Raw genomic sequence first — 136395 nt, forward strand, 5'->3', positions numbered from 1 at the left:
ACTCCCTGCTGGACAGCCTCTGGCCTGTCTGGGAAGGGTAGGCACGGGAGGGGCCAGGCTGAGCCAGGCCCTGAGGGGTGAGGTTTCCTGCTCTGTGCACCCCCGTCTGCTCTCCTCGCATCCCTCCCTCCGAGGCCAGGCAGAGCCTCGCCTTTCCCCATTTGTTTAGCAGATATTTTAGTGAACAGCCACAATGGGCCTGGCCCTGAGCTGGTCTGGAGGATTCAATGAGGCAAGCTTCCCAGGCCCTGCTCCCAGGCAGCCCACGGTTCGGGCAGACTCTGACCATGACCTCAGGGCGGAGTAGCATGGCGCCGGCTCTCAGGGGAGTCACGGGCAAGCTCCACGGTGGGGCGGACGCTGCCCGGAATGTGATGGTGAGTCTTGTTAAGTTTTCTAGAAAAGATGTAATTTCCTGACTTCTAGAGAGCGAGGAAGGGAGGGAGAAAGAGTGGGAGAGAAGCATCCATGTGTGCGAGATACAGTGATCGGTTTCCTCTCACAGCGCCCCCAACTGGGGACCTGGCCCACAGCCAGGCATGTGCCCCGATGGGAATCCAACTGGCGGCCTTTGGTTTGCAGGCCGGTGCTCAGTCGACTGAGCCACACCGGCAGGGCTGAAGGTGGGTCTTGAAGGATGGGCGAAGAAGCAGGGCCGGCCTTCCAGCCTGAGCAGGAGGTCTGGAGTGAGGAAGCCCAGACCCGGGGAAGAGCGAGCGTCAGGGCACAGCGGGGTAGGGGGTGTGTTGCGGGGAAACGGGGCGTGAGGCCGGAGGCCGGCAGGGACCACGAAAGGCCTCGTGGAGGGGCTTGGACGTGTTTCATCTGCGGGTGCTGGGGACCACAGAAGGTGACCCGGAAGGTGAGTATGAGGCCAGCTTTGGGCTTCAGGGGAGGTCACTGTAGCAGCGGGGCGGCGGGGGGGCGGGGTGGGAGTGAGGTGGAGGGCTGCTCCCTTAGACCGAGATCCAGGGGGAGAGGAGGGGGTGGGGAGCACTGGCAAGGGCGGAGGCTGCAAGAAGTTGTCCATGGCCCTGCGTGTCCACATCGCGGGCTTCCTCCTGAAATGGGCAGCAGCAAAGGGGAAAGATGTGGAGCAGGAGCGCCCTCCGTCGGCAGGTCAGGCCAGCACTCCCGGCCCGCTGTCCCGCCGGTGCCTCCCCAGTCCGCACAGGTCACCTGGCTCCAGATGACTGAAGCCCACGCTGGCACAGGAGGACTGGGGAATACTCGGGGTGGCAGGGCCCGGAGAGGAGGCCGGCCACGCCCACGGAGAGCCCCGTGCCCCTCGCGGCAGGCTAAGCGGGCGGCTCAGACACCGGCCACAGCAGCTGCACCGTTTCCTGCAGGGCCTTCTGGAACCTCCACCTGGGCGGGCGGGGGCCCAGCGGCGCCGCCTCTCTGCTGGGCTTCCCCTCCAAGGGCACTGGTACCCTGTGTGCCTGGTCAAGGAACCAGGGCCCTCCAGCAGGAGCCCTAACCCAGGACAGAGGCGCTTCAGGCCCAGTCCTGGCCTGCCTGCCCCCGGGGGGGCCTGGTGGCTCTTCCAGCCGCGTGGTTAGGTCTCGGGGCCTGGGCGCTGCCTCTCCATCCGTCCCCCGCCGGGGAGGCATGGCCGGCACCAGGGAGGGTTTGTGCTGGACGAGGGGCTGCTTCAGTCCTTGTCAGCCTCTGGCCAGCCGAGGTCTCAGCGAGTCGCGTGTGGCAGGGGGACTAGGAGCTGGGAGGGGCCGCTTTGGAGCGGGCCGACTGGGTGTCAGCGTGAGCCCTGCCGTGCCCTCCGAAAGGCACCCTGGCAAGTCCCTTCTCTCGGCTTGCCTCGGTCTCCACATCCGCGTACCGGAGAGGGGAAACCCTGCTCTCCTGCTCCAGGTCGGTACTGGGTGGAGTTCTCAGCTCAGTAGCTTTTGTTCCCCTCAGGTCTCAGAAGGTCTTTGCTTCCTTTCCCAGGCTGTTTCCCCTCCTGGGGTCAAGAGGCCCACGAGGCCCTCCACGCCCTCCTCGTCCCCCTCAGTGCCACCCTGCCGAGGCTGAGGCAGGGGGTCTCTGCAGATGCCAGTGTCCCCTCTAACAGGACGGTGTGGGTCAGGGTGCACTGTGTGGCAGCGCCCATTTATCTGCCAGGCCCTCTGCCCGGCGCCGCGCATCATACGTGATTTTGTTCCAGCTTCCCCTCACCTCTTCTTGTCTAATGACTGGGCTGAGCCGCACAGGGAAGCTGCTCTGAGCCCTGACGCTGATGTTAGAACCCGGGAAAGCGAGGCACAGCCTGGTGTGGGGCTGCCTGGCTGTGACTGGAGCCGTCCTCGATGCCTCGGAACTCGCTTCCAGGCCTGCGAAGGGAACGTCACCCAGTCACCGGCTGGCTGGGGGATGACGGGAGGGGTTCGTGAGGGCCCACGCCATTCTCTCTCCTGCTCCGGCCCGGGCCAAGCCCCTCTTCCCGGCCTCCCCTCCCTGCTCCGGACTTCCTCCGCCCTGAGCGCCTGCCCTGCTGGCTGCGGGAGAGGGGCTCAGCTCGCCCAGACAGCTGCCCAGCAGGGCGGCCCCCGCCAGCCTGCCCTGCCCTGGTGAGGGTGGGCCGCCTCCGGCTGGCAGAGCTGGAGGTGGCTGCTGGGCCCCTGGGACACCGTGCACACCCCCTGCCAACCCGCTGGGCCCGGGGGGAGCAGGAGGTGCGGTGACCAGAGCCAGGAGTCGTGGAAGTCAGAGCGGGGAGGGACGCCAGGTGCCGCTCCCTCATTTGACGATGGAGCCACCACCCAGCGAGGCTGGCAGGCTGACCAGGGTCACACGGGAGCCGGTTCCTCTGCTGAGTCAAGGAAAGAACTCTCTGGGCCTGGTGTACCTGTACTGCAAACATTGACCGTTTTTATTTGCTTGCTTGTTTTTTTTTTTTTAAGATTTTCATTTACTTATTTTTAGAGAGAAGGGAAGGAAGGAAGAAATAGAGGGAGAGAAATATCAATCAGGTGTCTCTTGGATGCCCCCACCTGGGGTAAGGGCTCGCAACCCTTGTGTGTGCCCTGACTGGGAATCGAATCCTTGGCTTGTGTGGCAGGCTGGCGCTCCATCCAGTGAGCCACGCCAGCTGGGGCGACGATCTGTTTTAGATCTTGCTACAGGAAGGGTAGAAAGGAGTGGCTTGGGGTTGGGAAATCCCACCCCTCAACCCTTCCCCAGTTCTGGCACTTTTCCAACTGATTTCTGCTGACGCCTTCCCCCTTCAGCCCCCATTTACCTTGCTCATCCATTCTTGCCTCCTTGCCTTTGCATGGTTGTGCTTCTCACCCAGGCAGCCACGTCCACAAACACAGTGGATGCCTGTTGCTTTTGTCTTCCTACCTGGTATCTGTCCCCTGCTCTGATCAGAGGCCCTGACTTGCCTTCGGTGAACCACCCCCTTTATATGAGGCCTGGCTGGGGCCCAGGCCCTATCATTTGTTTGCCCTCCAGGGCTCAGGCATGAGTGTTTTTCAGGTTCTTTAAAATGTTTTCTTTTATCATAATTATAGACTTACAGAAAGCCAAGAGCTTTTTAAGAGCTTAGAAAATAAATATTTGAGAACTGAAGAAACAAAAAAGTATTGGCTTCCAAATTGTAAGACTGAAAAACTGGAATTAAAACATGTTTACTGCATTCCAGAGAGTTCTGGGCAGGAAGGATGCAGGTGCAGGGAGGCCCACTCAAAGACACGTCATAATTAGGATGCCAGTGCTTGAGGATGAAGAGGGAATTTTAAAAGAGGCAAGAGAGAAGCAGCTGGTTACCTTCAAGGGGGTTCCCATTAGACTGCCAGCTGATTTCTCAACGGAGAATTTGCAGGCTGGGAGGACTGCAGGAAGTATTCGGAGTCTTGAAAAGCAGGAACCTACAGCCCAGATTGCTCTACCCAGCAAAGATATTTGGAATTCATGGACAAGATAGGGGTGTAGGTAGACATGCTTCGCTTCCTAGTGTAACCACAAAAAGAATCGCAACTAACCTTGAAACAGAAAACACCCAGAACTGTCAGAAAATCGAACTGTATGGCGGTCCAACAACCAAGGATTTAATGAGGCCATCTTCATCCAGACAGGTAGGAGGGACGGAGCCAGGGAGCCAGGGTGAAGAGGATGCTGTGTGGTGGCAGCACGGTGGCAGCAGTGAGGCGGCAGTGGTCGGTGGAACAAATGGTCCCACACATGTAGTGGATAAAAATTGGGAGGGACACCTTGGGAGCAAGCAATCCCAGCCTCAGGTGAGATCACACAGCCCAGGATTCCAGCACTGGGAAAACAAATCCCCAGAACTTCTGGATGTAAAAACTAGCGGGGGTTGGGGCAGTGGAAGAATCTGCTAGTCTCAGGAGAGTCCATCTAAAGGGCCCACATTGTCCTAGAACATTGCAAACCTACCCACTCTGGGAACCACCACCAGAGCAACAGCTGGAAGGGCGCCAGTTGCATAGGGCAAGTGGGTGAAGTGACTGGAAACAGGGTGAATGCTGAGCAAGCCTCCAGCAGCCAGGCAGCGGCACTGTCCCCTCTCTGACCTCTCCCCCACATACAGAGCCACAAAGCAGTGAAACAGGTTGTCCCACCCTGATGATTACCTAAGGCTCCGCCCCATACAACTTAACAGGTGCGCTGAGACAGGAGTTAAAGCAGCTCTATGTAATACACAGAAACAAACACAAGGAGGCTGCCAAATTGAGGCGACAAAGAAACATGGCCCAAATGAAAGAACAGAACAAAACCCCAGAAAACAAACTAAATGAAATGGAGATAGCCAACCCATCAGATGCAGAGTTCAAAACACTGGTGATAAGGATGCTCAGAGAACACACTGAGTATTGCTAACGCATAAGGGAAGAAATAAAGGCTACACTAAGTGAAATAAAGAAAAATCCATAGGGAATCAACAGTGAAGGGAAGGAAGCTGGCGTTCACATCAACAATTTGGAACATAAGGGAGAAATAAACATTCAACCAGAACAAAATGAAAAAACAAGATTTCAAAAAAACGAAGGGAGAGTAAAAAAACTCTGGGACAGCTCCAAAAGTGCAACATCTGGATCATGGGGCTGCCAGATGGAGAGGAAGAGAAGGAATCGAAACTTATTGGAGAAAATAATGAAAGAAAACTGCTAATTTGGTGAAGGAAATAGACATACAAGTCCAGGAAGCACAGAGGGTCCCAAACAAGTTGGACCCAAGAGGACCACACCGAGACAGATGATAATTAAAATGCTAAAGGTTAAAGATAAAGAGAGAATCTTAAAAGCAGCATGAGAAAAGCAGAGAGTTACCTACAAGGGAGTTTCCATCAGACTATCAGACTATCAGCTGACTTCTCAAAAGAAACTGAAAGCAAGAAGGGGCTGGGAAAAAGTATTCAAAGTGATGAAAAGCAAGGATGTACAACGAAGATTACTCTATCCAGCAAAGCTATCAGTTAGAGTGGAAGCTGGGCAGGTAAAGTCCTTCCCAGACAAGGTAAAGCTGAAGGAGTTCATCATCACCAAGCCCTTATTATATGAAATATTAAAGGGACTTATTTAAAAGAAGATTAAAACTATGAACATTAAAATGACAACAAACTCACAGCTATCAACAACTGAATCTAAAAAACAAAAAAGCCCTGGCTGGTGTGGCTCAGTGGATTAAGTGCCAGCCTGTGAACCAAAGGTTCACCGGTTCAATTCCCACTCAGGGCACATGCATGGGTTATGGACCAGGTTCCCCATAGGGGGCATGTGAGAGGCAATCAAACATTGATGTTTCTCTCCCTCCCTTCCCCTCTATCTAAAAATAAATATCTTTAAAATAAATAAATAACAAACAAAACAAAACTAAGCAAACAACTACAACAAAAAAAATCACAGATATGGAGATCATTTGGAGAGTTATCAGCAGGGAGGGGAAAAGGGGAGAATGGGGGAAAAGGTACAGGGGTTAAGAAGCATAATTGGTAGATACAAAATAAACAAAAGAGACAGGGAGAGATTAAGAATAGTATAGGAAATAGAGAAGCCAAAGAACTTACATTCACGACCCATGGGCATGAACTAAGGGGGGACTGCTGGGGGGAAGGGCGGTGCTGGGCAGAGGGGTCCCAAGGGGGAAAAATTGGGATGATTCTAATAGCATGATCAATACATTAAAAACCAGAAAAAAAAGATACCATTTGGAATGGAAGGGCTGATGAAGAGCTTCCCAGGCAAGAAAACACTGGGGGTGTTCGTCCTCCTCAAACCGTTATTGTATGGGACTTATTAAAGGGACCAGCTTAAGAAAGGGAAGAGGATTGAGACTGTGTGAACAATAGAATGGCGATGAATACGTGTCTGTCAAGAACGGAATCTGGAAAGCGACCTGGGTGAAGAGGAGCAGGGACAGAACCGTGGCGACGGAGAGTCTTTGGATGGACGCCAGGGGCGGGGGGGGGGGTCGAGGGGGTGGGGCTTGAGCAGCACAGGTGGGCGGCTGCAGGGCCGCTGCGGGCCTGTGGAGTGCAGGCGGGAGGTGGAGCAGCCGGGGGCTGGCTCGTGCTCGCGTGGCCCAGGGACATGAAGGGTGGTGTGGGGACTGTCTAGGGGGGGAGGGTTGGGGGGGTGTCGGGGGAACGGCTGGGCAGCTGTGATGACATGGTCAGTGGGATACGATTTTTAAAAAATGTTTACTGTGCTCAAACGTAAAAGGTGGTAGTTAATAAAAATGGCATTACATTTGAAAACAATTTTGGAGGTTGAGTTTCCTTCCTTCAAATGTGGGCCTCAGTCTTCCTGTAGGTTGGTCATGCCTAAATAAGACCCCCATAGCCAAGTAACATCTAAAACAAAAGTATAAAAGTACTTTGGAAAATGTGTATTAAAAAACACTCCATATATATTTAATATGGGGTGTGGGTGATTTTTAATGTTTTCTATGATGTGCCTGGAGCCTGTGTGTTGGGAAAGTTTTGGGCAGAAAACATCAAGAATTGCTTTAAAGTAAGGGGAATCGTTCACAGAAGTCTGGAGCTAGATGGTTCCCATGGCAAGTGAATTCAGTGGCTCCATGAAATCATCAAAGATCTGGTTTCCTGTCTGATCGTGGATTACAGCTTTGTAGACAGACAGTCCTGCTTTTAGGAGACACAAGCTGAAAGACTTGGGGTGAACTGTCCTAACATCTGCAGTGTACTCTCAGATGAATCCGTTAAAAAGGTAAATCTATGTAGCCCTGGCTGGTGTGGTTCAGTGGATTGAGTGCAGGCCTGCAAACCAAAATGTCGCAGGTTAAATTCCCAGTCAGGGCACGTGCCTGGGGTGCGGCCTAGGTCCCCCAGTAGGGGGCGTGTGAGAGGCAACCAATCTGCATCTCTCACACACTGATGTTTCCCTCTTTCTCCTTCCCTTTCCCTTTCTCTAATAAGTAAATAAATAAAATCCTTTAAAAAGAAAAGGTAAATGTATGTAAGGAACGATTAAATAAATCAGGCAAATATCAATAACTGGGAATCTGGGTGAAGGACCTAAGGATGTTCATTTGCTGTTCTTACACTTTTTTTTGTTGGTTTGAAACTTTTCTAAATTAAAGTTGTAGAGTGTGAGGTAATAAGAAATGTGTATTTGGTCTCTGACCCCAGTTAGTGACTGAGTTCCTAAAACCCTCAGCATTTCATAAGCAAGAGAGATGCTAAAAGCATCTTTGGTTCTAATACCGCGTCTGTGACCCCAGTTCCCCACACGGAGCTCCTAAATCCCTTGAAGTTTTCTCAGGGACAGGAGCATCTTTTGTTTTAATGAGGTGACTCTGGGTGGCTCCTGGAGGGCTTCCGGACGGGGCTGGTCACCAGAAGGACCAGTCACAAGCTTGTGGCTTTCAGCCCCACCCCCATCCTCTGGGGAGGCGGGAGGCTGGCTCAGTTGCTCACGACTACAAGACGAAGCCTCCACAGAAATCCCCAAAGCCCGGGGTGGCGAGAGCTTCCTGGTTGGTGAACACATCTACAGGCTCAGAGGGTGGCAGCAGCGCTTGCATTCTGGGCTCTCCTAGACCACACCCTGTGTACCTCTAGCTGTTCATCTGTATCCTTCATCATATCCTTTACTACATAATAAACTGGCAAACACAAATGTTGCTGAGTTCTGTGAACCATTATAGCAAATTACCCAACCTGAGAAGGGGTCATGGGAACCTCTTGGCCAGAAGTACAGGTGACAACCTGGGACTTGTGACTGGCATTTGAAGTGGGGGAAAAGCCTTGTGGGACTGAGCCCTTCACCTATGGTTTCTGCACTAACTCTGGGCAATGTCAAAATTGAATTAAATTGTAGGACACCCACTTGGTGTCTGCAGAAAACTGAACTGCTTGGATGTAGGAAACCCACACGTTTGGCGTCAGAAGTATTCTGTGGGTAGAGGGAACAGCTTTCCCGTTTTGTTGGCATCAGAGTGGAGTTTCCTAAAATGGCTCTGGCTGATGGAAACATGTGGTTTGGGAAGGGAATGGGAAAAAGGGCAGGCACGAGGGAGCTTTAGCTGCTGTCACAGTTACCAGCAGAACTTGGAGATGGCTCTAACACTTGGGGAGCTGGTTAATGGACGAACGAAATGCAAAAAAAGCACAGTATGTAGTCCCTTGGTTATGGTTAATGGTGGAAGCTAAAATGAAATCAAGAGTGGTGGGTGGTACCTTGATGCTAGGCTCAGCTCAGATTTCAGTGTCTGAGCTTGGGCCAGGAGCCTCAAAGCCACTCCCCAAGGGAAAAACTACTCAGGGACAATAGAAAGTACCTCTAAGGTCTTTGGACACTAAGAAAGTAGTCAACATGGTGAGAAGGCAAAACGAGGAACCCACTGAAACCAAGGAGTATAGTGTGAAGATGTTTCATTTTGTGGACCGGTGCATCAATCAACTTCCTGAAATATTAACAATTGGGAATCCAAGTGAGGGGTGTTCTTTGTGCCACTCTTGCACTTTTTCTGTGGGTTTGAAACTTCTCTAAATTAGAAGTTGAGGAGGAAATAACCCCAGGAAGTTCTCTTTTGTGTGTGTGTGTGTGGCTCTGCAGTCACGAAGCTGAGAAATGTGTTGGTCACACCTCGTGATCACAGACTGGCTGCAACAGCTTCTACAGCCAAGGCCAGAAGAGGGAGTCCGTACTCCATGTCCTGCTTTAAAAGTGAGCCAAACATTCCGGAATACCCCCTCTTGTCTTATTGGTCAGAAGTGCATCACAGAAACAAACAAAAAACCAACCCCCCGCCCCCCAAAATAGAAAATGAACAAAGTGCCTCACAAGCCCATGGTTACCCAATCACAGGCTAGGGGCAATCACGCAACCATGATTGGCTTAAACAATCAAGATTCACTACTTGGGACTGGGACGCCCACTCCCTCCAGCTCACAAGCCACCAAGCCCTCCCCTGAAGGAAAGCACGGAAGGGGAGCGGTGGCTACTGGTCTGGAGTGAGGCTGGGGAGACAAGTACTGCCTTCCTCTGGGGTGGGGGACACATGGCTCGGGCTGGTTGACAGCGATGCTCTATCCCCTGGGGCACAGGTTCTGAGATGGATGTGGGACCCAAGCCAAGCCAATGAGTCTGCCCTGGGACACTGGTCGGGTGGGAGGTGCCCACTGCTTGGGACGCAGCACAGCCAGGATACACCTGGAGAGTGCTGACCCCCTCACAGGGGCAGCCGCAAGCCCCTCACACCTTAGCCGGGCTGAGGCGTTTGTCACAGCCCCTAGGTTCCACGAATGCGACCTGCTGATTTTGTCATGACACAGCCAGGCTCAGGCAGGCACCCCTTCTTCCAGAGAAGACAGTCACGCTGGAGAGGGTTCCCCAAGACCTCCAGACCTACCCCTCACTCTCTAAATGAGGAAGCAGGCTGAGCGGGAAGGGACTTGTGCACGTACAAGCGACACACTGGTGACGGCCAGGCCTTCAACAGTCATGTCATCTCCCCACTCAGAATCTGCAGGCCATTCCGGGCTGCCCTGCGGCCAGCTCACAGCGGAGCGCGGCCTCTGCACCAGGTGCTGGGAAGGCAGTGATGCGCGCCTGGCCTGGAGGAGCTCAGGCCCAGCAGGGCGGGCGCGCCGCACCCTAGGCGTGAAGGATGCCCACGGAGGGGCGCTGCAGCATCCCACCTGGGCCTCCAGAGGCTGGGGAACTGTCCCCGGCCCAATTCCAGTCTCTCCTGAGAAGGGGGAGCAGCCCCCTGGGGTCAGCCAACACAAATTCAAACCCTGCCTTACGTGACTGCACTTTGTAGATGTGTGCCCGTGTGAAAGTTCGCATTGCATGTCCAATCTTTATTCCCCAAGTGTCTTCCTAAAGTGGGATGTGGGATGAGCGCCACAAGCTGGCAGGGTTTTCTGAACAGGGTTCTGAAACAAACCACTGCACAGACTCTGTGAGGGGCAACGTGCGCCCGAGTACTGCTGCAGAGAGCACACCCTGGAACTGGGACGGGTTGCTTCATGCAGTGGAAGGTCGTGGTGGGCCAGGGCTGGGGAGACCGGGCTCAGCCAGTGGCTCCTTCTCCCCATGCGCCAGCCATGGACAGACTTCAGCCCACACAGGCAACCCCACTCCCACTTTATTAAGTACGGGAGGGCTAGTTACGACGGGGCGGAGGTGGCAGGGAAGGCCCAGCCCCCACCCCCACCATCACTGGCACACAATGATAAATAAATAGCCAGGTCGGGCACGGGGGAGAAGTGGCACAGCAAACACTGATGGCACAGGGAGGGACACAAACCCCCCATTCTGAGCTGCTGCCACCATCAACACTGGACCGGTACCACAAACGAGGGAGGGCAGGGCTCTCGGCTCCGGTGGCCCCCAGGGCCACTGAGTGGCCCCCTGGATAGCAATCTTGGTGGAGGGGTGTCTTTAGTACATGGACCTTACTTACTGAGAGAAATCTGGACCCTTGGCTCACCCAGTGAGACCCAGATGTCGAGAGGCCACTGTCTCTGACTTCTGTTCTATTCCGGATCTAAGACCAGAGGGTCATCACCTGCTGTCCTGACTGGTCTACCCAGGATCTAGGACATGAAAGGGTCATTGTTACTCAGGCTCCCAGATGGTCCACCCAGGACCCAACATCAGCGAATCACTATGACTTAGCCTTCTGATTGGTCCATTCAGGGCTCAGGACAATAGTGGCTTGGGGCTACCTAGACCTCTGATTGGCCAACAGGAACCCAAGGCCAAGACCTGGGGAGCAGGTAGAGCTCTAGAGGTCCTGGGTGGGGGCCGGGGGAGGGTGAGGGAGTTAAGGGCTTAGGGTTGGGGGGAATCTTCAGTGGGCATTGGGGCCCAGATTTAAACAAGGGGAGGTCGCAGGGCAGGACAAAAGGCCACCTTGGCTGGTCAGGCCAAGGCAAACCAGCGGGGCAAGAGGGGCAGCTTTTGGCACAGCAAAGAGTGCTCAGCCACCCTGGGAAGGGGTAGAAGGGCCCTAAAACCTTCCCTGGGTCCCAGCCCCACCACCGTGCAGGAACTGGGGCCAGAGAGCCAGTGGCACTTAACGCAGCTCCTGGCCCTTCACCTCCGTCTACGGGATCAGGATGGGGAAGGGGTGGGGCTGCGGCTGCAGGTCAGGCGGGCTCAGTCCTCCAGCCCTTCCATTAAGTCCGCGATGCTCTCCACATAGTAATGGGGCACCAGATCCTGCTGGCCGGCTGCCAGGTAGGCCTGGGCCTCCTCCAGGCGGGAGACACCCGTGAGCGTGAGCACGGTGGTCATGCCACAGCGGTGGCCGAAGAGGATGTCGGTCTCCAGGCGGTCGCCCACCATGAGCATGCGGGCAGGGTCCACGCTGAAGTGCTCCGTGATGCACTCGAACATGTAGGGGCTGGGCTTGCCCACCACCAGGGCCTGGCGTCCTGAGGCTGTCTCCACGGCGGCAGCCAGGCTCCCGGTGCCTGCAGGGAGACGGAGACTTGGTCAGAGCGCGGCGCACTGGAGGCAAAAGGCCCGCTTCCAAATCGCACTGGAGCAGTGAGGGGGCCACACTTGCAACCAGACGCCCAAATTCAGACTCCGTCTCCACCTTTCTCAGGCGGGCTGCTTAACCTCTCTGTGTCTGTTTCCCAGTCCCTAACGTGGCACTTATCTCACGGGGGTGTTGTAAGGACTGGATGAGCCGGTGCATGTAACTGGGCCTGGCTCAAGTCAGTCCCGCCTGAGGTTCGCTATTTCACCCCGGCAGCTGCGTGCCCTCGGGTAGCCACTCCACCTGTCCAAGTTCCCTTGGACTCGCTGGAAAAGGAGGATCCACGTAATGCCTGCCTTCAGAGAGGCGCTGTGGGCATTACAGAGGCAAGTGCTTTGGATGCAAGTGTGGTTACTGCTACATGGTTGTGTGCTCCTGGCACTGGAAGCTGGCACAGCCCTTCCGGACGCAGCAGGGCAGAGATATTCGCACCCCCCGCCCAGTCAGCCCCCGCCGGGGCAGTGGTCACAAGAAGAGAATTCAGAACGGAGACAAAAAGCTACATGCTTGAAGATGTCTGTGGCCACAGTAATGACAATACACAAAATTGTGGGCCACGCCCACGTGTTTAACAATAGGACTGTTTAGCCAAGGACAGTTCTGACCTCTGGCCACCTGCCCCACACACTGAGTCCACTATGCTCGTCTCCCAGGCATATCTTTGTTCCAGAATGTTCTGCCTTCACAGTAATGTCCCTGAACAAATGATGACGGCAACGATGACAACGACGACGATGATCATAATTTACTCAGCACGTTCTGAAGTCCAAGGGGCCGCGCTGGGCGCTCACGGAAGCCCACTTCATAGATGAGAAAGCTAACGCTCAGGGATGCTAAGCAACGTGTTCAGGGCCGCACAGTTTAAAAAGTGGCAGATACATGGCATTCGGGTGGGTCTGACCCACTCGTGTGCTGCGCCAGCTGGTACTCGATTGGGAGTGCTGAGTGTTTCGTTTTCAGGAATTCTGTCAGCTGGTGGTTAAACAGAGCCACTATTTAAAGTCCACTGATATAAACTCACAATCAAATAAATTTTGTTTAAAACAAAGGTAATCAATTCTCAAAACTCATCACTTCCTCAAGATGTTAGCATTATCTATACTCTTAAGATGATCCATATATGAACCAATGGCAATACTACATAATGGTGTGCACACATCTTCCCAATTCCACGTTCAGTGACTTCACGTTGGTGGCCTGAATATCTGCCATGGCGGGAGTATTTACACCACGGACAGATGACATAAATCAGGGCTCCCCGAGTGACCATGCACTTGTCAGTACACTGTTGGTCGGGCCCCAAGTGCTCTGGCCTTGTATCTCCCTTCTCACAGCAGTTAAGCCAAAGGCTCGAAGGGTAAAGCGGCCCCAGACGAGGAGGAGGAACCTCCCCGGGGGCACAGGACCAGCGCGGAGCTGGCTCAGAGCAACACGGCTGGGAGGTTCTCCCTGACATCTGGCTTAGAACTCGCCCACTTGTTTTCATGAGAACTGGGTAGGAAAGAAAAGCCATTTGCCCTCCCCCCACTTTGGTGAGAGATTCCTTCTAGGCTAGGAAGGGCTCAGCTGCGCTCCGCCGGGGTCCGTCTCTCAGCTCACCGAAGTTCTCAGCTGTCGGTCCCTTCCTTTCCCACCAGGAAAGAGCCCATCACCCTTGGCCCCTGGCCTGTTTCATCCACTCTGCCTGCTGTATAGTCGGGTTTACTGAGACCCAACTATACATCAAGCGCCATGCTAGGCACCGGGACAGGGCAGTGAACACAACGAAGAGCCCTCTACTCTGGCCTCGCAGGGGAGTCTATGACTGACTTCTGCTCGCAGACCACCATGGCCCCCTTTTCTCAACCTCCTACAACCCAAGATCGTCGCATGTTTTGATGGTGACATATTCCTAAGACAGCAGGCATTTCTATTTGCCAGCTCAAGGGGCTGCCATGTGGTTACAAAGGAAATGCACAGTTAAGGAGCCCTGCAGGGGAGGGAAAATTGGAGTGAGATCTGCGTTATTGCAGGGTTTATGCATAATGGAGGTCTTTATTAATATGTGCACATCCCTCTCAGAGCTGCACCACTCAGAGCACAAACAGGAAGGCAGCGCTGTATTTCTGTATTTGTTAACCCTCTGCCTCCCCCTCTAGGCGGTGGGAATGACCAGCAGGGCCGCAGGCACAGCCGAGTGGGCGCTGAGACGGAAGGGGCAGGTGTGGCCCTGGCCTGGTCTCTCCCTGGCTCTTTCACACCACAGTACCTGGGTCCTGGGGGCCTCTTAACCTGGTGCCTCAACCTGAGCTTTGAGGCCTCCAGGGAGAAACTCACTTTTCACAGCGTGGCCTAAGGAGCCGGGAGCTGCTGCAGCTGGGGGAGCCCCCACCTTGGGTTTAAAACCGAGGCGGAACTGGTCATGCAGCAAGCAGGTAAGCAACGAAGCCCTAGCACTATAGATTCCTGGGCTGGAACTGGTTCTGCCTTGGCCCAAGCCCTGTTCCATCTCTCATCCTGTTCTGCAAGATGTCTCCTTTAGGGAGCCTTCCCAGGTCCCTTAAACTCCAGGCCCTCCCTGCCACTGCATCATAAGACTGTGTTGAATCCTCAATGAATACCACCCTGCCCTGCCAGGATTTGGTACCAATGACTGTCTGGGTCAGTCACCAGCACGGACGGAGTGATGGGAGATCTGTCCCGGCCCTCAGCCTACTGACTGGAGTACTAGCTTGTCCACATACACACACTACTGTCAATTAGCCTCTGCTACCACCTGCTCTTGTCTAACTCGAACCCTGCAAGGTGTAGCAGCCTCCGCCTGCCCCTGCTTCCTCTGCAGGCCTGACTACCCGGATGACAGCAGTGAAGGGTGCCTTGGATGGAGGAGGTAGGGGCTGGGTGGCCACAAGGTCCAAGTTCAGGTGCCTGTACTCTTGGGCAACTAGCTCCCTCTCAGCCTTAGTTCCTTTAACTGAAAAATGGGACAATAACCCTGTCTCCCGAGTAATTAACTAAAAACTAAATAAAAACAGATACCAAGTGTAACATGACAGGGCTCTGGGTACAACCTACATCATTTGAGCATCTAAGCGCATAGATCACTCTCCACAATGACACCGGCACGGTTAGCATTCCCATTTTACCGCCAGCACAGAGATACTCCGAGGTTATGTAACCTAACAAGATTACAGAGCCCTGGAGCTGGAAATGGACTCAGGTCAAACTCCAACCACCTCCTGCGCTCTTGCACACCTGCCTACATGGCATTCCAACTCTCCGTGAGGAAAACGACCCTTCAAGGCTTTGTTCCCAAATCTCCGAACGCACCCCAATAGCGGGAGAGAGAAAATGACAGGAGTCCTTGAGGCTGGTTCAGGAAGGTTAGGGCTGGGATTCGGGGGCCCTGGATTCTGCCTGCAATCCCAAGGGCCACCATGTGCCTCAGTTTCCTTATATGTCGATCGGGGACACCACAGCTGCCCCTCACAGTGTGGCAGCTGCGAGAATGACCAGACTTTGACACAAAAGCACCCTGGGCTTTTGCTGGGTGGTAGTTGAGCTAGCAGTCAACCCTCCTGTTCCCCACCTGTCACCTGGAGACGTCCCTTCCCCGACCTTCACCTCCATGTCGCCCCTGGCCACCTCGCTTACCCAGCCACCCCCGCGCTCACCAGGGGTCCGGCTGCCGTCGCTGAGCGGATGCCACGGGTCGCGGTCGGTGGCCACCAGCAGGCAGTCGGGGTTCCGCAGGTGAGCGCACGCCTCGCTCAGCTTGGAGAAAGAAAAGTGCTCGTCGTAGCCCACGAGCACGGCACGCACGCGCGGGGCCGCGCCCTGGTCTTCTCCGGGGTCCCCGGCCAAGCGCAGCCCCGCAGCGCGCAGCTCGGAGCGTAGCCCCTCGCCGCCCAGCACGAACACTGAGCCCGGCGCGTCCGGCGGCCCGGGCAGACGCTGGCGCAGCAAACGCGCGGCGCACACCGCGGAGCTGAAGACCTGCTCGGCGCACAGCCCCCCGAAGCCGAGGCGCGCGAAGCGGAGAGCCAGCTCTGGCCGCGCGCGCCGGCTGTTGTTGCTTACGAACAACGCCCTCTTGCCAGCACGCGCCAGCCGCTCCACCAGCTCCGGAGCTCCCGGCACGGCGCGCTCGCCGTTCCACAGCACACCGTCGCAGTCGAACAGGACCCCCTGCGCCCGGCCCAGCACGTCGCGCAGGGCCGCGCCACGAAGCCGCTCGCAGCGCGCCATGCAGCCAGCTGGCTGCCCGCACGCTCCCGCCGCTCTGCTTTCTCTCCGCGGGCACGGTGCGCTCGCCCGCGTCCTGCTGCTACGCACCTGCCAATCGGCGCCCAGGAAGGGCCAGGGGGCGGGGTTACGACCTGGCCTGCGGCCAATAGAGGCGAAAATCTCAGAAAAGTGGGAGGCTGCAAGCACTGAAATTGAAGAAAACGGTGGGATCGTGGTTGGTACCAAGGGAGGAGACCAATGAAGATCTCGCTTGGTTCTTCGCTCGGCCTCCCGGTTCTGCTGGGCCAGTTGCGACTGAGTTTTAACTCCGATTAGCCTCTTACAGGGGTGGGAGCCTGCGTGACTGACGTTCTTTTTTTCCAATAGCGAGTTACGAGTAGAAACTGCCGCGCGAATAGCTGCCCTACGTCCCCCAGCCAATCAGAAGCTTAGGAGAGCTAGTTGCTGAGAGAAAAACAGATGCAAACGGATATGGTATCTTTGGGTCAAATCTCCCTGCCCTGTGAACAGTGGACGCTCCAGATCTGAGCGAAGTCCTGAGAGGCATGTGGGTACGATGGGAAGAGAGACGCATCGTGTTCTTGAGCGCTGGGGCCCTTGGCCTGCACCAGCGGTTCTCCACGCTAGCTGTACTGTAGAGTCCCTTGGTGCACTATTATTTTGAGATGTAAAATTTACATACAGTAAGATGTGTGCATATTAAGTGTAACGTTTGATGACTTTTGACAAATGGTTTTCAGAAATACCAATGCGTAGTAGGACCCCAAAGACTCTGCTTTAGTTGTTTTGGGGGTAGCCTGGCATTTTTTTTTTTTTTGGTGTCTTTGTTTATAATTACCGAGGATTCTACTGTGAGGCCAAGGTGGAGAGGCACTGGGCTCGAGGCAGCCTGTCACCAAGAACTGCCGGGAGGGAAGGAGCTAGAGCAGCCAGGGCAGTGATGGGGTGACCCCAGCGCCTGGGCGCCCCCACTTGGAGAGATATGTGTCACATTCCTGAGGTTGTCTGTCAACCTCTGAGAAGGCTCTGAAGACCTGTTGGACTTCCAGGAGCAACTGGAACGCCAAAGAGCCTCCTGTAACCCAGGCTTTAAGCTCAGATACTTTCCATTCTCCGATGTCCTGGCCTTTTCATGGGTGCATAGGTGTTTCCCATGGCTTGGAATGTTCTTCCTTCTTCCATGACTTTGGACAGAACCTGAAAGACCCCCCTTTGGATATCACCGCCTCCAGGAAGCTTTCCTTGATCTCCACCCTCCAGACACACACCACCATTCTGGGTTAGATGGTTTTACCTGAACTGGGCCAATATGAGCTCCCAGTGTCCTGATACTTGATTCTACTGATCAGTTCTGCCTGGCTGTTCCCAGGAGCAACTTGGGTGTAGGGCTGAGACAGGGACCTAGCCCGGCGTCTGGCAGAGCAGGCTCAGGGAAGATTTGCAGACAAATCCATCCTTGCTCCTGGGGGGAGCCTTCCCTAAAAAACACTGTGGACTGGGGACCCGGCATCAAGGGCAGCCATCACTTATAGGGCACTTTTGGGTGCAAGGGTGGTGCTTTGGTATTTACAGGAATGTCTCATTTCATCACCAGAACACTTCCGCAGTGGAAGTTGTTATTGGTTTCCCAGATGAGGAAACCAGAATACCAAGAAATTAAGTAAATTGCCCAGGATGAGAGGCCCAGGCCCAGGCTCTGGAATCAGTCAGACCTGGGTCCTAATCCCAGGTCCATGCTTCACTCACCGTGTGACCTTGGCAGGTCACGTTCTCAGCCTCAGTCTGCTCACCTGTAAGAGGTCATGGGATTTGCTTTCCAGGGAGAGGATTTAATGGAAATCATGCACAGAAAAGCACAGTGTTTGGCCTAGAACATTTAAAAACTTCAGCTGTTACCATTTCAGACAGGAAGAAGAAAAAAAGAGGCAAGGAGTAGGTAATTTTTCCCCCTTTATTTTGAGTACAGAAAATAAAGCTATCTTTTGGGCAGCTGCTCCAGTTTTGTCCAAAATAATTTATTTACCTGCCTTACAAAAAATATGCTGGCAAGAGAAAAATCAAAGTCCTGTAGGAGCAGGCAAACTCTCCTTCCTTGTGGTGTCTCCCCTGGGACCTTGCCAGAGAGTAGGGGGTCGGCTGAGCACCCAAGCCCGGGCTGAACCCGAGGTGAAAAGGACTGGAAGTGGAGAACTGTCCTGAGTCCTCCTTGCCATGGGGGCCGACCCAGCGGGCACCAAGGCACTTGGAGGCGAAGGCTGTGGCCAAAGGGGTGAGGGCTATGTCCTGGGAGGACAGGGTGGGAGGGAGTGGCCACTGAGGGCTGTCAGGAAGGAGCCACCAGCTCAGTCGGTCTCTGAGGCAAGGCTCCTGGGCCGAGGCTGAGGGGGCATAGTTGCGGGAGTGGGGGTCCTGCCTGGAGCCTCAGGGGCCCCCCCGTCGTCTGTGGCCGCCCCCAGGTCTGCCTGCTCAGGCACACTCACACAGGCTGGGCTGGGGGAGGCGGGACCTGGGGAGGTCTGGCTGGGGGAGGCTGGTGAACGCAGGCTCTGGCGCCGGGCAGGCTGAGGGGGATTGGGGGGCAGTGGGGGTGGCACTGTGGGGGCCCGGAGGTTGCTGCCAACCAGACGGCGGGGCAGGGCCCGGGGGGCTACCGGGCTGCCAGAGCCAGGGGGCAGGGGTGGGGCTGGAGAGGAGGGGCGGTTGCTGGAGACCTGGGGCGGCGGCATGGTGGGCCGGGCTGGCGCCGGGCGTTTGGCTGTAGGGGAAGGAAAGGGGCAGTGAGGTGTCTGTATAGCCTGTGGCAGGTCCACGCAGCCCGACCCCACCTTAGGACCTTTGCACTGCCGTTCCTTCGGCCAGGAGGGCAGTGTCCGCGGCTGGCTCCTCATCACTCAAGCCTCTCTACGTGCCCCTTCACCCCCTCAGCTGGTGTACTCCCCTGCCCCGTCACATCTTCCAGTTCTATTTTCTTCATAGGACTCTGCCCTCTGAAAAGGTCTTGCCAGTTTTTTTGTTTGTTTGTTTTTGTTTTTGCTTGAATATCGCGTGTCTCCCCCACTAGAATGTGAATTATGTGCGGCTATCTTTCAAGCAAGCAGCGGGCTAGCGCAGGGCTGGGCACGGAGCAGGTGTTCACATACTCCTGTCAGATAAAGAAATGCTACCCATTCCCCCTGACACCTGGGTCTTTCTCACTTCCTTTCAGAAGCCTGAAGAACTGCCCCACCCCTGCTCGGAGGTCCCACCACACAACTCTGATGTCCAGAGGCAGTCGAAGAGCTGGGAGGGGCTACAAGGTCTGGACTCTGGTCCTAGCTCTGCGTCCTCCCTTTGGGGGATTTGCGCAAATCATTTGCCCCCTGGGGCCTCAGTTTCCTCATCAGTAAAATGGGATGAACTTCCTAGGGCTGACGTGAGGACCAGCTCAGGTGATGCTGTGATAGTCCTTCAAACTGTGCTCAAGTGAGCAAATGTCTCACTTGCCCTGCATCCGGGAGAGGTGACTAGACGCCCGCCTCCGGCGGGAAGGTTCCTGAGCAACCTGCCAGCTCCTGCTGGTCTGGAGGTTCCTGCAGCTGCTCCATGGGCTCCAGGCTCTACACTGTACACCCACGTGGAAAACTCCAGAGCCTCCTGGGCTGGGCAAGGCCTCCCAAGGGTCTTGGTCACTCAGGGAGACTTTGCACCCAAACCCTCGGCCTTCTCATCTACCTGGCTTTTGCGCGACTCAGTGAGTGCTCCGAAAGGCTCTGAAGGGGGCCCGGGCCTGCTCCCACTCCCACCCCCAGCACCACAGCCTCCCTGCTCATTGCCCTTCGAAGGCTCTGTCCTCCCTCTCTGCTCTGTGATCATGGGGCTTCTTGAGGAACTAACGCCCACTGTCCCCCACGCTCACACTGGCCAGCCCTTACAAGGCAGCCTGAGCCAAGCAGCAGCATTTAATTCTCTAAACAGCCCTACAAGGTAGGTGCAGTCACTGTCTGCAGAGGGGGTAGCTGAGGCAAGGAGGTGAAGTCATCTGCCCAATGTCACAGAGCTGGACTCTGAACCCAGAGTGTTGGGCTGCGGACCTGGCTCTTAGCCACATGGATCCCTGGCCCCCCCTGGATGCCTGAACACGCGAGGTGGTCTGGGTTGCCCACCCACGCCCACCCCGCCCCCCTCGTCCTCCCACAGCTAACTTACTCTTCCGAGCCATGTCCTCTGCTGGGGCTGCTGCCTCTGGGGGGCTCCTGCTGGCCTTCGGGGAGGCCGGTCTGGGGGGCACCTCGGACTCTGTCCTGTGAGGGAGGGTCAGGGTCAGGGTCAAGCTTGGCCATCTCCTGGATGTCTCCTGGAATCTTGGGGAGACTCCCAACCAACTGAGTTTGGGTCCTCCACCTTGTGGCTGGGCCTGGGATCTGTCCCCAGGCTGCTGTCCTGACCCCAAAACACTTCGGCATCGGCTAGGGTTTGCAGCCACTGTGCCCCGGCTGCTGTGTGAGGCTGAGACAGTGTCCGTGGTCCCCGATGGGGCCAGGACTGGCGGTAGAAAGCGGGGCCTCCCCTCGGCCTCAGCTCTCCATCTCCTTGTGATCTTTATGGGATGTTCCGGCCACTACAAGCCAGAGAGTGGACAAGAAACAGAGGGACTGCCCTGGCTGACTAGCTGAGTTGGTTAGAGCATCTCCTGATACACCACGGTTGTGCATTTGATCCCTGGTCAAACACATACAAGGGACAACCAATGAATGCATGAATGAGCAGAACAAAATGGTATTTCTCTCTCTCTCATCAATAAATAAAAAAAGAGGAAGAGGCAGAAGCAGAGGCGGAGGCCTCCTGGCTTCCCCCAGGTCTCTGCTCAGTTGGCTTCTCCTCAGAAGGCCTTTCCTGGCCCCACAGCTAAAGCTGTCCCCCCTCAGTCCCCTGTTCTGCCCTGTTCTCTTTTGCAGCACGCGCCCCTGCCTGGCGTCACATGCCCCTGCCTGGCATCATGCTGGCCTGTCTTTGGGGTGCTTGTTGACTCTCTCCCCGCCCCTGCAACACAGTCTCATCTCATCAAAAGGGTGGCATTTGTCTGTCTTGCTCATCTGAGGAAATTCATGGGGGGGCCCCAGCAGCCTGTGACAACCAAACACCTACTTGGTATGGCGGCGACATAGCACACGCAGCCTCTCCAGATGTCAAAGATCAAAGACATGCTGGAAGGTCTTTACAAATTCCCGAATAACCAGCTCTCTAGTTTCCCTACGTCTTCAGAGCCCGAAACAGTGCCTGGCACATAGCAGGTGCTCAGTACACAGCCATACACGGAAGAGGAAACACATCAGAGGCTGAGAGGAATACTACCTCAGGGCCTCCACCCCGCCCGCTCCAAACTGGGAAACCTGGTATCTGGGAAGAAAATAAAATCCTGACATTTCCTAACATGCTGTTGGAAGCCCTGAGAAACGGTGCCTCAGGTTGGGCATCTTGGGGCCTGGACAGGGGCCACTCAATTCCTTACCTTTCCTTGGTAGCCACTGAGGCCGGGGCCGGGGCTGGGGCAGTGGCTGGAGCGGGCACGGCCATGGTCGGAAGCTCCTCGGAGGTCGGCCTGTCGCCGACCTTGTCCTGGGGGGCCAGGGCTGAGAACAGGCCTGACACGTTGAAGTTGACGTCTGCGGATGGAAGGGAGCAGGTCTTGCTCTCAGGGTCTCTGCCAGCCTCCCGGCTCGGGCAGCGCCGGGGCCGCCTTCCCTTTTCCCTGACACGGTCTGGGCCATGTTGCACCTTCCCACTCCCACGGGAGCCTCACAACAATCCCACGAGGCGGGGAGGAGCATCCCCACTTTCCAGGGGAGACGCTGATGCTCAGAGTGGAGAAGCTACCTCCTCCGGGCCTTGCGGGGAGGGCAGGGGGCTGCGGGGACTGAGGCCGGCTTGGAGGGCCCCGTGGCAGGCGCCCAGGGCAGGGGCAGGAGCTTCACCTCCAGGGAAGAGGGTGTCCGTGCTTTGTATCAGAGCCTCCACCACTCCCACCACCTGGATGGATGACACTGAGGCTGCATCCAGCTGGGCCTGGTCCCTGGGACAAAAGGGAATGAAAGTGAGTCACCGCTGAGCAAAGTCTTACCGGCCCCGACTCCATCCGGCTCTGTGCTGGCCCCTGGGAACTCAAGGATCAATCAGTCACATCAAGTCCCTGTTCTCAAAGGTGCATAGACACCGTGGACGGCAAACACATCATCGCTCACACACTGAATTTTCCCCTTCCTTCGCGCACGACAGGCATCACCTGTGCGTCATGGCGCCTTTCCTCCCAGGTCTGGGTCCAGGCAGCCTCTACCAGGCAACTGCACTCAGCAAATGAGTAACATCCTCTTGCCATCCACGGCCAGGTGAATAGCGATGACCCCTGACATATGACCTCACTTCACAGTTTATAAAGCATGCTTCCGTTCCTGCTCTCGTTTAATGCCCAAAGCAAAACTCCTCAGACTGTGTCTAATTTCTGATTTATGGACGAGGAAATGGAGGTTGAGAGAGTGACTTTGCCAGGCTCAGCGCTGGAAGGTGGAGGAGGGGCTCGAGCCAGGCCTTGGGCCCCCAGCCTTCCGAGCGCCCCGTTACCGCCATTACTCAGAATGCAATCCGCAAAGCCCCGTGGGGTCCGTGACCCCTTGGGGCCGCCCTTCACGGCAGCCTGGAGAATAGGAGCTGCTCAACCCATTCCAAGGAAGAGGAAACCGAGGCCCAGGAGAAAGATAAAGAGCAGATGGTTGGGTTGGGACGGCCACCTTACCCCCATCCATGTCCCCTCACCCTTCTTTTTCAGGGGGCCACAGCAGGTTGGGCCCCAGGACGATGGCGATGTTGCTGGGCGTCATCTTGTTCACCTCTTGCTCCTCAGCCAGACGTGCTAGGAACTTCATCAGGTACCTGGGGAGGTGGGAGGTGGGCTGGGCCAAAGGCGGGGCATCGGGCTGCAAACATGCATCAACGCCCCCCTACCACCCTGAGACCCAAGACTTTCCTAGCTTGGGGTTTCCAAAGGGTGGCCAAGACAGTGCACAGGCCAGTTAAAAGAACTGTAATAGTTAGCCCTGGCTGGTGTTGCTCCATGGACAGAGCACCAGCCTGTGAACCAAAGGGTCGCCGGCACATGCCTGGGGTGCGGGCCAGGTCCCCAATAGGGGGCGTGAGAGATGTAACCATGCATTGATGTTTCTCTCCCTGTCTCTTTCCCTCCCTTCTCCTCTCTAAAAATAAATGAATAAAATCTTTAAAATAAAAATATGTCTAGCACATCCAAGTTCCGTTTTCAGGAATATTGCTTAGGACAAGGAGGCAGGACTCAAACCCAGACCCCAGAGTCCCGCAGGGCCTGGCCTCGAGGAGGCCGGGGCTGGCCTGGGGCGCACCTGAGGTTATTGAAGTTCTCCTGGGGCAGGCGGCCGCATGCCTCTTGGAGGGCCTCCAGCCGGGCTCCGGGCTCCTTCAAGCTGGGGAGGCAGACAGACCTGGTGAGCGGGCCCATGGGGGCACCTCTGCGGCCTCCTCTCACCCAGGACCCTCCACCCCCAGCCTCACCTGGCTGCCCTCATCCAATCGTCGTAGAGGTCAAAGGTCATCAGGGGCTCCGGCAGCTCCCGCAGGTAGGACTTGAGGGCACCTGAGGCAGTGGTGTGAGCTCAGATGCAGCCCAGGCCGCCACCTGCACCCCAGTACCCAGCTCTCTCCATCAGTCAGGAGCCTCTGGCCCTTGTTCACACTAACATGTCTAGGCCTACCATTCCTGGGCTGTGGGCCCTTTAGAAAAAATGATGAAGGCCAGCGATCTTGTTCTCAGAAAAGCATACATACATTCATCACAACCCCCACGCTAAGGACCCCTACGTCTCCTCAGCAGATTATCAGGCCTTAAACCAAACCCGTGGGATCGTCTCAGGCAGCTGTGGTGCAGAGATACGGGGGCGGCCCCCGCCCAGGGCCCCGTGGAGCAGGCACCTGCCACGGCGTGGGGGTCAGAGCAGAACTCCTGCAGACTGCGGGGGTCCGAGGCCATCGTCTGCTTGAGGCGCTTCAGCACCGAGGCCCCAGCGGCAAGACGGAAGAGGCCCTGGGGTATGAGACGGACCAGGTGGGGTCGCGGAGGGGTGGGTGGGACAGGACACCTGGCCGGGAGGCCCTGCCTCACTCATGGCTTGGGACAAGCGGCTGGCCCTCACTGGGCCTGCGTCCCCACTGGTCTGGCAGATAGAGTGGACACCAGTGTCCATGGGTCCTCTCAGCTCACAAGGTCTTGGATTCTCAGCAAAGAGGGTATCTGGGGGGGCTGAGGAAAGTCGTGGGGAGACGTGTGGGTTGGGAGTGGAAGGCAGAAAGGAGGCCCCGTGGGACTGCGGAGAAGCCTCCATCTTTGAGTACTTCCGTCTCCTAAGGGTCTGTCCTTGGGACAGGAGCCGATGGACTAGCAACACTGAGGCGCAAAGGGCAGCGGGGGGCAGCGCGAGCAGTGACTGCGCCTGCGTGCCTGGCTCCACAGCCACCTTCTCATGTGGCATGGGGTATGTCCGCCTCTTGACCTTCGTCCCCCTCCTTGCAAAATGGAGCCACTGAGGGCTCCCTCCAAAGGATCCCGGGATAATTAAATTCCTCAGTGCCAAGGGTTTACAGCGCAGTGCCTGCCCACAGGAGCATCACTAAGTGGGGAGTTGGCATCACTTCCGCAATAGGAGGCCATGCCTCCCCCACAACCTGTGCTCTAAGGGTGGGCCTATGGGCACAGGCAGCACGGGGGAGGTCTGGGAGACTGAGGGCCCCATGCTCCCTCCCCTCCTGCCCCTGAGTGCCCCACCTCCTCCTTCACGCCCTCAGAAAGCAGCATCAGGACGCAGGCCTCGATGGGCAGGGCGATGTCCCGGCCCAGCTCTTGCAGGTGAACTCCCAGGGACACCCCATACACCCTGGAGAAGGGGGCGGCCGTCATCGAGGGGGAGGGGTCTGCAGGGACGAGACAGGTCAGCGGCCCAGGGTCCTCCCACCCGCAGCAGCCAGGGGTACCCCCCAGACACCCTCAAGGGACCACTGCTTTGGCCAAGGGCACCACTCCCACCTAACCACCCATGCCTCGCACCCTGAAATCATCCAACATGTCTCTCCAATCTGCCCACTTGCACGGCTTCTGCCCTAGTTCAGGCCACCATCACCTCCCTTCTGCCTCCTAACAGGTGTCCTGGCTCCAGACCTGATGCCCTGCCCCCTTCCCCGTCCCATCCTCCACGTTGCAGCCAGAGCGATCTCTGTACCACGGATTTAATCAACGCCCCTGCTGCTCAGAACTCGTCTGTGGCTCGCTACTGCCTTTCAGGATGGAGTGCCAGCTCCTAAACATGCCTAAGCGCGTGGGGGGTCCCGAAAGTGGGGTCGGGGCCCATCTGTGTCCCCACCTGCTTGGCTGTGGTTCTCCCTCAGCTCAGCCAGGGCCGTGTCCAGCGAGCTCAGAGACTTGCGATGGTAGTCGGCCTGAATCTCCATGAGCTGGGGGGACAAGGGAGCACCCCCGGGGAAAGTGAGGGAAGCTGTTCTCCCTCAGGGTCTGCAAGAGCAGACCCCTCCCGCCCACCGTCTCAGAGAGACCCTCGGGCTCTGCTGTGCTGCCCTGGGTGCTGGGTGGCTGCGGCCCTGCCTTGGACTCACGTTTATGAAGTAGTTGGCGTATGTGTCCTCCTTGGTGGCAAAGTGGTACAGGTCGGCCAAATACTCATCCTTGGGGATGGGGGCGGAGAGGGGGCTTATGTCAGCGAGGCTGGGGCCTAGAGGGTGAGCTGAGGCCCAGAGGGGTCTCAGCCTGCTCTCCTCTCTCTGCCAAGGTTTGCACTCGGGGACAGCCTGCAGGAAACCCCTTGAACTCTTGAGGGGCTTCCACAGCTCCGAGTCCTCACGTCCATGGCCTCACATCCCTTGCACTGTGCCTTGTGTTACGCACCATTCATCACTCGCCCTCCATTCACTCGCTTAGTGAATACACCAAGGCCCCGGTGATCCCGGGCTCTGCTGCTTCCTACCTGTGTGACCTCGAGCAAGTCCCACCACCCCTGTGAGCTTCAGTTTCCTTATCTGTGAAACGAGAACAGTGCCCACCTCTGCCACCTCCCACATATCCGGGCAACCCCAAGTGCCTCCTCACCTTGCACTGCTCCACCTTCCTCTTCAGCTCCTCCTCCTCCTCCTTCAGTGTCTCCACTTTGTTGGCTGCAGTGGTGTGGCTGTAACCGCCAGGGCCTCCGCCCCCGCCCTGACCGCAGCCTGAGTTCTTAGCTGCCTGGCTGAGCCTGGGGAGGATCCCAAGGTAGAGTGGTCACTGTCCCCATTGCATGTCCAAAGTCAGGTGCCCCCTCCATATGCCTGACCACACAGGATTCTGGGAGTTATGGATGCAAATCTTTGACCACACAGGATTCTGGGATTTATAGAGGTACATCCCGGAGCTCGGCAGGGGCTTGGGCCATGAGTGCTTGGGGGCGCCACCTGGTGGTAGACTTGGTAGTCACAACCACCCAACTCCAGAGTAGAGGGTGGGAGGATTTTTTTAAGGCTATCTTGGGCTTTGGGGGTCACCCCCAGCTGACATAACCATGTGCACACACATGCACAGAGGAACCCTCACATGTACCCTCACCATATGTGTCCCTAAGGACCAGGCATGTGCACAAGTACACATTCTGTACCCAGTGGGCCCTGCAGTGCCCTCCTAGTGTGGGAAGGGCCTAGAGGCTCTCTGGCCACCTCTGTGGGCTGACCCAGGCATGGACCTCACTCAGACGCTGGGGCTCCCACCTGCTCTTGAGGGTATTCCAGTCGGACACCAGCTTCTGCAGGCTTTTCTTGTGCTTGAGGATGGCTGGCAGCTCCTCCTAGGGGCAGGCATGGGGTGCAAGGGGGTGAGTGGGCTGGGGAGGTGGGAGCTAGGGACTGCGGAAACTGGGGACAGCGGGTAGGGTCACCTCACTCAGCCTGTTGAGAGGCTGCAGGACGTCCTTCTCCAAGTTCATCTCAAACTCGGCCAGGATGCGAGCCAGCTGGTTTTGAATGGCACAGCTCATCTCCAAGGCCTTCCTGTGGACACAGAGCCCAGTGGGCCCAGCTGCGACAGCCCCTCCCCCACTCTGGAAAGGCTGGGCTGGCCCCCTCCCTCCCCATTGCCTTCTGCCCCGTCTGTTGCTCCTTCATCCTCGCCGGGCCCAACGCCCTCCCAGGCCCGGCTGCCCTCACGGACCTGGTCACTGGCCCCAGCCTGGCCCGCCTTCCACTGGGGCTGCCCTCCCTGCCCCGGACCCCCTTCCAGGCCAGGCCCCTCCTTGGCCTCCCCAGGGGAAGGCTGAGGCCCCCGCCCGCACTCACCCCATGCTGGAGTCAGGGTCCAGCTCCTTGAAGCTCTCGGCCATCGTGGTGGACAGAGCCATGAGGGGCAGCTTCTTCTGCAGGGAGGGGCAGGGCCAGCTGTGAGCAGGAGCACCTGAGCGCGCCTGCGGGGCCTCCCCCCACCGCTCAGGGTGTGTCCTTGGGGGGCAGAACCCCTCCAGGGCACGGGGCGCAGACAGGGGAGGGGAGCCCAGGAGGGCCACTGTCACAGGCGAGAGTGTGGGCAGGATGACACGGCATGGTGTGGTGACCTCTTCCTGGGACCATGAAAAGGGCTCCTGTCCCTCTGGGGCCCCCTTTCCCGCTCCCAGATGCCATGTGATTGGTGGGGGAAGGAACGACCAAATGCCATCATACACCGGAAAACTAAGAACAGAAGGCACGGAGTTTGCCAAGGTCACACAGTTGGGAGGAAAATGGGGGAGCTACGAGTAGGCCTCCAAGTGGCACCACACACCCTCCCCCCACCCCCGCCGGCCCCAGGGCACATGTGGCTGATACAACCACTGTGAAGCTCAAGCCCTCCCAGCTGCTGTGCTCCCCCTCTCCCCCGGAGCTCTGGCCACACTGAATTGTTGACTGACCCAAAATATGCCCAACGCGTCCCCACCTAGAGTTACAGAGAGCGCCAGCTTTGGTCAGATGGATCAGGGTTCACATCTCAGTTTTGCCACTTCACTAGCTTGTGTGACCTTGAGTGAATCACTTTACCTCTGTAAGCCTTCACTTCCTCATCTGTACAAGTGCTAATAAAGGCACCCCCTCCTAGCACCGTCGTCAGCATCGAGTGAGGCAATGCACTGACACATCTTAGCAACAGACCAGCAGGACATAAACCCTGCCTGCAGACTGATGCCAGTATCACTCAAAATCCAGCTCAGATGCCACTTCCTTGGAGAAGCCCTCACAGACTGCCCCAGTTGAGAGGGCCTGCTCCGTTCTGATTGGACAGAGACGTTCAGGTGCAGTCAGGGGCCTGGTCTTGGCTCAGGGGATTGGTACAGAGAGGGGGTGGGGTCAAGAGGAGGATGGGGAAGACAGAGGGCCTCCTGAGTAGGGTGTCTGGGTGCTTTGGGACAGAACAGCCTTTACCAGCTTGGGGCCAGAGGTTCAGACTGGAAGGCAGACCCAGTTCCAACCTCATTTCCCATTGGACAGAGGTGTCCTGCCCTGACCCCCCTCTTCCCTGGGACGCCCACTCACCACCCGCTTGTCCATATCGGCCCCGCTCTGGCCCTGCAGACAGGCCTGCAGTCGCTTGTGGACATTGTGGGCCGCACGCTTGGCTGGCTCCAGCCGCTGCTCCACCTGGGAGGGGTCATGGGGGTTATGGATCCCAGGAGGTGGTTGTCGCCCCGCCCACTGCCCTTTCTCTTCCCCCCCTCCTGGGGACCCTATGGCCAACAGCTTGGGGAATGACTCAGCTGAGGCCCCCAACTGGCATCCCCGCCCGGCCCTCTGCTGACAGCCTGCATGGACCTGCCTTGCCACCCACGGCTGGCCCAGGCATGTACCTGCTGGAGGTCCTCACCCAGGAACTCGGCAGTCTCCGGGGTGCTGCGAGGGGGATGAGGTGGAGGGGGGAGAGCTTCTGCTGAGCTGGCCCAGGTTAGGAAACCCCACCCCCGCCAAAAGTGTGCCTGGACCCCAGGTGCTCCCAGTACCCCTCCCAATTGGGGCCCGCCCTGGGTGGCCCGCCTGCCTCATCCCAGTCAGAGCACATTCCATGGGGATGGCAGTAGGATACATGGCTTTTCCTTCTCCACCCAGGGCTGAGTCCCAAGAGAGGGTGGATGAAACCAAAGGGGAGGCTGGGGGGTGGGCACCCCGGGGCCCAGCCTCTCTCTTCTGCTGACCTGAGGAGAGAAGGCCTGGGCTGGCCCCAAGAAAGGGAAGTGTGTGAGCTTAGACTCGGGCTGTCAGTCACACAGGACTCTGGACTGTAGTGGTGAATAGGCCCTGGGCCCCTGCCCATGAACACGTGGGGACACGGGCACAGAGCAAGATAGCCTGACTGCCCTGGCCCGCAAAGGCGTCTGTTTCAGCATGAGATCAGAACCAGGTCTCCCCAGGGCCCAGAGATGGGAAACTCCCAACGCAGGGGGAAGAGGAGAAGAGGCGGCTGGGGGAGCTCCCCAAACTTCCGGCCTCCACTGCACCAGCTCAGGGGCTAAGGGTGGGAACAGGGAGGCTTGGGGATGTTTCTACCTGAGACTGAGAAAGCAGAAGCAAGACAGAGAAGCTGCCTCTGGGCTTGGGGGAGTGGGGCACACAACGAGCCGGGAACAGGCCCCTCCCACCAGGCCAGGACCCAGTCTCCTCTCCTCCCCCAAGATCTGGGGCCCTGACCTTCCCCCCCCAAGTCCTCCCAGACAACCAGAGATGGTTAACTGTCCCCATTGTACAGAGGGAACAAGTGAGGCCAGGGAGGAGCGTTCAGCATCCTTGGTTCTCCCTGCACCCCACTCCAATCAGGGATGGCGGGTGCCCCTTCCCCCAAGAGCCAGCGCCTTTCCTCCTGCTCTGGCAGGGAGGCGAGGGGTGGCCTTCAGCGGGAAGAGCGGTAGGACTCTGGTTAGTCAGAGGGTGGCTGTCCAGCTGTCTCCAGCCTCCCCCCTTCCTCCACCTTCCCTCGGGTCCTGCGGGGGTGAGCGTGGGGCTGGAAGGAACGGAGTGGACACTCACCGTCCTAAGCTGCCCGTCTGGGCCAGCTGCCGCATGCGATGCAGCTGCCTCTTCATCATCTTGGGAGCGGGCTGGCGGCTGCGGGGTCACGGCGGGGGTCGAGGGCCGGCAGCCCCCGGCCCAGCCTGCCTCTGCCCACAGCGCTCTCGCCGGGGCTGGGTGGGCGGCGCTCTCCGCTTCCTGGGCCAGCGCGCTCCCGCTAGCGCTCGCTCCCGCCGCCCCGCTCGCGGCTCCGCCCCCGGCCCCCAGGTCACTCCTCTCTCCAAGTTTGGGTTCTCGCTCTCCCCGTCTTCCGGGCTCCCCTCGGCCCTGGCCGGCCCGGAGAGTGTAGGTCCGCCAGCCGCCCGGCGGTCCACAGGTGGTGCTCGCGGCTCCTCCCCGGCCGCCTCGCCCAGCCGCGGTGGCGGGAAGCAGGTAAGCCCGCTCCTGCCACCGCGCCTGCCCCAGGTTCCTGCCCCACCCATCGGCCTGCCCGACCTGAGTATAAATAACCTTTGCAACCCTCTCAAAAGGGACAGAGGGCTCCGTGCTTAAGAGACAGAGGCCGAGGACAAGCCTTCCTGACCCGTACTGCCGCATCTGGGTCCGCAAAAGGCTGCTGCCCTGGACCCTCCAGACCCCCGCCCCGCCCCCTTGGCCTGCTCCCTGCTGGACGATCGGCTGTAGGCTTTGGCTTTCTGGGGCCATTCTGCTGTGCGTCCTTGGACAACTCCCTGGCACTCTGGCCTTATCTCTAATGGCCTGATGGGCCGGCTGCCCCGGCCCTGTCTGACCCACAGAGCACACGAGATGCCTCTGCCCGCTCCTCAGCATCCATGCTCCTGCTCCGTCACCGCTTTGCAAGGGCTGTCGCGCCCTCCAGCCACAGCGCACACCCCGAGAGCAGCTTCCTGACACCCTGCTCTCCCCCAGCCCCAGCCCCAGCCCCAGCCCCGGCAGTTTCCTGGCATCTGTAAAGCCCCTTCTCCCGGTAAACCTCCTCAGTCCCTGCCCTTCCTTCGTGTAAGTCAGTGATGTGGGTGCTGCTCTGTCCCTCCAGACTCAGTAGTAGTTATGTCTTTGGTTTTCCTCACAAAACTAGACTTGGGCATACAGCAGGCGCTCCGTAACTACTAGTTAATACACGATGAGAGCCTTTGGGAGACAGTGGGCTCTCCTTGCTCTGAGCACCGGTGCCCCTTAGGTGTCCAGAGCTGCAGGGATTGGCAAGAGGGAGGGGCAGAGGGTAGGGCCCTGCCCCAGACACTAGGCTCTGGTTTGCTGGGGTTTCAGTTCAGTCGGAGGATTGCTTGAGCACCTACCGTGTGAGTGGGCAGGCTGGGCACTTCTCCGGGGCAGGACCTCGCCCTGGGCACCTCAGTGTTCCTGTGCTCAGCATGGGGCCTGGCTCACAGTGGGCACTTGCTGGACTCTCCATTCCCCAGAGGGAGAGCCAGGCAGGCCCCAGAGGGGTGGGGAGGGGTGGAGAACAAAACCCCCAGCTGCTTGGACCAGAGGCTCCCACCTGGGTCAGAAGCTGGGAGGCTCCTGATCAAAGGCTCAGGCCAGGATGAGGAGACCCCAGGCAAGATTCCCTTGCCCACCTCCCTTCCCCCAACTGGGAGGCTCCTGGAGAGGATTCTAGAAAGAGGGTGGGGCTTGAAGAATGCCTCCGTGGAGGGAGACACCAGAGTCCGGGGTAGACCTGGCTTCTTAGAATGTGGGGGTTGCAGTGCCTGGGTTCTAGTATCGTCCCCTGCACTTTCCTCGCTGGCCAGAACCCAGAAGCTTAGCGTGGCTCAGTTTCCCCTGTTCCTGCCACGGGGATGACTTATTGTGTGCAGAATTAGGAAACTGGAGACTCCCAAGCCAGCAGCTTGACACCAGGTTACCACCGTCCTGCCATCTGGGAAATCTACAGGCTTCATGGTGTCCCCACCCTGTTTCGGCCCCACCTGCAGCCCGGACTACGCTGGGTCTGGGCTTGTCCACTTTCGCAGCTGTACTGAAGGTCCCTGAGGGCGAGGCCTGGCTTCTGTTGAATACTTCTGTCCCTCCTAGGTCTGCCCAGGCCTGAGCCCCAGCTCCCCAGCCTGGGGAGGGGTCAGTCCCTGTGGGTTGCAGCAGCGGCTGCAGTGGAAAGTCCCTGAGCTGTATGATCAGGCCGCTTGGGCTCTTGGCTCCCCCCTCCAGTCACACTTAGAGTCTCTGCAGAGAAGTCACCTGGCTGTCCTCTGTCCAGCCCGAGTGAGGCTGCTGTGCCTTTTGGGGAGGTGAGGGGTACATTTTAGGGGGTATTTACACTCGAGCACACTTGGATGTTGAATCACAGAAGGTTGGACACCCCACAGGCTGGACAATAGGCTCTTCCTTCAAAGGATGTTGTAACCTGAGATTTCTGCACTCCCAAGTGTCAGTCAGTGGACATTTACGTTGTAGTTTTAGAACTGCAGGTGCAGGAGGGGAGACCTCAGAAGTCACCAGGCAGCCCCTATTCCAATCACAAGACCTCTCACACTGCACTGCAAGGGCTGGTCGGCCTTGCTGGGTCCCCTCTTCAGGGGGGCCTGGGTCCTGAGTGGCTCCTGCTGAAGCCTCCGGGGCCTAGCAATGTGCCTTTGTCACAGGAGCTAAAAAAACACAGCTGACATGAATCACAAGTGCAGATCAAAGGGCACCTATTTCCAACCCAAGACGGCAAGAACAGGGCTTGAGGGCGCGGACGGTGCCAGCCAGCGAGCCTCAGCCTCTAACAAGGCCTCAGCCTCTCACGAGCTGGGTGGCCTTGGGTGAGGTAGTTGACTTCTCTGAGCTTCCGTGTCCTCTTCAATAAAGTGGGAGTAGTAATGACAGCATCTGCCTGTTGTGAGTTTGCAAAATGCTTAGAACAGCCCCTGGCCCTGTTCTCATTCAGCCTGAGAAGCCAGGAACAAAAGGACCCTTTACCCCCGTTCCTGCCCCAGCTGCCCTCTAAATGTGTCCTGCTGCCTTGGGACAATGGCACTTAGTGGCAAGTACTTTAGTTAGCATATCGTCGAGTGCGGTTGGTATTGTTGTCCCTGTTTAACAGGTGAGCAGACTGAGGTTCCTCGCGGGCTAAGTGGTAGAGGCCAAGTTAGAAAGCAGGTCTGGGATCAGACGTCCGAGGCCCCGCCTGCTGTCCTGCGGTGCCAGAGGCCCCTGCACCCACCATCGCCCTGGCTGCTTTCAGGAGCCCAGAGGCCTCTGTGCAGGCTGTCTGAGAAAACCTGTGACAGTCCGTGGAGTGTCTGCTGAAGCCGGGGCAGGATGTGGCAGGGAGGCCAGTGGCTGGACGGTTGGGCTGTGGTGGCAGGGGTCAGCTGTGGGGCCGCAGGCCTGAGCAAGTGTACCCCTTTTTAGACACTTTGACATGTTGTTTGTGGCCTGTTGGTGCGGCCCTGAGGCTTCCCCCCAGGGCAGTGAGACGTGCTTGTGGCTGCTGGAGCTCTGAAGACTTCCTTGCCTCCTCCTCCAAAGTCTGTGCAGCTGAGGCACAACCTTGATGGCCCCAGAGAGCCTGTACCCTTAACCCCAGCTGCAGGGCGTAGGTGCCGACTGAGGGCTGAGCGTGTGTACAGGGCTCAGGAGGTGGGTGGCAATGGTTTGGGCCCTAAAATGGGGACGATGCCAACGTCACTGGAAGATGTGCTAAAGTACATGACAATAAGTGACCGTTATATTCGACAGGCTGAGCCTCGGGCTCCCATTTCCACAGGGCAGTGAGGAGGACTGAGGGAGGCCGCACGCGGCAGCCCTAGGCTGGGCCCTGCCGCCTGCCTGGCTAGGCCCGTGCCCTGGCCAGGCCCGTGCCCTGGCCAGGGGACCCGCAGACTGGGGGCAGGGGCATCGGGAGGACAGCAGGGCAGGCTCCCCAGGCAAGCCGTGGCCTGTTTCTCTTGGCTTGCCATGAACAGATGAGCAGCGTGCTGCGGTTGCTAAAGAAAAAAATTAGGTTGTTGTCTGTAGCCACACAAATAGCAAGTGGAAGTGTGGCTTCAAGGTCTGGGAAGTCCCAAGGCCCCTGGGGTGGCAGTGGGGGGTCACCCTTCGAGAAGCAGAGTGTTTCTTCCCTGTGGCCCTATTCCCGCCCCCCTGGACTCGAGGCTCCAGGTCGCCTGCGCTGGGCTCTGGACCTCTGTCTGAATTGACACACAGTTTGGGAAGCAACTCCTCCAGGGAGAAGCCAAGGGCCCCCTCCTCTGGCCAGATCCCCCCGACCCAGCCCCTCACAGATGCAGGCTGCACAGGGCATCTAACGCCCCCTCCCTCCCAGCTGCCAGTGAGTGGGTCATGTTGAGCCCCCCCCTGGCTCACAGGTTCCACGCCAGGCTGTGCGCTGAGGACAGGGCCATGCCTGGCACGGGGCCTGTTCAAGAGGCACCTGCAGGATGCAGCTGGATGGACAGTGTAGGAGCAAGGGAAGGCGGGACGTCTACAAGACTGAAGGGCTCTCCCTGTCCCTGTAACACCTGGGTCACTCCAAGCTGACAGCCTGGGGGACCTTTTTGCCCAGAATCTTCAGAGGGGCCTTAGAGCTCACAGGGTCCCTCCCACCATTTTAAGCAATGAACCTCAAGACCAGGGCAGGAAGGACCTTGCTCAAGGCTACACGGCAAGCAAGGGACCCCACCGGAAGCAGCCCGACTCCCAGCGGGCAGTCGCACTCCCACATCCCCACACGAGCCTGCCGCCCTTCGCTGGCCACCGAGACTGGGCTCCAGATGGTGCTCCTGGGCTCCCGGGGGCCCTGCACGGAACATGGGCGTTTCATTTAGAAGGAAGAACCTCTCAACTACAGTCTCGCAAGACATCACAAGTGTTCAGTTCTGCCTGGGGGAAGGGGAACAGGAGCTGGGAGGGCAGTGCCCAGGGGTCCTGTAGGCGGGGAGCCGGAAGTGCCACTCTTGTCCCCTTGGCAGCATGGGAGATGTGGAGAGGCTCCCCCGTGCCCTCCAGTGTTGCTTGGCACAGAGAAGCCCCCCTCGTTTGCCAAATGAAGCTCGGGAGCCAGGCGCGCTGGGCTCTGGGGAAACCTGCAGGCCGGGCCATCCTCCAGCCCAACTGAGTAGCATCTAAGGAAAGGGGCTCGGCAGCAACGTCCAGACAGGAACACGAGGTCAAAGTGAAACTGGTTTCTTAAATGCAGGACTTCCCATCGTCTGCTGCGGAGCAGAAATGACCGCAGCCTTCCCCAGACTCCTTTGAGCAGGAGCCCCTCCTGCAGAGCAGCCTGGACGGCTGGTTCCACGCTGGCCTTCTCTGTCTGTACTAAATCCCCTTCGCTCAGCCCAGCACTGGTCGGCTCTCAGCTGCAGAGCCTCCAAGCTGCTCCCTGGGCCTGGACCCCAGCCTCCCCGGCGAAGAGAAAACACTGATAACACCAGGGCGAAGTGTGCCGCAGCTGGGACCCGCTGCCAGTCCGGTCCTCGGGCCTCTCCAGAAACAGGCTGCGGCTGGCACCCTGCTTCCCAGGAGCCTCTGGGGAGAGGGAGAAGCTGAGGCACAGACCTCAGGGCGGTGCTACGCACAGTTGTGTCCTGAGGGCTGAGTGCGGTGGGAGGAAGTTGTAAGCCGTCGGGGCTCCTGGTGACCCGGCAAGACGCTGCTCACTTCCAGCTGGGCCAGCTCTGGGCCTCCGCAGCCCTGAGCCCTCTCTGGTGACTCAGCACAGGCCACAGGCCCCCAGGCGGGGCCTCTTCCTGTGCAGGGCTCAGGGGTGGTGGGGAGAGAAACCGTGCCGATCACCAAAGGCAGAAGCAGAGCGGTCCACGGGGCAGCCCAGGACCTCCCCCTCTTGGACACCTCCTGTCTCCCTCCACCTCGCAAGGGCCATGAGAGTAGCCGGTCCAGGAAAAAGGACATTTTATTTCCATAAATACTCCTGCTCTCTCACACACCAACCCCATTTTTGCCCACGGACAGATGGATGGGCAGAGAGGTGAGACGCCCACAGGAGGCCCGGCAGAGGCCACCTGCCTCTGGAATCACCCTGGGGCCAGCAGTCACATAGCCCCCACAGCTCCTCAGGGCGCCTGAGAGCGAAGGGGCCAGATGGGTGGAGGGAGACCTCCAGGAGGACCGGGGGGCGGCTCCCCAAACAGGGCCCCCTGAGACGGCAACCCCAGGGCCAATCAAAGAAAAGCTGAGAATCAAACCACACACCAGAGAGTGCAAACGGCTGGGGGCGCAGGCGTCACCCCCACAGTCACCCAGTTCTCGCGGAGGAGGCCTGAGCTGGTCCCTGGCTCCAGCATGGCCCCGTTATGGCTGGGCCTTCCCATAAGGCATCAGGACAGGCGGGGATGACCCCACCCCAGGCTGGGGCCGGGCCTGGGCCCAAGGTCCTGGCCCTCGCCTGCAGCCATGCTTCTTCCGAGGACCCCAAGTCCTTCCAGGGCCACACAGCCCTTCCCGGCTCCCACCCATGGTGAAGTCCCCAGCAGTGCAAACCCAGGCCCAGCCTCCTGCTGGGTTTGGCTCAGCAGGGGAGGGGTTAAGGACGGAGGGGGCCACAGGGGTGAGGGGAGAAGCACCAGGCACAGGGGACAGGGCCATGGGTGTCCTAGGCCACCGCAGCCTCCTACCCAGGCTAGCCAGTGGCCAGTCCTGTTGTCCCCTCCTCCTCTCCCCTCCCCTCCCCTCTGTTCTAGAGGCTCCCCCAGGTCTCGGGCGGGGGGAACTGGTCCACATCCCCCATCTCATTGTAGGTCTGGTCGCCCATGGTGAAGAGGAGCTTGTAGCGGAGGCGAACCTTCTCCTGGGGCAGAGACGGTGAGGTTAGAGCATCAGAAGTGGAGAAGAGGCTGCCCCTACCCTACAGCAGGGCCCTGTCCCAGCTGGGCCCCTCACCTTCTGGGGGTTGGCGAGGAGCAGGACCTGGGTGATAGCTGAGGGGTGGACGATGGGGTTGAACGCGGGCAGCTCCGTGCCCGAGGGGGGCTGCAGCTTCACTTTCATGACCTGTGGACAGGCGGGCGTGAGGGGACCAGCTAGCCCCGGCCTCTCTCCCCATCCCCCAAGGAGCCAGGCCCAGCCTGCCCTACAGCTCCTCTTCTGGGAGTCCTGGGGCTCTGTCCTTCTACCCAGTGTTGCCCAGGAAGAGAGAGGGACCCCGCTCCCAGCTGGCCCCCCATCCAGCCCCGAGTCACCCTGCCTCAAGAGGAGGAAGGCACGACCACATCACCTTGGGGACAGCTGACTGGAAAACAATGTTGCGGATGGGCTGGGGGGCGGTGCTCAGCATGGAAACCACCACCACCAGCACGTCGGAGCGCCCGGGCAGCGGGTCGCGGGCAAAGTGGAAAAGGACCCGGAAGCCATGCTGGTCGTACACAGTCACCGGCAAGATGCTGCCTGACAGGGGAGAAGGGGGAGGCAAGGGGGGGAAGGCGCCGGCTCGAGCCCCAGCATACTCAACCAGCTCTCATCAGGGGCTCGCTGCTCGGCTGGGAACGCAAGGACCGACCCACAAACTTAGCTCCTTGCCTCGACCCTGGGTAGCAGTGTGGCCAGGGGTAGACTCGCGCTTGGGAGGGCAGGTGAACATTTAGTGTGACGGTGGGGGTAAGACACCCAGCCAGAAACTGGGTCCCATGTGGGGTGCTGCCGGTGCGGCCCCTGCAGCTGCTTCCCGGTGTGCTGGCGTCCCGTCCTCACTGTGTGACCCCGGGCCAGTCACTCTGCTTCTCAGGGCCTGCCTTACTGGTAAGACAGGGCCACCACTCCCTGCACCCCCCAGGAACACAGAGGGTTGACGCCCGTGGTCACAGCGAGCTCCCCAGCCGGGTCCGGCTGCGAAGACCGGCCCATCAGTGCAGGGCCTGGTGCTGCCGGGGCCCCCCCTTGCTCCTGGCGGGGGAGGGAAGCCCAGACCTAGGCCTGGGTCCTTCTCCTGGTTTGGCTTTGTGATCTCGGGGAGGCCCTGAACCTCGGTGTCTCGGCCCCGCTTTCCCAGGCAGGAGGGGCCCAGGGGCCATCTGTAAGGAGTCCTCTTGCCTGTGTAACCCTGGAGTTTACACAGCAGTTTTGGAACTGCTCTGGGAGAGTTGAGGAAACTGGGTGCTGGGAAGGCGAAGGGTCTTGCCTAGAGCTCCCCACTGAGTCAGGCTGTGGCAGGGCCGGGAAGGAAGCCCCGCTTTCCCACCTGCTCCCCCAGGAAGAGTTCCCGAAGGGACGGCGAGGCGGGAGGCGCTGCAGGGCCGTGAGCCGGTCGCCCACCCTGCTCCCGCTCGGGCCCCGCCCTACTCACTGGGCTTGATGGACTCCAGGGGCACAGTGATGTTGGCCAGCGAGAGCTCAGTCTGCGGGGGCTGCTGCGGGGGCCCAGAGGGCTCAGGGGACACGGTGTGGAGGCTGGTGGCGCCGGAGCTGGGCGAGCTGCAGCTGCTTTTATTCTGCAGGTCCCGGAGCGTGAGCCGGGGGGCTGGCTGCTGCTTCTCCCTTTTGTGGGACAGTGCATTGACAGGTGACTCCTCAGTGGCCAAGACATCAGGGGCACAGGAAAGGCTAGGCTTCCAGACTGGCCCCCGACACCACCCTGTCTCTCTGGTCCTGGTTTCCTCACCTGGACACGGGCAGCTCTTGGCCTCCCTTCCCCCACCCCTGCCCACTCTTTCAGGCTCAGGGTCCTCCTCACGGCTGGCCTCCTGGGCCTTCCACCTTTCTCCGTGCCAGGGCCCCTGCGGGTGGGCATGGGAGTGGGGCACAGGCCCCCTCCTCTCACACGTTCTGTGCTCTGTGGGACAGGTCCTGCGCCTCCCTGGAGCCCAGTGCAGTGCTTGGCACAAGGTTCTCGGCAGCCGCTGCTCCCAGGAATGAGCCGCACGGGCCCCCCTGGGCCAGGGAAGGCCCACAGCTCTCAGGACTGGGAGGGCCCCCCGTGCCAGCCCGGGTGTGCCCTCACCACCGCACTTGTTGGGACTCCGGGGGCAGTGACTGCTGCAGCAGAGTCTTTCCCAGGAGGTCCAGGTCGTCCAGACCACTGCTCACCGGCAGGGGTGTCTTTGCTGGGGACCAGCTGTCCACGCTGGGTGCCGGAGCGGGGACTGAGGGCTCAGCGCTGTCAGATGACTGGTGGGTACACAAAGGATGCAGGTGCCTGAGGCGGTGCTGAAAAGATGTGCTTTGTCCTGTGCTGAAAAGGAGGCCCCTTCCCCTCCCTGCAGACATCAGGGGACAAGTAGCAGGGACCGGGAAGCATTCCTGCTCGGCCAGATCCCCTCACTCCAGGGCCATTAGTGGGCTGGCATGGTCTGGGGTTCTACTCTAGAAACCATCAAATTCCAGGGACCTCGAAGTCATCCTTAGGGGAAAAGGAATAAGGAATCCCCACCTCAGCCTGAGGGAGGCCCACAGCTGAGACTGGCAGGGGGAGGCGCGCCCGGGAGAGGACCACTTGCCTCTCTCCACCCTGGGACGGTTGCCATAGCCCCTGGGCCACCCCCTGCCCCAGGCCCTTCCACTCATCCCTCCTCCCGTTGCTCCCCCAGGCTGCCCATCCCAGCTGCTCTCCCGCTGGGATGGGTCAGGCCAGTTGCTGGCCCCTCCTACCTGGAAGCTGTTCCATCCAGCACCCTCCCAGCTTGGGCCTGGAGGGGGTGTGGGGTCACTTAAGCCTGTGGGGAAGCAAGACAGAGGTGAAGGTGCTGGATCCCGGAGCAGAGGTGAGAGCTGGGGTACTGTGCACTGGGCTGGGGTCCCTGGCTCCTACCTGCTCTGCACCCCTTCCTCTGAGGGGCTCAGCTCAAAGGGGAAACCTTCCCCCACTTCAGCACTTTCAGAGGGAACCAGCCAGAGCAGAAGTAGAAAGCAAAATTCCTGACAGCCCATTCTCCAGGCCCACACTTGCTTCCTCTCTTGCTGCTCAGAAGCCAACTCAACTACAGATGTTTTTTTGTAGTTTATCTTTGTGCATCAGCTGGAAGCTGCTGATGGAAGGGTGTGAGGTGTGTGTGCGCGCAGGAGTGGAGACGCCAAGTGAGGTTCCTAACCTCACGGATCCAGGTGGGCAGGGGTCAGCATCTTGCCAACCAATGACTGACCGGAGGGTTCCCCTCTGAGTGTTGAAGGGCACTGTGTACAGCGAACGGGGCTCTGGGCCGGGCCTGCCCCAGAATTGGAGCAGCCACGGGCAGGGTGCTCGCTGGGCCACAGTGGCCCCACGCACACAGTGCAGGGTGGACTGGGGCAGACCGCGAAGGCCCCATCCGCCCTGGCACGTGCTAACAAGGCCGGCTGACCACTGCCAGAGCGCTCTGGACCCTTTGGAAGGCTGCTGATTGGTAGAAGGCAGAAGGTCACCAACCAGTCTGACCTCCGCCTGCCGTGAAGCACACCCCCAGCCAAGTTCACTGCAGATTTTACCTAGAGAAGACAAGTTAATCCTGTTTGCAAACCCTGAATAAGCGGGGTCCGGCCTGAAGTGCTGCGTGACGGGCAAAGGCAAGGTGCAGGAAGCTGTAACCACTGGGCCTCTCCCCCTGGACAGAGCACTCTGCCACCAGGGACACGGGTGGCAACTGCGAACATTCCTTACAACCCCGGATGTGCCAGGCACTCCAGACCTGGGTCTCACTCAGTCCTCAAAACAACCTGAATAGGCAGGAAGGGGTGCTCCTCCCTCCTTTGGAGGTGAGGATACAGATGCTCCGAGGGGCTCAGTAACCTGCCCCAGGCCACAGAGCTGGCAAGCGGCCGAGTCTGGACGTGGGCAGAGCACGGCCTGGTTGCTGGAGTTTGAATACAGCTCTGTCACTTAGCTGTGAGACCCCCCGCTGGTGACAACTTCCCTGTGCCCCATCTGCAAAGTGAAGACAAGAGCAGCACCCACATCAGAGGACTGTTGTAGGGAGTTAGACAGGTTGGGCGAAGGGCCCCACAGTGCCGGCATGCCCTCTGGCAGACAGGAAGTCCCGTGGCTGACCCTGCCCCCCACCCCTCCCCCTTCCTGCCACAGAGAACTGGTTAGGAAAAGCCCCCTTTGTGGTCCCAGGGCCTCCAGAGCTGGGGGTGCTGCCCTGACACTTCCGGTTCCTGTTCCCACATTTTCTTTGCCTTTGAGAAGAAACCAGAGGAAGCTGCAGGCTCAGGCCTCTGCTGAAGCAACATGGGGACAGGAAGTGCACAGCGCACCTCGCTTCTGGTGAGGAGGTGGCTCGGCCACTGCCACTCATGGTGGGGGGGGCCCACACACACAACAAATGCCCAGTCCTGGCTCTGTGGGGGAAGATGAGCCAGCATGCGCTTCCTTGTCACTGCCATCCTTTCTCTGTAAAGCAGGGACGGGGCCTCTCCACCTGAGCGGGCCCTGGCTCCGAATGAGGAGGGGCAGGGGGCAGAGTCTCCTAGGAAGCGGGCCAGCTGAGGGAGCCACAAGAGAGGAACTGAACCGGGTCCACTGTGGCTCCTCACTCCAAGCCCCCGTCTCCCTTCCCGGGCTGGGGAGCACAGTCGGAGCTGCAGACCGGCGCAGAGTGGGGCTTCAGCGTCGGGGCGCCCCGACCGAACCCTGGCGCCCTCTTCGGGCAAGTTGCCCGGACTTTCTGAGCCTTGCTTTCACATCTGTAAAAGCACCCAGCGCATGGGACGGGTGGAGGGCGGAGGCCTATGACAAATCAGCCCGCAGCTGTGGTGCGGTAGCACTCCTGACACCCTGGGGCCCAGCGCGCCCCGGCTCCTCGGGTCCCTCGAGTTCAGTTTTGACCTCAGAACCAGCTCAAGAGAACAGTCTGACACTTGGCTTCCAAGTTAGGTTCCCAACATATCCTTCAAGGCTCCTTTGACAGAGCCCAACCACGTCTCTATTTCTGGAACTCCAGGGTATTATGAGGAAGTGGCTCTTGTACCCTCCTGCTTCTAAGCCTTAAAAGCTGGAAACCCCAAACGGCTTGGCCGGCTGGGCTCCTTCTACTTCTTCCCCAGCGGGGAGCCTGGTTCCCTGTCAGGCTCTGGAGCCCTGACCTCACCTGGTAGCAACACAGGCCTGGCCCAGGGCCGGCCTGGGTTACAGAGTGAGGTGTGCTCTGGCATAAGCTTCCCCGGAGCCTCTGGGCACTGTGGCCAGGAGCCCTCTCTTCCTCTCAGTGGGTGGAGACACCGCTGAACTGCGGCTGGAGCAGCACCCAGTCCCAGGCTCCAATCTGCTGCAGGGAAACCTCTCTCTGTGTGTTTTCCCTCGGAGCCTGGGTGTTGCTGGCTTGCCAGGTTCAGGGATGGCCAGTCTCGCCCTTTGACTGTTCTGACCTTGCACAAGCTCCTTGATTTCCTGATCCTCAGCCGGCCTCAAGCCCATCCCCCACGCTCCAGGGCACTGAAGGGAGGGGAAGCAACACACTGACAGACCAGGCTCTGCAAGCAGCGCGTGCGCCGCCATGGGCATCGCCCCCACCTGCAGCTGACCCCGCCCTCCTCTGGGCCCGGCCTCACCCAGAGACATGAGCTCATCATCAAGCAGGGAAACGGAGGTGCTGGGGCTGGCCTGCTCGCCAGGGCAGGGGGGCCTGGCTGGGGAGGTGGTGCCCACAGGAGGGAGATCCAGGCCTGAGAGATCCAACAGGGCTGAGGTGCTGCCTGAGGTGGGAACAGAGAGTCAGGCAAGGCCTGGGGGGAGGACACTCAGGTTCTCAGGGTCCACGGGAGTCCAGGGGCAGCAAACCGCCCCCCACCCCGACCCCTCGCAACTCTCCTGCTTCCCCCTCCCTGGCCACATGGTCCTTGCCCCTAAATCTGTCCACCAAGCCCTTTCTTTAGCACATGCTGTTCCTTCTGCCTGGAATGGATTTCCTACTTCTCTCTACTTGGCCAATTGCCTCCCATCACCTGAGGCCCTGCTTAAACTCTGCTACTTCTGTGCAGCGCCCCACCCCCACCTCCCCCCAAAAAGCCAATTCTGACCTCTTCTGTGGTTCCCCGAGCTGCCATTTTACCCTTATTGAAACTGAGCTGGAGTGTTATGTGCCAAAACCTCCCTTACCACCTTCTGATAATTACATTAAGCCTTGGGGGTGTCATCTAGTCCTGCACAACAGGTGGCAATTTGTCAAATGAAAGAAAGGCCTCCCTTCTGCCTGTCCTCGGCTCCCTCCCTCTGCCCCACATCCAGACTCCCGCCCCCCACAGCTGCAGGCCTGGCACAGGCTCTGCCTGGGGGCCTTCCCCATCTTAAGGGGCCAGGGTCCCCCGGGCGGCATGGCTACCAGATCTGGACTGTCGCACCACCCTGGACTCCCTGTGCCCCGCCATCCTGGGGCCCTTCCCCAGCTTTCCTGCCACCTCCTCACCAGGGATGGAGCTGGTGGCAGCCTCACCGTTGACCTCCTCGCCCCGCACCAGCTGCTTGTACAGGTTGATCACCTGGGTGAGGTTGTCGTTGGCCTGCAGGATCTCCGCTGGGAGGGGCAGGAGCGGAGAGGCCCGTGTGAGGAACGCGGGGGCCTCTGGAGAGACACAAGCACCCTCCACCCATCCCAGCCCTCGAGAGGGGGTAGGACGGCAGGTGCCGCATCTCATCTACTCAGACTGAGGCCGTCCCCAACCCCCGCCGTTCCCTCTTGCCCAGTGCTTCCTCCCCACTGCCCCGCACCAGCCCCTGCACACAGCACCTGCCCCCCGCCCCAGGCCTCCACACGGCTCTGCTGCTAAGACAACCCCCGGTCTCTGCGTGGCTTCACCCCTTTCCGTCTTCAGGTCTTCACCAAAAAGGCGCTTTGGAGAGGACTTCCTTAATCCCTCTCCCACACTACGCGGCCCTCCCTGCTTGTTTCTCTCCGTGTCACTTAGCGCCGCCTGACAAACTGCCACCGCTCACGTTCTGGGTTTATTGTCTGTCTCCTCTCATGAGGCTCCATGAGGTTATGGTTTTTGTCCATTCTGATCACTGCCACATCCCTGAGGGCCTAGAAATGTTTCTGGCACACACTACGCCCTTGTCAGTATCACCCTCGGGGGAGCCAAGGCTTAGAGGGATCTGAACAGTGACCCTGTTGGGCGGGGACCAGGTCCCTGGCCCATGGGAGGCGCTCAGCGAGCTCCTGCTGAATGAGGGGCTGAGATGGTACCCAGACCGCTGCCCAAGAGGCGCTGCTGATGTGGTAGCAGAGAACAGGACGAGAACTGGATATGGGGCCCTTGAAGATGTCACAGGGCCCAGCTCTGGAACTGCCCGGGCCCGTGGGATTCGCGCTCAGTGTGCAGCCCTCACCAGGGAGGCAGTGCCTGCAGGGAGAGTCCTGCTCCGCCCTGCCCTGGTTCTGCCACTGTTCTGCTCCGTGATCCGGATAAGTCATTCCCCGCTCTTAGCCCCTACTGTAAAACGGGGACAATTTTCCCTGCTGTGTAGCTTGTGGGCAGTAAGTGAGGTGTCTGTGAAACTGCTTGGCCCAGAGGGTCCCTCAACCTGGTCTGCCCTTGATCTGGACTTCCTTCTTCCTCAACTCGGAGAAATCAAGGTCAGTGCTGGAGAAAGGGGCCCCCTGGTGGCGGCTCCTTCCAACTGTGGGTACTCAGCAGGGCTGGGGAGGTGGGGGAAGGAGGCGGAGGGATGTGCCAGCTTGGCCTGGCGCTCACCTAAGGCCTCGTCATTGTCCTCTGTGTCACTGGCCAGTCGGAAGAGTGTGGGCCGCATCCGCTCACAGCGCTGGTACAGTTCCTGGGGACAGCAAGGTGGGGAGGTCAGGGCCGGCGGGGCCCTGGGTGGCCGGGGACAGGGTGGAGACAGGCGCACCTTCATAAGGTCCTCACTGCTGCGGGCCGCAGCACCGCCCTGGCTGTGGCTCATCACCATCTCCGTCAGCAGTTTCACGTTGTTGTTCACCTCCTCAATGGCACTCACCCGCTTCGAGATCTTCTCCATCCGCTTCTGGTCCTGGGGAGGCACCGGCACACGGCCCTGATAGCTGCGGCCGGGACAGAGCCCCGAGCCAAGCACTGCCCACACCGTTACAAGCGTCTGCCGGCGGGGTGCTAGGGCAGAGACGGCTGAGAGCCCCTCATGCCCCGGACAGGACAGTCTGGTCAAGAGGCCCTAGGCCAGCCCTGCTCGTTTCCCCTCCTCCTGCCAATGGCCCCTGGACCCAGACCTGTGCTCGGGCCCCTAAGAATCTCCTGGGCCCTGAGCCGGAATCTCCAGGAATGGCCGACCTACACCTCTGGGTCTCCATGGGCCTTGCTTTTCTCGTGTTTGTCCCTTGAAAGGAGGTTCCTGTACTTGAGAGCGAAAGACCTCAGTGGTCGCCAAGTGCCATCTAGAAGCCAGTGCAGTCACCCCTCTGTCTGTTAGTGCCTGGCACATGGTGGGGCACTCGTGGCCTTGACAGGCCACTGCAGCAAGTGCCCCTGCAACCTAGGCCAACTCTTCTTACCACACAGGCTCCTCTCGCAGAGTGAAAGGGGGGCTTGCGCTGTGCTGTCTCCGCTGTGCCCTCCTGGCGAGGGGCCGCCCCCGACTTTCTCCTGGCTGTGAGAGTGTGCAGCTTGCCTTTAGGACACAAGCCAGGACTGCCCTCTGGGTCTCTAGGCTGCACACTTTTTGATGACTTGCCTTTATCCATAAAAAAATGTTTTCAGCATGCACCCATGGTGTATGTATACAGACGGTCCCCAACTTACGACTTTTTGACTTTATGATGGGGCAATAGTGACGTGCATGATGCATCACATGACAGTCAAACATAGGTTTTGTGTCAGGTGATTCTGCCTAACTCTAACTCTAATGAGTGTCCTGAGTTTAAGGTAGGCTAGGCTAGGCTACACTGAGCTATAATGTTCAGTAGGTTAGGTGTATTAAACACCTTCCTGACTCATGATATTTTCAACTTACTATGGATTTATTGGGACATAGCCCGATTGCAAGTCAAGGAGCATCTGTATTTACTTCTAAGTTAAACATACGTTATTTTCTCTCGCTCTCTCACACACACACCCCAAATGTAATAAAGCCTAATTTATTTCTAATTTTTATGGAGGAGAGTCGGCCTCACAGAAGCCCATCCTCCCAGAGCAGATGAGCTCAGCTGCTGGGAAATTGTTCCCTCTATGTGGTGGTCCCGCTCAGCCCACTGGGGCCCCCTAGAGTTGGCCAGCTCTTTCCACTGCTGTGACAGCCATTTAGCTCAGTCACTACAGAGTTCCTTGTGTGCACACACACAATCCCACCCCGGCAGCTCGGCCCGACACGTCCATCCCGCCTCCTCCCCGGGCCCCGGGCTCGGCCGTCACCTCCTGCACCATCTCCTTGATGAGTTTGTTGGCTGCTCGGAGGTCCTCGGGGTGGGAGCTCTTCAGCAGGCGGGCCAGCATCTGCGCACAGACAGGGGGAGTGACCATGCAGGCCGGGCCTGGGCCTTGGGTCACGTGCTGGCCCCATGCTTCCTCGCTGTGGGATGTGTTATCTAAGCTCTCTGTGAAATGGCGAGAATCTACTAGCACCTGCTGGGGTGCCACGGGACAACCGAGACACTGTACCTGAGTGCTCCCCACAGCGCCCAGCAGAAATCAGTTCTCAACAAATGATGCAAGACGTTCTACTGCTACCATTAGAGAACCTTTCTGGAAGGATGTACAAGAAACTTAACTGGGACTGCACAGGGTAGAGAGGAGCTTTTACCTTTTATCTTACCTCCTTCTGTGCTGTTTAATTTCTTGCCCATGAACATGTTTTTTTAACAAAAAACTAATGAAGTTACTGGTTCAAAGAGTCACAGACATAAAGACACGCAAACTCCTGGCCAACCTAGGAAATGCCTTCAAACCAACCTCAGCAACACGAGACACACTCTTGCGTTTATTAACTGCAGGGGCGCCGTGTGGGGGTGCTCAGTGCACAGGAAGTGTTCAGTAAATGGTGCCTGTCACCCACTAGTGGCCGTACTCATCAAGGGCTTCTGCTCCGAGGGCAGTGCAGCCAGGACTGGAATTCACTGACCCCCAGGTAGACCCTGGAGCCCTCGTCGGCCCTGTCTCACCTTGGATTTCTCCTCATCTTCAAAGATCACATTCTTGGGCCGCGGAGGAGGAAGGGGAAAGACGGCATCATCCGGAAGCTTGGGGTCGGACTTCACTATTCCTGGAGTAGATGGGTGGTGGGAAGGCTGTCAGACAAGCCCAGGCCCAGGGGCGGGGGGTGAGACGGGGACCGCCAGGCAAGTGCAGGAAGGAAAGGGGAAGGCAGTCTTCCTCCCGCATGCTGGCTCTAGGTCTTGGCGGGCCAGGGCCTGCTCCTGACCTACTGTGCTGAACAGCGTGGGGAAGAGTTTGAACACCCATGTTTTGAGGCCACTCCACAGGAGCCACTTTCTAAGGGCAAGCCTGACCCCAACTCACCTTCTCTCCACCCAAGATAGCCTTAGGCAGAGCAACAAAAAGGCCTCCCTGGCCATATGTTCTTGAGAAGTTAAAGGGCAGACCTGTGGCCGAGTGGCCAGAAGCAAGTTGCTGGAGCCCAGCTGGGGGCGGGGCGGGGCAGGGGCGGGTGGGAAGAGGGGAGGAGGCACGGGTGCCTCACCCTGCTTCTTGAGCATCTGGTAGGCCTCTGCAATCTTCACTTCCTCAGGCAGGCCAACCGTCCAGCTGTAGAGGAGCTCTAAGATCTTGTTCTTCACCTTCTCTGATGTCCGAGAGCCCAGGTACTTCAAAGACCAGGGGGAGGGGAGACCCTTGACATTGGCTGACCCCGTTCGCTGCAGCCCCAACTCCGCTCCCAACCTGGCTGTCTCCCCAGAACTGCCTCGGAAGCCTGGCCTACAGGGCCCTCTCACGTCCCGGCCCGGTGCAGACGGAGCTCACTCCCCAGCTCTCACTCACCAGCTGTGTGAACTGCGTGCCTCAGTTTCCCCACTGTTAAGTGTGGATGATAACAGTGGCGCCGCAGTGAGGATGCAGAGTGGACACAGCTAAGGCAGGGCCTAGTGCCCTCTCAGGTAAGGGGTGACACTGTGACCCCAGGAAGGAGGAGCTGCCGCACCGGCCAGGGAAGGGGCAGCTGTGGAGCGCTCGGCCTGGGCCCCATTCAGCCTCCCAGAAGTAAAGCAGGCTGAGGGCGCGGGCCCTCCCACCGGTCACCTTCTGGGAGAACGGGGAGGCCAGCTGGGTCACTCAGCCACTCTGGTGAGCAGGCCTGGGTGAGGAAGGGCGAAGGGGGTGGGCCTCACCCAAGCGGCGCCACCATGTTCATGAGCTATGGGGGGACTCCTCAGGCAAAGCTGGGGGTATGGCCCATCTGCAGCCAGAAGGCTCTATCACTCAGGTTTGGGGCCTCAGCACCCAAAGCCTTACAGGGGCCACTCTCGTGAGGTGGGAACAGAGAGACCCTCCACTACAGACCCAGAGACCCAGGTGGCGCACTGTGGCCGGGTGTGCAGGGAGAGATCTCGGAGCCAGGGTAGCCCGTGCTGGGGCGGCTGCGTGCGCTCCCCGCAGTGGGCTTCCCCTAGGTCCCGCGCTGCCCCAGGGCTGGCCACCCGCCGCCCCGTCAGTGGAAGCACTTGTCCTAGACATCAGCTGTCCCGGACTCAGCTGTGTGAGGGGCCCAGGAGAAAGGGCCTGAGCCTGTGCCAGGACAGAATTCTAACGGGGGCTGAGACAGCCATAGGAGTGGGAGCCCCAGCAGGAGGCCCCGGGGCGAGGTGGCCGTCACCCGCCTGGCGGCGCAGGTCGGAGCTCGGGCTGGGAGCACCCACCTTGGGAGACACGACCTTGATGAGCTCGTTGAGGAAACGGAACTTGCCCACCTCATCGTGGAACCTCTTGCCACAGCTCTTCATGCACGTCTCCAGCACCTGCGGGGGTGGGGGGTGGGGACCCCAGGGGTCAAAGGCGGCAGCCTGCCTCCCAGGAGCCCAGGGATGGGTGCTATAAGGAAGGAACTGGTGAGGACAGGAGGCTTTGGAGGATCACAGGCCCCTGAGGCCGCTCACCGCCCGCTGGGGGCGAAGCTGGGCAAGGCCCCATGTGCAGCTACCGCAGCCCCTCCCCGACCTGGCCGCGCCTGAGTGCCACGTGTAAATTATTTTCTTACTATGTTCCTTTGATTGTTAAACTTACACGGACACCATCTAACTCTGCCTTATCCTAAGCTATATGCCTGTGAAATCATAGGACTGGTGTGCATTTGAGGAAAAAAATGAAAAAAATTAACACGTTAAAATGAATGTATAACTATTAAAAGGAAAACAGTCCATTGCCATTGCCTACAATCAGCCTGGCTATACAGCGGGCTGCTCTGTGGCCACATGCTTGGGGGACGCAGACAGTATACCCCGCACTGTTCTGCCAGCAGCACCGCTTCGAAACCTCTAACCCGAGCCCGTACGTCACGCCTGGCACCCCTGTGGGAAGGACAGCGCTGCCCTGTGTCTGGAGACCACTGATGGGCTCGGCTGGCCCCGCAATGCACCTGGGAGCTCTGACAACATGCAGATCCCTGGATGCAGGGACTGCAGCTCTGGTCCAGAGGCTCTGGGGTGGGACCCTGATTCAGTAAGTTTAACCAGCCTCCTAGGGATCTGAGGCACAGCTGGAGTAGGGAACCCCTGGACCAGATGACCTTTGGGGTTTCCTCCCCACAAGAAACCTACCTGTGCAGGGTCTGGGGTGGGAGGCCAACCCACTGGATGTCATGGGACCCTCAAGGGTTGGCCCAGACCCCCATTCTAGGCCACCCTCGCACAACTCCCCTGGGCTTTGGAGTGTCTGACGGGGCCCCCAAAACCTCAGTCTTGGCCTCCCCTGGTGCCAGCCACGTGGTCAGCGGATGGCCGGCACCTTCTCCCCTTCTCCTCACCGTCAGGGCCTGGATCGCCTCCCACTCCTGCGGGGACTGGATCTTGTGGGCCAACAGCCGGGTGGCAAGTGGAGGCCTGGGCGAGAGGAAGAGACGGAGCCAGAATGGCTAGAGAGCTCAGGCGCCACGGGGGCAGGCTGCCTCACCGCCCTGCTAGGGCCGAAGCCCTTGGTGGTTCTGCAGGGCAGAGGCAAAGGCCCAGCTCCGCCTGGATTGAGGACAGGGCTGAAGACTGTGGCATGGCAGGGTAGGACCAGGCAGGGAGCGTGGGCTACGACACTCAGGGGGTGTGAGCTCAGCGCTTGGCCAGCTTTACTAAGAACTATGACCTGCCATGTCCTTGGCTCAGCATAGAGACAAGTATGGAGAGGTGGCTGGAGCGTTCAAGGGCCCAGCCTGGAGCAGAACATGCCCATATACCAGGAGAGATGGGCAGACACTGCTCCCTGGGAACCCAAGGCAGCACAGGACATTCTGCTGGGGGAAATCTGGGCAGCTTCATGGCGGAGGTGGTGCTATCCTCTACCAGATCCTAAAAGACCTGTCAGCGGTGGCAGTAATGGAGAACATGGACTGAGTGCTTATGATGGGCAAGGTGCCTCATGAGCATTTTCCTGCCTAAGCTTCACAAATGCCCTTAGAGGTGGGCGGCACGACTGTCCCACTTTACAGCGGAAGGGGTGGAAGCTCAGAGGCATTTAGGTCCCTGCCCAGCTAACAGAAGGGGCAGGAGTTGCACCTGAGCAGCCTGGCTCCAGAGCACATGTGTCATGTGGTCTGTGCGGCCTCCTCGAATAGAGGGCCTGCGTGGGGGCGGTGTAGTGGGGATGAAGCACATTGAGCTGTGCTCCCCAAACTTCAGCACCGCCTGGGGGACCCGCTAACGTGTCCACCCCAATCTCCCTGCCAGTCTATTCCAAGTCTGAGGGCAACCCCTGCACAGCAGGGACACAGCGAATGTTACTGAGTAGGAGCAGAAGAGGGAGACAGCCACCTACCCCTCGAAGTCCTCGTTGAGTTGCTCACAGAAGCCGTTGATGCTGGCCCAGTTCAGCTCCTTGTTCAGGGGGTTCGTGGCTCTGTCTGCAGGAGCAGAGAGGGCAGGCATGACCTAGCAAAGGAATCCCTGCCTCCCTCACGCCCTACCCTGGCAGCAGGGACTGCTCCGCAGGGGCCACGCTGCCAGTCTCAAGACCCGAGTGTTGATGTATCAGTCAAGTCCACAGACAGAAGGACGCCCGTCCCCTAGCTTCCCCTTTCAGCTTCTCCCCGAAGGGTCCCATTTTTAGAGACTGTATTCTGGGGCTGCTTCCCTACTCTCCACTGCCATACTCCTACAGCTCTGGCTGCCATGTCTGATTACACCTCTGATTCTGCTCCTGGAAACAGTGTCCCCACAATTCCATGGAATTTATGCTCAGAGATCAGAAGTAGGAGAAAAACAAACCCATAGTTCCTCCCTGAAGGGTCTGCCCAGCTGGCAAGCAGGCCGAGGGAACTGGGCTCTCAGTACAGTGAGAAGGAGGGAGTAAAGGAGCCGCAGGACCTGGAGGAGGGGACTCAGTTGAGCCTGGGATCTGGGAAGGCTGCCTGGAAGAGGCAACAAAGAAGGGACTAGAGGAAGTTAGCCAGGCTGGGTGTGCATGCCTCCGCACAGCTCCAGGGCTGTGCGGGCTGCAGGTAACTGAACACGGGGCAGAGCATGAAGGGCATTGCTAAGGAGTACCGCTAAGTATCACTTCCTCCAGGAAGTCTTTGCCAACCCCGACTCCTGCCCAGGTTGGCACTGCTGCATCAGCTCTTTCTTTTGTGTCCCTCAGACCTGACCTTCATCACAGGCCAAGATTAGTACTGCATCGCATCCCGCCACTGTCTAAGGACATGCCCATCTCTCCCGGGAAATGAATGAATGAATGAATGAGGGCTCAGCTGTGGGCAGGCAGGAGCGGTGAGGAGGGGGTGGTAAACCAGGCCAAACAGCCCCTCCCTTACCTCCAGCACTGGTCAAACAACAACCAAGTAGGCCACAGAAACTGCTGTTTCCCCATTTGTGAAGTTGGACTGAATACAGACTGATTTGGGATGACAAAATACTTTACACAGGATAGAGCTGTGGGGGCAGCCAAAGATAGATCTTCACTACTTCCCCAGAGCCTGTCTCCAAGTTTCACCCCGTCCCAGCCGGCTCTGCCCAAGCCTGAGCGCTGAGCCAGAGCTGTGGAGGCAACACAGCCCAGGAGGCGGGACAGAGACTGATCTGTGGACAGGAGGAGGCTGGAGACCTAACACATGGCAGCTGCCTACCTGGGGTCCTGCGTGGTGGCGGGAGGCCTGGAGCCCTAGGAGCCTAGTGCTTGGCTGCCATTCATTCAACTCATATTTATTCGATAAATATGCTGAGCGCTGGAGCCACAGCGGTGAGCATGACAAAATCCCTGCCCTCCCGGAGCTCGCAGCCCAGCAAGAGACACGCTGACTACTCAGACAAACAAACCCACACCAAATGCTCTATACTGGTGTGAAGTGCTATAACCAAAAAAGAGGGGGGGGGAAAACCCCCCAAAAACAGAGCAGGGAGAAGGTATACAAAGTGTTGGCAGGAGGCCGGGAGGACTACTCTCTGGTGCAGCCGAGCAGAGATCTGAATGAAGCTTTTTCTCTCTGGGTACAAATCTCTGTTCCTGGAGCTGGCAGAGCCCGCCAGGCCCTCAGAGAAAAGCAGCCCTGCTGACTAGCTGGGGTACGAGGAAAAGCCCCCCCAATAAGGGCGGCCATCTACTCTGTCTCCTAGCCCCCCAGCATGGCCAGAGGCTGGGGAACACCAGTCTGAGGTCAGAGGGAATGAGGCTGGTACTGCCCACTCAATGACACCCAGCTGGGGGACCCTAAAACAGGAAGTCCCTTCAAGTGTCAGAGGCACGTGAGTCTGACTGCAGACAGAGAGGCGGGTTCTAGAGACAGCTCCTGAGTCAGGAGCCAGTAAGGAAGCGGTGGGACCACGAGACATGCATCTTTCTCGGAGTGAGGGCCGCTGGGTCCACGGAGATCTGACCAACTTCTCTGGCCCTGGCCCCAACCCACAGGTGTCTTGGGAGGGGCACTTTCCCTAGAAGGCCGCAGGGGAGAACTCCTCCAGGGAGGAAGGGAGGTGTTTCACAACAGGGGGTGACTTCACTGTGTCACCCCACAGTGGTGACAGTCATCATTTAATCAGAAGCTACTTTTTATCTCTAGCCACCCCAAGGGAAGAGCTTACAACTTTGCTAGGGCACAGAGGGGAAGAAAAAGAGAAAAATAATGTCAGTCCCAATTTATTGGGGTCCAACCTACTGGCCAAACCCAAGTGTCTGGGCTCCTCTCGGTCCCTCAGATCAGACTCTTTGGTCTCTCAGAAAACCCCCGTCATCGCTAAACCTGACACTGTATCCTCTAGAACTCAAGTCCCTCAGCCTGTCATATCCCTCAGCCAGAGCGCTGCCCATCTCCCCAAACTGCAGCTGAGACCTGGACACTTGTGGCGTTCTGGAACAATCTTAATGGCAGCTGAGCACCTCCTTTCCACCCCCTCCCCCTCTCCCTGCCAGACTGACACTGAAACATCCCCGGAGATGGTGTGGTTCTGGGGCTAATCTCAGGGTTCAACTCTGATCACCCTGCGTAGCTCCCTGGTGTGCCCAGGGCTAAGGGGCTGAGCTGAAGGTAGACCCAGAGGCCTCCTTGAGGCCCCCGCACACACGTGGGTCCAACACTAGCCCAGGGAAAGCAAGCCACAGCTTTCTGGGGCAGAGTCCAGGAACCGGGTTGTGAGAGGCAAGGATGTCAACAGTGTAGGGTAGGGCGCTCAGGTGGAGAGTGCAAGTGTCGGGGCTCTGAAGGCTGAGTAGTTCAGGAAGTGTGTCTGAAGAGTCAAAGAAAGGGGTGCAGGGACCTCTGGAGAAAGTTCAGCAAGGGCTGGGACAGGAGCCTTGAGTGGCGTCAGTTTGAGAGGAGTCAGTTTGAGGGGCTGGGTTGGGGGCACTGATAGAGAAGTTGAAATTACTTCTGGAGTCAAGGATGGGTGCTTTCACATTTGTAGGGTTTGGGGGGTTCTCTTGCTGTATGGCCAGAACTTGAGAGATCAGGTGAATCAGTGGATCCTCCCTTTTTGGGCGGGGGAAACGAGCAAACCTGAGTAGCTGCCAAGCGCAAGGATGGGACATGAAGGAGTCAGGACATGCAGGGCCAGACAGGGGAGGATTCGGGGCCCATACAGCAGGGTTCTCCCCCGGGTCTGAGGTGCAGCCCTGCGCTCGCCTGCTCCCTCTCGGGACCCAAGGAAATGACTTGGGGGTCCGCTGCTCAGAGGGGAAATCTGGGCCTGAGGGTGTCCGAGGCTGCCCTCTCCGTCCCGGGGCTTCTGGGAGCAGAGTTGCACGCAGCTCACTATTCTCCGAGGGTCGCCGCCCAGGAATCGGAAGGGTGGGCTACCCAGCTGATAGGATCTTACTTTATCCTAGGGTCTGAGAAACACGCTCGGGGCGCCGCCCCTCCTGGGACGGGGGCGGGGCGTGAGGAGGGGGCGCCCCGTACCCCGCCCCCGCCGGGAAGGGGCCCGCCTCGTGCCCCCGGTTCCGGTTCCGGCCCGACCCGCGCCCCTCCCGGACACTCACTGATTCGTGCCTCCAGAGTCTCCGGCTCCATCTCGGGCTCCATCCGCCACGGGCCCCCCAGCTTTGGCACCGCCCCCCGCCCCCCCTCCGCTCTCGCGGGACCTCCTCGGCACAGCCCTCCACCGATTAAAGGGGCAACGTTCGCCCGGACGCGCGGAAGCGGGCACGCGAGCGCTCGGTACCATAGAGATACGAACGAACTCGCCTAGAGCGTCACTTGCTCTCCTAACCCCTCCCCCAAGCGGCGTCTACGTCGCCGGCAGGACCCGCCTCCTGCCCTCTTGTTCAAGGCGCTCAGACTTGGAGGGAAATCTGAACTGGGGACCGAGAGCGGCACCATGGAAACCCCAAGGAACGCTCTAACTCGTTCTGCGTCACCGAGACGCCTGTGACGGCGTCCAAGAGAATGCTCCCCCACAATGTTTCTGAGGGGCGCCGGGGTCATTTCCGGGTCTGTGAGGTCGCTCTGGGATCCCCGAGCGTGTACTTCCGCTCAGTTGCCAAAGTGGGCGGGTCCCTTAAAAGGGCGATGACATTTGTTGGCTGCTGTGACAATAACGAGGAGTCAAAAGTTTGTCGATTGCTTACAACGGTCTAGGCATTGTTCTAAGCACTTTTCGCACATCGATAAATTTATTTCTTAAAACAAACCTATGAGCCAAATAGTTTGCCTAAGGTCACACAAATGTCAGAGCCTGAACCCGGTGCTATCTCCTGCATTCATTCTGCAATCGTTTAATGCACAATGCATTTGCTTTGTTCTCTGATGAGCATTGGAAAGGCGAGATCAGGTATTTATTACATAATGTGATGGGGGATGACTATGGGGTACTGGCAACTTAGGAGGAGCCCCTACTCCAAACTAGAGCCTGGGGGATAAGGGCCTTCTTGTCAAGGGAGGTTTCACGGAGAAATCGGTATTTAGCTGACAGATTTCTACAGGTAAACCTGGTGCAAAAAGATACTCCAAGTGTGTTGCTGGGAAAACTCGGTTCTTCTTGCCGATGCAGTAAGGAATTACAAGTCTGTTAGTATGTAAGCAGGGTTTATGAGTGATAGGTGTGATAGAAGAAAACAGCCCTTGCTGAGGTTGGGAGAAAGGCAGAGGCTCCGGTGGTAAAAAACATCAGGTCCTTTGTCCTGAGGACTTACAGGGCTTGCAGGATGGGGAGAGGGAGTTGCATATAGATTGGTGGGTAGAGACAGTGTCAGCTTCCCCCAGGGACGGATGTGACCACCTAAACATAGAATGTGTGGAGGGTTGTTAGCCCAGAATTCTTATCTTGCTCCAGATCACATTTGTTCATCTTGTCGTAAAACAGATACATGACAAGAGGCCGTTAATTAAAGTTGATGCAGCTACTCAAAGTTTTTTATGGGCTCTCTCTGTAAGCACTAGGGACCCTCTGGTAAAACAGAGCGGCCAGAGACAGGCAATTAACCAAAGTTGTTCTATAAACTTTTTCTTTGCGCACTGTGGACCCCTTCCCACCTTCCTCCTCCCTGCCTTGGTTTACTATCTATCCTACCTAACAGGTGGAGGGAGCCAAACGCTTCAGGGCTCAGGAAGGAGAGTATGGAGTTCAGGGAATTGAAACTATTTCAATATGGCTCCAAAGGAACTCCAGTGTTTAGCTTTTTTTTTTTTTGTAAGCTCTGTTGGAAGTGCCACGGGTGGTGAGAAAATTAGGTATTTGTTTTAGAGAGGTCCAGGCGGCAACAGTGAGCAGAAGATACTGGGGGGTGGGGGACGCAGACTGAAATCAGAAGAGCAGAGTGACTGACTACCCAGCCGCGCTGCCTTTTTATCTGCCGTTTCCCTCTATTGAAGACTCTCCTCATCTGTCTTTGCCACCCGCGGCCCGGAAGCCCCGTGACGTCATGCGCAGCCTGGCTCACCGGGGTCTCTTGCAGTCTGTCTCCCCCTGGCGGCCCGCCGGGGAACCGGCCCGTGACGCTCCCTCCAGCCTTCTTGTGCTCTGGAAGGTTAAAGCGCGGCAGAGGCTAAAATCTGACGAATCCAGTTCTGCTTGGCTGTGACCTTGAGAACAGCCTCGATTCAACTTGCAGAACAGCAGTGACCTCATCTGGGAGATGAGAGGACAACCCTCGGTCATCCCCCCCCCCGCCGCCCCCATCAACCATTCAGCTAATTGGGACAGTTTTTTCATTCTCTTCTTCTGGCCATTGAAGTTATACAGGAAAATGATATGGATGTTTATTGCATTTCTCAATAAAAGCTGTGACATAATATGAACTTAGACCTCTTTTTATGTTTCTTTTCTTACTGAAATGAATTATTTTAGAAATAAAACAACCACATTTACCGCATTGGTTTGGGCATGTATATGCCATCAGGAGTCACTTTTTGAAGCTAGCATAGATTTGATTTCACCTGGGTTCAAATTCTGCCTTCACTGCTTTCTAAATCATATGGTCTAGGGCAAGTCACTCAACCGCCCTACTTCTCAGGCTTCTTACCTGAAACAGGGCCATGAGAATTCAATGAGCAGGTGTCTGCAAATTGAAGCCCCCAACACACGATCCCTAGCCACTTTTCTCTGTTGAACTTGTCTTCTTCATGCTTACCTTCCCCATTCTTCATTGTGTTTTTTCCATCTCTCTCCCCCCACCAGAATGTAAGCTCCATGAGGACAAGGCATTTTATCTGTTTAGTTCACTGATGTATCCCCAAAGCTTGAAGGAGTAACTGGCACAAAGTAGGTGTTCAACAAATGTGCATTAAATAAATGAATGAATAGAAACTATTATTGATAAGTTTTATGGATAGAGGGGTGCGGGAAAGTGCTCAGTAGTGCACAGTGGGTGTGTGCGCATGCTCACACAACACTCCAGGTGGTGCTCTTAACCAAGGCTCCAGGCTGTGCCTCAGGGAAACCTAGAGAACTGGGAGGCTCAGGAGCTGTGCCTATGGCAGCAGGGCCTGGCCCAGACAAGGAGTCAGAGGGTAAGGTGTGGAAGGAGGAACCTGAGGATGGTGAAAGGAAGGAGGACCAACACGGGGAAACAGGAAACGCAGGAATTTAGCCTGTGGCCCCTGTTCCCACCTCCACCATTTGCAAAAGTGTTGATCTGAGTGACTTGGGAACCCCTGGGAAGAGAGGAGCAAATAAAACTGAGCTGTCCTTGAAAAAGCTATAATCAATTGACCCATGTGACCTCTAATGGCTTAACACCTCAGCCCTCTGCCAGGAAAACCCCTCCACCACTGGAAATGCTGGTGAGGAGGTGTAGGAGAGGAGGGCAAGTGGTAGGGAGAGAACTTGGAGGGGTGCTATGTGGGAGGGCACGTGATGCCCTCTTGGGGAAAGCGTAGAAGGTCCAGGGAACAAGCTGAGACATGGCCTGCACTCCAGGCCCTGTGACCACAGTCAGATCCTGGCTTGCCTCTTCCTTTCAGGTGGAGAGCACAACGGCCCATGTCTGCCATTGTCTCCTATAATCCTCACACAGACCTCGGAGTTGGAAATTATTCTCTCTGAGGTCTGTGTGAGGATGTGCTTGGCCAACATTCCCATACAGCCTCCATCACAAGAGCCCACATGAAAGACCCAGTCCTTGCCTTTAAAAGGACAACAAACACAAAAGCAAACAAAACACACCAAGATAATTACAAAGGTCCAAACTGGCTGGTGTGAGGAGAGTGGAGGCCACGTGACATTTAAGCTGAGAAGGTAGCCAGCTAGAGAAAGAGTGTCCAGGCAGAGAGAACAGCAAAGCCAGAATTTGAACTCAGGCTTGAGTCTCTGCATTTAAAGTCCATACTTAGTCCCAGGAACTACAATTCCAGGTGTTCCAGGTGCCCTGCTGATGGAGGAGAGAGTTAGCATCAGAAAGGTGGTAGAGCGCATTGAATGTATGTATTGAACTCCTTATGTATGCGTGCAGGGACGGGGAGGGAACTCATATTTCCAAATCAGAACTAGGCCACATGGCTTAAGGAAGATTATTGCACTGATTTATGAATTTACATAAAAGAAAAGGTTCACGAAGTATTAAAATTTAGCCCTAATTTCTCTGTGCATTTAATAGATTTTCTTTACCGAAAAGAATGACCTTGCCCTGGCTGGTGTGGCTTAGTGGGTTGAGCACCAGCCTGTTCAGCCAAAAGGTGGCCGGTTCGATTTCCAGTCAGGGCACATGCCTGGATTGCGGTCTGGTTCCTGGTTAGGGGTGTGCAAGAGGCAACCAACTGATGTGTAAGAGATACATCTCTTACACATCGATATTTCTCTCCCTCTCTTTTTCCCTCCCTTCCCCACTCTCTAGAAATAAATACATAAAATCTTAAAAGAAAAAAAAGAATGACCTTTTAGGTGGAAGGAAATATGGTGGTGGGGGGGAGGGGTGACAGAGAGGAGGCGCCCGTGAGCAGGGAACTAAAGAAGGAGGAATTTCCTCCCTAAGATGGGACGGATGGTCTGTGGGAAGTCATATCTTTAGGAACCCAAGATGTATGTCATGGCTGGAGGGAAGGGTGTGCACAGCAGGAGAGGGCAGAGGCATGTGACTTTGGGCAAGTCACTTCACCACTTGAGCCTCAGTTGGTGGAGGATTGGCGATAACGTAGAACACCTAGCATACAGTAAGCACTCAATAAATGTTAAATAAAGAAAGCCCCAAATGATGACTACTGTTGTTATACTGGGAGAGGCTCACAGTTCTATTCCCTAGGTTCGCGGTTTTGGTTCGATGACTCTCTCTTCCCTTCCCCCCAAAGCGTATACCTTCAAGGTTTCTGTTTCCACTTCTCCAAGGGCAACTCGGCACACTGGCGCTTTGTCTTCCTGTCTTCCCGAGGGACAAGGACTCCAAATACAGCAAGAAAGACTTGGATAAGCTCCAAGAAAGGACTTCCTTGTCTTTCGGTCAGAGTCGCAGTTGCTGGGAGGAAGGGGACAGGGCGTGTTTCCCACAGTTAAGAGAATTCCAGAGCTGGAAGACATCTTGAGATCATGTATTTAGTCCAGAGCTTTTTCAATGTACAGATATCCATGGTCAAAAATGCACTTTACATGAGGACTAGGTGAACTCAAGTTTTGTGGAACCTGAAGTTTGTAAAAATTGGGAGCCCTCTTTTAAAAATATGCACAATTCACTCTGGCTGGTGTGGCTCGGTGGGTTGGAAGGTCGTCCAGTGACTGAAGCGTTGTCGGTGTGATTCCTGATCGGGGCACCTACTTGGCTTGTTGGTTCAGTCCCCAGCCCGGGCCCGTACACGTGCAGGAGGTAGCCGGTCGTTGTTTCTCTCTCACATCGATGTTTTTCTTGCTCCCTTCTTCTCTCTCTAAAAGCAGTGAAAAATGTCCTTGGGTGAGGACGTGTGTGTGTGTGTGTGTGTGTGTGTGTGTGTATCTCACATATATAAAATTACATGTTTTATGTATTTAAAGTGAGAAAATAAGTTCCTATAAATGACAGACTTTAAAAATCTGTCAAATACCATAATCATAACATGAGCACAATCTCCAGGATATATTATTATGAGAACAAAACCAAGGTGCAGAACCGTGTGGATGGCACTCTCATCCATGTGGCCTGTAGAATGTCTGGAAAGAAGCGTGGGAAGGGTACTTGCCTCTGGGTGGCTTGGCAGTTGGGGTAGGAGGGAGACTTGCTGTTCCTGCAAAAGCCTTTTGACTTTTGTGGAGTGTTTAAAAATATTTTTTAATTAATTTTTTTAGAGAGAGGGCAAGGGACGGAGAAAGAGAGGGAGAGACACATTGATCAGTTGCCTCTTGTAAGCCCCCACCAAGGATGGAACCCCAACCTAGGCGTGTGCCCTGACCAGGAATTGAACCAGTGATCTTTCGATTTGTGGGAAGACGCTCAACCAACTGAGCCACACCAGTCAGGGCTGCGAAATGTTTTTTAACCACATGCGTTATCTTTTTTTCATTTTTTGAGGAAGATGCCTAGCCGTTGACAAGTTATTTTTCTTCTTGATTTAGAGTGTTCTCTCAGTGGCCAGCAGGAGGAGGCAAATGCTTTCTCTCTCCTAGAGAGGCGTTACCTCTTCACCATCTCCTAAAAAACACAGGGATCATATCCTGTGCCTGGAGCCCAACTCCGAAAGGGAGCTTAAAAGGAAAATAAGCAAAATAAGTTGGCATTAGGAATTCCAGGGAAGCTCTGATTTTAAAATAGCTTTATTGAGATATGATTCACATAACATAGGATTCACCCATTGAAAGTGTACCATTCGATGTTTTTTGGGACGTGTTATTTGTCTTTGAGTCGGCTCTGACTCCTGGTGACTCAATGAATGACTGATGTCCACCACATCCTGTCCTCAACAGCCCTTACCAGCTCCTCTAGACTCACGCCTAAGGCATTTTTAATGGAGTCCCTCCATCTTATGTCTGGTCTTCCTCTTTTCCTGCTGCCTTCTGTTTTTCCCAGCTTTATTGTCTTTTCCTAAAAATCCTGCCCTCTCATGATGCGCCCAAAGTAGGACAGCTCCAGTTCTGTCATTTTTGTCTCCCACGATGTTTCAGGCTTAATTTGCTCTGCAACCTACTTGTTCATCTTCCTGGAGGTCCAGGGAATCAGCAGAGCCCTCCTCCAACACTGTATTTCAAATGAATCATTTTTTTCCTAACAGCTTTCTTTGCTGTCATGGTATCTGGGCATGGTAATTAGGAATATGTACATCACACTATGGATTTTCAAAAATTTTAGCAAAATATATATAGCACAAAATTTTCCATCTTAACCATTTTAAATGCACAATTCAGTGGCACTAATTACGTCCACAATGTTGTACAACCATCACCATCTATTTCCAAAATTTTCATCTTGTAAGACAATAGCTCTCCATTCCAACTCCCCCAGCCCCTGGAGACCTCTAAGTTATTTTCTTTCTCTGTGAATATATCTCTTGTAGATAGTTCATTAGTTGGAGACACATACTGTGTGGCTTTTTGTGTCTTCTTTCTTCCTCTGGGCCTAACGTTTTCGAGGTTCATCGGTGTTGGGGCATGCATCAGCACTTCATTCCTTTTCAAGGCCATATAATATTCCATTGTGTGTATACACTGCATTTTGTTTATGAACTCATCTGTTGACGGACACTTGGCTTTTTCCATCTATTCCCTATTGTGAATAACATGCTATGAAAAATGGTGTACAAGTATGTGTTTTCAATTCCTCTCAGCTCCCCCTAGGAGTGAAAGTGCCAGGCCATAGAGTAACTCTAAGTTTAGCTTGTGGAGGAACTGTCAGATTATTTTCATAATGGCTGCACCATTTTACATCCCCACCAGCAATGTGTGAGTGTTGCAACACCCAACAGGGTCAGCTGCTTGCCAGGAAATGGACATACTCTGGTGAGCTGATGGTCAGATCTTACTCTCATAGGCTGAGCTGAGGACATAGCGTGTGAAGAACGGGGAGGAAGGGGCAGGGTGCCTCTGGAATTCTGCAGGGAGAAGGGCTCACAAGGCTGCAGGCAGGCCAGCGGAAGAGCCAGCCTGTGAGCTGGGTGGTGGGGACAGAGGGAGTAACCGAGACCCAGAGATCGCCAGACGTTGAGCCGGAAGGCCATTGCTCCCAGCCCCTTATTGCATGTGGGGAGACAGGATTGGGGCTGTCACATGCCCAGAGGCAAGGGATCTTGCAATGGCCCAGCGCTTGGGAAACACTCAGCAAATGCCAGTCACTAGTTATTAACTACAGACTAATAATAGCTCATACCTACCATGCGTCAGATTGTATATGCCAAGCCCAGAAGAGAGAGACCATCATGTTCTGTGTTCTGCTGCTTATAAATGGCAAGAGGAACATTCTCCATAGAGAATGTCTCTCTAAAGGTTAGACAAGGAAAGCGATCTTGTTCTGTTACTTGGTGGTCCTGGGCCACTCTTCCTCTGGAGGGCAGACCCCAGCCCTGAGCCCGGCTCCTCCTCCGGGGCCTGAGCCACCCAGTCTTCCTGGGGACAACAACGTCTGGTGCACCTTCGTGACCTGGTCACAGTTGATGGGGCGAATGGGTGGGGATGGTAACATTTGGATCGCAACCCAAGGGCAGGACCATATCCTCAGGGCGAATGGGCATCTCTTCTGTAAATCCACCCTCAACAAGCGTGTGTGCAGGGAGGTGTGACCCTGAGGATACTCCCTGGTCCAAAAGGCCCAGAGAATATGCCGGAGCGGGGTGAGGAGGAAGCGGTGAGGCTTCACATCGTTAGGTTGGAGCCTTAGATCATAGCGCCTTTCTGGGTGCGATGGTGAGCGCCTCCTGCTGCTGATCCACCATCCAACCATGCAACCGCCCACCCACCCATCCCCCCATCCATCCACCCACCTTTGCGTTAAGATCAACATGATAAGATTCAGCCAAGAGCCGAGGAACCGTTCTCCGTGGAGAGAGCGAGAAGAACACAGACTTGAGGCTGGAATAAGCTTGGTGAATTTAAGGGACAGAGACGTCAGCCTGGCCAGGGGGCGTGTGGGATGGGATGAGGCTGCAAGGTGGACAGGACAAGATCAGCTGGGCCTTGTCGGCCAAGAGGGCAGTTTGGATTTTGCTCTAAGGGTGAGAGGGCTTAGAGCGGGGTGTTGTCATTTCCATTTTACAATGGTGGTGGAAGGCTTTTGGGGGCAGGAATGGAGAAGGGGGACAGCTAAGTGGCTGTGGCCCACCCGCTCCTCCTACTTCTCCAAATTCCTTCCCCCTTCAAGGACTCCCCCCAATTCTAGGTAAAGTGAGGGTGGCCCAAGAGCTCCAGGAGATCCTGGAGGGACGCCAGCCAGGAGTGCAGCCAAAAGCTGGGGTTCAGAGGAGGGCCATCGAAACAGGCGATCAGGTTAAACCAGGAAGCTACCTGGGCCGGGTGAGGCGAGGGCCCTCAAAGGACAGACAGGCATCTGGGCAGGGCTGGAGAAGCAGGGCTGGACACCTGCTCAGACAGCCTGGACACCCAAGCGGGCTGAAAAATAGTATTTAATAACAGCGAACATTTACTCAGCACTGATCATGGGTTGGCTGTGTGCTCAGTGCTTCACATACATTTGCCTTTTAGGTTCACATATACCTTTTCAGGTGTGATGGTCGCAGTTCCCATCTTACAGGTGGACTCACTGAAGCCTGGAGAGGCTCCGTGACTTGCCCAAGGTCACACAGCCGGAGCAAGGCCTCGCTGGGCCTGAGGCTAATCCACTGGAGGAAAGGCCTCGGGCATAGGAGAGATTTTCACCTGCGTGGAGGCTGGCAAAGCACCGATCATGGGCCCCAGCTCTGTCCAGGAGAGACAGGGCCCCTAACTTGTGGGTGTGGGCATCTGGCCCGCTTGACGGGGTGGTACATCTTGCTGACACCAGCATTTTTCTACTTACTCCCTCATGATCTGGTCCCAGATTCCCTGGGCCCTGGGAACATGGACACTGGCTCCCCAAGAAGACTTGCCCTCCAGGGGCCGGGGAGGGACCGTGCTCGCCGGCCAGAGTCCAGGTTGTTGGATCCTGGTCCCGTCTGCTACTTATTTGTAAATCCTCCCCCACCCCACCCCGCCGAGTGTCTGCTTGGATACCTGCCTTCGTCATCTCGGGCGAAACCTCTACCCAGTTAGAAATTCTCTCCCAAGAGATGGAAGCAAGGACTAATACACTTAATTAATTTATTTTTGAGCATCTATTTTGCGTCCCATATGCTACATAAGCTAACTTTTTAAATTAGAAAATTAGCTCTTTCTTCTCCACGAGGTGGTGGAGCGCGTTAATGGTGGTGTGCGGGGGGCCCCCCAGCAGATGCAGAGCTGCAGGTCTATGGGGAGATCCTGACTGGCAAGACCCTCACCCGTGAGGGTGAGCCCAGAGCTGCCACGGAGGATGTCAAAGCTAAAATCCAAGTCAAGGAAGGCGTCCCGCCCGGCCAGCTACGGTGGAGTTTTGCAGGCAAACAGCTGGTGGATGGCCGCACTCTCTCGGACCACAACATTCAGAAGGAGCCCGCCCTGCCCTTGGTGCTTCGTCTGTGTGGTGGGAGCATCGAGCCCTCCCTCCACCTGCTCGCCCAGAAGTACAACTGTGACAGGATGATCTGCCGCAGGTGTTCTGTCCACCTGCGCACCTGCGCTGTCAACTGCTGCAAGAACGGTGGCCGCACCAACAACCTGCGGCCTATGAAGAGCGTTAAATAAGGCGCTTTCATCACCTCCTCTGGCCTGTAGGGTAGTCTTCTGCCTAATCCCTGTGACCCTGGGGCCTCAATAAAGTTTCCCTTTCAAAAAAAAAATTAAAAATTTAAAAAAAAATTCTCACACTTCCCCCGTGAGGACAGCCCTGTTAGCTCCCTTTCACCAATGAGGAAACTGAGGTTCAAAGTGACTTGCCGTGGCTACTCAACTTGTAGGCGACAAAGCCAGGACTTGACATCTACTCTCTAAAACTGTTTTTAAAATTTGTTGATTTTAGAGAGAGTAGGAGAGAGAGAGAAAAAGAGAAACATCGATTTGTTGTTCTTTTTATTTACACATTCATTGGTTGATTGTTGTATGTGCCCTGACCGGGGACTGAACCCACAGCCTGTGGTATCGGGATGGCGTTCTCACCGACCTACCTTGCCAGGGTGACATTCACCCTTTTGATGCTTGACATTCACCCTCAGTGCTTTCCACGCCACCCCAGCCCCCGCTCACTGTCATCTCAGAAAGAGGATGTCGGGGAGGGGTGAGCAGGGAGGGAAGCAGGGTGGGCCGTGGCTGATGTGTCGATCCCTTTGTTCTTTGGAGGAAAAGGAGAGGAAAGGAGATAGGCAGGGATCTCAGAGACCTCGGGACAAAGCTCCCCAACAGCACGAGGCCGGGGGCAAAGGTGCCGGAAGCCACCAGCTGACGTCTCCACGTGGTGCGGTGGGCACAAGGCCTCGGACCCAGGACACTTTAGGGGCCGCTGAAATGTTTTAACATCTCATAAAATCAGAAGAAGAAAAGGAACTTTAAGTTTGAAGAAAACGTTTTAATATGCAACATTGATATAGTCCGATGCAGTTTTAAAATGTAATTACATGTATATGTGTGTGTTTATGTACGTCTACGTATAATATATAAATTTTTTTTTTAATGTAGGGGGCCCTCGAACACAGAACTGCCTCAGGCACAGGAAAGTCAGAGTGGAGACCTGGGGGGCTGTGAGAGGGACGTTCCCACAGGCCCGAGGGCCCGGATGCAGCGCCAGGGCGGGGCGAGCTGCCTTCCTCACGGGCAGCGCAGGTGGGACTCTGGGCTCCTGATAATGACAATAAATAGCATCTGTTAACTATTAACAAAATGCCAGGTGTTATCTCCCTAATCCTCACAACCCTCATTGTTCTCAGTTTATGGAGGCGGAGACTGAACTCAGAGAGGTTAACTACCTGGGTCCGCGTCAGCCCAGCCAGTGAGCAGTGGGACCAAGGTTCCAGTCCTGTGCCGTCCTTCAGATGACATTGGAGGACTCCCTCCTGCCCTGGGAGTCTGGGACTTTTGTGAAGCCTCCCACTGGGGAGCAATGAATTGTTTTCCCGTTGTCTCTGGTGCCCACTCTTGTCTCCCCTGCTAGACTTGGCCTCTGTAAGGCCAAGCTCCCCAACAGCACAAGGCCGGGGATAAAGGTGCCGGCATTTTATACTTTTCTTCTATGGTGGCCCTCAGTCCCACACATTTGAATAAAGTCATACATGTTTGTGTGGCATGAGGGAGACCCTGGGTGGCCAGCGAGGCAGTGTCTTTCCTGGGACCCCAGAGGTGTTCACACCAGCAGCTTTGCCATGGCTGCTCTTCCCCGTTGCCTTCTAGGGCAGACTGGTGGCCACATGTACAGTCAGGGAGGGCCCATCATGAAGCCCTGGGAGCCTGATTCTGTCGCTGCTTTATTCACATCACACTGTACTACGAGCAAGGAAACGTGGCCATAGAGGGTGTCCAAGAAATGTGATTTTCAATGGCTGCCTAATAGTTCATTTATATTTTCATAGCATCATTACTCAGCTAATTCTGTATTATTGATGTTTCACTTTCCAACTCTTCCCCAAAGACTATTGATATTATTATTTTTGCTATTCAGTGATCCAGTCACTAATTATTTATTAAGGGCTTACTGTGTGCTGAGAACAACTTTCTGATCATCTGGTGTAATTCAAGGGTAACATCTGGAATACTGAGTAGAACATCCCAAAACCTATCAGAGGTGGCCAAAGTGGTAGTCAGAGGAAAATGTATAGCCTTAATTGTATTTATTAATAAAAAGAGAGGGTGAAAAATTAATGAACTAAACATTCAGCTTAAGAAGCTAGAAAAAGAGCAATAAAATAAAAAAAAACACTTAAAAAAAGTTAATGAGCATAAAGGAAGGAAATAAAACCAATAACTTGTTCTTTATTTTTTAATATTTTATTTATTTACTTTTAGAGAGAGGGAAAGGAAGGCAGAGGAACATCAATGTGTGAGAGATACATGGGTTGGTTGTCTTTTGCTTGACCCCAGCTGGGGATCTGGCCCATGATCCAGAGACATGCCCTGACTGGGAATTGACCTGGTGACCTCTCAGTTCTCAGGCCAACGCTCAATCCACTGAGCCACACCAGCCAGGGCTAACAGCTTGCTCTTTACAAAGATCAGTATAGTAGAATGTCTAGGGACATGCACGGACTGCAAATTCTTTAGTCAAGAGGTCTTCACAAATGTTATTTCTCCCACCAAGCTTCTGATAACAATTGCTTGGCAAAGTGTATTATTTACCTGTTGCTGTAACTAATTAACCAGAACTTAGGAACTTAAAATAAGAAACATGTTTCTCACAGTTTCTGTGAATTAGGACTCCAGATAGGACTTAGCTAGGTGACTCCTGGCTCAGGGTCTCCATAAGGCTGCAATCATGGTGTTGGCTTAAGTGCCGGAGATCCACTGCCAAGTTCACTCCCGTGGCTGTTGGCAGGACTCAGGTCTTCATTGGCAATTGGCTGGAGATCTCAGCTCCTTGGAACATGGACCTCTCCTCAGGACTACTCATGACATGGCTCCAGAGCTGGGGGTGGTGGGGGTGGGGAGAGAGAGAACGCATAAGACACACATGGTGGGGAGAGAGAGCACACAGTCTTTTGACGATCTTTCTTTTTGTAACCTAACCTCAGAAGTGACACCCCATCCCTGTTGCCATGTTCTAGTATTCTGTTAGTTAGAACAGAGCCACTGGGTTCAGCCACACTCAAGGGGAGCCAGTTATACAGGGGTGTGACTACCAGAGCCCATCTCAGAGGCTGCCACTACCCAAAGGGTTTAAGGTAATTCTCCTGGAGGCCAAACATTCCTCCCACTGTCTGAGGACGGCGTTGCATGCCTTGAGAGTGATCTGAGCAGTGGGCTGGTAGGCAAGGCAAGCTTCGCTACTTGCCAGTTGTATATGCCCAGGAAACCTTTGTTAATGCTCTGAAAAGTGGAGTAATAATAAAAATCACCTGAGAATTCATTGCGCTCATTGTGAAGAGGGAGGAAGCGCTTTGTAAAGTTCAGAAGGTAGGCATTATTAAGAGAATAAGGGTGGAGATGCAAGGGTAGATCTTTCTTTGCTTCTTTCCTTCCTTCCTTCCTTCCTTCCTTCCTTCCTTCCTTCCTTCCTTCCTTCCTTCACTTCCTTCTTTCTTTCTTTCTTTCTCTCTCTCTCTCTCTCTTTCTTTCTTTCTTTCAAATCTTTCATTGATGTAAAACACACACATAGAAAAGTGCACAATTCAGAAATGTGTCCCTTGTCTTTAAACCTTTCTTCTAAAGCAAGTGAACTTTTAAGCTCTTTTTACTTTGTGCACTTTCCAAAACATTCTCCAGTGAGCTAGAATTACTCTTATAATCAGAAAAATGCCACCTTTACAAGGTGTAGTTTCTGTTGTTTGGAGAGTTTCCGTGTAAGAAGCATTTGCAGACTCCTTATCTTGCTTGGGCCCTGGGAGAAAGGCTGCGAAGGAATTAATTTCCTAGGGGACAAAATGAGGAAACCACTCTTCTCTCGGGGCGGGCAGGGGACTGCAGGTGGTGGCCAGTATAAACAGCGGGCAGCAGGCCACCTTTGGCTCCTGGCACGGGAGCGCCCTCAGTGGGCCAGCCTCCCCGCACCCCACCCAAGGGCCGCCGCCAGCTCTGATGGAAAAGGCCCTGGCTCGCCAAACCAGGGCTCTAGAAAAATTCTACTCTGGGAATCCACCCTAAATAAGTTGTCAAGATGCCATCAACCTTTATGCACCAATAGATTTGATGCAGCAGTATTTTTAATAACCAACATTTAGAGTTAATGTAAGTGTTCAGCAGAAGGAAATTGGTGGAGTACATTTAGTCATTGAAGGGTGGAATACTTCCCTGATCTTAAAATATAGCTCTGAAATATAGATTTGTGGGCTTTAATGCTCACTGAATGAAGTAGGATCCACAGGTGCAGGGGGTGGGGAGGAGTCTAGGATATAAACCCATAGAAAACCGCCAATGGAAGGAAATGTACCAATAAAGTAAGCAGGTTCCCTCCTGGTGGTGGCAGGGGAGTCAAGAGTGATGCTTTTTCTTCTTAATTAATAGCTCTAATCGCCTGTGGTGAGCATGTCAACTCCACAAGGAATAGACATAAAGAGCAAAGCATTTAAATCCCTAACAACCCCGAACTTAGCCCTCCCGCTCCCTTTACTGCTTTTAACTCTTTGTTGTAGATACTGCTAGACGTTTTCTTTGAATCCACCATGTGTTGTTTTTAAAACTTACATATACAATCAGTCCTAGCTGGTGTGGCTCAGTGGATTCAGTGCTGGCCTGCGAACCGAGAGGTCACCGGTTCGATTCCCGGCTGGGACACATGCCTGGGTTGCAGGCCAGGTCCCCTGTAGGGGGTGCTCGAGAGGCAGCCACACACTGATGTTTCTCACCCCCTCTTCCTCCTTTCCTTCCCCTCTCTAAAATAAATAAATAAAATCTTTAAAACTTATATGTACAATCAGAAAAGTTATGGGGTAAGGGGAGAAAACAGAAGATTTTTATTTATTTATGTTACTATGCTTATTGTTTTTTGGATCTTTAATTATTTTTTATTTTTGATTACAGTTGACATACATTATTATATTTGTTTCAGGTATACGTCCCCAGTGATTAGACATGACATAACTTAGTAAGTGATCATCCCAATAAACCTCACGTATCTGACACCATAACATAGTTATTACTAGACTCTTATTGACTATATCCCCTACGCTGTACTTCACATCCCCATGACTATTCTGTAACAACCAGTTTGTACTTCTCAATCCCTTCACCTTTTCCACCCATCCACCCCAGCCCCGCTCCCACCTGCCCGCCATCAAAACGCAAAACAAAAGACTTTTAAAGTGAATCTCAACATCATAGAAAACGAGAAGCTTAGGGGTTTTACAAAGCGAGTCTCTCTGTTTGAGTGTGAGGGAGCAGGGCTCAGGGACGCCGGTGGTCTGCCAAGCTCACATGGCCTTTGTGCTGGGCTCCTGACGCCCAGTTCGGCCCTGCCCCTGCCCCCTTGGGCTCCTGGAGGAGGCAGGAGGCTGGGCTTCAGGGAGCCTGGAGGATGCTCCGAGCTGGGTGAGGAGGGCGGGTGAGGAGCCTTCTGCCTGTTTGTTCTGGGTACTTGGAAAGAAGGGACCGAAGTCTCCTTTTATGGCCTTGGGGGAGTTAATATGTGATATTCTGGGATATAAGCTGGACCAGGCGGCGAGCACCCGAGCCCAGGCCCCCGGCGTTCATCGGGAACTGCCTCTGGGAGCCGCCGCCGTGTCGGTGAGATGCTGGCTTCCCCGTCACCCACCCCCTGGGTTCATCCACATCTTTTGCTGAATGGGGATGGGGTCGCTAGGGGAAGAGTGTCACTGGCCCACTCCAGGCCTCAGTTTACCCGTCTGTATAGTGAGGAAGCTCAGCAGATGGTCTCCACAGGCGTTGAGCATCCAAGTTCTCTGCGTCCTCCACCACATGATGAGCCTGTCTCTTTCCTCTGTAGTCTCAGTTTGCTCATTAGTAATAACAGCACCGATAATAATAACTACTGACATCTGTCGGGCTTTAGAAAGATGAAGAAGCGGAGGCTTGGAGATTACATTGTCCAAGGTCATATTCTGTAAATCACAGGGGGTTGAGTGCATATTCTTTGAGGTCCCTGGTTCTTTGATTCCAAGGCTGGCTCTGCCGCAGCTTGTTGCGTGGGCTTGGGTGAGTCACTGCCCACCCTGAACGGCAGCGCCCTGCATTTAGGGAATTAGATCGCAGACACCTCTTCTGAGCATTAAAGGGTGCGTTTATGTCCTGCGGCCGCCATAACCAGTTTATTCTCTTACTGTTTTGGAGGCTGCAGGTCTGAAACCGGGGTGCTGCCAGGGCCTGCTCCCTCTCTGAAGACGTCTTTCTGGCCTCCTGCAGCTTCTGGCTGTGGCGGGCACTCTGGGGCTCCCTCGGCTGCAGCTGCAGCTCTCAGTCTCTGCCTCTGTCCTGACGTGGCTTTCTCCTCTGTGTGTCTGTGTTTCCGGTTCCAAATTTCTCGCTTCTTATAAGGACACCGATCATATTTGATTTAGGTTCTGCCTTAAACCAGTAGGACCTGACCCTAACCTGATTAAGTCTGCAAAGACCCGGTTTCCAAACAGGTTACATTCAGAGGCTCCAGGTGGACCTGATTTTTTGGGAGACACTATTCCAGCCAGTACAGGTGGGATGCAGAGTGTGAGTGTGTCTGCAGGGGACCCAGTGTGGAAGGGGTGACGCTCTGCATCCCCTCTGCCTCTCAGAAAGGACCTGTGGGGCCCAGACCCTCCCCTGACTTTCTCCTTCTCCTGGTCGTACCGCCTGTCCCCTTTCTGCCCTCCTTCTCTGGAGGCCACCTAGGCCAAGTCTCTTATGTCATAGATGGGGCCACTGAGGAGGGTGGGGGCCCAGCTGGCTCCAGGTTACTCAGAGAGGTAGGAGCAAAGCGGACCCTGGACCTGGACCCTGACAGCTGCCCCGGCCCCGCCCCACCCCAGCTTTGCCTCCCTGCCTCTCTGGGCCTCAGACTTTGTTGAGTGGGACAGGGATGCTTGTCATCCCTCTTTGTCCAGCTGCCCTCCTGACGCTGGCTAACAATAAGTAACCGTAATGATGGTTGCCCCTCCGTTTGCCTTAGCCTGTGCCAGGCCCTAGCTGTGTGTGGGGCTTCCCAAATGCCACCTCGAACTCTCCCAGGCACCTTGGAGGCGGATGCTCTGAACCTCAGGGCCTCCGACGGCACGGTTGCCCAGGAGCGCTCAGCCACTGGCATCCAGCAAATACATCTAATCAATCCCATCTTATAGGTGAGGAAAGTGAGGTCTGGGGACGGACTTGGACGGATATTTCAGACACACGACATCTGGAGTTTTTTGGATTCCTAGTTTTGGATGGACCAAGACCTGCCTGCGTGTGATAGAGTTATTTCCTGTCAGTAGATTGACTCCAAGTTTGCGCGGGAACTAAACTTATCCCTGTGTTGGGGATTCTGCAAAAGGCACTGTGCCATTTTCACTTGAACACGTTTGGGAACTGTGAGGTCACCAGGACCACTCTACCCATTTCACAGATGGGCAGACCGAGATTCCCTCCACTGGGCTCTACATCTGCAGATCCAGCTGTTCTAAAGAGGCTGGGGTGGGCGAGAGCAAAGCAAAGCAGGCCGTGGCCAGGGCGGGGGGGGGGCGGTTTTGGGGAGGTTTGATCAGGGGGCTCTGGCTCTTACCCTTCCAAGCTCTGCACCCGCCCGTGGGCAGGGGGAGAGGGAGGCCAGGGGCCAGGTCAAGGTGGGCTAAAACTCATGAAAAGCATCTAGTACCTGTGCGATCAGTACTTTGAGGGCTGTTTCTGTTGGTGTAGGGGAAATTTGAGGTTATGAACATGGACATGAAGTTGGGGACAACCCTGAAGATCAAGGGCAAGATCGCTGATGATGCTGATGGGTGAGCAAGGGGGGAGGTGGGGTGTGGGGGAGAGGGGAAGGACTGCCCGGGGACCTGGACCAGGCCGCGAAGGTGGGGACAGGCAGGGCAGCCCCGTGAGATGGTCTGGGATGAGGGCGACCTCAGGCCAAAGGGGGCTTTCTTACGCCCTTGCTCACTTCCACACCCCTGCTGGCTTCGCTCCCCTTAGGACCCGCCTTCATGTCTGAGGCTGGGTGTGAGGGCCCTGAGACTTTCACAGCTGACACCTTAAGCTCTATTCCTTGGCTTCCACAGACACTGAAAGGACATGTGGAGAAGCCCCTGGAGCTCTGCGAAGCTCCCTGTGGGTCAGGTGCCTCCACCTAAAGCCCAAACCCCCAGGGACACCATCCTTTTTACCCAGTGGAGGCGCAGGCCAGCCGTTCACACACGTTATACCAGAGGCGGCCACCAGGGGCGCCAAATTGGCCTCATTTGCATCCTCTCCCTTAGAAGCAGACACCTTCTTTATCCATCCCCTGGGCAACAGCTCAGCCCTAGGCTCTCATGTGCCTCGAACAACGTCGGTGTTCCTTGGAACTGATCTCCATCACCTTTTGGTTGGGGAGGGGACAGGCAGACATATGGGATAGGAGCCAAGAGAAAACACCGCTTTCTCCTACTTCGGTCCCTCAAGGTTGCAGAAAAGTGGGGGACCTCTGGTTTGAGACCTCCCAGTGAAGGCACCCCATGATCCAGAATGTCCCACTCTCAGGGAACTCTGAAGGTCTTGCCCAGGCTTCTGTAGTGATCCTACCAAGAAATCACACAAGCCCTGATCGCACGCTTCTGGTGACTGGGAGCTCCCCACCGTAGGTTGACAACAGTTTATGGCCAAACTTAGGTCTTCACATAGCTAAGGACAGCAACCCTCTCCCCCAAGATAGACGCTCCCAACTCCTGGAACTGCCACTATGAGTCGCCCCCCTGTAGACAGCCCTAGTCCTGTGCTCTTAATGCAATGTGATACTCTAGTGCCAAGTCTGGCCTCCTGGGTACCTCCCTTGTTTTAAGGCACAGACCGCAATGAATACAATCTTTTTTGGTGATATTTCCAGCTTGTGGTTAACTAAGATCCTACAAACCAAGCTGTTTTAACCAGTGCTGGCCCCTAACCCTCACTGTTCCCTCTTCGCCCTTCAGCTTTGTGATTAATCTGGGCCAGGGGACAGACACGCTGGATCTGCATTTCAACCCGCGTTTTGGTGAATCCACCATAGTCTGCAATTCATGGGATGGCAACAACTGGGGGCAGGAGCAAGGGGAAGATCACATGTGCTTCAGCCCGGGGTCAGAAGTCAAGGTGAGGTCAAAGGGGTCGGGGGCCTGAAGACAGTGTCAAAGGGAGAGCCCAGATGGTAGGGCATCCTGGTCTAGACACGTGCTGGCACTGTGTGAGCCACCGGGCCCTGCCTTGGCCCATTCCCAGGGCACCTCCTGCCTCCCTGACCCCTTCCCTCCCGCTGCAGCTCACCGTGACCTTTGAGAGTGACAAATTCAACGTGTAGCTGCCAGACGGGCACCAGCTGACTTTCCCCAACAGGCTGGGCCACAGCCACCTGAGCTGCTTGAGTGTGCTGTGTGGGTTCAACCCCTCCTCCTTCAAGCTTGACTGAGGGGGCAGTGCCTCACGGAATGACGGGCCCCGGGCACTCCCGACCCCGAGCTTCCTCCCAGGCAGTCGGATCAGCAGCCTGGGGTCCTGCTTCCCCATCTGTACTGCCTGCCCCTCGGACCCCATTCCTCACCCCCCTATGCTAAGAATAAACTTAAGAATCCACCTTTATGCAGTCTTTCCGTGGCAGAGGTTGCGGTTAGTGTTTCTCACGCATTTCAATGCTCCCAGCTTCCTCATGATACAGAGGAGGAAGCTGAGGCCTAAGGTCACAGTACTGCCAAGTCAGGGTTGGAACACACTTCCAAACACCTTTAAGTACCCACTCCTGCCTACCTGTCCCCTGTTATCACCAGAGCAAGTGCCAAGCTGCCCCATGGGATTAGAGTCAGGTACTGGCTCCAGGCACCTGGGCCAGGGGGTGTTCCCGGAACTGCAGATAAGGGCTCCCACCTGGGCCTCTTATCTCCAGAACGTTCATTCCAGCCTGGTTATTCATTACCCCTGTCTTGGCCCCTCTGTGCTGGGGCCCTGCGGGGTCCTTGGCTTTCAAACCCAAGGCCGAGGGTATTTAAGCAGGCGGCGCTGACGCTGTACTCTCAGGTGCCCAAACACCTTGCAGGACACCTTTTATCAAAAAAGCCTGTTTTAATCAGGACCCAGAGGCAGGTCTGGGGTGCACAGGAAGTGGGGAGGTGACACCTGATTTTTGAGGATTCTGGGACAAGTTGGGGTTGGGGTGGGGGGAATGGTGGGGAAACAACCCTAGCTTTCGTGCTGGGGGCAGCTCAGGGTGAGCTGGGGCAGGCGGTCCCTTAGGGAGGAGACAAAGGCCCTGTGTGGCACGCTTCCTGCCCCCTACCCCGCAAGGACAGCTTCCCCAGCACAAAGGCAGCACTGTGACGCTGGGCCTTCCAGCCAGTGGGGGCGGAGCTGAGGGAATGGCCACTGTGTCCAGAGTGGTAGCTGTGGGGAAACAGGTCAGCCCAGGAGGGCCCTAGGGAACACCCAGGTCCCAGAACAAGCCTGGCCTCCCTCCCATGCCTGTCCGGCAAGGGCGTGGAGGGTTTGGGGACAACTTAGGTTCTCCCATCTGTCAGGTGAGGGGCTGGCTCTGCCCCTGGGCCCTTCATGGGCGACGGCCTGAGGCTGGGCAGGGCCCTGAGCCCACGCTCAGCTGCTCACACCTTGACCTCGTCGTCCTCCTCGGCATCGACAAACGTGAAGGTGCTGGTCTGCACCGTGCTGGGCACGGGGGCCCTGCTGCCTGCCCGGGGCGTCTCCCACTCTTCGTCTAGGCTCTCCCAAGAGGCCCGGCCCTGGGGCAGCACCTTCACCAGCTCCTGCCGAGCATCCATCTCAGTGTAGTGGCGGCTGCCCCTGCTGCCACCCCAGCCTGCTCCCCAGGGCCTGCCAGGGGCCATGTCAGCTTGTGCACGGGGACGTTCTCCCACCACGCTGGCCCTTGCCTCAGCCACTGGGCCCAACCCAGTGGTTACCCCGTTGGGGAAGCGTCCACGGGGTGGAGGGCTTGAGGCAGGGGCAGGGGGGTTTGCTGCAGGGGTGGAGGGGTTAGCAGCAGGGGCGGAGGGGTTCGCAGCAGGGGCGGAGGGGTTCGCAGCAGGGGAGGAGGGGTTTGCAGCAGGGGCTGAGGCAGGGGTCTCAGCTGCAGAGGCTTCCGAGAGGCTCATGACCCCCAGCAGCTCGCTGAGGAGCGAGGGCCCAAGGTCCAGGTCCAGACGGAAGGACAGGAGGGAGTCAGAGCGGTGAAGCTCGGGCTCGGAGGGGAAGGAGCTGTCGCGGTCTCGGTCACGAGGCTTCTCCGGACGAGGCACGCGGGAGATGGTGCAGAACCCGGAGTCCAAGCCTAGAAGAGAAATGGGGAGTGGGGTCAGAGCTGGGGTCCCTAACCATGAACCAGGGAGGGGAGAGCCAGGACCAACCCCAGCCTGCTATGTGGCCTCTAGCAAGTCACTGCCCCCACCTGCGCTCAGTTCTCCATCTTTCCAAGACAGGGAACCCCAGAGTTTGCCATGTGATCCTCCTATCAAGCCTAGAAACTTAGTTGACATAATCCTATTCGCACTTTGCAGATGAAGAGTGAGGCTCAGAGGCTAAGGGCTTGCCCAGGGCCACAGTCTGATGCGGTTGAACCAAGCCTGGAGCTCAAATCCCCTGTCTTAGTTCCCACTGTAAACTTGCTATGGCCCCTGGTCCTCTGCCATGACAGTGGCTGATGGCTGACGATGAACCCACAGCATGTGGGCTGGTCACATTGATGGAACCAGCAGCCAGGATCTGACTGCATAGAAATTAGACTTAAAAGATGCCCTCCAAAAGTCCAGCCCCTGGCTCCAGGACTGCGGGGCTTGACAGCCGGGTTGCTGTGAACCAGCACTCGCTGGGGTTCAGAGCAGTGGCCTGCAGGGGGAGCACTAGAGGCAGCCGCTGGTTGTGGGGCAAGGGTGCAGAGCAAGAAGTAGCCACCAGGTGGCAGCAGGAACCCTGGTTCTCAGGTGAGCTGTCTGCCGGAGCAGAGGCAGCACCTGCCTCTCCCCACCAGGACAGGAAGGGCCTCTGACTTCTGTCCATGGGAGCGGTTTTCCAAATGAGTTAGTGTATTTTGGAGAGTGGGCTGCTTCCCACCCCTTGACCCTTCCCCAACCACAGTCCTGACCTCCATGGTGATTACCAAACTACTGCGGGGAAAAGACCTCATTTGAAGGCTTGTTGAATCATCAAACCTTCTGGGTCTCAGCATCTGAAAAATGGACAAATAACCCAGGCCCTCACCATAACTGGAGTGGCCGTCCGTGGAGCCGGAAGGGCTGCTGGTGAAGCTGATCTTGCTCACCACGAGGCTGTCGTAGGCAGCCTGGTTGAGTTGGGGAAGGGAGATGGCGTTCTTGATGATGGGGGAGACGGCGGGTGGAGCAGGCGAGGGCGACGGTGGGGAAGCTAACCGCCGGGGCGGTGCCCCCACTCTGCGCACCTGCTGTAGCTTCTTGGCCAGGAAGCTGCGGGGTGAACGGTGGGTACCCCTGGAGCTGCCACCGTGGTTGCTGAGGAAGGAGGTGTCACCGAAAACATCCCCGCCACGGCCTACATGCATGGTGTGTCGGAAGTCCCCGAGCGGGGGGCTGATCATGTCTGCAGTCAGCCGCCTCTTTCCTTGAGAGCTGGACACCCAGCCCACAGGTGAGAGCTTGCCCAGGCTCATGACGGGGGCTCCTCCAGCCCCCTGGGGGCCCGGCATCAGCTCTGGCTGTTCACAGCTGCTGGCCCATGCCCAGCTGGGGCAGGCGGCGGGCCCACTTCTCCCTTCCCTTCTTCCCAGTGCAAGGGGGTGGACAGAGGCCGCTCCTCTGTTCTCCTAAGGTGCTGCCCCCAAATGCTGAGGCTGTTGGGGATCCATGGCTGGTCTGTCCCTGACGCCTGGCTCCTGGACTCGTGGAACCAGCTGTTGATGTTCTGTCCAAGAACAGGGTAGGACGAGACGTGCCTCAAGCGTGGACAGCCCCTCTTCTGGCCAGGTGGAGACCTGAAAGGAAGACAGAAAGGTGATAGCAGGCCTGGGGGATCCTAGGGCCAAATAAGAACAGCTAAAGAGAATATGCGCACAGCCAGCCAACGCTGTGGGGATGAGGGGGAAGTGGGCAGGGGAGCGAATCACCGGCAAAATGCTGAGCAGACGCACAGGTGAGAACAGGCAAAACTCAACAATTGAGAGAGAAATCAGGGTTGGGGTTTCCTTTGAGCACGTATTTGACTGGGAGGGAGCACAAAGAATTCATAGATCTGTATACTTACAAAGTGTACGGTCATTACACATGGCCCCTGTATGAAACACCTGCTCCTACTAAGCACCAATGACCTGTGTTCATCACTCATTAAACCCACACAATGGCCCTGAGGGAGGTGCTATATCAGAGGGGAGAACCCGGGGCCAAGAATGAAATGACTTGCCTGAGGCTGCAGAGGAGGAAGTGGAGAAGCAGGGCCTCCTAAACCCACATCCCTTAAACCCCACGGTCCACTGCCTCCCGCTGACAGGCTGGACAAGCCATCTCCCTTCTCTGTAGGTTAAACTATCTCCCACTGGGAGTGGCCAGGAGGGAGGAGGAGCCCATCAAGGCCTTTGTGAATGGCTATGTAAACAACTTACGCAGAGATTCCTCAGGACCCTCCCGCCTTCAAGGTGCTTCCTGAGAAAAGGATCCTGTAGTCAAAAGTGGCTTTTTCCAGATGTCTCCTGCATGCCTGGGGCTCTGAGAAGGCCCGCAGGAAAGAACTTTATCTGTTTGTCACAGAGAGGTAGGAGCCTCGGCTGGAACCAAAAGCTATTCCTTGGCCACTCCCTCCCCTCCGGATCTCCCCACAGCGCCCCCTCCATCCCACCCCGCGCATTCTCTAAACTTCTCTTGGCCTGACCTTCTCCTTTCTATTATCGCAGAAAGTGCAGGCTGAAGGACACCTGTGGGCCCATGGTCCAACCTCCGGTTTTCTGGTGGCCCAGAGAAGGGCCAAGCTTGCTCAAGGTCACATGAAGAGAGCTAGTTGAGACTTGAACTCAGTGCCTGACTCACACAGCCTTTGACTGGCTCCCGGAGCCCAGTCTTGCCTCCCCAGATTGGCAACGCACTCTGAGGGTGGGGCGCCTGCCTGGATTTTCCTGCCTTCCTCCTTCCCAGCACCCAGCTCGGCCTCTCACACGGCAACTGCCAAATCAATACCGGTTTAATCAGGAGAGCTTTGTGCCACAGGGTAAGCTTCATGCTAAAAGATTGCCCCTTGCCACCTTCCGAGTGAGGGGACATATGGGATTCAGTGGCCTTACCATGTGACCTTGGGCAAGTCACTCACCTCCACAGGCCTGAGACCTCAGCTGATAAAAGCTGATAATAATCCTTAACAAGAACACCTAGATCTGAGCCTCAATGAACAACAAAAACAAAAAAAAACTTCGCTGCCACCTCCAAGCATAAAAATCCCAATACTGCCCTTTGAATGTTATTTGAAATTCAAAATAGGTTAAATAACAAGATAAAAACAAAGGAGGCAATAAAACAAAGCTTGCTTTGTTTTCTGACTACATTCTCTTTCCTTCCCACCATCTGATCCTCCCCCAACCATAACTCCTCCCCCGGGGGGGGCTCTGAATCATCCCTTTCCCTGGCACCCCTGGCACCGAGAAGCCCTCGTGGAATGTTTGCTGTCGTTATGAGGCGCACAGCACTTGGCCAACCATTACGTGATGTCATCTGATTCCCCAGCAGCCCTGCAAAGCTGCAGGATTAGTCCCCTTCACGGGGAGAGCCCAGGTTCAGAGGAAAGGGACTTGGCCAAGGTCACATGGCAGGTACAGGACACAGGCCAGTTCCCCTGTTCCACAGATGAGGGGTGAATGTCTGGAAAAAGAAATGTCTCGTTGGGGGCTCACTGTGTCTGCCATGTGGCCACACCCACTTCTCTCAGAGCCCCCCCCCCCCCCCCCGACCCCCTGGCTTCCTGAAGCAGGCTGCCCTCGCTCAGCAAAGGGGCTCCAGCTCCCCCCAAACCCCAGTGGCCACGGTGACTTGGGAGAAAAACTTCTGCCCCAATCTCGTGATGATCCCACCTCCCAAATGCCTCTGGGCACCTCCAAAAGGCCTACCCCTTCCCGCTGCAGTACAGAGACCCTGCCTCACCGCCATACTGGGGACCTGTTTGTCCCACGTGGAAAATAAGAACAGCATCGAAGGCCGCTCCCCCTGCCCCCAGGAGGGTTGTGAGAATGGAAGGTGCTGAAATTAACCCCCCCCAGAAGCTGGAGCAGGGTGGCTCTAGGTTCAAATCCAACATCTTTATTCCAGCATCTCTCCTTCGGGGGACTCTTGGTGGCAGCTATTTGGCACTTGATGCTGACTACAGGGTAATGCTGGCAATCAGCTGTGCCGCACTTGGCCCTGGAGTGAGCAGGGCTCTGGGGCCCCGCTCAAGGCCTATCTCCTCTCACTAGCCCTGGAATACTACCTGCTAATGCTCACAGCACCCATTCTACAGACAAAAAAGAAACAGGGCACAGAAGGGAATTAACGTGTCCCAGGCCACAGAGCAGAAAAGACGGCGTGGCTGGGAACCTCCCAGGATTCTACCAACAGCAGTCCGCCGGGGAGGGGTGAGGCCTCCAGGGGTACCAGGGAGAGACGTCGGGGGAGCCACCGCCAGCCCCGGAGCACGGGAAAGGCAGGTCTGGGACGCAGGAGACTCAGCTCTGCAATTCAGTGTGCCCAGTGTGCTGGGCAAGAGCGGTCACCATGCAGTCTCGGTGTCGCAGGAGTCCTTATATTTACCCTACGGAAGATAGTCAGGCCAGGGCTCGTGGTAGGAGTTTACTCAATGGTGGTAATAACCGCAAAGACGAGGTTTGAGGCGCCAGGCAGGGACTATGTATTAGGAGACCAATAGGGGCCGCTGTGGAGACACATGTGGTTGGGGGCGGCGGGCGCTGGGGAGGGGGCCAGGAGCGGGTCTGGCTGCAGGGTGAGCAAAGGCGTCGGTGGGGGCGGCTGCACCCGGGCGCTCACCTGGGGGTCACCCGCAGGCTGTGGGGTCCGCCAGCGGCGCCACCTCCCATGCAGGAGGCCAGCCGCGAACGCACAGCCCCTTCCCCGCAAGCGTGCGCTGGGTACCACCACCCCTCCCGAGGGACAGCGGGACCCTATCTTGGTTAGGGCCCCCTGGAAGAGGAGGTGTGCTTCTCGCCTCTCTCAACGGCCAGCCGTTTGAAGATGGTGAGACGTGGAAACTGAGGCCAGAAAAGAGTAGCGAGCTGTCTGAAGTCGCTGCGGGCACCCCGGACTAGAAGCGGGTTAGGGAGAGGGAGCATCACGGGCCACAGGGGAGGTAGGAAAAAGTGGCGCGCGACAGGCGCTTCTAGCTCCACCAGCCCGTGTTAGAGCCACGTCCGCCCTCCGCTCGGCCAGGCGGAGCGGCTGCGGGCCGGGCCGAGCCTCCCACAGACCCGGCGCCCATCCCCGCGCCGCGCTGGGCGCCGCGGTGGCCTCCAGGCCAGTCCCTCTGCCTCCCTGAGCCAGTGTCCCGGTCTAGAACTCGGGCTTCAAACTTCGCGGGTCTGGTGCGGCTGGGGCAGGAACGGGCTCTCTCGAGGGCGGTCGGGTTTGGAAGTCCGGGAAAGACTTTGGCCATAAAACATTCCCTGGCGGGGGGTGCGGGGGGGGAGGCAGCGGGGTAGCATGCGGAGGGTCGCTCCAGGGGGAAGGGGGCAGCCGGCTGCCTTGGCTGGAGGGGAACCGGACGGGATGACCTCATCCGCTGCTCGGCCTGGAATGCAGCGGTTGGGGAGGGGGCAGGGTGCTCGGTCCATCTCCCAGCGCTCCCCCCACCCTACACACTTCCCGCTCTCCGCGCCGGCCAAGGAGCCCGACATTCCGAGACATTGCCCCCTCCCCGTTCCTTCCCTACCCAGGGCAGGAAGGAGCACAGACGGCCCTCCGCTCGCCCCCTCCTCCTGCCCCCGGTTTACTGCTCCCCCAGTTCTCTGTCCCATCCGTTCGCTGGGAACAGGGCAAAACCGCCCAAAACTCGGGCGCGTCTCTGCGCTGCTCCGCGCCCAATGCTCCAGGCCTCCCTGTTGGCACCCGGGCGCCTTCGGCAGGCGGGCGCCCGCCCCCGTCCCAGCACGGAGAGCCCAGCAGGGTGCAGAGTCCTCGCGAGCGCCGTGTCCCCCAGCCGCGTCCACGCCCACCTGGGGCTCGGGGACCCGCGGGCCAGCTCGTTGTTACCTTGTCTCGGCGAGCCCCGAGGCTGGGGGCGAGGGCGGACGCGGCGGCAGCGGCGGCGGAGGCAGCGCGTCGCGGCGCGCAGCCGGGGCGAGTCGCTGGGCCGGTCTGCGCCGCCCTGGCCGCGGGCTCCGCGGGCTGGCTCCGGGGCGGGGGCGGGGTGTGGGCGCGCGCCCTCCTCCCGCCCCCGTCTCCCCGCCTGCGGGCGGGGCCCCTCTCGGGCACCCAGCACGCCGCCCGGAGCAGCGGCCCGAGCTAGAGGGGGAGTGGCGGGGCCGCCAAGCCAGCCGTCAGGGGCAGGAGGAGCCACGGAATGTGCGGGTTTCCTGGCTAGGCGACTCGAGTTGTCTGCGTCCAGGTCCTTCCCCACCAGCTCTCCGCGTGGCCTAGGGACGCTCTGACCTGACGGCTGGCTCCCGGGCTCGCCAGCCGCTCCTGCGGGAGTTTGGGGAACCAGGAAGCCTGCCTCGGGGGCCTTGCATGCTGGAGATGGCAGCTTAGACATTGAGTTCTACCAGCTGGGCTGACCACTCCCTTTCTCCCAGCCACCCATTCCTTTCAATCCTCTACGCAAGCCCACAGGCGCCAGGAGACAGACTTGAGCCAGACTGGGGACCAGGCCACGGCAGGCCACTTGACCACTGGTGGTCAAGAACGTGGTCCTTGGAACCCGACAGCTTGCCTTCCTATTCTGCCCTGGCCATAGTTTCTGAGCCTCAGTTTCCCTGCCTGTAAAATGGGATGATAAAAACCATCCTTAGATGATATGTTCCTACGTGCTGTCTGCTCTGTCAGCACCTGGTTGTCTTGCTGAACAGGTAAATGAGATCACACCTTGGACAGTGGGTTCAGAAAGCTTTATTGAGCGCCTCACCCCGCCCCCGAGGGTCAGGGGGTCTGCTGTGCACAGGCCCTGTGCCATCCTAGAGGAGGAGGGTAGATCTCTCATTCCTGCTTGGTGATGTTTTGTTCTCCTCGGATACTCTCCCCTCTCACCGTGAGCTCCCTCTGGCCGCAGGAGGTTCTGGGCTCCTCTGCACAGTGGCCCCCAACAGGCTTGCAGGGGAGGGGAGGGGCTCACCAGGGATTCCTAGAAGACTGGTCCCTGAGCTAAGTTGTAAAGGATACATGGGCAGAAGGAAGGGCAATGGAAGTGCCCACACACCTAGCAGAAGACAGCACCTGCCAAGGGCTGGAGCTAGGGACCTGCCAGAAGGAGGCAGGCGTGGCTGGAGGAAGTGGTCTGAGCACTGACCGGGCTGGGGATGAGGGGCTGTGTTTATGCATGGGTGGAGGAGACAAGGTTTTGTTTACAGAGCTCTGGCCTTTTTTCATTGTCCTCCTGAATCCACATGCTGGCCATCAAGGGAGGGGATAATTTGCACATATGGAAAATGGGGAAACTGAGGCACAAAGAATCCCAGCACGTGCTCAAGTGGCACAGCAGGAGCATTGAGACTGCAGTAGGTCTGAGCTCTTTCCCTGGGGTTAGGCTTTGTCCCAGGAGAGCTGGGGATGGTCTCAGCAGCGCTGAAGAGCTTGGGTGAGGGGCTGGGGGCTGCACTTGAGAGGCCAGGACCAGTGGGTGGCGGGCAGTCAAGCGCCGGGGGGAGAACTGGGCCAGGTCTCGAGGGCTTACCCAGTCACCGTGGCAGGGACGGGAAGCCAACAGGCAGCGTGACCAAGTGTGTATTTGGAAGCTCCTGTGTGAGCCCAGAATGCACTGGAAGGACACAGTGGTGGAGGCAGGAACTACTAATAGCAGCAGTAACACCAGCATTTATTGAGCGTCTATTGCGTACCTGGCTCTACAGCCTCTTATCTGCACCGTCACATTTAATCCTTACGAGAGTCCCGTGGAGGCTGTGCTGTGCCTGCCCTCATGTTCCCTTTGCAGAGAAGTGAAGTGACTTGTCCAAAGCCACCTACTGCTGCAGGATGTCCATACTTCCTGATTTGCCCAGGATAGTCTGAGATAAGGGCTACTATCCCAGCGAAATTATTAATAGCACTTCCTTTCACTCTCAAAGGTGACCCGGTTAGACAATAAATTACATGTCACTCTAGTCAAGGGGTCCTTGGAGCAGCTGGCAGAGGAAGCAGTTTGGTGTGATGTCAGAGACCTGGAACTTGAATCCTGGCCGCTGGCTTCCCAGCCACTGTGTGACTCTGGGCTAGGTACTTGACCTCTCTGAGCCTCAAGTTTCTTCTCTATAAAATGGGTATAGATCCAGTGCAGATATTGGCTACTTGTGGGTACTTACTACTTTTTGTGAGCCCCACACAGCTAAGAAAGCAATCTTGCCCTGGCTGGTGTGGCTCAGTGGATTGAGTATCGCTCTGCGAATCAAAGGGTCTCTGGTTCAATTCCCAGTCAGGGCACACACCTGGGTTGTGGGCCAGGTCCCCAGTTGGGGGCACTCAAGAGGCAACCACACACTGATGTTTCTCTCCCTCTTTTTCTCCCTCCCTTCCCCTCTCTAAAAATAAATAAAATCTTATTTAAAAAAGCCATCTTAATGAAAATGGTTACCACTTGCCACACACTCACACCATCCCCTTTGGCTCTGGTCTGGGGGTGGGCAAGGGACCTCCCTACTGTGTGCCAGGCACTTTGTCCCTGGTAGCTCACCATGAGGCAACCTGTGAGTCAGGGATTCTTTGTACCATTTTGCAGATGGGTAAACTGAGGCTGAGAGGAGCTGCCCTCCCTCACTTGCAGACAGGCGTGCCTCTCCGTGAAGGCTGCATTCCTGTTCCTGGAAAATGGGGGGAAGGAAGGGTCTGGGCATCCCTGTGAAGGATGCAGGGACGGGCAGTCCCCATTTTCCACGGTTTCCCCAATTTCCTGCGGTCCCCAGCCTTCCCCTTTCAAGGGGCTGTGCCCAGCAATGCAGGGGTTAACCCTGGCTGCGCTGTAATCACCGTGCAGAATGCAGAACAAATGCCTGCCAGCTGGGGACTAGGAGCTGCTAGGTGGGACTGGCTGCCGGAAGCCCAGGAGCCCCCACCTCCTCCCCTGGCCTGGAGGAACCAGGCCCCTTGGGCCATAATCACAGAGCTCAGCTGCCCCCTCAACTGACCCTCACAGGCTGGGAGGGCTGAGGCTCGGGGCTTAGGGGAAGGAGGCGGTTGCTGGGCAGGGCATCCTCTGTGGAGCTGGGTGAAGGGGGCAGGGCAGAGCTAGAGCAGGGAACTGCCCCCTTGGGGACCCAGGAATGCCAGTGGCTGCCCAGCAGGCTCCAGTGGGACTTGGAGTGGGAGCCTGGAGCTGAATGAGTTGGCTTGGCCACATCTACCAGCCCCCAGCCCAGCCCAGCCCACATGCCCTTTCCAGTCCGAAGCCTGGCTGTGCTTTTGGTCAGTTTACGCGTCTGCCCTTTGATTGGTCTGCCCAGTCCTCCATCTCATGAGCATCCACTGGTCCATCCACCCCGAGATGCAACTGCCAAGCCATCTGTCTACCCATTGCCCGCATGCCTATTTATTCACCTACCCACCCCCTCCACCCATCCATTTACCCATCTCTGTGCCCATTCATCTGTTGACCTACTACCTGCCCATTCAATAACCTAATCTTGTCCCTGTCCCTCAGTTGGCCCACTGCTCACACCCCTGTCCATTTATCCATTCAACCCCACCTCCCCATCCACTACGCACCCATGCGCCTTCCACCGCCACCCGTTTTACCTACCTCTATATCCGCCCGCCCACTCGATCCATCCAGCATGCCTGATCCACTGCCCCACCTGTACCCACCTGTCCACCCACTGGACCCACCACGATTCACCCGCCCCTTGCCCTGCCCACCCCGTAATGCTCTTACCTCGCCTCCCACTTGGCGCCCGCTGACCGCATGGGTCTCCGAGCACTCCCTCGTCCCTCCCACATGCAGGACCTTCGCTCACCTTCATCGGTGGGTCACCTGGGGCAACACATCCTTGAAGGCTGCTTTGAAATGTCACCTCCCCCTGGAGGTCCTCCTTCAGAGCGAGCCCCTCCCCGGCACCCGGCCCTTCCTCTAGGGTGGTGCCTGTTGCCCTGCGAAATCTTCAACAGCACAGTGAGGCCTGCGCTCCCGGCGTGTCTGGGGCGTGACTAGTTCTGGCCCGCATAGGAGGGGGGTCCTTGTCCCCTCACTGGACCGTAACCACTGTAAAGGCAGGTGCCTTCCTCCTGGGACCGCTCCACAGACACTGTCCATGGCCCGGACGCCTGGCAGGGGCTCAGACAGACGCCTGGGCATTGCCGGGGGAGGGGCGGTGTTGGCATCTCCGGGAGGGTTGTGCTGGGGGTGCGTCCTGCAGCTAGGGGAGACAGGCGATGGGCCAGCAGGGCTACCCGCCATGCTCCTACCTCTATTACCCAGCATGCATTTCCAGGCAGACAATCCCAAGTTCAAACCCTGGCTTTGCCTCTCCCTAGCAGAGTGACCCTGGACGAACTGCTTCCTCGCTGGGCCTTATTTGCATCCTCTGTGACGAGCCATGAAGTTCACTGCCTGACCTGTGGTTGATGGTCGAGGAAGGGTAACGATTATTATTACTGTTATCATTATCCTTTCCCCAGGAGGAGATTGCATTGAACATACATTAAGTGCGTGCCTGCCGTGGGTCAGGGCTGGGCCGGGCACCTTGTGAGGGGGCAACGGTGAGTGACACGTGCAGCCCCTGCTCTCCAGACAGAGGCCAGGATATAGGTGGGGATGGGGGGCCAAAAGAGTAGTACGAGGGACCAGGGAGGCAAGGGACTGACCGAGGAGGTCCAGGCAGACTTCCTGGAGGAGGTGCCATTTGAATTGGGCCTTATCTTGGGGTAAGATTGCCCACAGGTAGAGCAGGATGCGAGAGGTTAGAAGGTGATCGGGGAAGGGCCTACTGCGGAGGAGGGGAAGAGGCCTTGCCCACAGTGCTCTGGGAGGAGGGCCCTCTGATGGCTGCCCTCAGGGGTCACAGACCCTGGCATGCCTCGGGGTCCTTCATAGGGGTTTCCTCATTAGCAGAGGCCAGGCAGCAAGCTGTCCTAAAGTTTTTTTTTGTTTTTGATTTTGTTTTCCTTCCGGCTGACTTTGAGAGCAGGAATGTGCTGTGAGGGAGCCCAGGATGGAGACCTTTCTGGAGAGAACCTCACACTCTTGTTCCTCCCTCCTACCCTGGGGTCCCTACAGTCAGCACTCGGTGGGGGGGCTTCAGTGCCTCAGAGAGCTGCCAGGGACACGGAGGCCCAGAGAGGGCAGCAGGTCTTGCAGCGAGTCTGCAGCGCAGCTGGGAGTCCCAGCTGCCCCCCCACACGCCCCTTCTTGCCTTCAGTGTGGGTGGACATCTGCTGAGTGCCTACTGTATGCCACCCCCCAGCCTAACTGCATCAAGCAGGCAGGCTCACAGACAGTTAAGGCTCAAGCAGGGCACAGACTTGGCAGGGCGTCCAGGAAGGCTGCCTGAAGGAGGTGGGACGAGGTTTTACACAGATTGCACAAACCAGAGGTGTGAACGCCAGGCTGGGTGCACTAAGCATGTGCATTTGGCATGAGTGTGCCTGCCACGGGGAGTCCGCCAGGGTGGCGACCGAGACACTGGCTGTCAGGGCCCTGCCTGGGCCTGGCCGGTGGCCTGGAGGCCAGGTGATGGCAGATTGATCCCTGTCTGTCCTGCCTGGCTGTTTCTGAAGGTGCTGCCTTGGTATGAGGGGGTTCTCGGGAGCCATAGGGTCAGGATGGGAGTTAACCCCAAGACTATTTTGGAGGGTGTGGCCCACGAGGAAGAGCGGGGAGAGCAGGAGAGCGTGGTGGTTCCCAGAGGCAGGCAGCTGTCGGCCCAAAACGCCCCTGGAATTCCAGGCTCTGGGAAAGGGTTGGCCACGTGGAAGAGTTTTCTCAGCTGGAGTCTTCCAGGCCCCCTGAGCTCTGATTCCCTCACTGCTCTGCAGAGAAATGGGGGTGGGGAAGGGCCCCCTGCAACCCCGTCAGGCTCTCTTTTTCCTGGAGAACAGGACAAGATGTTGGACGGGGACAGAGGGAGGACGCAGGGCCAGCTCCTCCAGCCCACCCCAGAGGACAGTCAGATGGATGGATGGGGGTGGGGCGGGGGGGGTCTGAGGCGCCCACAGCTGCAGGGGGTGCGGAGGGAGAGCAAAAGGGTCAGGCCCAGGTGATGCTGTGGTCCCAGGGGTGATGCTGGGCTGGCTTCTGCAGAGCTGGGCCTGGTGACCAGGAGCCTGGATGGAAGGCACGGGGAGGGTCCTGCAGGAGATCTTTGTTCTCAACGGGACGGGACGGGGAGTGGGGTGGAGAGAGGAGGGGTGGGGGGGGGCGGACAGGAAGAGTGTTTGAGGAGCAGAAACAATGGCCTATTCTCTGCCGTCCAGCCTGGCTCCAGAGATAGGCGGTGGCCGGAGGCCAGCCCTGCGTTGCCCTGACCATCTCCAGCATCACCTCCTGCAGCCGGCCCAGCCCCTGGGGCTTCACGTGGTCCCGTCTGGGTGCGGTGGGGGCTCCTTCCTCTCCCCCACGATCACGGGCTCGTTCCTGGACGCACGGGTCTGTCTTGTTTTCTTCTCCCAAAAGGCGGCCCCCCTGGGTTGGTGAAAGTTTTTCACGGACATGATCTTTGTGTGGGGAACACAGAAACAGGAGGGAAAACCGCTTGGTGGCGGCACCTGCCTGTCCCTGATGGAGCTGGGGCGGTTCCCGGGTGCTCCCAGCTGAGTCCTGGTCAGCCCCCCGCTATTCTTAGCCCCTAGTTTCCTCCTCCTTTTCCTGGACTGATGATAAGAAGAAGATGATCAGAAGTGAGGGGGAGCTAATGCTTAACAGTGTTCAGTGCTTCCTAAGTGCCTGGAGCTCCGGACACATGCCTTGCTGGCATTTGCTCTGATCCTCACAATGCCATTGTGCAGGTGAGGAAACTGAGGCCCAGGAGGTAAAGTTACTGCCTTAGCCTCTCATAGCTTGGACGTGGTCCCCCTGCATTCCATCCCATGTCTGGGGCGTCCACCATGTCCTGCTGCCTTGAGGACAAAGGCTCGGAGACCACGAAGGGATCGTGATCTCCATCTCAGGATGTGGGAAGGACCTCACGTGTTGCACGCCCATCTGCCTGGGGCTGGAATTGCTCCGAAGCATCCCTGACTGACAGGTGTTGCCTCTACTTATACCTCTTTGGTGCTGGGGGGCTCACCCCAAGAGGACAGCCCCGCCCGTCAGGAATTTCTCTCTGAAAGGGGCAAGGAATCAACTCCACTGATGCCTCATGAGCTCTGCCCACTGCTCCACCTCCCACCCGCATGGCTGCACACAGATGCCCTCAGCTGCTCTCCCTTTCCAAGTGCCTGTGCAGGAGTCAGGAGACCTGGCTCCCGCTAGTCCTGGCTGTGGATCTTGGGCAAGTTCCTTAGCATCCCTGTGCCTCAGTGTTCTTGTCTGTAACATGGGAATGATAGTGTGCATGATTCAAGAAGACGGCTTGGGAAGGATCTCCACAAACCCAGGCTGGGGCATGTCCAATGTTCAGTCTCCTTGTACTTTTCTAAGTTGTTTCGTGAACTTAACTGACACATCACCGCAAGCAGTCACTAAGTGCCTACTTGACCCCTGGCAACAGGGCACAGCTATCGTCTTTGGACTCAGGAATTTGAACCCCAGCTCACAGTGGGGGATTCAATGGCTTGTACCATTTCACAGGCACAGTTACCCTTAGGAACTCCTGAAGACTCTGACCACATCCTCGTGGGTAAGTGGAAGATCTTCATTCAGCTCAGGAAAATGTCCCAGAGAGGTGGAGTGACCTATTTCAGCATCTTTCTGCAGTGCAGGGTGATTGACCAATGGCCTCTCACCAGGCCATTCCCCTGCGGCACCCGCAGGGTTAACCGGGCTGGCTGGTACCCAGACAAGTATGCGGTGCAGGGGAGCTCATGGTGCGTGAGGGGTGGGAAGTGGGCAGCCCCCGGTAGATCTCTGCCTCCCTCCGCCTCTGCGGGCCTCTGCGGGCCGGTGGGCCACTTGAGCCTCTGCCAGCCCCTTGCTGACTCAGCGGCCTCTCTTCTGCCAAGGCCTGCTGGCCAGCGCTCCCGTGGGGAGGGTCAGTCTGCATTCTTCTCTGGTTGGAGCCTGGGGGTGGCTGGCACCTTCTGGTGGAGCCTGTGTGCTGGGTTGTGGATACTGGGACAGATGCTGGGGTGAGGCAGGGAAACGTTTTTTGGGGATCAAAGCTGGGGACCCAAGGGGACACAGCAAGATGACTGGGTTAGCCGGGGCACCGAGCTACTTGGCTGCATGGCCCAGCTTTCCCATTCATGACTCGGGGGTCTCAGGGAGCTGCCACCACGTCCTGGGTCCACCCCCCTCCCTGCCTCAGTCTCCCTGTCCAGCAAATGGATACAATGCTAATGAGCCCGGCCTGCTTATAATAGCTTCTGGGAGGATCAAAGGAGAAAAACGAGTTGGGCAGGAGGGAACACCCTTTGTTGTTCAAGGGCCCGCACACACCAGCTGCCGGCCAGCCTGGCATTCTCTCGGTGGCGTTGAGTGAAGGGGAAGGGAGGCGGGGGCAGCTCTCAGCTGTGGCCCGCGTCTGCCCAGCACCCCTGCCTCCTCCCCTGGCTTGATGCTATTGCAATAACAATAATAACACGACTTTCCAGTTGTACAAAGTCCCTGAGGGCTTACAAAGTCCTTCCATACCTGTTGTCACAGGTCACTCCGCCACCTCCCGCCTCAGGGCCCTTGCACTGTTGTCCCTTCAGCCCAGCACACTATTCCGCCAGATGAGTGAATGGCTACGTCCTCCTCAGCCCAAGTGTCGCCTCCTCAGAAGCCTACCAGGCCGCCTGCCTCCATTAACTTCTCCCTCCCACGAGCACCCTCCCTCGTTCACGTGGCAGAACCATCTCCCCCGGGGTTCTAGGCTCCATGTGGGGCCGCGACTGCCTGGTCCATTGCTGTGTCTGGAGATCGACCACAGCCTTCCCTGGTAGCTATTATTGTCCATCTTACAGGGAGGGGCTTGAGGCTCAGAGAGGGCAAATGACTTGCCCAAGGCCCCACAGCCAGGAAGGAAGGGAGCCAGCTGGGGGCTCTTTCCAGAACGGCCCCTCAACTGCACTGCCTGTGTCCTCTGCAGGGCTCACCTGCCACCGCCACAAGGTTGAGCCCATGTTTTCTTCCTTATACACACGAGGTACTACGCACATATGGTATTTGTTCGGTACAATGTGGCGGGGTTGGGGGGCAAATATTCGCTTTACAGAAGAGTAAGCCACTGGGTCCAACATAAAAAGTCCAGGGTCCACCCTAGTGGGTCTCTGGCCTAACGGCTCGGGCCCGTGTGGGGGCACCCCAGGGCCTCCGGACCCTGCCCAGGCAGGCCGGCCGGCCTAGTAGCCCTCCCAGAATTGCATCGGCAGCTGTTGGGTGGCCGGATGCCCCACCCCCCGGGCCTCTGGGCCCTGAGCCCAGGCCGAAGGCGGATCTGTGGCTGGCACTGCTCCTTTGGTTTGGGGTGGGAACACCGCAGGGATTTTAAAAATAAAGGGCCTTGAGACAGTGGCCTGGCCCAGCCGGCCATGGGGCAGGGTGGGGGCCAGACAGGGACAATGGGATGCTGAGGCTTGGAGGCTGTCTGCCCACAGGGAGCCGCCAGGCCACGGGAGCCCCATTCTCCTCGCCCGCCAACAGCGTTGCTCTCCCAAGAGCGCTCCCGCTCCACCTATCCTAAACAAAGGTCTCACATATACCGAGCACCTACTGTGTGCTAGGCCTCTGTGACCACAGGGTGGGACCCTCCAGCCCCTCTTTCCTCCAGCTGTGCTACTCTCCCCAGAGTGGCCCCTCTCCTCCTTACCCAACCCCAGGGCGAATTATTATTAAGTGCCTACTACGCGCTAGGCGAGCCTGGCCTCTCAGTGCCTTTCTGCTTTGTGCTGATATTCCCGCAGGCCTCTGCCCATCTCGGGCTGCCTCTCCCCCATCTCAGGCTGTTCCTGTCTCCCTCTCTCTCCTTTGGCCCAGCTAACAGGAAGCAGCCGGAGAGGTCAAGGGCCGCTGGGCCTCCAGAGCCCAGCATCTGCACACACAGGGGCCTGTCTGCAGGGGTGGGGGGGGGAACTTCCTGTTTATAAGAATCACAAAGACCCCCAGGGCGATGCCTCGGCCGGGCCTCCTGGCAGCCCCTCTAGTCCAGACCTCAGCTCCTCCCAGAGGCCCCCACATATCCCTACAGGCCCCGAGCAGCCAGGCCACTGCCCTCCCCCGCCCGTGGGGCGGGCAAGGAGGGAGGAGGACTGAGGAGTCTAAGGAATGGCCAGGAATGTGGGAGTCGAATGTCCAGAATGTCCGCAGGAAGCATCCATGGCTCCAGGGCCCAGCCCCTCCAAGTCTGGGCGCCCTGCCCTGCTTTGGTGGGGGAGGGGCGGAGGGAGCAGGGAGGAGGAGGCCAGACCCCATCCTGCCCCGCGGGGGCCACAGGCTTCATCGCTGGCTGGAACAGGCTCTGGCAGCCTCGGTCTCTCATCTGACCAGTAGGTCTGCAGCTAACTCCGATGGCCTTGGTTCTGGAGTTTCCCTTCTGCCTCCATGCCTCCCTCAGGCCCAGACGTCACCTCAAAGAATCCCTCCTTTCAAAGCCCTGGATCCAAGCAGGGGCAGGGGCAGCTGGAGGGGTGGGGCTGGCCAAAGGTGCCCTGGGGCAGCAAACAGCCCTGTCCTCCCCTGTCCCCCCACCCCAGGCAGCCCTGGACATTCTGTCCTGTCGTTGCCCAACAGGCATTGATTGACTAAAGGCCTGAGGGTCAAGGCCAGCTGGGAGAGTCCATAAAGAGGGAAACCCACCCTGTCTCTCTTCCTCTACCTAACCCAGAAGGAGGTGAGCAACACCTTTCTGTCTGTCCCCGGAGTACCTGGAGACAGACCCCTAGGATGCAATATCTTCAGGGCTTGAGGCAGTCATTCCCTAGAGGGCAGGAGTGGTGAGGAGTCAGAGAACACAGAGGAGGTAGTCAGGAAGGGCTTCCTGGAGGAGGGCACCCTCTCAACATAGAAGCCTAAAATTGGGCAAGGCCCCAGGAAACTGTCTGGTTAAACGCATGGTATTTCCCGAGAAATGCTAGTGACAGGATGGGGCTGGAGGAACACGCAAGCGAGGGAGAGAGTGATTTGTAGAAGTGCGGGGATGGGGCGGCGTTGGGAGTGGGGGATGAGATCATTTGTCCTCCAAGCCTAGGCTCTCCCTGGCTCTGGAGCGCCCTCTTTTGCCCCAGGCCAGGAGGCAGAGGGCAGTAGGGTAAAGAAGTCACAGGGACTTGGTGTGGCTGTCTGGACACGATGAGGGAAAGCGCCCGGAGCCTGGGCCTGGGCCCGGGCCCCTGGCTTTAGCTCTGCAAAGCTGCCCAAACTGCAGGCTTCCCATTTCCTGAGAGGCCTGCTCTGGGCTGGAGCATCTAAGCGCTTTCCCAAGGCACAGGGGCTGCTTGCACAGGCCACCCTGTGGTGACGAAGAGTCCTGGCTCTGCCAAGCTCCAGCTACGTGACCTTGGGCCAGTTACTAACTTCCCTGGCCTGTTTCCACCTGTGAAATGGGGCCAAAGACAGGACCTGCCTCAGAGGCCTGTTGGTGGATGGAAGTACTTTAGCAAAGCACCTGGCATTCATGAGCACTTATTCCAGTTAACAAGTATTATTACTAATTGGGGAAAAGAGAAAGTTGGTTGTCCTTCAAGGATATGCTGACAGGTGGGCAGAAAGTGTGTTACCAGGAGTCATCAAAAAAAAAAAAGAAAAAAAAAAGGCTTGATATTCAGTTCCTGGGATTTCCAGACTTGCCTGATCCAAGGGACCCCCCTGGGCTCGTTTAAAATATCAGCTTCCCACCCCTACACCCTGTCCTGGCAGGTCTGGGTGGGACAGGCCTCGGGACTTAAAAGGAAGCCCCAGCCTTTTGGAGGCAGGTGTGGGGAACATTCCTCTCTGATGACAACAAGGATTCGCTCCAAATGCTTCCTCCTTGGGAACCCATTCCTTCTTAGTGCTCTTGAAAAAAAGCTGCTTTTTACTGAGCATGCTCCGCCTGCTCTACCCCTTTCTGTGTTAACTCCTAGGATCCTTACAACAATCTTACATGTAGGTACTTAGAGTTGCCCCCATTTTACTGATGGAGAAACTGAGGCCTCCAGCAGCTGAGAAATTTGCCCAGCGTCGTGAGAAAGCTGTGACTGACGTGTCGGGAGTCAGTTTGGGATTTGAACTTGGACTTGGGCCCTCAACCATCGAGTTGTAGTTTCCCCACCTGCCTTGAGCCCCTGGGACACTTGATAAGATGCCTCCAGGGGGCTTAGGGTAGGAGCTGAGAATCAATACCACTTCTTTGTCCGTGAAGGCTGTCACCCTTGAATCAAGAAGTGACTGGTTCTGCTTTAGACCCCTGGAGAGGCAGATTCTACTTCCTGTGTCCTACTTACTTCCTACGGGTGGTCCCAGGTGCTTCCTTCTCCCTAAGCTGGTTTCTCTGAGTTTAAAATGGGGACACAGCGCCTCCCTGGAGTCGACAATGAGCTGCCCAGACCAGCGCTTGGGAGCTGTGGCAGGCTGCGGGCTCTTTGGGACCTAGGAGTGGGGAAGGGGGACAGTCTAGGAGTTGCTCAAACTCGCCTGTGCACAGGGCTGGGCCCCTTTCCAGCTGATGTCAGAAAGACCCACGAGGATGGGAAGTCACATGGGGATGGCAAAATTGGGGGTGGCTGGATTAGGGAAGGTCGATGAGGAGCTGGCTGCTTCTTTCCTGCCTGACACCCTAACACACCCTGGCTGGGCTGTCAGTGATTCATGGGCTCTAAGCCCTAGTTTCATCTGTAATCAGGAAACGGGCCACTGGAGAGCCTGGGGCATTTTCTGGAGAGCCCAGTACCCTCCCAGAAACCTGGGGCGTGGTGGGGCGGGGGCGGGGGGTGTGTGTGGAGGGGAGGCGCTAGGAAGAGGGAGAGTGGAAGGGTGGAGGCACAGGGTCTGGCTCCAGAATATTTGCATAATTTATTCTTTTCTTGGGCGGGGGCGGGGTGGGGGAGAAATCCCTTGGATCTGAGAGCCCTGGAAACCATTCATTCATTCATTCTAGTTTATTGAACCCCTTATGTTGTGTCAGTTACCATGGATCTAGGGAAGTAAAGCGAAGTTTTCCAGGAGCTTCCTTGTGGGGAGACCACCATGCAATCGTGCTGACAAAACTCAGGATCCACAGAGGAGAGTGACCGATTTGGGACTGGGTGGCAGCGGCACGGATAAGGGAGGGTTTCAACAGTTCAGTTCCGCAGTTTGGAGGCCTCCACCTGGACCGATGATAAGGCAGGTTGGGTTCAGATTCCCCTGCCACTTCTGGAGGGTTCTTTTCCCGCCAGGGCCTGAGTTTTCCCACCTGTGAACTGGACACAGTGATGGTGCCTTTCTCCTGATTCTTAAGGGAATTCAAAGGGTTAACACATGGAAAGTGTGTCCAACAGCGCCTGGTGTGCGGTCAGCCTGGCAATGTGTTAGCTGTGGCCACTGCTGAGGGGCACCGCAGAGGGGGCTGCCTGAGACACGGCTCGGAGCGCGCCTGGCAGGCAGAGAGAGGGTGTCCAGGTGAAGGGCAGGGCCTGTGCAGAGGCCCAAGTGTGCGGCACGTCGCTGGGCAGGGGCGAGAGTGGGCAGGGAGCTATGGAAGGCGTGTGAGTAGAGGAGCGACCCAGGGGATCTGAGCACCAAGGCTACGCAGTGGTGATGGGTGGGAGGGGCAAGCCTGGGGCCGGGAGACGAGGGTCCTGGCGAGAGATGGGGCCGCCTGAACCAGGGCCATGGCTGTGAGGACAGAGAGGCCAGGAGGTGAGGTCTGGTGGGGAACACAGTGCTGAGCGAAGGCACAGTGATTGAGCAGCTCAGAGCCTGAGGCGGATGGAGGAGCCCAGGCGTGCGGGCGGCACCGGTATTAACATACTTAGAGGAGGAGGTGGAAGGAGTGCTTTGAAGGTGTGCGAGTTGGTCCAGGGGACCCGCGGGGGGTGCGGGGGCAGCAGCCCTGAAGGAGGGCCACCAAATGCAAAAGGCTGGAGATGTGAAAGGGTCCATGTTTGGAAAGTGGCGGGGGTGGTGCAGTGTGGGGTTGGGGGAAAGGGTGGGCTCAGGAGTTGGGGGGCCTTCGGTGCCCTACTCTAGGCTATCGGGTGGGGTCAGCAGGCTGAGCAGCAGGAAGAGAATGTGAACATTTGTATTAATTTTCTGTGGCTGCTGTAGCAAATGGCCACAGACTGGGTGTTTTAGAACAACAGAAATTTATACTCTCAGCGTTCTCGGGGGCCCAGATGTCTGATGGGAAGGTGCGACTAGGGGCCGTGATCCCCTGGGAGGCTCTGAGGGGGATACTTCCGGGACTCTTCCAGCTTCTGGTGGCTGCGGGTGTTCCTTGGCCGTGGCTCCATCATTCCCATCTCTGCTTCTGTTTCCACCTGGTCTTCTCTGTGTCAGTGATAAAGACACTTGTCAGGTTTAGGGCCCACTGGGGACAATCCAGGAATGGGTTATCTTGAGAGCCTTATCTTAATTACATTTGCAAAGACTCGTTTTCCAAATAAAGTCCCATTTATAGGTTCCAGGTATACCTACTTTTTCTGGGCCACCAGTCAACACACTACAAGAGCCTAAATTCTAATCCCAAATAAAGGGCATTTCCCCTTTCCCCTCCTCCGAGGCCTCCCAGCCCCTCCAGTCCTTCCTCCTTGAGCAGGGACTCCGAGTTCACCCTTCCACCTCTGCCCTGATGTGTGTCCTGTGCGCAGAAAGTGCTCCCTCCCTCCCTCCTCGCTTACCTCCGTGACCAAAGCCAAGGGCGGCGGGGCCTCGCCGGACCTGTGGGGAACGGGCGCCACCGTGCGGTTGTTCTGGAGCAGTGCGGACGGAGGTTCCAGCGGCGTCCCTGCCCGGCGGTCGGCAGGTGCCGGCCACTTACAGAGTGCTTGCCGTCGGACAGCCACTGCACGCGCCTCCGGTTCTGCTCCTCACAGCCTCAGCATGAAGTGGGGTTAGTTCCCCCATTTTTTCAAACGAGGAGGCCCTGCTCAGAGAGACTGTGACACGCAAAGGCCACACACCCTTCCACTCCCACCTGACTCCAAAGCCTCACCGCGCTTCCCATCAGCTAATACCAAAGACGTGCGCAGCTTTGGGGCGGGACCCGCAGGCGCCTGCGTGCTTCTCCGGGTCTCTGTTTCCCCATCTGTAAAGCCCCCCAGAAGGCCCCTTACAGTTCTTAGACCCCAAGAGAAACCCTAAAAACTCAGCCTTTTGCTGAGGTGCCCTGTGGACCTCGCTGCTTCCACGTACTTTCTAACATTGGTCTTCTTTTTTTTCCTCGAAATTTTTAGGTGTTCATTGTTTTTTCTTAAACGTTTTCATTTGTGCAAACTCTTTGACAATTTGAAAAACATACTTACTGAGTAAGAACTTTATGCAGACCCACAGTCCCCTCTGAAAGGCAATAAGCTGATGGCAGTTTCTCCCACACTCTTCCAGGGTTGATGTCTGCACAGCAGATGTGTCAAGTACACACCCACACACGGGTAATCACCACCTCTCCTCGTTGTCTAAAAACAAAGGCGTCAGGCCCGGCTGGTGTGGCTCAGTTGGCTGGAGCACCTTTGAGTAACGGGAAGGTTGCAGCTTGATTCCTGGTCAGGGCACATGCCTGGGTTCCATTCCAGGCAGGGGCCTGTACCGCCTTGGTCCAGGCCTCGGTGGGAGGCAGCCCATGGCTCTTTCTCTCTCTCCCTTCATCTCTCTCTAAAAGCAATGAAAAAATGTCCTCGAGTGAGGATAACTAAGGAAGGTGGCATGCAATATACATTTCTGCACTTGCTTCTGTCACGTGATGATGTTTTTGCATTGATTCCATATGATTACCTATAACTTATTTTGGGGATTACAACTTTCTATTCAAAAATAACATACATACCCCCAAATCATAAGTGTGTACAGAACAAACATAGCATGGACTAGTATCCAGATAAAAAGAACACAGCCGGCCCCACACAAATCCCCCCACGCTCCCTTCTAACTGCCCCCAAAGGGAGCCGCCCTGGCTGCTCTGGTTTGGACCTGGTTTTGCTCTGTATGGAAGCAGGCTCTCTTCTCTGCGGCTTCTTTCATTCAACATTATGTCTCTGGGGTCCATCCGCCTTGTTGCCTGTAGTTTCTACCTTATTTATTTGCATTGCTGTGTGATGCTCCAGTGTGTGACTACACCAGATTTTATTTGATCCATTCTACTATTAATAGACATTTGGGTAGTTTCCACATTCTGTAAAGAGTGTTGCTACAAACATTCTAGTGGGACATGTATCTTTTGGTAAACATGTCCTCACATTTCTGTTGGGTATATACCTAGAAATAAAACTGTTGGGTCAAAGGTCTGCATATGTGCTATTTCAGCAAAAGCTGCCAAAAAGTCTTCTGAAGTGAATGGTAACAGTGGATACTCCCACCAGTAAGTTTTGATTACAACATGCGTCTCACCCACGCGTGGTACTGCCTGCCTTTTTCACTTTAGCCTTTCTGGCAGGTGTGTAGTGCTATTATTGCTTTGTGGTTTTAATTTGCATTTCCCTGATTACTAATGCAGCGGAGCACCTTTCCAATAAAATGGTGTTTATTGACCATTGGGGTTATTCTCTTTTAGCTGTTCAAGTCTTTTGCCCATTTGTCTGTTGTAGTGCCTGCCTTTTTCACGTTGATTCTCAGTTCTTTGTATCTTCCCAGTACATGTTTTTTGCTGTCTGTATGTGTTGCAGATATCCTCTCCCACTTTTGGGGTTGTTTTTGAACTGTTCTAAATGTGTTTTTCATTGAACATAGTTCTTAATTTTAATATAGCCCAATGTATCTTTTTTTTTAAATGGTTAATGCTTTTGCTTTTGGTTTAAGAAACCTTTGCCTGTTTCAAGGTCACGAAGATGTTTTCCTGTGTTTTCTTCTAAGGCTTTATTGTTTTAGTCTTTCCCATGTCGGTCCAGGATTTATTTCTGTTTATGGTGTGAGGTAGGGGCTGTGGTAGGCTGAAAAACGGCCATCCCAACAGATGGGCACATCCTAATCCCTGAAGCCTGTGACGTCACCTAATGTGACGAAGTGTTTGCCTATGTGGTTTAGGATCTTGAGATGGGGTGGATATCCTGCCTTTTCTAGTTGGACCCTAAATACAACCACATGTATCCTTATAAGAGGGAGGCAGAGGGCTGTTGTACACACACGCACACAGAAGCCCGGGTTATGATGGAACACAGAGGGGTGGAGCGATTTGAAGTTGCTGGCCTTTCGATTGGACTGATACAGCCATTAATCAAGGAGTGCCGGCAGCTCTAGAAGCTGGAAGAGGCAAGCAATGATTGTCCCCTACAGCCGCCAGAGGGAGCTTCGCATGTTAAGATCTTGATTTTGGCCCAGTGATACTGACTTGGGACTTCTAGCCTCCAGAACTGTAAAGATATAAAGTCCTATTGTTTTAAGCCACAAGTTTGTGGTAATCTTTTTTAGAGCAGCACAGGAAGCTATGATGGGGTTGAGATAAAATTTGCCATCCGGTTGACCAACATACTACTTCTCCTGTTGACCCAGAACTATTTACTGAAAAAAATCATCCGTCTCTCAGTGTGCGGCGGTGCCACTTGGTCACAGTTCAGGTGTGAGTTTGTTTTTTCTGGACTCTATTCCGTTCCATTAGTCTATTTGTTCCTGTATCAACAGCACACTAAATTCCTATACTTCTAATAGTTCATGGTATCTGGTACAGTAACTTTTCTAGTTTTGTTCTTTATTGTTGTCTTTTATATAAGTGGGTTTTCCTTTGCATTGCCATATACATTTTAGAACCAGCTTGTTAATTTCAGGGGAAAAAAGAACTTCTGGGGCTTTGATTGGGACTGCGTTGAAATCTGTAGAGTAATTTAAGAAGAATAGATGTGCTTATAATATTGTCTTCTAGCCCATGAAGGTGATACATCCCACAATTTATTTAGATCTTTAATTTCAGACAGTAATGTTATTAAACATTTTAGTTGAGATATAATTCGTTCATTCGTTCATTCCCTAGTCCTCTCCCCGAGCCCCTGGCAACCACCAATCCACCCTCTGGTTCTATGAATTTACTTATTCTAGATAGTTCATATAAATGGGAACATACAATATAAGGCCTTTTGTGTCTGGCTTCTTTCGCCCAGCATAATATTTTCAAGGTTCACTCCAGTTGTAATGTGTATCGGAACTTTATTCCTTTTTTATGGCTAAATTATATTCCACAATACACATTTTGTTCATCCATACATCTGCTGATGGACATTTGGGTTGTTTACACTCTTGGGCTTTTATGAATAATATTTCTATGAACATTATGTGTGAGTTTTTGTGTAGGCATTATTTTTAATTATCTTGGGTGTTTTTTACTTGAGAGTGAAATTGCTGGGTCATATGGTAACTCTATATTTAACTTCTTTGAGAAACTGCTAAACTGTTTTCCAAAGTGGCCACACCATTTTCCGTTCCTGCCAGCAGTGTGAGAAGGTTCTAATTTCTCCACATCCTGGCCAACACTTACTGTTTGTCATTTTTATTATAACCATCCTAGTGGGTGTGAAATGGGATCTTCTGTGGTTTTTATTTGGATTCTCCTAATGACTATTACACAATAATATTTTGTAGTTCTCAGCGTAGGGGACTTACCCAGTTTTTGTTCAATTTATTCCTAGGAAGTTGGTATTTTTGATATTCTTAGAGATAGTTTCATTTTTAAAAAGAGATTTAATTGCCATGCGTGGTGTGGCTCAGTTCGTTGGGCCTCGTCCTGCAAAGTGAAAGGTTGTTGGTTTGACCCCTGATCAAAGTGCATGCCTGGGCTGTGGGCTTTGGTCCCTGATCGGGACGTGTTTGAGAGACACCTGACCAATGTTTCTCTCTCACAGCGACGTTTCTCTCCCTCTTTTTCTCCCTCCCTCCCCTTTCTCTGAAAATAAATACATAAAATCTTTAAAAAAAATAGATTTAATTTTTTTGGTGTCATTTTAGGTTCATAGCAAAATTGGGTGGAAAATACAGAGAGTTTCCATATATCTCCTGCCTCCACACACATAGCTTCTCCCACTACCAACATCCTGTTGTTTCAATTACATTGACACATAATCACCCAAAGTCCATAGTTTATGTTAACGTTCACTCTTGTTATATATTCTATGGGTTTTGACAAATGTGTAAGGACACGTATCCATCATTACGGCACCGTACAAAATAGTTTTCACCGCCCTAAAAATCCTCTGTGCTCCATCCATTCATTCCCTTCCTTCCTCTGACCCTTGGCAACCATGGGTCCTTTGGGTCTCTCCATAGCTTTGCCTTTTCCAGAACGTCATATTGTTGGCATCATACAGGAGTAGCCTTTTCATATTGGCTTCTTTCACATAGTAGGGTACATTTGAGGTTCTTCCATGTCTTTTCATGGCTTGATAATTCATTTCTTTTTGGTGCTGAATAATATTTTGGTATCTGGATGTCCCACAGTTCATGTGTCTGTTTACCTATTGAAGGGCATCTTGGTTGCCTCCATGTTTTGGCAATTATGAATAAACTGCCATAAACATCTCTGTGCAGGTTTTTGTGTGGACTTAATTTTTCAACATGTTTGGGTAAATACCAATGAACGTGATTGCTGGATCATATGGTAAGATTATGTTTAATTTTGTAAGAAACTGCCAAATTGTCTTCCAAAGTGGCTGTACTATTCTGCTTTTCCACCAGCAATGACTAAGCCTTCCTTTGCTCTACCTCCTTGTCAGCATTTGGCATTGTCTGTGTTTTTGATTTTGGCCATTCTAATGAGTGTGTGTAATATCTCATTGTTGTTTTAATTAAAAATTTTCTAATGACATATGATGTTGAGCATCTTTTTATAAGTTTATTTGCCATTTGACCATCTTATTTGAAAAGTGCTCAGATCTTTGCTCCTTTGTTTAGGCGGGTTGTTCATTTTCTTATTGTTGAGTTTTGTATATTTTAGATAACAGTCCTTTATTAGATATGTCTTTTGGAATATTTTCTCCCAGTCTGTGGCTTGTCTTCTCATTCTCTTGACTGTTTTTTGCAGAGCACAAGTTTTAACTTTTAATAAAGTCCAGCTTATCGAATCTTTTTTTAACTTTGAGGGTTTTTTTAATTTATTGATTTTAGAGAGAGAGAGAAAGGGAAACAGGAAAAAGAAAAACATCGATTTGTTTTTCCACTTACTTATGCATTCATTGGTTGATTCTTGCATGTGCCCTGACCCGCGATCAAACCTGCAACCTTGGCTCTAATCATTTGAGTGCGCTGGCCAGGGCCAGCTTATCAATTCTTTCTTTCATGGATTGTGCCTTTGGTGTTATTTCTAAAAACTCATTATCAATGTAAGGCCATGTAAATTTTATCCAATGCTATTTTCTAGGAGTTTAATGATATCAGTTTTAAAATGTTGTTTTATATTTGTGGCCAGTGGATAGAACATAGTTGATTCTGTACCTTGACCCCGTCTCTTGGGACTTTACTAAATTCACATAAATGTGTTGAGAGATTTCTGTTCACCTGTCCTATGACAAGTTTGTCTGTTCCTCCTGTTAGTTCCCTGAAGTTTTCTGTATATTTTGAAGCTCTGCTATCGCGTGCATATGAATTTGGGATTATGATATCTTCTTGTTTGAAATGTCCCTGTTATGTGTCTATAATACTTCTTGTCTTAACGTTGTCTACTCAGTCCCACTGGGACAGCGATGGCAGAGTTCTCTGGTTATTGTTTGCGTCGTTTCGCTCTCTGTCCTTTTGTTTTCTTTTAATTAATTAATTTGTTTGTTTGAGAGAGGGGAAGGGAGGGAGAAAAACATCGATCAGCAATCCTATGCACCCTGGGGATCGAAGCTGCAACCCAGGCAGGCGCCCCGGCTGGGAATCGCACCAGCGACCTTTTGCTTTTCAAGAAGCCCCCAACCAACTGAGCCACACCTGCCGGGGGTTATCCTTTGGTTTGCAACCTTTCTATCTTCTTACAGTAAGTCATGTCTCTTGTCAGTGGCATGTAGTTGGGTTTGTTATTTTTATCCAGTCTGGTGATACTATCTTTTACTTGGAATATTCGGAGTAATTAAAAAAAAAGGTTTCGATTTAATCAGCATGACTTGATTCTTATAAATAAAAGATGAATTAGCCGTTTTCCATCCCCCCCCCACCCCCCGAGCAACTTCATAGTTACTATTGTTTATATTATTTTTGCTCTGTTGAAGTTTATAACACTTAAATTCTGTTTTTTTCACCATAACTTGTTCCCTCGTTTAGTATTTTTACCCAAAATGTGTTTCTTGGGGCGGTTTCCTACTCACTGGATTTGGGGAGCCTTCGGATGGCCCCGCCCTGAAGGGGCCCCTCCCGCAGCCTTGCCGCCCCCTGCAGGGCGGCAGAGCGCCCCAAGCGGCCGGCGCAGAACTCCGGTCTGTGCAGGGCTGAGGACGGTGGCGATGGGACAGCCTCCCGGGCATTTCTCGTCCATGAAGTAGAAACTGGGGCTCTGTGCCAGGCGCATCTTCTCGCGTTTCCTCTTCGCTTCGAAGGAGGTCCTAAGCAAGAGGCTCGCTCTCATCGCGGGAGGTCGTCACCGCCGGAAAGGCTCATTCGCTTGTTGAGTTTTAATTCTCTGTGAAAGTGAATTCGATGCTCGCCTCAGTCCTTTCCCCACCGCTTCTGAATTTCCGAGTTCATTTATTTGAAATCGTCTCTTCGTCATTATCAAGTTGTTTTTTCACATATGCTTTACGTTATTTTTAACTTAACAGTATGAAATCTACTTCAATAAGGACATAAACATGAAATAAAGCAAAAGCAAATAAGACAATAGCAAGATGCTCCTGTGGGCTCTCCATTGGGCACAGTGTTGGCTTTCATTTCCTCTCTCCTTTGATCTGTCTTAGAAACAGTGGCTCTTTGCAAGATTTTATTTAAAACAGTGGTTTCCACTTCATCTCCAACAGATAAGCTACAATCAAACTGACCAGCTAAGGTGTTAGTGAGGATATGGAACTCGCACCCACCGATGCAGGCACGGCAGACCTACTGAGGCTGAACAAATGGGGACCCTAGGACCAAGCAAGCTTATTGTCGGATATGAATCCAACAAAAGACATGTATGCGTTTATCAGAGGAAGGGTACCAGACTGCTCCTAGCCTGTAATCAGGAACTACCCAAATGCTCCAACCAACTGAGCCACACTGGCCAGGGCTACACTGTTTAATGGGCATTTGGGTAGTTCCTGTTTAGAGGCTATGAAAGGTTGTGGGTTCGATTCCTGGTCAGGGCACATACCTTGCTTGCGGGTTTGATCCACAGTTGGGGTGTGAGTGAGAGGCAACTGATCGATGCTTCTCTCTTGCATCAATTTTTTTCTCTTTCCAATTGCTGTCTCTCTCTCTCTTCCCCTCTCTTTCACGTTTTGTAAATCAATAAGCATGTCCTCTGCTGAGGATAAAAAAACCAACAAAACCCAGGGCAGTCACACAATGGAATACTATTCAATAACGAGAATGGACAGTCTGCGAAGACATGTGCCCACGTGGAAGAATCTCACTGACACCTGGTAAATGAAAGATGGGAGACAAAGAACGCACACTGTGTGATTCCATTTTTGTGGAGAACAGAAGCAGGTGAAATCAATCTGTGGCCACGAAGGACAGAAGAGCGGCTGCCTCTGGAGGAGGGCCTGGCTGGGTGCCGGAGACACTCAGCATCTTGACCCGGGGGGCAGTCACTTGGGTGTCTACACAGGTGAAAATCCACTGAGCTCCCACCTAAGATCTGTGCCTCTGTGTTTTATATCTAAGTAAAAAGTTTTAAAAAGATTGGAGACCAGCCCTGGCTGATGTGGCCCAGTGGACTGACTGCCAGCCTGTGAACTGAAAAGTCACCGGTTCGATTCCCAGTCAGGGCACATGCCTGGGTTGCAGACCAGGTCCCTAGCTGGGGGTGTGCAAGAGGCAACCAATTGATGTATCTCTCACACATCAATGTCTTTCTCCCTCTCTCCCTCTCTCCCTTCTCTCTAAATGAATCAATAAAATATTTTAAAAAAATTAATAATAAAAAGCTTGGAGGCCAAATCTACTTTGCACAAGCAGAGCAGACCCCCTGGCTCCTTGGTCAGCCCCTGTTACCTGCTATAAATTTTCCTTCTTCTCCTTCTTCTTCATCCTTATCCAAGGACACGCTTATTGAATTTAGAGAGAGGGGAAGGGACAAGAGAGAGAGGGAGAGAAACATCGATGTGAGAGAGAAACATTGATTGGTTGCCTCTCTCACACCCCCCCAACCGGGGACCTGGCCGGCAACCAAGCATGTGCCCTGGCCCGGAATCAAACCAGTGACGTTATGGTTCACAGGCCAGCACTCCACCCACTGAGCCATAGCAGCCAGGGCTGACCCCGTGATTTTTCGGTTCGGTATGGGACAAAGCTCCAACCAGCCGGGCCACAGCAGCCAGGGCTAAGTTTGCTAAGAATATCTGGAACAGTATTTTCCACTCTACACGCTCTTCAGAACTGTGCCAGTCTTCCATCAAAAGGTACAGTATATGCCCTGTTGTCCCCTCCTCCTCCAACCTGGGCCAGCTTGTGACTGCTTTGACCAATAGAGTGTGGCAGAGGTGACACAGGCTGACTTCCAAGGCCAGGTCATAAAGGACGATGGCTTCTTCTGGCTCTCTTGCGACATACGTCTTTGAAACCACCACATAAGAAGCTGGCTGTCCTGATGCCACCATGCTGTAAGGCCATGCAGGGAGACCCCAGAAAGACAGAGACAGTTGTCTGGGAGCCCCAGCTGTCCAGCCACTAACCACCCTTTGTGCTGAGCCAGCTGATGCCGTGTGAGCAGAGACCGGCCATCCAACCGCAGACTCATGCGTTAAATAAAAGGTGGTTGCTTGATGCTACGTTCTGTGTGGGTTGATATGCACCAGCAGAACACCTGGTGGCTATTCCCCAGGGCTTACTCCGGGCCGTCGCTGCTCCAGCCGTGCCAGCTGCACCCGGGTCCTCTCCGTTCCCTGAGGCAGGAATGCGCTTCCCTGCCTGGGGTGCGGAATCTGCCCCGCTCTACCAGGCCCCGTTTCTGGCCCCCTCCCCACTGTATGTGGGGAAAATGAGGCCCAGAAAGGAGGCTCCTGCTCCCCAAAGCCTGGTAACAAATGAGAGATTTGAACCCGGTTTCCTTGTCTGCAAGGAGGCTGCTGCTTCTCTCAAGAGCGCGTTGAAGTCACTGGGGTCCTGGGTGGGACAGGGCAGCTCTGCCCGAGCTGTGCTTTCTCACTTGCACCAGTGAGAGTAACAGGCCCGCCCTCCGGGTTGCGTGAGATGGAGCAAGTTCAGCGCCCAGCGTGGGGCTGGAGCTCCCTCAGTGAAGCCCTCGGGAAGATTATTCACCTGCCTTGTGGGCAGGACCCGCCCACTCACTCATCTCTGCTCGTGTGTGGGGTGAGCGGGAGGAGGCCTGAGTCATGAGGACTACGGTGAGCAGGGCTGATGGCTGGAAATGGAGCAAGTTCCGGCAAGTGAGAGGAATGAGGGGCCTTTTGGGAACATAACATGAGATTTCCCCGCACTGGGCCTGGGCGAGGGCTGTGCCTGCTGCCTGGACCCCCCTTCCCTCTCTTGCCACTCCCTCAGCTTTAGCTTTAAGGTCCCTGGGCAGAGTTGAGGCTTCCCTCTTCTTATCACTTTGAGCAACTTTTGTGAAGAGGATTTAGGGCGCAAATTCTAGAAGACGCCTGTGCATAAGATGTCCTGCGTGTGATGAGCTCTCAAAGCTGTTTGCTGTTGTTGTCAGCGAACCGCAACTTTGGGCCAAGTCCTTAAAGTCGTTCATTTAGCCACACACAACTGCTATTGTCTCCACCGCTCAGTCCCACCCAGGGGCGCGATCTCACTGAAGGGGCAGGGCTGGGGTTTGAGCCCCGGTCTGCACAGTCCCACAGTGGGTCCCAGCAGGCAGTAGAGAAAGGAAAACACGCCCTCAAGCCCATGGGGCCCCAGTGACTCAGAGCAGACAGGTCCCCCCGTCTGGCCTTTCCTACTGACTCAGCCTGAATGATTCCTCAGGCCTTTCTCCGGAATGCCAAGCTCCTGGCAGCGCCCCCACGTAGCCACCTCTGCCAGGGTGTCCTCTTTGGAGAGCTGAGGGGCAGCTCGAGCTCCCATGGAGGACCTCGGCGGGGTCCCTTGTCTTCTTTGGAGTCACCATCTTCTCTCAGGAGGTGTGTCAGTGACTTACTGGGATGGGCTGCTCCCTCTGATGATGGAGTGGTGTAGAGGGGGAAACTGAGGCACAGAGCGGCCCAATGATGTGGCCTGGTGGCACAGCCACAGTGAGGGAGGCCAAGCAGAGAAGCCCAGCTTCAATTCTGGCCCCTTTCTTTGTCTTTTCCCAGCTCTCTATAGCCCCCGGCCTAGGCCGGACCCCTCAGCCAGGGACCCCCTGCCCAGTTCAGCTCCGAACCCTACGGGACCCCAAAGACACACAGGAACAAATCTCTCTGCGACTGATCTCAACAGGGATGAGGGTGAGTCGCTATTTCTGCGCCCCACCCTTCCCCCCGCCCCCATACCAAGACGGTTGGGGGTAGCCAAGGGGACAAGGGAAGGCGAGACAGAGCTGCTCCCTCCCTTCCCCTGGACCCTGCAGAGTCCCCAGCATCACATGACTCTGGAGGGTGGCTCCTGCAGGCCACCTCTTCCTCTGCCTCACAGTGTCCTGCTGTCCCCGCCTTGGAGAGCCTGGGGCTCACTCAGGCCACCGCAGCCTCCAGATTCAGTTTCTCCTATTTCTGTAAAATGGTAGTATTTCCCCCACAGTTTTATTGAGATATATTGACATAGAACATTGTATAATTTCAGTTGTACAACATAATTATTCAATTTATGCATATACAGTGATACGAGAGGCAATAAGTTTAGTTAACACCTATCACCTCACATGGTCACAAATTATTTTTTTCTCATGATGAGAACTTTTAGGATTTTAGGATTTACTCGTAACTTTCAAATACACAATGCGGGATTGTTAACAATAGTCACCATGCTGAGCATTGCATTCCCTGAAACTGTGCATCTTGTAACTGGAAATCGGTGCCTCTCGGCCCCCTCCCCCCATCCCCCCACCCCTGGCAGCCACCAATCTGTTCTCTGTTACTGAGTTCACTTTTTTTTTTTTTTTGGTCTAGATTCCACAAATAAGTGAGATCATACAGTATTTGTCTTTCTCTGTGTGACTTATTTCACTTAGCAGAATGCCCTTAGGGCCCATCGATGTTGTCACAAATCACAGGGTTTCCTTCTTTTTCCTGCCAATGGGAAATGGTGGTCTTAAAGACGCTTCCAGCTTAGACTCCGGTGATGGATTACAGCAGACTCCCCGCCCACCCCCTTCCATCCCCCGCCCCAGGGAGTGGACGTACCACACGGAGGGGCCCCTGGGGGACACTGAGCAGTGGGGAGGGGAAGAGACATCAAAGGATGAATTCAACTGAGTGTGTTCATTTTAGACTCTAGCCTGCGCTCAGGCTGTGTGAGAAGAGTTTAGGAATTTTCCCAGGATCACAAAATGCAGATTGTATTAGGATTTGAACCCCGGGTGGCCTGGCTTTCGTGTTGTGCAGCCCTGCAAAAAGAATTCTCCCCAGTCCTGGATCTGTTCACCAGTCTTCTGTTGAACACCTACTATGTGCCAGGTTGTCTGCTGGGCACTGCCACTTTTCGGTTGGTGGGACCCAGGCCCTCCTCTCAGTGAAGAGGTGGCCAGAAAAGGTGCCCTCTGTCTGTGGGCTGGAGTAGGGGAGCCCAGGTTGACCACGCACCCACACGTACAGTGTAGCAGGAGACATCAATCAAGGCTCCAATTCCTGGGATGTGATCAGAGGCTGCTAAAGGGAAAGAGAGAAATGATCAGGGCCAGGACCATCCTTGAAGGAGCGAATGGACAAGGAGATCCTGCTGCTGTGGGCTCTGTGGCTGTGTGGGGAAGACAATAATAACAATGTGATGACTGATAAAAGGGAAAACTGAAGCCTTGACAATGACCTTCTGCTCTGCCTCCCACTCCTTCCTCCAACGTCCTCTTCTGCCCTAGTCCATTCCTCAGCCTCTCTGCTCTTGGAACATTCCAAGTCGCTCCTGATGACCAAGAATGATTCTGTTCTTGCAGTGGAAGCCGCAATGGACAGCTGAAGAAAGTGAAACGTGTGCCGGGGACAAGTGATGCGAAGAGAACAGCAGAGGGGTTTGAGTGGGCTCAGGGGACCTGTGCGGGGGTGCTCTCCCTCCGAGCGTGCTCCTGTCCCAAGAAAGGAGGTGACATTTCACGTGAGACCTGAGGCTCTGGAAGGAGCCCTCCATGCCAGGAATGGAAGGACAAGTATTTCAGGTAGAGGGAAGAGGCTGGACGAGCTGACCCACTCGGGAACAGAGGGAGGCCTGTGAGTGAGTGGGGCAGTGGGAAATGGGGGGGGGTGTTGCATTTTATTCCAGTTTGGTGGGAAGCCTTCGGGGGGTTTCAAGCAGGAGAGAAGACTGTTCTGTTTTTAGTATCTGCCGTGACGAAGGAACCGCTGGAGCTAAAGTCGACCTAGAACTTCTCTTTTTAAAGGGCTCCCTCGGCTGAGGGTGGGCTGAAACCAGAGCCCTGTGGGTGGGCTGTGCGTGGCTTGGACAGGGGCGTCAGAGGTGGTGGGGTGTGAATGGGTTTCAGACCTGGGGTCATACTTTGCTATGAAGCAGGAGGAGAACTGATGTCCCTGTGCTCAGTTCGCAGATGAAGGAGCTGCAGCTCAGAGGCAGTCCCTGCGCAGGGGACCATTTTACAGATGTAGCGATTAAGAGGGGAGGCTTTTGTCATAGGAAACACAATGAAAGTCAAGGGTAGGTCCCTAGGGCACTTTCTCTGCTTCTAGACAGTCTCGGTCTCTAGGTGTGGCTGGGATTACTCAGCACCTGGCTTTTGCAGAAGGAAATTGAGGCCCCAAGGAACAGCACTCCCCGCAGTGAGCCTGGGACAGGACCTGGGGCCTCTGGTATGAGGTCTTGACTCTTTGTCTTGCTGCCACAGTCCCTGCCTTCTTGGAGAGGCTGGAGTGAACCTATAAGAGAACAACAATGGAGGTGATGCTTAATTGTGCATTTCCACACTCCCTGCTGTGGATGCCCAGGGCCCGGATGCAGACGAGGAGGCTCCGCTTTGTGGGGAAGCGGGGACGTCCCCATTCCTCTCTCAGGTGGCTCGATGTCCACTGTGGGGGAGTGTGTCTATGCGATTCTGTGTGTGTGTGTGACTATGCCGGGAACAGCAGCTTCCTCAGGAGAGTCGGGCACCCAGGGGCACCCAGCTAAGCCCTGCTAGAGCTCTGAGTCCCTCACTTCTCTGTGCCTTCTCTCCGGGCCCTGCTTAGGCTTCCTGATGAGAAAATGATTAACCACAGTCTCTTTTTCCAAGGCTTCTACCCTGTTCTACTGGCCAAGTTAAAAATGGTCACAGTGCACGGGGCTGCAGCTGGCTGGGAGGAGGGCGAGGCAGGGCACCTGGGGCGCAGGGAGGAAGGGGCATGCTGGCAGGGAGCCTGGTGTTCCCCTGAGTGCAGAGCGCCAGAGCAGCGGGGCAGAGGGCTGGGGCTGGGCTCCGGCCTCCTCCCACTGCGGCCTCACTGTGTGAACCTCGGCAATTTCCTTGCCCTGTTGGGCTCTGCTTCCTCCTCTCTGAGTTGGGGAATTTGCACAAGACTTCAGTACTTCCAAAACTGGATATAAACTGATGATCCCCTGAACAAAAACAAATGATAAATAATTACGTGGTATCAGGTTTGGGAAACGACATCAGGATAGCTAAAGTCAAACCAATTTCTTTACTGCAGGCCTTTTCAGAGCTTTTATTCACTGAAAACTTCTTCTTCTTATTTTTGATAAATGACACACTTGCGAGTGGCACAGAATTCTGATGGTACGGAAGGAGATTGGGGGAGCTCGTGGCTCCTTCCTGCACCAGCTCTGCCCCCGCCAGCCCGGCTCTTGCAGGCATCACTGGCAGTTTCCAGCGCCCAGTGTGATGGTATCACACAAGTCAGCAGATATGGGCATAGACTTTATCATGCTAAGTGATCATGAGTTTCCCAAGGGCGGGGGGAGGAGTATGGGTGCAGCATTTCTCAAGCTCACTTGATTTTGACTACACACCCACTCCCCAGTATTTCTAGGCCCAGTGTCGGTGGAACATTCTTCAGGGAGTGTGGGATTCCTGGTCCTTGTGTTCTCTAATGAGGTTTTGCGTAGGCGGGGAGCTAGCAGAGTTCTGAGAGTTCAGACCCCTGCCCCCCAAAACGTGGCGGTGACCTCTGTCCTTTGCTGCCCACCCAAGGGAAGGTGTCAGAGCTGGCAGTTTATCTGGGGACACTGGAGCCCAAGAGGGCAAGCGTTTGCCCAGGCCAGGAGCAGGTCAGAGGGCCAGGTAGGATCAGAATCAATGTCCTCTGGCCGCCCCGCCCCGCGCGGAGGGTGGCCCACAGCTGAACAGGGCCACAGGAGTGCTTTGGACAACGGAGAGCTCTTGGTCGGGGGCGGGCGCGGTGGCGGTGCGAGGGATGGCAGCGGGATGGAGTTCTCTGAAGCCTGAGAACCCTGGCCCCACACTTAAGGGTCATTTCCTGGGAAATGGAGAAGTAGGTAGGATTGTGACCGCGCGTGGCATATGTACACGGTGGGTGCGGCGTGTAGGTTGCGTAGGACCACTGTGCTGTGAGAGCTCTGGGTGTGAGGCTGTGTGCTGGTGTGTCACCATGTGTTGGTAGGACACTGCTGGAGTGACCTGTGCCGTCGCGTCCTTGCTGCAGTCCCACCAGGTGCGAGCCTGAGCCTCTTGGGGCGGGGAGAGTCGGAGGGATGATATGGGGCTAGGGGAGTGGCGCCTTGTGATCGGGAAGGTGTATTGAGGCGTGCGGGAGGGTGTGAACCGAGCGTGTCCCGCCCCGCCCCGCGCGGAGGCCGGGCAGGTGTGGGCGGGCCGCGCCGACCCCGCGGAGCCCGGCCCGGAGAGCCGGCGGGAAACAGGAAGCTGGGGGAGGCGCAGCCGGACGGCGGGGAGGCAGGGCGTGCGGGCGGACGTGCGGGGGGCTAGCCGGCCGGACTCTCGGCCCGGCCGGGGCGGCGATGTGGGGAGGCCCGGGCAGCCCCGGCAGCGGCGGCGGTGACGGGGGCGGAGCCGGGGGCGCGGGGGACACCGCTCCCCTGCGCCGGCGGAGCCGCCGCCCGAGCGCAGAGCCCGGAGCCCGAGGCGGCTGCGTGCGGGGTGAGTTGGGGCCGCTGGGGCCGCGGACCGTGGGGCCGAGAGGGCGCGGAAGAGGGGCGCCGGCGACACCGGGTGGCCGGGCCGGTGGGCGACGCCCCGAGGTGGGATCGGTCGGCGCACGCCGCCCCGGGGCGCCCCGCTGATCTTCCGCGCCTCTGCCCCGCAGACCCCGAGGACGCGGCCATGACGGGAGGGGCCGAGGCAGGGGAGGCTGAGGAAGAGGCCGGAGCCGGTTCGGGGTCCGAGGCGGAGGAGGACGCGCTGTGGGAACGGATCGAAGGCGTCCGGCACCGGCTGACTCGCGCCCTCAACCCGGCCAAACTCACGCCGTATCTGCGCCAGTGCCGGGTCATCGACGAGCAGGACGAGGAGGAGGTGCTGAGCACCTACCGCTTCCCATGCCGCATCAACCGCACCGGTGAGCCGCGGGGGTCGGGGTCTGGGGTCGGGGTCGGGCTCGCGGGGGCGGTGCCCCGGAGCGCTGCGCACCGAGCCCTGGGGATCTAGGCCAACAAATCTGGTCCCGTGGGCCTCGGTCTCTCCGTGCGTAGAGTGGGGTGGTTGGTGTGCCCACCATCCTGCCACTGCCCAGACCACCGTTGCGACCCAGCAGGTACGTTGCGCCCCAACCGCCTCTGGATTTTGTCTGCCTCGGGGTTTCCTCCCATTTCCTGGGCCCATATGAGACCAGGAGGTTGGATGTGGTCAACAGGGCAGGCTAAGTCAGGGACCTCAGGGTCACAGCTCGAGGACTTGGCATCTTCGGTGCCCTTTGATCTCCTCAGTTCTGTCTGCCCTCGCCCCCTATAAGCCACACACGCCTTGAAGAGTCATTTTCCCTTCAAGTGCTCAAGACCTGTCTCAGCTTAAGGAGGGTGTCCTCTCTCACAGGATGTGAGTTTGAACCAGGACTGGCAAAGGGATGAGGGTCGAATGGACTTGCAGGAATTGGCCAATGGGAGAAATACTTTCCTTTGCTTTAGGGGATAGAGGAGGCTTCTGTGTGTCATCGAAGAGACAGGCAGCATTTGCGGGCCCTGCGTCTGTGTGTGGGGGTGTGGGGGAGGCGGGGTGCTGGGCACTGCTGAAGCACAGGTGCTGTGGGGGGCGGGGGGGCGGGGGAATCCTGGCTCTCCTGACTGGCAGCCAGGCTCTCCCCAGGATATGTTGAGACAGGCCTCTGCATGTGTCAGTGGCTTAAAAATGTGGGGAACGTGAGTCCTGGCACACTGTGGTGGGGACTGGCTAGGCACTGCGGGAAGCCCTCACCTTGAACCCTGGGCACCCTTCCACCACGTCCCAGGGCGCCTGATGGACATCTTGCGCTGCCGTGGCAAGAGGGGCTATGAGGCCTTCCTGGAAGCCCTGGAGTTCTACTACCCCGAGCACTTCACACTGCTCACCGGCCAAGAGCCCGCCCAGCGCTGCTCCATGATCCTTGGTGAGTGGGTCCGCAGGGGGTGCCGCGCCTTGGGCATCCGTGCAGAGGCTCCTGCCTTGCCCTGCCCCAGTCAGGGCGGCACTCCCATTATCCCCGTTGAACAGATAAGGAGGCTGAGGCAGAGAGACCCGAAGGTGTTGGCCCAAGGCCCCACAGCAGCCTGTGTGTGGGGCTGAGATTCTAAGCCAGTTAGTCTGAGTTCAGAGCCCACACACTTAATAAGGCCCCTAAAATTGTGTGCAGACACGTGTGTGTCAGGTATACATGGGTTTACAGTTTCTTATGTAAAAAAAATGCAAACACTCCAGGTGACTTGAGAATAAAAAGGAAAAATCTTTACGTCTTCCTTCAGCTCTGCTCTGCTGGTAACACTTTGGCGAGTCTCCCTAGTCTTTGCATTTACACAACACACACACACACACACACACACACCACACACACGCACACACACACACGGGATTATCCTACGTGTGTTGCTCCCTATTTCACATTCTGAGAAAACCCTTTTTCTCAGAACAACAGATTTTTGTGATTTCCCCACATCTGTAACCTTGTCTCAAGTGACTGCATTGTGTTTATTAGTGATAAGTCATTTAATTGGTTACCTGTTGATGGACGTCTAGGCTGTTTCCAGTTTTGCAGCATTACAAAGGATGCTGGGAACCTCCCGCTGCGTGTATCTTTGGGCAAATGTATATTTCAGGAGGAGAGGCTCTGAGAAGTAAATTTTCTCAAAGAATATGTGTATTTTAAATGTTAAATAAACATATATCGCACCAGTAATATATGAGTGTCAATTTTGCTGTACCCTCATGCTTCCTAGGGATATAGAACATTTTTGCCAGTCTGAAATGCCAAAAATAATGTCATTTAAGTTTGTACTTCATTGAGAGATGGAGTTCATAGCTTACTAATTGGGAATCCTTGGGCAAATAACTTGACCTTTCTTTGCCTCAGTTTTTGTGTCTTTAGCATAGGTAGAATAATAGTAGCTATCTTAAGTGTTGTCATGAAGATTGAATAAATTAATATATGTATCTATCCCAAAGAATAAAGTAAAATGTTAGTGGCTATTATTATTATTATCGCTGGTGAGGTAGAGCATATTTATTAGCCATTTTTGTTTTGGAACTTATCTACTGAGTTTTTACCCATGTTTTTATTTGGTTGTTTGCTTTTTCTTATTGATTGATAAGAGCTCTTTATGTATTGTGGCTCCGAATCCTTTGTTATATTTTTCTCCTGCCCCATTGCTTGTCTTTTAACTTCGTTTGTTCTATCTTTCATCATTCAGAATTTTTAACATTTTTATAGTGACTTACCTATCTTTTCCCTTATAAGCCTCTGATTTTGTGCCTCACTGAGGAAGACCTTCCTTACCCGCATATTATAACAATATATTCCAGGATTTTCTCCTAGTGTTTTTATGGTGTGGGCTCTTCAGCGCGGTTTGCCATCCCCATGGACTTTATTTGCCTGACTTGACTTTTCTCCCCGGCAGACGAGGAGGGGCCTGAGGGCCTGACCCAGTTCCTGATGACAGAGGTGCGCAGGCTGCGGGAGGCTCGCAAGAGCCAGCTGCAGCGGGAGCAACAGCTGCAGGCTCGGGGCCGGCTGCTGGAGGAGGAGCGGGCCAGGCTGGAGCAGAGGCTGCGGGAGCAGCAGCAGGCTCAGGAGCGCTGCCAGCGGCTGCGGGAGGACTGGGAGGTGGGCAGCCTGGAGCTGCTGCGGCTCAAGGACGAGAACTACATGATCGCCATGCGTCTGGCACAACTCAGTGAGGAGAAGAACTCTGCCATCCTGCGCAGCCGTGACCTGCAGCTGGCGGTAGGCCCTGGGAGGTGGGCAGGGTGGAGTGGGGAAGGGGTGACCTTCGCAGGAAACGACAGTAATGTGGTGGGTAGGCTGCTCCTGTCCCGGGGCCACTGCCTGCCAGCCGCTGGACCGTGGGCAAGTCCTGGCACCACCCTGTGCCTCCGTTTTCTTGTCTGTGATGCGGGGCTGTTGATGGCGCCTATTTGTTTGAGTCATGACTGCAGTTCTCACTTGGGGGAGATTTGTGCCCCCAGAGACAGTGGCCATGTCTGGAAACATTTTTGGTTGTTACAACTAGGAGTGTGCTGTTGGGTAGAGGAAGGGATGCTGCTAGGTAGCCTACAGTGAACAGGACAGTCCCCCACACGCAAGAATTGTGTAATCCAAAATGTTAGTAAATGCTGAGGTGAGAAACCTTGGGTTACAAGGACCTGTCGGTGTAAGGCATGCAGGGTGCCTGGCGCAGAGTTAGTGCTCAAAACCTGCACTGTCATTGGCCACTGTCGTTGCTGCTGTTCTTGTTAAGTGCTGCTGTGTGCCAAGCACATTCTGTGCATCACGTCATACGATCCCTTGAAGGCGCCGTGTGCCACGTTGTCATTTTGAAACCCAGACACAGGGGCTTAGCTTGTAAAGGGACTTGCTCATCATGAAGCTGGGACATGGAACCTGGACTTGAACTAGGTGTGCCTGGCACCAGGTGGAGAACCCGAGCCTTGCTTCTTGGTTTCCTGTTGGCACTTAGCATGAGGAGGAAGCTGGTATTCAATGCCCCAGGGAATCGTTCCAAGGATCTCACAGTGCTGGCAGCTTCCAGGAGGCTCTGACCGCGGGATCTGGAGCCCCTGGACCCCACGAGCCTCGGAAGTGGCTGCGGCCTTGCAGGCCATGGCAGGTGCCCAGGGAAGGCTGTTGGCGTGGGCGCACAGGTGTGCAGGAAGGAGGAGCCTGCGCCTGTGCGTGCCAGCATGTTGATGTTTGGGGAAGTGAGCCCTGCTCGGGAGTGTTGAGGCCTTGGGCTGAAGGGCCCAGGCTGCCAGGCCTGCTCGAGGGTGTAGGAGGCAGATGCATGGGCGTGAGGTGACCAGGAAGCTGTGTTTTAAGGGCCTGCTTGGTGTTTGGCATGAGGTGGGGCTGCCTGAGGCCCAAACACTGGCTGCAGGTTGAGCAAGGGGTGGCCTGGGAGAGGCTTCCCTCTCTGCCTCAGTGTCCTCGTCACCCTAGAGGCGGGAGGTCACGGATAAGGATGACATAACGGAACGGCGCCTCCTGTGCTCTAGGCACGGTCCTCTCTGCTGGCCCTGTACCAACTCCCTGAATTTTCAACAACTCTGTTGGGACAGGGATGAGGACACTATTATTGTCCCCATTTATGGATGAGGAAACTGAGGCACAGAAAAGACAGTTAGAGCACTTTCCCAGGGTCCCAAGACTGAGAATTTCTGACTTTGCTCTCTTGGCACTGCTGGGACAGGCGGGGAGAGCTGGGGTCCCCCGTCTTCATCCATGTCCCCTTTTCCTGGAACAGACACATGAGACTTGCTGTGAGGTTTTTCTTGGGAGAAAGGACTCTGCTGCTCAGAGGGGACAGCATGATGGCCGCCGGCCCAGGGTGTCGGGAGGGGCCGTGGCGGGAATGGCCCCTCTCGCCTTTGGGTTGGGTGTAATTATGAACTGGGCCCCCTGAAGTGGCGGGTGTGGGCGTGTGGCTGGGGCGTGCGCTGTGGGTGTCCAGCCTGCTGGGGTCTCCTGGGGTGGCGTATGGGGTGAAGGAGAGGCATTAGAGGTCTCTCCAGATTAGCTGTAGGTGCATGTAGTATGACCACCTAGGGGGTATGGTAATCTGCTACTAGGTGAGGATGGCTGCTTTTTCCCAGTTTTGGGGGGTAGAGGGTAAGAGGGGAAATTCACCTAATAGGTACGTTTTTCTTTAAATCTAGCCGCTGTAAAGTTGCCTAAATTTTTGGAGCTTTTTTCGCCGCAAAAATTTATGAAGGCATTGCAGGTGGAAATGAACTGAACAGCCGATAGTGTCTGTCTTGGCAACTTGGGTCCCCTCTCCCCATGGACAGGTGTGTGGTGGCTGTGGTTTAATACTATGTTTTATAAGGTGCAAATTTAATGAGCTGTTATTTCTAAGCAACATAAACTTAAGGAACCAACACTGTAATTTTGTGCTAAGTGAGGTTGTACACCGGGATTAAATGCATCCGCATTTCTTGGCATTCGGCAGAGACTCCCAGGTGCCCTGTCCCCTGAGCTCATCAGGGGAGCTCGCTGGCCAAGGCTCAGGCAGGAGGCCGTGGTGTGTGGCTGCGGTTTGCTGAAGAGGGTGTGACCACGCTTGCCCTTGTAACTAGCTGTCCTTCTCCGGTGGCTCACAAAGCATGTTTTGTGAGGGGAAAGGAATGCGAGAATCATGAATTTCTCTTTGAGTCCCTTGTGGAGGAGCAACTGACCCAGCCTCCAGACCCGTGTGCGTGCGTGTGTGTGTGTGTGTGGGGGGGGGTAATGCTGGGCTCTGAGAAGCGCAGAGCAAGTCATTTTCCAAGAGAGACCAGGGCACTCCTAGGACACCAGACATTGGCATGCCAGAGTGTAGCACCAGAGGTCATTGTAGCTTTTTCCAACAGTGACTTCATTTTGTGGCCTGCCACCTGCTGCTACTCTTGTCACTGTCTAGCCAACTCAGACCCCACATGAATTTGGAGAATAACTCTGGCCGAGTGCACTCACGATCCAGGAAACTGATCATGCATATCTGCTCTCGGCCAGGAGGCCACCCCACAGCCACCATCCGCCACCCTGGCCCACGTCTGGCTGCACAGGCTGAACAGGTGGCAGGTTGGGATTTTATTCAAAGCTGTGAACGAAGCCACTGTCCCACCCCTGGCAGCTGTATAGTCAGCCTCTGACAGTTTAAAGGTCGCTGCCCACATTCTGTCCTGATTAATTATTGCAACGACTTTGGGAGGCGGGGGGTGGAAGAGGGAGATTGAACGGGCCCATCTTACCTGTAAGGAAGCTGAGGCCTGGAGGAGGTGTGTGAGCTGCTCGGATGACAGAGGGTAAAATGGTACAACTGAACTCTGGACCCTGGGCTTGGAGTTCTTGTTGGGGATGAACTAACAACATGTTTTCTAGAGTGGGGGCTGGGAACCCTCTAGCTCTTGGCCCTGGGTGGGGTCCTCGAAACCATCCCCTTTCTCTTCTTCCCTGGGAGACGAGGAGACAGAGGCACAGAGAGGGGCTGTGACTTGCCCAAGGCCACACTGAGTTGGAGGCAGAGCCGGACCCAGACCACGGTTCCCCTTAGTCCCCCTTCTCCTCCTTCACTCCGCTGCTGGGCCCCATAGCCTGTGGCCTGTCGGAACTGCGGGACGGATGCGCAGAGGAGGAGGCTGTTGCGATGCAGAGCCCCCCGGGCGGGCGGCTTGGTCCTGCCGCCCCCTTCCTTCCTCATCGTGTTTGCCCATCGTTGTTCATAGACAAGTTCAGGAGAGCTCCCGCTCAGGCTCCCGGGGACCTGGGAGGCCCCCGTTAGTGAGGAGCAGGCCTTCCCCTCACTGGCCTTGCTCGGGTCCTGCCCCGGGCTGCGCCCCTCCCTGGGCTGACCCACGTGTCGGTACCCAGGTGGACCAGCTGAAGCTCAAGGTGAGCCAGCTGGAGGAAGAGTGCGTGCTGCTACGCAGGGCCAGGGGGCCGCTCCCCGGGGCTGAGGAGAAGGAGAAGGAGCCGGACAGCATGGACCTGGTCTCTGAGCTGCGGGCTGAGAACCAGCGGTTGACAGCATCCTTGCAGGAGCTGCAGGAGGGCCGGCAGCAGGTACGAGGGCTGGCCCCTGGCGGGGGGCGGGAGGGGGCGGCGGCCGGAGAATGGAGGGTCTGCACCTGGGATCCGAGATCTGGATGGAACCCCGGCTGGCCTCTTGTGTTAAGCCCTGAGCGCCCTGCTCTCTCTGGCCTCAGTCTGAGGTCTCCGGGTGCCCCTAAGAGGTCTCTGAGCGCCCTGACACTATGCACCTGATTTTGTGTGTGAGCTTTTTTTCTGGGGTGAGGGCCCCCAGCTTTTCTCAGGCTTGTAAAAGAGTCTATGACCCTGTAAAGGTTGAGGTCCCTGAGGTCTGGGTGGCCCCGGGCTTGCTGGGTGTCCCATGGCCGGGCAGTGGCAGTGCAGGCTGGTTGCCTGGCCACTGCTCCACACAGGAAGTGGGGGTTGGGAGCCAGGGTTCTGGTGTATTTCATAGAGTTGGGGGCACCTGGCTGGGATGTAGGTGTGGGAACCGGATCTTGAGCTCATAGTCCACCTGCCTAAACCAGGCTCGGCCCCTATCAGAGGTGCAGGAATAGGCCTTGGAAGTAGTCACACATTAGCCGCCCTGGGCGGTGGGTGGGGACTTGAGCAGGAGAAAGTGTGCCTAGTTCTTGTTTAGGAACGAGATCCTGGTTGCACTTGTCCATGCATGCCCTCATCCACTTACCTCATTTGCACCCTAGGTGCTCCCTGGAGGGTGGGCAGAGCTGGTGGGGCCCTGCTCACTCCGGCATCCGGGAAGCTGAGGTCTGGAGAGGTCAAGGCCCTTGGCCAAGGTGGCAGAGCTAGGCGGGTGGGGCTGATGGCTGAGGGCTGTGGGTCCTCTTCTCCCGACACACAAGATGGGCCCTGGGCCAGACGCTGAGGCAACCCTGACCTCTGACCCACAGGAGACAAGCCGGCCTGGGGCCCCAGGCTCGGAGCGCATCCTCTTGGACATCCTGGAGCATGACTGGCGGGAGGCGCAGGACAGCAGGCAGGAGCTGTGCCAGAAGCTGCACGCCGTGCAGGGGGAGCTGCAGTGGGCGGAGGAGCTGCGGGACAAGGTAACGCCCACCCTGCCCTGCCCCCACTTTCCTTCTCAAAGCCGCATGGGGAGGTTCCTGGAGAGGAAACGGTGGCGGGCGTCACCAGGTCACTGGAGCCCACTTTGCCTGCAGGTGCGCCAGGCACTGTGCTGGGACCTATGCATTCATTCATCCTCAAATATTTATTGAGACACATCGTGAACAAAGCAATGTCTCTGTTCCTGTGGAGAGTAAATTCTAGCAGGGGAGACAAACCGTATGCCACGCACACAGCCTGAGACAACCACTTCATGTAGCAGAGGGTGATGAGGGCCATAGAAGAGGCAGAGTAGGGAAGGGAGCAGATTGCAGTGAAAACAGGAGGCCCCAGGGGGGTGGGGGGTTGTCATTATTGTTAGTCTGATGTTACAGATTAGGCAGCTGAGGCCCAGTGAGGTGAGGTCAGGCCCAGCGGGGGGTGGGGGGGTGGGGGTGGGGGGGTCGGGGGGGGATGGGATGGGCACTTGTCGTAGGGGCTCAGGCCTCTCTCCCTGGACCTGCCGGGCACCTGCTGGTTGATGTCCCCTGGTTGCCGACCTGCTGGTCTGACCCGGGCCTATTGCATCCTTTGCTGCCCTGCTGGCCCACCTGCAGTACCTACAGGAGATGGAGGACCTGCGGCTGAAGCACCGCACGCTGCAGAAGGACTGCGACCTGTACAAGCACCGCATGGCCACCGTCCTGGCCCAGCTGGAGGAGATTGAGAAGGAGCGGGACCAGGTGAGCCCAGCCTGCTGTGTGGGAGGCCCTGGCCTGGTGGACAATGAGGAGCGGACAGGGCTAGAAGTATAGAAAAGAGACTTTCTCGGGGCACTGGTGGTTTGGGAGGGGGCAAGGAGGCTGGGGTAACACAGACACAGGACCTTGAGCACCCGAGGTATGCCAGCTTTGCCCCCTGAACACACCTGCCTCACCTGAGCCCCTGGCACAGTTAGAGAAGTCGGTCCTGGCGCTCTTTCCTGAATCCCTTTTCTCTCCATGTCAAAAACAAGACCTACATAGGGGAGGTGCTTGCAAATATTTGCTGATGAAGAAATTCTCCAGAGTTCTGGCTCGCAGGCCCTGGGCAACACTGCTGTCATGGTCTGAGGCCACAGGGTTGGCTGAGGCCCCGGGCTACCTTCTCTAGGCCCTGGGCTACCCGCTCTAGGCCCCCGGGCTTCCTGTGTGAGGCTCCCATGCAGCAGGGAGGGCAGGAAGTTTGGTCCTTGGATCAGGTGTGAATCCCACTGGAGGCATTAAAGTCTGCACATCAGAATGGGCCTCAGAACCCCCTGGCCGGCTTGGTGAAAAGACAGGTTCGAGGTCCCACCCCGGACGTTCTGATTTTGCAGTCTGGGTGGGCTCAGGGCTCTGAGTGTTGCCCTGTTGCTCCTGAATGCTGGGCCTCAGCTCTCTCTGAGGCAGCAGGTGGCAGGCCCAGGCCACGGGCCCAGCTCTCAGAGACCCTGGTCCTCATCATGGGGAAAAGTGCTTTGGATGCAGTGGGCTGGGCTGGGCTGGGCTGGAATCCCGTCTCCTCCACTAGGCCGGGAGGCAGGGAGTTTAGATGGCCCCACACAGCGGGCCTTGCAGTTTTAACTTGTTCTTGGGAGATGGTAAGAGCCTGGACGCCGCAACTAGACTGCCTGGGTTGGAATCCCAGCCGTGCTCTTGTTGCCGTGGCGTCTTATCTACAAGATGAGAATGATGAGAATTTCTAACTTGGGAGGGGGGAGTGTGCTGGTTAAATGAGCTGATAGGAAGCCCAGGGCCAGGTACACGGGAGGGGCTTTTCCTGCTGTCACCCTGCCTGTGCGGTCGGAGGCCAGGGTGGCAGAGTCAGTGTGTCGCCCTCCCCCTCCCTGTCCGCCCTCCCCAGGCCATCCAGAGCCGCGACCGCATCCAGCTGCAGTACTCGCAGAGCCTCATCGAGAAGGACCAGTACCGCAAGCAGGTGCGGGGCCTGGAGGCCGAGCGGGATGAGCTGCGGACCTCGCTCACCAGCCTGGAGGGCGCCAAGTCCCTGCTGGAGGCGCAACTGCAGCGGGCTCAGGGCGGCCCCTGCCTCAAGGTGACGGGGCAGGAGTACAGGGTCCTGGTGGGCACGCTGGGGTCCTGGCGGGAGCTGTGGGCCCGGGTGGGGAACACACGGGACCCAGTGGGAGATCTCAGCTGAGGGTGCCCTCAGCTGGGAGTGGGGCTTGTAGGACTGGGAGGGAGGCTTCAGTGGGAGTGGGATCACGTGCAGCCCGCTGGGAGCCCTCAGCTGGGCTTGAGAAGACGCAGGTTCTGGGAGGGAACATGTGGATCCTGGCCGGAGCCTCACCTGACCTGGGTCAAGAACGTGCTGGCTTTGGAGGTAGCTCGAGGCCAGGGTGCAGGGTGTGCTGGTCTGGTGGGGGACCCCGGCTAGGGTGGGTGCACCAGGGAGCAGGAGAGAGATGTGCGGGTCTCTGAGTTTTGGGGGTTGCCCCTGGGGCGCTAAGGCTAGTTTGAAGCCTGTCTTTGCATACACTTGGGGCAGCCCAGCTGCCCCAGGGCCTGCGAGCATCTTGGAGCACAAAACCCGGGCTCTAAAAGCTCCTCAGAGACCAGCTGGTCCAATCTCCTCATTGCCCAGGGCCCAGAGAGGGTCAGGGGCCTGCGCACTGAAGCCGGGCCCCCAGGCCCCTTGTAAACTAGACAGTAGTTCTTGGACTTCCGCCAGGAGCTCTGCCTTTTCCTATCTTGATTTTGTTTGGAGATAATCAGCTGGCCAGGTGTTTAATACCTGGGGGAATAGAACAAAGGAAGTGTGAACCTGTGACTTCTCACTTTTGAAAATCCTCAGTGTTTTGTTTTTGTTTTTGGTTTTGTTTTTTTGCTCTTGGGTAAAGACAAAGCCCTTCCTATCCTCCCTCTGGCCTGGTTCTTGGTCTCAGCCTTTGAATTCCTGGGTGTGTCCTCATCCCGTCTCAGGCCCTTTGCGCACACGCTTCTAGCCGCCTAGACCATCCTCCCCAGTTTTACCTCTGTAGCACCTACTTATCCTTGAGTTGTCAGTTGACACTTTCTTCAACTTGGATGCCCCAGGCTGGGCGGGCCTTTGAGTGCCTTCCCTGGTACCTTGGCAGTGCGGGGCTATTCCCTTTGCCTGCCTGCTGGCTTACGGTGTGTGTCCTTCTGTGGCTGCACACCCCCTCCCCCCGGCTGTGCGCACAGCAGGTGTTCAGCGGGGGACTGGCTGGCACTGGCCCTGGCCCTGGCCCAGCATGGCTGACCTCATGCCTCCCCCTGCCTCCCCCAGGCCTGCACCTCCTCCCATTCTCTGTGCTCCAACCTCAGCAGCACCTGGAGCCTGAGCGAGTTTCCCTCCCTGCTGGGAGGCCCAGACGCAGGCGGGGAGGCCGCTCTCACGGGGGCATCTGAGCCCCACGCCTCGGTAAGACACCCTCCCATCTGAATATGGGGGGATACTGTTAGTGTTCACATAATTACCACTGTGTGGAGTGCTCTTCAGTTTGCTGACTGGTCCATGTCACGTAGGAGGAAACTGAGGCCTGTGAAGGCCCAGAGCCACCTCTGTGCTGGGCCTGGGCGCCAGGATGCATGGGGGCCCTCACAGTGTAACCTCCTAGAGCCCACTCCTCGGATCTGGGCCTCAGGACTCACCTCTGGAACGGGCACACACGCAGAGGGGCACTGGATTGTGGGGAGGTGCAGTGGGGGTGACCCAGGCTTGTCGTGATGTCGCAGGAGGAGGCCACAGACAGCGAGAAGGAGATCAACCGGCTGTCCATCCTGCCCTTCCCGCCCAGCGCCGGCTCCATCCTCCGTCGGCAGCGAGAGGAGGACCCCGCCCTTGCTAAGAGGTCAATAGGCTGGGGAGAGAGTGGCAGGGGCCCAGCCCCTCCCAGAACCCCGGATGCCAGAGTCAACTCTAGGCAGTCCCGTCCCTTTACTGCCTTTAAATGGCTAGAGCGCTGGACCCAGGGCCTGGGAGTGACAGGTGTGACTGAGCTCAGGGGTTAAGACAAGGCTGAAGGGCAGAATGGGCTCCTGCCCATCCAAGTGCCCTGGCAGGACAGTCGCTAGAAGCTGAACCTCAGTCCCTGGACCTGGGGGAAGCCCGGATGGTTTAGGACTAGGGCACGCAGGGGGATCAGGGTCTCAGGCCACAAAGCTGGTCCCAGGTTTGGGCGTCCATGGCCAGTGGGCCCAGAAAAGCCCAGCCCTCTCCCTGGGAGGCGGGGCCGAGGGTGGGGATGATCTGCCTCCCTCCTGGTGTATGTCCCAGTCGCAGGCTTGATTGCATGAGCTGAAGCCGGTCTGCTGTGCGTGGAGCATGTGGTGGGGGGGTCATGGCCTAGTGCGGGAGGCGGGCCTGGGAGCCGTGGACGTGATGTAGAAAGTGAGGGTGAGAGGCCTGGGGAGGGTCCCGAGAGGGGGTGGCATTAAACGACGGGCCGGGCATCTAGGTGGAAGGCTAACTTCTTGCCCTGTGAGTATGGGGGAGCTGTGCCAGGGACCCCCAGCTCGGGTCTAGCCTGCGGTTGCTTGGGGGCTGCAGGAACTTCTGGAGGCAGGGGGGCAGGAGGAGGGCGTGGGGCAGTTGCCGTGAGCCTCAGCCGCCGCCCCTCCCCGCCCTCTCTCTGCCCAGGTCCTTCAGCAGTATGTCAGACATCACAGGTAAGGGGCCCCGGGGCCCCGTGGGGCGGGCTCACGGCGGGGAGGGGGGGCGTTTTTCAGCTCGCCTGAGGCCTCCGCTGCCCGCTCTGCCCTTGGCCTGTGTCCCCCTCCTCGAGGTGCTGCTGTGCCCCGGCCAGGGGCGGGGGGCTCTGTTCAGGAGGCCTCGGGGCAGGGCGCGGGGGCATGAGGGTGGCTGTACCCTGAGCTCAGTCCTGGCCCTGGCCGTGCAGTGCGGGGCTTCTCCTTAGTTCCGGTTCACCCTCCCCCTCTTCCAGGAAACGGACGGTCACCCTGGCAGGCCCTGGCCCAGCACTGAGCCCAGAGGGCGCAGTGTGTTCTTGGGACCTCACACCCGCCAAGGCCACAGGCCCCTGGGCCCTGGGTCACCCCTGGGCCCTGCTTCGTCCCTGGGCCCGCCCCCACTTCTCAGTCCAGCACCCCGAACCGCGCTCCTTTTCCCCAGGCAGTGTAACGCTCAAGCCCTGGTCCCCTGGCCTCTCTTCGTCCTCATCCTCTGACAGCGTGTGGCCTTTGGGAAAGCCGGACGGTCTCCCGGCCAAAGGCTGCGGCCTGGATTTCTTCAACAGGTACCGAAGCTGCCTGGGGCGGGCGGAGGGGGGCACTGGGTACGCGGGGGGCGAGGTGGGAGGGAGCAGCAGCTGAAGCTTTGCTTTATGCGACTGTCGGAACAGTAAGGTTTTTAGGCACAGGCCAATGTTGGGTTCAAACCCTGTCACTGCCGTGTATCGTCTGTGTGACTGGTCACTTCATCTTTCTGAGCCTCAGTGTCCTCATCGGCTAAAGGGGACACTGATCTGTCTCTTCTGCATGTGGATTTTTGAGGCCTGGGACTCATGTCAGTAAAGCACCTCGCTTTGCCAGGCGCGTAGTAGGTGCTTAGTAAGTGGTAGTTGTTGCTTGCACTGACACCGGCACTCTGCCTGCCCCCCCAGCTTGGAGCTCCCACAAGACTGCCCCGCCCAGCAAAGCGTCATGATTACGTGAGTGGGGTGGGGCTGCCTCTGGAGACAGCAGCTGGGCTGGACACACACCCGAGATGGGAGTCTTGAACCCCATTAGCTCCGCGCGCCACAGGCAGTGGGCGCTATGTATTGGTCAATGGGCAGCCTCCCTCCCCAGGCTTCCGAGCAGACAGAAGTGGGGCGGGGGGTAGGGGGGGTGAAGGCTGGGCTGAGAATGTGACCTTTGAACTCAGCCATGGAGAGAGAGCAGGTAGGGAGGGCAGCTGGGTGACTGGATGAGGCAGAGAGCAGAGTCTGGGCATGGGCTTAGCGTTTGGCCTTGACCGGAGCAGGCGGGGGAAGGCGGGAAGGCCAGCACAGCAGGCTTTGTGAGTCAGGCAGAAAGAGTACGGACTTTGGCCGGTGCACTCGGGGAAGCCTGTGAGCGTTTGGCTATTGCTGACTGCGGGCCAGCTGCTGGCTGCCTCAGAACATTCTCCCTGTTCTGGGAGGCAGGCATTACTGTGATTATCCTTGTTTCACAAAGGAAGAATCTGAGGCTCAGAGAGGTGAAGTGGCCTGCCTGAGGTTACACAGCTGGGACGCGCCCTGGCCTGAGTCCACCGTGACCTGATCAGACTCGAGCTTTGGAAAGGGCGTAGGAAGCACTGATGTCAGAGCTGGAAAGTGGGGATGCTAGAGACAGGGGACGGGTCATCAGGAAACCGGGGCCGAGCAGGACCGGGGCCTCCCGCCGCCTGGAAGCAGCTTGGCCAGGCCAGAGTGCAGGGCCCTGCCCCACCTCCCCCCGGCACTGCGCCCAGCGTGACATTGTTTCTCCGTGTGCAGGACGTGCTTTGGGGGGAAGGGGTGGAAGCACCTCCCTTCCTGCCTGACTCGGCCCTTCCTCCTTCCAGCTCAGGCCTGCAGAAGGGGTCTTGGCTGTTGTCCAGGGGGCTGTGGGATGTGGCAGAGGGAGCAGGAGCCCTGTGATCGTGGGGCCACCTCTGCTGCCCATGCTGTCCCTGGGGAGGAGGGAGATGGGGGGAGAACACAGATTTGGGTGGAGGCAGGGGTGGCGGACGGAGGGAGAAAGAGACTGATGGACCAGCAGAGGGAGGTGAGGTGCCAGTGCCTTGGTCCTGGGGCCACGTGACAGCACGGTGGGGAGGAGGGACTCTGCTCCTCAGCTGAAATCCCGGCTCTGTCCCTTGCTACTGTGGAATCTCGGGCACGTCACTTGATTTCCCAGTGCCTCAGTTTCCTGCTCTGTAAAATGGGGTCACAGTAGTGCCTGTCCCCTGGGGTCATTGTGGGGGCCTTCTTGCCGCAGTGCTTAGAACTGTGCCCGGCTCAGAGTAGTGGGCCAGCGAGCTCTTAGCTAACGTTGTCCTTGTTGCTTAATCATCCTGAGTGGCCTGAAGGCTGGCATTTCAGCCTTGTTATTCAGATAAGGAAAAGGAGGCTCAGAGTGTCAGGAATTTGTCCTGAGGCCAGTTAGTGGTGCAGTCGGGACTCTATCGTGCTTTCCTCCCCCTAAGTCACTTTTTAAAATTTCTCATAGAGAGGAAGTGAGAGACTGAGAGACAACTGTCAATTGGTTGCTTCCCATATGCGCCCTGACTGGGGATCAAGCCCACAACCTAGGCATGTGCCCTGATCAGGGATCGAACCTGCAACTTTTTGGTGTGTGAGATGACACTCCAGCCATCCGAGCCACCTGGCCAGGGCCCACTTAAGTCACTTTTAACCTCACACTCGTGTTCAGCACTCACTGCATACTGGGTACTTTCAGCCCTTGTCTCCTCTGCTGGGCTCACGGGGCCTTCGGGCAGGGCAGCAGAGGTGAGCAGTGGGCTGCTGGGGCAGGTGGAAGGACGGACGGCCAGGTGGGCAGGTGGGGAGACAGCGAGGCGCTGAGTAGGGACGGGAAGGTGCTGCGCGCCCTTGTTCTCACAGACTCAGGACCCCTGGCAGCTTCCATCCCGGCCCGGGGGTTTGACTAGCTTGTTGCCTGACTCTGCCACCCACCAGCTATGCAGCCCTTGTTACGTTATAACTTCCCTGTGCCTCAGTTTCCCTATTCTCTAACATGCGGGAATGACAGATGTCTCCCATAGGGTTGCTGGGAGGATCAAATGAGGTTGTGTGTGTGGCTTGTTCAAGCCTCTGCTTCACAGGTCTCTGGCTAGGAGCAAAGCAGTCGTGTGCACTGCCTAGGGGTCTTCCCACAGTGCTCTGGAGTGAGGTCGGGGCACTCTTCCAGGCCACTCGGGCCACCACGGCTCCGACCTGGCAGAGTGGACTGGCCTTTTTGCCCCTGTGGCCTGGCCTCCTGGTCCAGTGCTGGGGGAGGGAGCTGGGAGCCCTTGCCTGGTGGACAGGTCACCTCATCCTTTGCACCGCCCACAGGCTGGGTGGTGGGTCTGCAGGATTGTGTTGCTGGAGGCCCAGGAGTCCCAGGAAGTCTCTGTCCCCTGCCTCCTCTTTGTCTGCTGAGACCTGGGACTGAGAGGGACTTGTTTGGGACCCTGCCCTCAGCAAGCCCCCAGGTGCTGAGAGTCGGTAGCCAGGGGCTGTGGAGGCTCAGAGAAGTCACTGAAGTTATGGGGTCCCTCAGGGAGGTGGGAAAGGGGGATCCTGAAGAGGGGGGACACCTGAGCTGTGTCTTCAGGAAGCAGCAGGAGTCGACAATGAGCCTGAAACGGGGTGGGAGGGTTGCGTTGCCCTGACGCTGGGACGGCAGGGAGGGGAGGAGCAGGCTGTGGCAGGGGCGGGGACGTGGGGGGGGGGCGCCTAGGTGCAGGTAGCTGGTGGGCCCTGGCCTGGCGAAGCTGCCCTGGCGAACTGACTGTGGGTTAAAAAAGGTGGGAAAGGTGCCCCCCCCCCGCCCCAGGGCAGTTTGTCCTGAATCAGTGACCTGAGAACAGTGACTGTCTAATTTCCCCTGGGGACTCAATTCTCACCAGGCACTGTCCTCCAACGCCCCCTGTTTTAACTCCCTGCCTGGTACAATGGAACAGGTAGACGCAGAGGGGGCCGGAGGTTAAGTAGCCGGGCCACCTGGCCCCGGGGTTCCTGGTGGCACCCTGCACGCAGCGATTCTGAAACTCTTCTGTCTGCCGCCCGCGGTGAGAAAAACCCCCGTACCCAGGCCTGCAACATGGGCGCGAGCCAGTAGTTAGGTTTACTTAAAGGGACACAGGCTTGTATTTTCTGTTCCATTCCATGAAAAACCAGAATTTCACTTCTGACTTAGGAACAAGCCTGCCGTTTTAGGCCCCTCCGCCCGCACCATCTTTACATTCGTCTGCCCTCACACGTGAAGTGGGAGGCAGGCGCCGTCCCTGCCCTTGCTTTATGGATGTGGTGGCTGGGAGCCAAGCAGCCAGCTCGCTCGCACAGTTGATGCTGGAGTTTGAAACTGGACTGTGTTGCTCCAGCCATAAGGCCAGTAGGCAGCATAGCCGGGCCCTGCCGGGGGCCTCCCAGCTCCGCACAGGCCTTTCCACGCCACCTCCACGCAGCCAGGGCAGTCCCAGGGCTGAAGGAACCTGTGAAGGCAGCTTTGATGTCTCCAGCACCCACATGTAGCCCCATGCCCCACCCCCACCACTGCCCCCGGGGCCTGGCTCTCTGTTTTGACTGAGGGCGCAGGAGCCAAGATGGGCTCCCCAGGGCCAAAATTCCCACTCTGTTTGGTGCTGCTTGGGTTAAGGTCCTTGGAGCGTTGCTCACCCCAGGGCTGCAGCCCGGGGCAGTGTGGCTGTGCGCTGCCCTTGAGATTGGGTGGGGAGGTGGGCAGATGCCCGGGCTGTGCCTGGGCCACCTCTTCAGCTGGGGCACACCCACTGACCCTGGCCTCTCCCTTTTCCAGTACCGGGCCCAAGGGGTCTCTAAGCCTGGCCATAAGGCCTCACTAACTCTCCTCCAGGGACAGGCAGAGCTTCGCCATGGTGGGGACCTTGGTGACTCTTTATCTAACTGTCAGTATCTCCCCCTGTCCATGAGAGGAAGGCCAGATGCTGCGTCGTGTAGGCTTGCCTGCCTGTTCTTGCCTGTTCTGGGAGCTGTTTCCCATAATGTGTAATTAGTTAATGAGGGCACGGGGCTTTGCGTGGTGTCTGACACGTGGGAAGCACCCAGTAAGTGTCGGCTGCTATTACTATTATCATCATGAAATTCTTCCACAACCCGCTCGCTATTCTGTCCACACCTTTGCTCACGCCCGCCCTCCGGCCTGGAACACTGTCTCCTGTTACTGAAGTGCTTCTATTCTTGACCATGGTGGAGCGTAGCTGCTGCTTCCTCCAGGAAGCTGTACCCCACTGTGCTGCTGCCGCCGGCTGGGACCATCTCTGATCTGTGTTGTGACCTTCCTTCCTAGACTATGAGCACAGCAAGCTTTTATTAGTCATCTACTATGTGCCAGACACTGGGTTTGGTGCTGGGGATCCAGAGCGGAACATGGCAGCCGCTGGTTCTGAGGGTGTTCTTTCTGATGGAGGAAACAAAAGGCAACATGCAGGAGCAGATGCGATGCTTCTGTAGGAAGCTCCACCTCCCTGTTTGCAGGGGTCTGGCGGAGACAGGTTGCTTTTGACCTGAGCCCTGAAGGATGAGCAGAGTTTGCCTGGCCGAGACGAGGGGAAAGTGCGTTCCAGGCAGTGGTGCCGCAGGTGCAATGGACTGGGGCTGGGAGTCATGGCATACCTGGGGAGTCGCTATCACTTTCCAAGAATGTTGAACTGAATCAAAAAGCTGACTGAACTCTAATTCCCATCCCCCTTTTCTCTCCTCAGGTCTCTGGCCATCCAAGTGTCTGGCCGGAGCCCCCCTGGGGGACCTGAACCCCAGGACAGAGGCCCAGATGGCCTGTCGTTTCTTGTGGACAGCTGGCCTGGGGCCGTGGTGCGGAGGGTGCTCTCTGGGCCAGGGTCTGCCAGGGCGGAACCAAGAGAGGTGAGGCCCCGCCTTCTACTCTGGGCTGAGGGTGGAGTTTGTGCTTTAGCCAGGGCTAGATGCCTTCTGATTGGTGGATCTAGGTCACTGGGAGGAATTGCTGGGGATTGGCCGGAGACGAGGCAGGCTCACTGATTAACTGCTGGTTGCCCCGCCCCAGCCAGAATTAATGAAATCTGATTGGGCAGAGCCTGGGAGGTGTGGCAGAATGACAGCATCGTGACAGATCCCTGCTTTTAAGTATGGGAAGCACCTGGATAAACCTGCTGGGTGGAGAGCCCTGTTGAAGGGAGCAGATGCCTGCTGAGGTGGACATCTGAACTGTGAGACATGGTCAGCCCCACTCAGTCTTCCTCAGAGCCAGGGCTGTCCTGCCTGTGGAAGCTGACTTTTCCCCCTCCCCGCGGGGGTTTTCTCCCAGCCGAGGGCAGAGGCTGCTGGTCTGGAGGGGGCCAGTCTGGAAGGTGAGGCCCAGCAGAGAACCTTGCTGTGGAACCAGGTGTCCACACTCCCCCTCCCGACGGACTCTAAGGGTAAGTCTGGCCTGGGGGGAGGGGCGGGGAACTCACCAGTCCAGGAAAGTGAGAGCTAAGGCTAAGGGCCCAGGAGAGGGTTCATCCAGTCTGTGGGGGTGGGACAACTGAGGCCCGAGAGGGGCACGCTCTGTCTCCTGACTCTTGGCAGTGCCTTTTGTTCCTGTGTCACCACCTCATGCTGGTTGTCTGTTCTAGTCCCCTCCTCTGTCCTCAGTAGGCAGCTGATAGTGGAAGGAGCACTGGCCAGGAGTCAGACGCTTGGGTTCGAGTCCTAGTTCTGTCCCCAGCGGGCTCAGTGGCCTTGGGCAAGTCCTGCTCTCTCTGGGCCTCGGACTCTCACTTTAAAAAGAGGAAGGTGGGACCCTGGCCGCTTGGGCTTTGGGAGGGCCACCTCTGATCCCTGACCTCATTCTCTTCTTGTCCTCCCTGCTGCCCCTGCCCTGCCTGTGCCCAGCTTGCCAGTCCTTCCACGAGGCCCTAGATGCTTGGCTGAAGGGGCCGGGCGCCGAGTCCTTCTACATTCGAGCCAACTTCACATTGCCTGAACGGGCAGACCCCCATTCCCTGTGCGTGAAAGCCCAAGAGATCCTGCGGCTGGTGGACCCGGCATATAAGCGGCAGCAGGAGTGGTTCTGCACACGGGTTGACCCCCTCACACTGCGGGACCTGGACCGGGGCACCGTGCCCAATTATCAGAGGTGACCCAGAGTCCGGAGCCTGGGGACAGGGTCCCCCTGGGAGCTGGGACCACGATGGGGCCTCTTTCTCCCTCTGCAGTCCCTCAGTGCCCTTGAGGACAGGATGAGGGAGCTAGAGAACAGGAGGCACGGGGCTCCCTTTCTCCTTACAAACCTGTGATGCGACTCCTCCCTGCCTGCCCCCAGAGCCCAGCAGCTTCTGGACGTTCAGGAGAAGTGCTTGCCTGCCAGCCGGCATCGAGGGTCCCGCAGTAATGTAAGCAGGACTGCCAGCTGGGTGAGGGTCTGGGGAGAGGGGCTGCCAAGGGGGCGTCCAGAAGGGCGAGCCCAGGCTTTATTCTCTGGAAACCCTGGGGGAGGAGAGGAGGGAGGCCCTCCCTTGTCCCCTCACCTGGACTTGGTTGATCATCTATGTGCCAGCAAATAGAAGAGCAGGGCTCAGGTCCGGGGTAGTTGCGAAATTGAATGAGACAGGGAGTGCCTGGTGCCCAGGAGCATGCCTGGCACGTGGTAAGCACTTGACAAAATGACAGTCATACCCTCTTTTCCAATCTCTGGATAAGGAGTGGGCTGGGCAACCCTCCTGGGCAGAATGAGGCTGCGCAATAGAAAGAGGGGCTGGGAGCGCAGGCTCCGGAGCAGGGCTGCCTGGATTTGCATCCCAGCTCTGCCGCTGAGTCAGCTGTGCATCCTTGGACTACCGCCTGACCCTCCCTGGAGGCTCTGTGTCCTCATCTGAAAAATGGGGGGCGACACTGCCTGCCCGGCCCCTTGGCATAGAAGGCCTCAGTGGTTCATGCGTGTCCGGGGCCTAGTTAGTGTTTGTCACATTGTAGGCTTCAGTACCTGTCAGCTGTCGGTATAATTAATGCTGTTGTTAATGGTCTCACTACCCTTCCTCCCCTAGGCCATATGGCTAATTCATTGGAAGAGATCCTAAAGCGTGTCTCTTCTGTGACACTAGGCTCCTCTGGTCTCTGGGCCTCAGTGAGCCCAGCTGTAAAATGCGCGTGGGTAGACCTAAGCCTCCTCCAGCTCCAGGTGGTTGACTGGCTCGCTTCCCTGGGCCCTTAGGAATAGTTGTCCCCACTGGCCTGGGGAGCTGCATTGGGCAGGGGGCAGGGGGTGGGGACAGGAGGAGGCCCAGTAGGAAGGGGCTCTTCCATGGCGCCTGAGCAGCGGTGGCACGGGGCCCCCTCTGCCTGGGGTCCCATTTACCCTCCCCTATCCCCGAGGGTGGGGTGGAGTGGAGCTCACAGGCACCCCTCGTTCCCTCTGCCCGCCCCAGCTGAAGAAGCGAGCCCTGGACCAGCTGCGGCTGGTGAAGCCCAAGCATGCTGGGAACCCTGCAGGGGATCCTGCGGAGCAGCTGCTGCTGGAGTCCTGCGCAGGTGGGTGCGCAGGCGGGACAGGGCACCCCGGGCTGCCCACGGAGCTCAGGGGCGCACCTCTGGGTGTCCTTCGGCCTGGAAGGGTCTGTGATAGGGCCCCAGTGGGGCGAGGCCCATGCCAGAGGACTGAGAAACCAGGCCCCCTGGGAGGGAGATGGGCTTCCAGGGTTACAGGAGCAGGCCTGTGGGGGAGGCGTGCGTGTCCAGGTGTGTTTGTGAGTCTGTGTGAGTGGGGTGCGCCTGAGCTCAGGCTGTGTGTCCAGCAGAGCACGTGCAGCTGTGCCATGGTCCCAGAAAGGGTTCCTGGAGGCTGTAGGGGGAGGCTTTGGCCCAGATCAGGGAGAAGGGGCTGGGAGAGCCCAGAGGAGGGGCGGCAATTCCGAGGGGGCAGGGAGGAGAGGATGGAGAGGGGAGATGTGTTGGAAGGGAGACTGAATGAACTGGGGCCGCCAAGGATGAAGAGCAGCTTGTGCAGAGGCACCGTGGCGTGGCCGAGCGTGCTGTGTCTGGAGGACCAGAGTACAGCAAGTGGTTATCGAGTGCCGGGTCTGTCATGCTTTGTTCTGGGTCCAGGGGGCTCAGTGGTCCTCCTCCCCTCTGGAGCTTACCGCCTGTTGGGGACGGGGGGAGGCAGATGTCTGCTGGCCACACAATCCCACTCGTGGACATAACTGCAGAGTGTGATACTCGTAATGGAGAACTGGGTGCTGGGGTGGGGCTGTGGTCTCCCAGGGCCCAGAAGGCCCTGTGATTGGAGGCAGGAGTGGAGTCTGTGATGGGGCGTGAGGCTCGCTGCTCCCAGGCTCTGGCAGGGCTGGGATGCCCACGTGGAAGATGTGGCCTTTTCCTTGAGAGTCTTGGGAAGTCACTGGCCCACTGAAAGCAGGGGAGTTACAAGATCTGCCTTTAGTTTTAAAACCTCTCTCTGGCTGCAGTGTGGACAATGGCCTGTAGGGGGCAAGAGAGAGGCAGAGGTCAGGGAGGAGCCGCCTGGAACAGGCTCCGGGCGGGGAGCTCTGCTGTGTGAGTGAGTGAGTGAATGGATGTAGGGGGAACAGCAGCAGGAGTTAAAGGGAAAAAAATGGGGGGACTTGAGAGAGATGACGGGCTTTCAGGTACTGAGGGGGCTGCTGCCTTAGGAAAGAGGAGCGGGGGCACTGCCTGCACCTCATCTCTCCTGCACCCCTCCCCTGTCACAGAGCCAGAGTGGAGCCTCAGACCCTACAGCCTGGTGCGGCCGCTACTGGTGCCCTCCCTGCGGCCCGTGGTGCTCTTGCCCGAGTGCCTGGCGCCCCGGCTCATCCGAAACCTGCTAGACCTGCCCAACTCCCGGCTGGCCTTCCAGGTGTGCCCAGCAGGTGAGCCTTTGTGCCCGGGAAGGGGGAGGCAGGGTGGCAGCCTGGGACCTGGGACCTGGGACGGCCAGGCCCCCGGCCCTTTGACCTGGCTCCTCCCTGCTCTGCAGAAAGTCTCTCTGGGGAGGAGCAGGGCCCATCCTCCGCACCCGGAGCCCCCAAGGCCCGGCCTCCCACCCCGGGGCTGGGTAACAGGATCCGTACCATCCAGGAATCTGTTGGGAAGGTAGGTGCCGCGTGGGGGCCGCCCTCCTAGGCCTGGGAACCAGCCTGAGTTCAGGCTTGTGCTGCTCTGGGCGAGTCCCCTCCCTTCTGGGGGCCTTTCCTTCCCTGCGGATGGGTTGGGCCAGGGTAGTTGGCTTCATGTGGGTCTCCCTTGAGGTGTTTGGCTGATACATCTCACCTATTTGTCTCCTTGTCCTCAGACTCTCCACTGCCCCGGGAGCTGGCAGGGACTGTGGCGGTGGGGGTGGGGCTACTGCCACCCTACAGATGGGGAGGCTCAGGTCCAGAGGGGAAAGTGACTTATTTTCCCAGGTCTCCCGCCTTCCCTTTGGGTTCTTCCCTCACTGCCAGGTCTCTCTGGATGGGGAGGAAGGACCCTGTAAGGGGCTGTGCTTGCTGGGGGGCCTAGGGGGGGTCGGTGTAGGGATAGGGGGTGCGGTGGGGGCGGGGACCCAGGGAGGTGAGTGTCTCTGGGCTGGGAGTAAAATGAACCTTGACCCCTGAGAAGAAGCACTGCCTGCTGGAGCTGGGCACGCGGGGCGTGCGGGAGCTGGTCCAGAACGAGATCTACCCCATCGTCATCCATGTGGAGGTGACCGAGAAGAATGTCCGGGAAGTCAGGTGAGGCGGGACCCCAGAACCACTTCCTATCTATGGACGTCTGTCTCTTCTCCACCTTTCTTTGCCATCTGTCTCTTTTTGTCTTCCTCCACGTTCGTCCTTTCTCTCTAAGTCTCCATCTTTGTGTCTGTCTGTCTGCCTCTGTCCCCTACTCTACCCACTGCCCACTCTCTTCTCTTGGCAGGAGTCTGCTGGGCCGGCCGGGCTGGCGGGACTCAGAGCTGCTCCGGCAGTGCCGCAGCTCCGAGCAGGTGCTCTGGGGGCTGCCCTGCTCCTGGGTGCAGGTGCCTGCCCACGAGTGGGGCCACGCGGAGGAGCTGGCCAAGGTGGTGCGCGGCCGGATCCTGCAGGAGCAGGCCCGCCTTGTGTGGGTGGAGTGTGGTAGCAGC

At 56.6% G+C, this 136395-nt stretch overlaps 7 protein-coding genes across 8 annotated transcripts in view; 3 read left to right on the forward strand and 4 right to left on the reverse strand.

Annotated features, from left to right (window-relative positions):
• Nucleotides 1-8853: 8853 nt before the first annotated feature.
• Nucleotides 8854-16226, reverse strand: PDXP (pyridoxal phosphatase). Its single transcript, XM_054574507.1, has 2 exons — nt 15636-16226; nt 8854-11911 (listed from the first exon to the last, which is right to left on the reverse strand). The coding sequence occupies exons 1-2, from the start codon at nt 16207-16209 to the stop codon at nt 11595-11597; spliced, it is 891 nt and encodes a 296-aa protein (XP_054430482.1). The 5' UTR covers nt 16210-16226; the 3' UTR covers nt 8854-11594.
• A 2040-nt stretch (nt 16227-18266) lies between these two features.
• On the reverse strand, nt 18267-30497 carry SH3BP1 (SH3 domain binding protein 1). The gene is made up of 18 exons (XM_054574417.1): nt 30283-30497; nt 29112-29154; nt 28801-28905; nt 27577-27653; nt 27180-27291; nt 27013-27089; nt 26363-26507; nt 25873-25941; nt 25623-25713; nt 25031-25176; nt 24181-24292; nt 23764-23845; nt 23595-23675; nt 22996-23112; nt 22161-22258; nt 21698-21851; nt 20395-20489; nt 18267-18322 (listed from the first exon to the last, which is right to left on the reverse strand). The coding sequence occupies exons 1-18, from the start codon at nt 30339-30341 to the stop codon at nt 18267-18269; spliced, it is 1719 nt and encodes a 572-aa protein (XP_054430392.1). The 5' UTR covers nt 30342-30497.
• A 4941-nt stretch (nt 30498-35438) lies between these two features.
• GGA1 (golgi associated, gamma adaptin ear containing, ARF binding protein 1) lies at nt 35439-54773 on the reverse strand. Of its 2 annotated transcripts, none has more exons than XM_054574509.1 (17): nt 54706-54773; nt 51055-51139; nt 50057-50132; nt 48954-49052; nt 47780-47903; nt 47241-47341; nt 46495-46575; nt 45002-45142; nt 44845-44926; nt 43560-43667; nt 42706-42849; nt 39832-39896; nt 39185-39351; nt 38531-38721; nt 37466-37635; nt 37132-37242; nt 35439-37039 (listed from the first exon to the last, which is right to left on the reverse strand). In XM_054574509.1, the coding sequence occupies exons 1-17, from the start codon at nt 54746-54748 to the stop codon at nt 36929-36931; spliced, it is 1899 nt and encodes a 632-aa protein (XP_054430484.1). In that variant the 5' UTR covers nt 54749-54773; the 3' UTR covers nt 35439-36928. The 2 variants fall into 2 exon arrangements, with proteins under 2 accessions (XP_054430484.1, XP_054430483.1); XM_054574508.1 differs by having other exon boundaries at nt 39185-39390.
• Nucleotides 54774-62868: 8095 nt separating this feature from the next.
• On the forward strand, nt 62869-64865 carry LOC129071299 (ubiquitin-like). Its single transcript, XM_054574494.1, has 2 exons — nt 62869-62881; nt 64471-64865. The coding sequence occupies exons 1-2, from the start codon at nt 62869-62871 to the stop codon at nt 64863-64865; spliced, it is 408 nt and encodes a 135-aa protein (XP_054430469.1).
• Nucleotides 64866-70361: 5496 nt separating this feature from the next.
• Nucleotides 70362-74298, forward strand: LGALS2 (galectin 2). The gene is given in 4 exon segments (XM_054574496.1): nt 70362-70481; nt 72579-72661; nt 73826-73985; nt 74152-74298. Coding segments are annotated over 4 exon segments (510 nt in total).
• Nucleotides 74299-74944: 646 nt separating this feature from the next.
• On the reverse strand, nt 74945-82135 carry CDC42EP1 (CDC42 effector protein 1). Its single transcript, XM_054574510.1, has 3 exons — nt 82082-82135; nt 77091-77838; nt 74945-76164 (listed from the first exon to the last, which is right to left on the reverse strand). Exons 2-3 carry the CDS (start codon nt 77551-77553, stop codon nt 75479-75481), a joined length of 1149 nt encoding a protein of 382 aa, XP_054430485.1. The 5' UTR covers nt 77554-77838; nt 82082-82135; the 3' UTR covers nt 74945-75478.
• A 30268-nt stretch (nt 82136-112403) lies between these two features.
• The window catches only part of CARD10 (caspase recruitment domain family member 10), a 24743-nt gene continuing 751 nt past the window's right edge, over nt 112404-136395 (forward strand). Inside the window, exons 1-21 of the mRNA XM_054574511.1 lie at nt 112404-112470; nt 112637-112888; nt 113774-113911; nt 115413-115738; nt 119360-119551; nt 120430-120585; nt 121201-121326; nt 122468-122659; nt 123875-124009; nt 124324-124439; nt 125228-125256; nt 125720-125843; nt 131021-131180; nt 131602-131713; nt 132171-132414; nt 132601-132670; nt 133703-133805; nt 135005-135163; nt 135271-135386; nt 135894-136006; nt 136191-136395. The exon at nt 136191-136395 is cut by the window's right edge and continues 751 nt beyond it. Coding sequence (XP_054430486.1) covers nt 112654-112888; nt 113774-113911; nt 115413-115738; nt 119360-119551; nt 120430-120585; nt 121201-121326; nt 122468-122659; nt 123875-124009; nt 124324-124439; nt 125228-125256; nt 125720-125843; nt 131021-131180; nt 131602-131713; nt 132171-132414; nt 132601-132670; nt 133703-133805; nt 135005-135163; nt 135271-135386; nt 135894-136006; nt 136191-136395 — 3051 coding nt within the window. The 5' untranslated portion in view covers nt 112404-112470; nt 112637-112653. The remainder of the gene's footprint in view (nt 112471-112636; nt 112889-113773; nt 113912-115412; nt 115739-119359; nt 119552-120429; nt 120586-121200; nt 121327-122467; nt 122660-123874; nt 124010-124323; nt 124440-125227; nt 125257-125719; nt 125844-131020; nt 131181-131601; nt 131714-132170; nt 132415-132600; nt 132671-133702; nt 133806-135004; nt 135164-135270; nt 135387-135893; nt 136007-136190) is intronic.

The sequence above is a fragment of the Pteronotus mesoamericanus genome, unplaced genomic scaffold (genome assembly GCF_021234165.1).
Source record: "Pteronotus mesoamericanus isolate MK-2021 breed Mesoamerican mustached bat unplaced genomic scaffold, CSHL_Meso_final contig_263, whole genome shotgun sequence".
Lineage (NCBI taxonomy): Eukaryota > Metazoa > Chordata > Mammalia > Chiroptera > Mormoopidae > Pteronotus > Pteronotus mesoamericanus.

What these genes read in the sequence shown, in the direction of transcription:
- CDC42EP1 (XM_054574510.1), bottom strand. Translation starts at nt 77,553, where the DNA reads ATGCCGGGCCCCCAGGGGGCTGGAGGAGCCCCCGTCATGAGCCTGGGC. An exon ending in GGACGGCCACTCCAGTTATG is followed by an intron (nt 76,165 to 77,090) that starts GTGAGGGCCTGG and finishes TTTCTCTTCTAG; the next exon opens with GCTTGGACTCCGGGTTCTGC.
- GGA1 (XM_054574508.1), bottom strand. Translation starts at nt 54,748, where the DNA reads ATGGAGCCCGAGATGGAGCCGGAGACTCTGGAGGCACGAATCA. An exon ending in GACTCTGGAGGCACGAATCA is followed by an intron (nt 51,140 to 54,705) that starts GTGAGTGTCCGG and finishes CTGCTCCTGCAG; the next exon opens with ACAGAGCCACGAACCCCCTG. An exon ending in CCAGATGCTCAAGAAGCAGG is followed by an intron (nt 47,342 to 47,779) that starts GTGAGGCACCCG and finishes CATCTACTCCAG; the next exon opens with GAATAGTGAAGTCCGACCCC.
- PDXP (XM_054574507.1), bottom strand. Translation starts at nt 16,209, where the DNA reads ATGGCGCGCTGCGAGCGGCTTCGTGGCGCGGCCCTGCGCGACGTGCTG. An exon ending in CGACGGCAGCCGGACCCCTG is followed by an intron (nt 11,912 to 15,635) that starts GTGAGCGCGGGG and finishes GTCTCCCTGCAG; the next exon opens with GCACCGGGAGCCTGGCTGCC.
- SH3BP1 (XM_054574417.1), bottom strand. Translation starts at nt 30,341, where the DNA reads ATGATGAAGAGGCAGCTGCATCGCATGCGGCAGCTGGCCCAGACGGGC. An exon ending in TGACCCCCACGCCGTGGCAG is followed by an intron (nt 23,846 to 24,180) that starts GTGCCTGCTCCA and finishes CCACTGCCTCAG; the next exon opens with GTGCCCTCAAGTCCTACCTG. An exon ending in GATTGGATGAGGGCAGCCAG is followed by an intron (nt 23,676 to 23,763) that starts GTGAGGCTGGGG and finishes CTGCCTCCCCAG; the next exon opens with CTTGAAGGAGCCCGGAGCCC.